Raw genomic sequence first — 121,896 nt, forward strand, 5'->3', positions numbered from 1 at the left:
ACCTTTTCTCCGGCGCACTCTGAGCCGGGCTCAAATTCTATTAAGGCTCTAAGCAGCTCACCGTTTGCCCGCTCTGCACCGACTTTTTGCAGCATCCAACCAACGTGTGTGGGTGTGTGTTTGTGTGTGTGTGTGTGTGTGTGCGCACGCAGGGCCCCAGGTAAGGAGCCTCCGCGAGGAGTCGAGCACCAAGGCCGGGCCCGCTCGCCGCCCAGGGGGAGGAGGAGGAGGAGGAGGAGGAGGAGGAGGAGGAGGAGGAGAAGGAGGAGGAGGAGAAGAAAGGCTGCTGAGGAGGGAGGCGAAGGCGAAGTGAGGGAGAGAAAAAAGAAGAAAAAAAAGCGGGGAGCAGGTCAAGATGGGAGGGAGGGGAGCACACGGGAGAGGGATGAGAAAGAAATAAGGTGGGAGGTGAAGGAAAGGCATGAATGAGGGAGGTAGGAGAGAGACTGAAGGATTAAAAAGAGAAGGGGGGGGTGGGGGGCGGGGGGGGGCTGGCGAACGAGTGAAGATGAAGAAGAAAGGGAGGGGCTTGTGAAAAGAAACGAAGGAGAGCGACTGTTTGAACACACACACACACCGTGAGGATTAACCAGTACTTTTGTATGTGTGTGTGTGTGTGTTTTACATACACTTCATGTTTGCACATACTTGTGCGTGTGTGTGTGTGTGTGTGTGTGTGTGTGTGTGTTCTGGTGTGTGTGAGGCCTACTTGGAGCCAAAGCAGGGGCCTGGATTAGTTGCATTTGCCAGGGCTGGGGGGCAGGATTAACAGGCCGGGCCGCTGTCTGACGCCGCTCTGCCACCACTAATGGCATTATTAATAGGCAGCTAAAAAATTCATTAAAAAATCTATTAAAAATAAATGTGTTTTACATAAGACTTTGCCCCAGGTAGAAGGCAGGCAGGAGGCGGGAGGGAAGAGACAGAGCGGGCAATTGTTAGCTTCGAGGTCAGCTGAATATCACAGTTCAGCCGCAGCAGAGAGAGAAAAGCAAACACAACAACGCGCATGTGGCCCGAAACGCAACTGGACCGGGCATCCCGGGCCGTGCTCAGAGCGCACGTTAAACGCACGTCTGCAGCAGCAGCTTGTGGACGGCAGATTGTGGAAGACGAAGGGAGAAAATGCACCAAAAACCAAAGATGTACTCCATGTGAATGTGTGTGTGTGTGTGTGTGTGTGTGTGTTGCATAACAGGGTAAGAAAACAGAGTCATTCTCTTTTTGTTTCATATTTTCAACAACAAAAAAAGAAATAAATGTCACACTGCGCTCACGTTCACACACTGTAGTGGTCCAAAGTATTTAAAGGTGATAAGCGTCGTGTTGTGAGTGAAAACGGTCAGGAGTTATTATCGGAGAGGGAGAGACGAGGAGGAGGAGGAGGAGGAGGAGGAGGGGGGAGGCCGAAGGTGAGAAGGTTCTGCTTTGTGTGCGCCCTGCGGACATTTAACCAAATCAGATTAACAACAATAGCTGTGTCTAAACGCGCACACACACAGATCTAAAAGAGGGGGCACACATCGCAGCTGCCGGGTGAAAGCGGCTATCTTTTGAATTTGTGTGTATTGTTTTTTTTTTCTCAGCACATGTTTATTTCATGTTACATGCGATCAGACCAAGACAGCAACTGCATTTGTGCGATGCAGCACATTTTCTATTTATCTGAAAGAAGCATGGTTGTATTCTTGTTCCTGTTGACATCAGTAGTTTTCACCGATCTTTTCGGTAGATACCTGAGCTTTGGGTGTCGGCCGATCCCGACTTTTGAGCCCATGCTGCCTCACTGTGATGCAACATCACGCTTCAATCAATATAAGTGAACATTGGATGAATAAACGTGACAACGAAGAAGGTAGAGGCAGAAATAACTGAGCACAACTTGACAGATGCATAATCAGAGAGTCATAAAAATAACCTAAACCACAAAAACTTCAAATTTAGTCTAAAATGATTTGCAGCATAACATGGAAACAGGGAGAAATATTGTGCACAACACCACTTTCCTGCAAGTGCAGGAGTCCGACCACGTCCCTAATCCTTCATGGTCATTAGTCGACACCCAGACTATGGAACAATTTACATGACAAAGCACCAGGAACAACGGATACTTACAAAAGCGTTGGTGAACTCTTTACAGCATCCTCCCCCCCTCTCCTTAGAGAGGGGCACACGAGCACACTTCACCAGCACATGTTGCATTATCACGGCGAAAGGACAACGCATCGGGGGCTTGCAACAAATACATCACTTCCTCTTTGCCGACCCGTTCCCCCGGAAACAGTGGGAGGAGCCGTGGAGGAAAGGATGAGTTAGAACATGCAACCTGCCTCCAGGCCTCTGAATCGTAACCCACACATCAAATGTTTTAGTTACTTTAACAGGTTCTGATGTCATTGCCCACCTTTTTGGGTGCACACATTAAGATTTGACAAAACTGTTTTGAATTCAACACCACCTGAACTTTTCTTAAGAAGCACTGTGGAGGACAAACAGACCCTTTACATGGACTCAGAACCTTCTGTGAGGTTATTCTGGACCTGAATTTTTCACTGATGCTTGAAACTAAATCTCATAGATGTTGCGTTCTTCGGGCTGAAATCGCACTGGAGGCATCACATCCTCCATCCAACACTTTTTGGGGAGATATCCAAGCTGCTTAAGAATATTCTCAATAGGGGGGGGGGGGGGGGGGGGCGAGGGAGGGCGAAAAGTAAAAGGCAGGAAGGAGAAAAAGACGGCAGAAAGTCAGCAACATTCACACTCGAAGCAAACATCAAACATCATCAAACACACAGAATGAGACACTTTGATCTGCCTGGCTCCACAGGAAGCCAGCGTCTTTAGAAAAGCCTCCAAATGTAAATTAATTTACTACAGAAAGAGATCCCGAGGCACTGGTGCGTGCAACCGAAAGACAGACATCAGAGGGTTAAAAACCCAAACTCTGCAGCTCAGCCCACAGAGACAGTTCAGCCCCCTGCTGACGTGACGGTAAACCAAGCCATGCTTGTTTACCCCCCCCCCCCCCAACAAAAAGCCCAACCAACACACATGACACAATCTGTGTGATGTCTCGGAGATAATCATCAGTGGCATCAGAGGAAAGCTGTGAGTCTGAGGGCTGCGTTTCCTGATGAGGGACAAAGGACGTTTTATAAGACATACAGATGACCGGCCTGCATGCTCCACGTTTAATGGAAGAGGGTAACCAGTGCAAACATTCCTTCCTTTCCTTACCTCCTTCCCCTTCGGTTTTCTATATTAAACTGTTATTGCACCTGTTATTGATGATACATTACGTTTCACATGGAATTTTTGGCACCCTTTTTACTCATCTGAGTTCTGCAGCGGATCCCAATGTGTTTAAAATAACGCCATGTTGAACATTGTTTGACTCTTGGCGTCACTTCAGACAAGCCTTTATTCACGTTTAAGGGATTCCTGAAGGAGTCCAGCATTTAGGATTAAATGGAATCCCAGGGAGTAAATTGTATGAACATTGAATGTTTTGTCAGCAGCCAGCAGAGCTCAAACTTTTGTTGAAACCTACATATTTAAACCCTGGATAGGAAGTGTTTTTAATAAGATTTCTTTTCTTTTTTTTAGTTGAACTTAGACCAGCCATTTTACTCTAGTTACCTTCATATGAAAAATGTAACCAAAAATGGCCAAAGGTACCATTACACTCAATGCACAGTGTAAGTGCATTACACCAATAATTGAGTTAATAATGTAAATAATATCTAAAATGATATATTTGCAGAAAGCAGGACTTAATTACACACAAAAAGTATTTTTTTCACGTCACGGTGTCTGATAAACAAATTCCAAATTAAAATGTTTTATTGTCACAACAGATTTAAGTATAATAATAACTGCAGATTTCTTCAGGCGGCGACTGTGTGCAGCCATGGTTATTGTTCCATTTCTCTACTTATTACCATCAAATTGTCTGCTGGGTTTTATTGCGTGCTACATATTTGTCAATCTGCAGTTTTACATGACCCTTCTTTTCACATCCTTTCTAATTTAATTTCAAATCCAATTTTTGTATAAATAAAACCAGAGAAACCACCTTGAGTTAATTGGTGCGTGCATGTACTTATTTTCACACTGAAAAACTACCGGGTCTGAGGGTTTTTTTTTGGGGGGGGGGGGGGGGGGGGGGACATATTCAGGGAGTAATTTAGATTGGAATGAATGCAGTGGCATCGTCCAACGCAGAATCCAGTTGTCTTCTCACATCCATGGTCCACAATGACTTCACATCGTAACTGGTTGGAACACCTGCTACCAAACGAATGTGCTTGTCTTCATTGAGCCATTTCAAGAACCACGTTTCTTAGACGTTACGCAAAAGGATTTTACATTATGTTGTTATGCGTGATTTAAAAAAAACATATATTTTGATGTCGTTTTTACATCACATTTACAAAAATGCATCATTATTTTTTTCCCACGAAACATGATGTTCTTTCCAATCAGAGCCATTAACCCCCCAACAGAACGTTTCACAATGTCAACCCCCGGCTCATTTTTAAACAAGAAGAGGCCACAGATCAGAGCAGAGCCACCTCCAGCTCAGCGGTGCTCATCATGTCATCCCACCATCCTTCAGGTCACGGTCAGCTGTGAGCTTATCCTCTGCTGGCTGACATGCTTGTCTTTGCCCTGTCACTGTAGAATAGCTGGGACTCTTGTGTCTGGCTCCTCCTCACCGAGAGACGCGCCGCGGCCCCTGGGTCCCTCCAACCTGCCTGGAGGTCCTATAATCTTTTTACAATGTGTTGAAACAGAGCAATAAATCTGTTAGCTTACAATCTAATTTCCCTGGCCTTTCCCAGAAATCCTCATAAACTTTTGGCGCCCCCATTAACGGCCCTATTGAATCAGAGTGCTTAATCTGCTTCCAGGTGAGGGGTCAGAAAATGAATGCTCTGAGATCCATCACGCTGACGGGAGCAGAGAAAACTGGGCGAGGGAGCGCGCTGGGGAAAAGGGCAGCATCTCTTCCTCATAGGTCAATAGCAGCCAAGAGAGTCAGTCATTCACTTTTTCCCTGAGCGCCGCTCTCATTTTCCATTTAATATGGACATCCAATTAATGTGAGCGCGTCTGGGGCGGCTCGGATCCCTGTGAGTTATGGCCCATCATCCCCCCCCAGTTATGGCGGGAGGAGAGGAAGGGAGGAGACGAGACGAGAGGAGAGGTGTGGAGACGAGGAAAGGAGGCGGAAGCGAGGCTATAGGAGGAGTGGAAAAGAATAACATAGAAGGGGTAAAGGGGGTCGGGGGAAAGGAAAGAAGGATTTTGAGAATAGGAGAAACAGCTAAAGAAGAAGTTGAGTGAAGTTCAAAAGACAAAAGAGGAGAGGAAATGATGAGGGAAGTGACTGAGTAAAACTGAGTCGGGAAAGGAAACAAGGTAAGGAGACGAGAGCAGAGCCTTTTCCAGAATTAGAGATAATCGATTGGCGGTTGGGGCAGCTTTGAATGCCTCCGATTGGCTGCTGGGAGGAAGGGCCAGATTAGATTTTAAAGCGGAGCGACAGACACCTGAGCTGCGTGTTGCGAGTGTGTGTGAGCGCGCCTGTGTGTGCGTTCGTCTGTGTGAGTCCAAACAGCATTACACCAGGGCCGGTGATATTAAACCCTGGACAGCGGCACCTTGTTGTCGCAGCAACGCGGATTTATCATTGTAACTCATTATCCAATTAACACCATGGGAACCCGCGGCTAAACTCGGACACACACACACACACACACACACACACACACACACAGGACCTTCCACTGTGACTGAGCGCGGGTTTTAATATGTGGGTTTCAACAAAAGTTTGAGCTCTGCTGCCTGCTGCCGAATACGTTCAATGTTCATACGTTCGACTACGTAGGGATTCCAGAGCCGGCTGACACGGTGAGAATATGCAGAATTCCCACACAATGGGCCTCCGGTGTGTGTGAATCCACCGCGGGGCCCTCCTGCTGTGAGCTCACAGGGCCCCCCCCCCGACAACTGGAATTCATGCATCCTAAAGTACTGGAATCAGGAGAGACTTTGTTAAAATTCGACGATAACGTATTAAACATTCATGAAGATCAATCGTGTAAAGTCTTTGGAGCTCGGACTGCATCCCGCCGTAGGATGATCCAGAGGATGTTGAGGTCAGACAAGGACCCCCCCCCCCCCCCCCCCCCTTCCCCCGGTTGGCTTACGGAAACGATTGACGGCGTGGGGTTGCGCCCTCCAATCAGCTGATAGGAGCAACCGCGTGGAGAGAGGCGGCGAACCCGAGGAGCTAACGGGATGGCACGCGCTTGTTCTGCAATAGAAGGCACGTCGGTTGTGTAATAACATATTATGACACACCACGTCACACGCTAGACACAGACATGCGAGGATGAAAAGAAAACAAACTAATAAAGAGCACCTCATTGTGTTTTTTTCCGCCAGATTTGAAGCTAAATGAAATAAAGGTGCTTTTTCGTCAAAAGCCAACATCTGAGATGAGCTCTTTGATTTTTAGTCTCCGCCTCACAAACAGATCCGTCCCTGGCTTTGGATGAAAAATGCCAGCGTTATTGCAAGGATACACCCGGCATCCCGGGGCAGAGCCCCTTAAATCCCGAGGTCAGATGTTTTGTTATTAAAAGTCATTCACTCACAGCATTCTGTCCTCTCGCTGTGCTTCTAAGAGGCTCAAAGACTGAGAGAGAGAGAGAGAGAGAGAGAGAGAGAGAGAGAGAGAGAGTCCTTCATTCATGATGCCAGGTACAACAAACACAAGTCTTAACTGTGATCAACCAAACACCATTGGAAATGAGCTCTTAACAGACTTCTAGGAAAAGACCGTCACAAACAAAAATGCAATGTATTCCAACAGTTTATTACACGAGAGTCAGGCAGGAAATAAGGAAGGAAAAGGGGGGGGGGGGAGGGGGGATGAGTTCCCTGACATTCTTCACATTGCCGCTAACGTGGTCGGGAATTTTGCCTCCCGGCCGCCTTTGCACGCTGCTTCCCTCGCCGAGAACTCGTTACACGGCGCCATGCGTCGACTGCCACCGGACTCAGGACGCAGTTGAACAAACAATATATTTTAAAGCTGTTTCTCTTACATAACTTTAATTCGTTTAAATATGCCGGCAAATACAAAGGCAAGCCGTCCCGAAGGTAAAGTAAAAATTGTGTCAATCAACTGCACTATAGACAATTAAAGGAACAAGAATGTGTCAAATACTCTGAAATGATTTCATACTGGTCTCTTACTGACAGCTTTGGTGTTAATTTGTCACCAAAGGTTCAGTGACGAGATGCTGGCCAGCTTTGAGCCATATCCATACTTTTTAATACATTTAAAATTCTGGCCTCGGAGGAAGCTGGTCGGGTCTGCAGTTGAGACTGAGCGCGCGCGCGTGTGTGTGTGTGTGTGTGTGCGTGTGTGTGTGTGTGTGCGTGTTGACAGCGTGTGTCTGCTGGGCATCGTAGCATTGTTTTAAAGGCCTAATGTTTCCTGACATCTCACAGTTTAAGTATCATAGAGGCAGAATGATCGCCCCTGGCTAGCGGGAAAGAGACTGCCTGGGGCCTTTTGCTCTGGGCAATAGAGTGTGTGTGTGTGTGAGTGACTACGTAAGTCTGTGTGTGTGTGTGTGTGTGTGTGTGTGTGTGTGTGTGTGTGTGTGTGTGTGTGTGTGTGTGTGTGTGTGTGTGGTGAAACAGCCTTTCAACGTGAAATATTCTCTCTGTCATCAGCTTGAACAGCTAAAAATGGTGTTCAAGCGAGAAGGGAGGGTAAATACAGGAGGAGGGAGGGTAAAGGAAAGAGAGACGCAGAGGAGACGGAGATGGAAGGAGAAAGTTCTTCAGCATTACACCGCCGGATTCCTCTTCTAATGGAGGAGGAAATGAAGAAGAGGGATGAAGGCAAGAAGAACCTTTGTCTTAAGTCGACACCTTATTGTCTCGTTGCACTTCCATTCCGCTGCCTCTCTTCTCCCCTCACACTGACTTTCCTCCAGTGTGTGAGTGTGTGTGTGTGTGAGAGAGAGAGAGAGAGGGGAGTGAGCTGCAGTTAGTTGTCGTTCCTGAAATAATCAAGAGGGATTTATAATATTCCACGCTGAATTATTCAAGTGTTTAAGGCTCAGAAGTTGGAGCAAATTGCTACTTATTTCTTCCTGTTTTTAAGTGCGGGAAGCAGAGCGGTAACGATGTTCACCGCCGGGCTTGAAGCGAGGTTCTGTGGGCCCGGACCAGAGGGCTAAATCTCCTCCCCTTTGGCGCTCCTCTTTTCTGTTTTTTACCCCCTTGAAGGCTCCTATGAACTCCCCATTAGCATGAGACCTGAGAGGTGTTACTCCACAGGTTACTACAATGCAATTAGTGCCAAATAAAAAATAAATGGGGCAGGCTCTTTGGTAGTCTAAATGTCCATGCAGGTAAAAGCTGAGTGTGGCTTACAGAAACACAAAGCAACACCTTACAGGTGTATTATTGGGACTCAGCGGTTTGTGGCCTGTAGCTGCCAGCATGCGGCAGAAAGCGAGAGAGCTAAAGGAAGAGGGTGGGGGGGGGGGGCGGGGGGCAGTGGTGTATAATGGTGTCTAGTGTGAGTCCACGCAACAGATGAAGTCATTTCACACTCGTCTGTGAATGAAATGGGGGGCAGGAGATACCATCTCCCCCTCGCGCCCGCTCTCTGCCGCCACAGCTTTTGATCTTCCGAGGCGGCGCTGGAATGATCTTCTGTCCGAGGCTTCTTTTTTTTCTTCCTTTTTTTACAGCAAATCAGTGCCGGACAATTCCCCCCCCCTCCCCACCCCCCCCCCCATCTGTCTCCATTTTCTGTCTCGTTCTGATGAAAAGCAGCCGAGCCAATAAGTTCAAAGCCGGAGCCCGGATGAGATGAGCACCACTCTGGTGGTGGAATTCCATTAGTGCCCCAACCGCCCCCCCCCTCCCCCCATCCCCCCCCCCCCCCCGGTGTGTCCCGGCCGACCTCCAGAAGGACGTGTGAGCGCTTTCACGTCCTGGAGATCTGACCTGAGAGCGTTACTGCAACACTTAAATTACCGAGGCTTCAACAGGCGCATCCCGTGTTGAGAGGAAACAGTCGGCTAAGGGGGACCAATCAACAGCCGCCATGCAGCCACGGGCGTTAGCATTAGCTCGTTGCTTCAGTGTGTGTGATCTCTGACCTCGCCAGGAACATCTCTTTTCAAAGCCCAGTCCTTTCCCTCTGACAGCAATTTTACGAATATGTTATATATTATTATTATTATTTTCGTGTTGACTTTTATCTTTGTTTGGACTTCAGGTGCTCTCGCCCGCCCTGAAATATTTCCTTTTAAGTTCATTTTGCAACTTGAGTCCACTATTCACTCTGCTCTTTGCCTCCACTTCACTCCCGTGGGACACATCTGTGTCTTCTGCTAGCTCGTCAACAACTGCGTCCATCTAAGGCGGGGTTTAAAAATTTGCTGTTAGCACAACTAGGGGTCTAACTAACTGTCAACTGGAAGAAAGTGAAGTGAAGTAAACTGTAATAGGTGACAGACAGTGGCAGCTATAACTTACCCGTCCGCTCTTGTTTTCTGTTGTCACAGAATTTGTTTAAATCCGACGGTTCGTTCAAAACCCGAATGATCACACGGCCTGCGTTTGTTCCACCTGTTGGACTTCTTTTCATGGCAATGTTGTCTATTCTCTATTATATTTTTTCCAAATCTAAAACCTAATGAAACCCAACACACGCAAGCCGCAATCAACAGCATTCTCAATTTCAATTTCGAGGGTTAGTGAGTCAAACGAGGAGGAAGAGAATCACACAACGCGCACACGCAGAGACACACACACACACACACGCGCGCGCGCGTGGAATACACACGTCCTTCGTTGGCGTGGAGTGAAAGCAACACGCAGGGAGGGAGAGTTGAGCCATGAATCATGACTATTATCATTAGGTTAAGCACCAACCAACCCCAAAGGCAGTGAAAGCCTCTGTGGAGAAACGGCACTCTAAATGAGGCTGATTATTATTATTGTCCTCCAAATGAGAGTGATTAGTATTGATGTCTAAATGAGGGCTGAGGTTATTATCTCCCCGATTATTATTATTACTATTATTATTGCTGTTGTTGTTGTTGTTGTTGTGGCGGGCTGTTATGAGGAGCGCTGCGGCCTCGTCTCCGCTCCGCTCACTTCCAATTCCACGGGCTGCCTCTTCTCACCTGGAAGCGGCGCCACGCGTGGCCCCCGTCAGTGTAATGAAAACCTGCAGCAGGTGTGCACAGAGGCTTCCGCGCGCACGTCCTCAGACACACACACACACGCACACAGACACACACACGTGCCTCCCCCAATGCCCGCTCTAACCTCGCTGCGCGCGCCCGACGGAGCGGGTGGAGGCTGGGCCATGAGACAGAATGAATAAATCATCGTTACATCTGGGCGGATGACAGATCGGAGGGACGAGCTCGAAATGAACGTGGCGCGTGCGTTGATTTGGGTCAACGCGAGATCGACGCGAGAGGCCCGAGCCGATCGCTGTGGCTAATCTGTGAGTGAAGATGGCTGCTCTGCTGCCCTCTCAGTTCTGGGTGTGTGTGTGATGTCCTGGTTTAGTGTTCAAAGGTGAGTCAAATCCTCTATTGGTGGAAAGGTTTTTGCCTCTTGGTTCGTTCTTTATTTCTGAATTTGGTTTTGATCCGAATGTGGCCACACAGAAGTGTGTTTGTCTGTGTGTGTGTGGGTAGGGGGGGTGGGTACGTGTGTGTGTACGCGTGCGCCAGGACAGCTGTCAGATCACTTCGCTGATTGGCCAATGTGACAGGCATCAAAAAGCGCCGTGGGAAGCGAAGGAGGGAGGCGGGCTGCCCAGCTGTCAATCACTGCCAGTCTCGAGTGCAGCTCAGCCAACAGAGCATCACCTGGGCCCCCCAAACACACACACACACACACACAGGCACACGGGCACGCGTACACACAACCGTTGAAAGCCCACATGTACAAACATAATCCATAAATCTCCATGCATACACCCAGACACGTACACACACCACTCGTCAGTCTTCACACGGACAGGCGTTCGCTTTGACAGAGTAATTATGACGTCCAAACTCTGAAGGAGCCCTGGGCTGAAAGGTGAGAGTTATCGATCCCGCACAGGAGGAAATTTATCAACGTCCAAACGCTCTGCTCTGACAGGAACCCAATCCACTTAGAGCGCAATGTTCAAACTGTTGAGAAAACACAGCTCTGCTCGGCACAGAGGACGAGCTGCCAGCTGGGGCGAAGGGATCAGAGGCTTGTTGTGTGGTTGTTTTGATCCTCTAAATGAAATGACAACAAAAAACCCAACATTGTTTGTTCCTCTCGGATCTGACAGCAGATTGTATTTGATACGGAAAAGTAGATAGAAAAAGCTTTATCATCAATGTTTGACATATGGATTTCTGGCTAGAGTTGACATCATATTCTGGTAAAATAAGTCCTGTTGTGTAACTTTTTGGAAATTGTGTCCAAGTTTATGTTCTCGCTTTCGGTCAAATTTGAAATTCACCCAAACATCTGCCTCATGCTACTGCTGTGAACCAGTTAATAAAGCTCCCACAAAGGGACCCGCAAACTGTTATCTTTCTATTTCTGTTTATACTCTAAAGTATTTATGGATGTGTGCATACTTCACAATGAAGTAAATATCATCAGAACTTTACAATTTATTGTTTGTGTCATTCACGACAAAATAAATCTGAAAAATAAAACCAATAAACTAAACTATTGGACTGGTACGGATGAAGAAAGCTTTATTGAGGACTAGAGTGACCGGGCAGGGGGGGGGGGGGGGGGTAGTTCATGCATACTGCAAGCTGCAGGTCCTCCAGTCAATGGGGCTCCATATCGACAGAGCAGCAACAAGGACACAATGTTTGTACTGAGCAGTTTGGGGGATTGTTGACAGACATAAAACACAAATAACCCAACTGAAAAAAACAAGATGCATCGGAAAACAGCAAGAAATCGTTCTCTCTCACTCGGCCGTGTCCCATTCGTACTTTCCAGGTCTTATTAATCAATTACACTATGAAACTCAAACACAAATACATTCAAAGAGGTGCATTATTACATTATTTTGGCTCCCTGTGTTTCCCTCGCTGTTCAGTATCCGGCGTTGCGCTGAAAGCTCGTGTCAAAATGTTTAGACTGCTTTCAGGAGCTGGCGTCGGCCGGAGTCCGTGGCATTTATCTTTGACTGGCAGATCAAGGCGTCAGCGTGCGGCTCACCGCAGCTCGGCAAGCAGTGATTTCGGTATCGAGCTTGTGGCGGACTGGAATTCTTTCTACGGGAAAAAACCTCCCTCTGGTTTTTAAACCGGGGAGCATTGCGACGCGCACACGGGATGCAGTGCTGGAGTTGTTCAAAGTAAAAATATAAAGGTGACAAGATTCTCTGCAGGTTATTAGAAATGTTGGTCCAACATTGCATGATATCATGGCCTTTGATTCAATGAATGAACACATACTGTAAATCACATTCATATGTAGATTATTGGGATATTTAGTCGAACCCGGGGGACACTTTTACAAGTGTGTGCATGTAACTGAGCTTTTTTGAGCTACAGTAACCTGAAATAAACTAACCAAGTGCACCATTAGTTGTTTGACTCAAGTGTTTTGTTATTTTGTCCACGTATTTGATTCCAAAATGACAATCAACAGATTTTGACTCCCCCATCATAAAGTGATCACAAAGGCCCTTTAAAAAACGTTGTTGAATCCATTTTTGCAATTTTCTGGATCATGAAGAAACAGATCGTTCCTTCCATTTATACTACTCCGGTCAATATTTCTGTCAAAAGACTGCTTTCAAAATGAGATGAGAAAGGCCCCTCGACTGAGACGTCAGCTAAAAAGTATGTGGAGAAATTTATCCATTAGGGAAGTGTGTGTGTGTGTGTGTGTTAGTGTGTGTGAGGGCTCTCCTTATAAAGTTTTGATCCCATGCATCACGAAGCTGCACACACACACACACACACACACACACACACGCGTGTGTGTGTCCGTGTGCGTGACTTGTCTCCCTCGCTCATCAACTCCTCGGCGCCGCAGCAAGCAAACACCTGTGGACATGCGCCTGCAGCCCGAGGCCGTGTCCGCGCCCCTTTCATTTTTCTCAGACAATGAGTGGAATCATTCGCCCCTCACGCAGACCTCTCCATCATTATTGACGCGGGAATTATTGATCAGGACCCCGGCCGGTAAATTACAACCTATTAGTCAAACTCTTCCCCCCCCCCCCCCCCCTGGTTTGAAAAAAAAAAAAAAAAAAAAAAAGACCAAAGAGCGAGAGGTTTTGATGGAGTGAGATTACAGAGAAGCTCTGTGAAACTGCCGGGGCAGTTTCTGTTGATTCCTCTCTTTTTTTTTTTTTTTTCTCCCGTTGAGGAGATTTAAAAAGGTGGATGATGCAGATTAAACAGCAGACAGACGCGCGCTCTCCACCCGGGCCCCTCCCTCAAGGTGCTGCTGCTGCCGCTGAATCAACATTAGTGCACCTCTAAATTCTTGGAAGCCGAGGTTCCAGGTGAAATCTACAACACTGAAGTTAGAGAGCACACAAGCTTCCTCACTTAAATTTTTTTTTTTTTTTGATGTTTTGCCCCCAGGCCTATCCTACTAAAGAGAAGTAATTTGGCTTATCTTATCCCAGAGACCTAGCAGCTGCTTTTTATTCTTTTTTTTGTGAGGTCTTTTTTTTTTTTTCTCATTTAGTCCAACAAAGATTGTCCTCATAGATTGACCTTCTCCGTGCCTGCAGGCCGTTGCCCTCATGCCAGTAACTAGATAACACACTCTATCAGAGATTTGAGAAAATCATTGGGAAAGCAGTGGGGCTGATAGTGGCATCAATCCTAACCTGACACCAGGCTGGGTCAACCATTTATCTCTCCACACCGCCTCTGGTCACAGCGGCGGCCATCTTGCTCTGCTACATCCTTCTTTAATAACCTTGGCCACGTCTCTTTGCAGACTGAGAGGATAAGGCGCCGCCGCCGCCGCACTCCTAGCGCCTCGCCTGATCGCCGGCGTGTTTTCTTTTTTTTTCTTTTTTTTTGTTGTCGTTTAGGAATTTTCCCCATGAAAATCCCATTCAGACGCCACGTGTGGCGCGTTTTCAGATCAGCGAGACTCCGGGAATCGAGCAAACGCGCGAGCCCGAGCGCGCGAGAAGTGCTCGACGAGAGGGCCAAAGCGCACAAACTCGTTAGCGTGGGAGCTAATGGTGACTCCGCTGTCGTTAATTCCCCACGGTGTTTGACTTAAATGCTTCTATATTGGTGGAGTGAGAGATTCCCAGAGGCCTCCTAGCGCTGAGATCATTGTTTTTCACTTACTAACAATGAACTTATGATCAGAGCGCTGCGAGGCTTTTAAAAACACCCCGCAGGATCATTACAGCCCCTCCGTGCGCGCCCGCGCGTGTGTGTGTGTGTGTGTGTGATGCCGATGAGGCCGGTGGAGCAGCAGTGTGTCCAGGGCTCATCTCGGTTGCTTCTGTGGCGCAGCCACTACGAGAGGGGAGGTTAAATGGGGCGTCATCAATCTCAATGAAGTGCAATTATTTTCTCACTTATTAATCATTGCGGGCTAATAGCTAGTGGCAAAGCCGGGCCGCGCCATTTGTCAAACTTAGCAGATTTCTGTAATTTTGTTTCCCCCGTTTCCCTCTAATGTTTGTGTAGACTTTGGCAGATATCTATGGAGGGCTGCAATAAGTCTGTGCCTCCGAGTATCTATCTCCTACCTGCAACGGCAGAACTAACCGAACTTCTTGCTGTTCCTCCGTGTGAGTGATTCTCTCCATTTCGGAGCTGAGTGACTATTTCATGGTCTGTGGCAGAACAGAATGGAAAAGCTTTATTTGCTGGCTGCAGCATGGAGGGCCTATGGTTAAAGACACCAAAAAAAAAAAAAAACTTTACCCATTACGCAATACTGTTGGTGTCTAATTCTGGTAGAAGACGTTGATGCATTTACATTTCATTAAACACTGTGTACATCAAGAGGGAAGAACAGGGTTGAGAGACAGCACTGCTATTTGGCCCTTTGGTCAAACGAGAGCGCGTTGGACCGCTTGCTAATCGCAGGTCGCAAGTGATGTCACAGGGTCCTGACGGTCGTATTTACAGACGTCCTCGGTTCAAAGGGACGAACCCACGGAGTATTTCAGCATCTTTCGGCTCCTTGTTTTGGACAAATAGACCAAAGGTTTTACCCCTTTTAGCACCAAACGGGGAACGGACAAAATGAGAAGTTAAGTTAAGTACACAGGCTTGTAACCTGGTCAGATATCCAGTCTCAAAATGTGGAACAAATGATTTAACATTTTGACAAGTGAGCAAACTCAATCCGGTGAGCAAGTGATTATCTGCACGATGTACTTGAACATGTACCCCAACTATGTAAATAATGACTTAAAATCAAATGAAATCAAAAATAGTGCCTAAAAAAATTATATGGGGGTTTTTTATAATTAACCTCTTTTTTTACATTGCTAGTTTCGCTAGTTATAAATTTATATTTTACTGAGTAGCTTTATCGTGGTCAGCTTTCAAACTGCCACACGTTGTTCAAGAAAATTCCAAAAGCATGTAGCATAATAGTTTAAAATACACAATGCACCTGTAAAAAATAAAATGAATAATTTTACACTGACAGTAGGCATTTGGCATCATAACGTGTTGCTTTTAAGACTTGTATACTTCTCTAGAATGCTGCATTTGTGCATAAATCTAATTCCTAAATGATGGGGATATGACTTCCACCACTGGTCATTATGGCCAAAGCGTGTTGAAAGAATTACAATATGATTTAACTGTTTCGGTCACTGCAGACGCTTTGTCAGTAGTTTTGTACCTTTTTTTCATATGAAAAGGCTTCGTGAGATTCTCTTCCTTGGGGCTGGGCTGCAGGATGCGGGGGCTCAGCAGCTCACAGGCTCGGGGGGGCTCTGTTTGCCAGATGTGTCACGCAGGGTTTGGCCGGGAGAGGCCGTTTGACTATACATATAATCACTATAATCTCCTAACTGTTCCTTATTAATGCAGTCGAGGCAAAAATGGTCATTAGCAACATTTTTCCATCAGTGTATATGCCCGTGTCAGACAGATGTGTTCTCTGCGTGAATGACAAAGGCTGCACGATGTGAATACAATTTAGATTCTCGTATAAAAATGTAAATAATAATTGTATCCAGCGACGTGTAATTTGACTCGCAATAACGTACCCTCCGCGTTCGCAGCACTTGATTTGAGTGCCAATGAGAAGGAGGCAAACTGATGCATAAACAGTTTTGGGTGGGCTCATCTGTTATTTGCCCACAGCTAAACGACGAGGAGCAGACAGATGTGCAGGCGGAGAAATGACACAGCCCTGTGGAGGGGCCTGGTCTGGCAGCCTCCTCGTCCACAGCTGGCAGCGCGGCGTGAAGCCTCCTGGAGGAACGCGTGGTCCGTGAGAGACATCTAGAGGCAGAAAGGAGGAGAATTCTGTCCACTAGTCTTTAATATATCGGAAGGTCTATAAGATGTTGGTGTAGCACACTAATGTTGAGGAACGGATTGTCGTGTGTGTGTGCGCACGTGCAGCATCGTGTGGCAGCTGTGTGCAATACAGTGAAATGGAATGTACCTGGGACTGTAATGTTGCAAAACAATATTGTAGATTGTGGTTTGTACAGACGAGCCCATGAATGGTGATTATAGTTATTTTTGTCCTGAAATATGGTGTTGAGAGTCTTCTAGGGGAGCTGCAGGATGACATTATTAATTGTAATGGTAGGAAATTCCTTGGGTTTTTCTTTTTATAGTTCATCTTGATTTTGTGCAGACAAACAGAAATCAACCCGGTGCGCTATATATTTTTATATACAAAGACAGGACGTATAGAAACATAATTTTGGAATAATTGATGTCTTAATAAACAATTTTCTCCTCCTGGTACAAACACAAACTGTCACTGTAGTGATATAACAGGCCATGCCTTTGAAAAGTCGGGTAATCGAGTCTCTCTTCATCCACACCCATCTGTACGTATCTGCAGTATATCTGTCATGGGTCGTTTGTTACCAGACAATAACATAGTTATCCTACGTGCTGGACTGCAATGTCAGGTCGTTGCCACAAGGGGGCGCCCTTGCGTCAGGAGAGAAGGGGGACGTAAGGTCGCAACAGGTGACCCAAAATATCAATTTATTCCACTGAATTTCGACTTTAATATTTGTCAAAGCTGCGTTGCTTTTGGCCGGATGGACGATGAGGTTATTACCGGGAAACCCTTCTCATCTGACTGGTGATCACTTGCAACCTTGGTCGTAAATTCGAATAGATTTGTGTTTGCAACACAATGCAATGCAATTATAACGCAATAATTCTAAACATTCGTGTTAGACATTTCATTTATAATGTATGTATCAGTTGACAAATTGGCGCCTCAACAATTGGTGATTGGGAGGAATCTGCAGCCTCCGCCTCACAATCGCCAAACTGCCCCCCCCCCCCCCCCCCCCCCCCCGTGAAAGCGCGCAGCTCCACATATGGTCTCCGTGTGCCCGCTGCTCGTGTCTCTCCGCCCAGTGCGTGAGTGTGGATGATAACAGTGGAAACTGGGCAGGGTCCGACACGTGACGCGCCGCCGCGATCCTTTAAACTGCGCTTGGACTTGGAGTTCGCGTGACATTTTCTTTCCCTCCGTCAGCGGGCCGGTACCGGAGGTGTTGCACAACTTTGGGAACTACGCGGTTGTTGTTGTTGTTGTTGTTGTGAGGACGCGAGGAGGGGGACGGCGCGACGTTTGGCTGGTTTTTTTTTCCTCTCCACGGAATTCAGTATCGTGAGCGCGGCGGCAACCGCGTGTTTGCGTCCCGGCGGCGCGCGACCACAGTCAACATGCGTGGATTGACGTGTGGCCCGATGCCTCCCACGCACCCCGCTCTCCCGTGTTGAAGCGCAGAAAGGCTTCGCGCGTCTCGCCCGTGCCGAGGCGCAACCGTGGGTCACCGCCGCGCGTGAGGCTGGCTCTCCATGGGGGGACTGGCGGAGAAACCCGCTCATTGCGACCCGCTCTTTTGAGACAGCGAGACCGTGAAACCCACGATGAGTCAATACCACGACGGGATATCCCTGCCGGTGCCCTGTTTCGGAGTTTGCCCCAGCAGGGACAGCCAGGGCGGGGAGAGCCGCGGCGGTAGCGGCGGTAGCGGCGGCGGCGGCGGAGGACTCTTCGTTGTCCCCGCAGCCGGGACTTTCTGGCAGGACTCGGTGGTCTGCAGCCCGACCCCGGCGGGCGATCCGATGGATGGCGGCGGCTTGCTGTCCGTCGGCAAGGCGTGCAAAAGCAGGCCGGTGACGGTGGCCTACGTGGTGAACGGAGAGGCGAGCCAGCAGAACAACGCCGAGAGCCTGGCCCTGCAGTGCCTGAAGGACGCGTGCGACGCGGCGGGCAGCCGGCTGGAGACGGCCAACTTTGGGAAACTGGACTTCGGGGAGACCACGGTGCTGGACAGCTTCTACAATGCAGGTGAGCTGAGGAGCCGAATGCAGCGCTCACCCACCTCAAAAAAAAATGGCATTAGTATAAAGGAGCCTATGTGATATTTGCTCATAACTATAAGCATCAGTCATTGGTGATGACGAAGTGCCATTCCTTCACAATGAGTTCTGTTTTTAACTAGTTTCAGGGGGCAAAGGTTACGCCTCAGCTGGAGGGGGGTGGGGGGCTTTGCCTGCAGGACAGGTTGCTCTGAACTAAAGAAACACACAGTTCTGCATGTCACGGCTTGAGGCTGCAGACTTCATGTCTAAGTCATTTTCACATTGTGCTCAACGGAGCGGACCATATTGGGGTGTGTGGGTGTGTGTGTGTGTGGGGGTGGGGGTGGGTGGGTAGGTGGGGGGGGGGGGGTTATTGTTATATTTTCCCTGCACGCCAAGTTTCCTCCGAGTGTCATGGGCTGAGCGACGAGCAGCGATGAGCCGGACTTTCCACTGGAATCTACGAGCAGGGAGACCAACCTGAACCCTGCGACTGAAGCCCCCCCCCCCCCCCCTCTTCTCTTATTCCCATCGTATGTGTAGTTCGTTGGCTCCTGATTGCTTTTGGAATCATTCAGAACTGAACAAGACCTCTTTGGAAATCAGACCCTCCAGTGTTTGTGGCCCGATGAGACCCAGCTGTGCGCTGTGCAGGATGTACAGGGCTGGTCGGCGTGTAAAGGCAGCCAGTGTTTGCATTTCTCTCACTTCCTGTATTTGGGGACGAGGATTGATTCTGCCGATATTGCAGGAAAACACGCGGCTGGCACGGATGCATTGTGCCAGGATCCGCAGAGGTCGGGGTCGTAGGGTCATTGTGTCAAACTCCACGCAGCAAGGTTTGCTAACAAAAGAGATTTGAGTAGACTTCTGTGTTTTGGTCATTTGGTCATTCTTTTCTTTTCATTTCAATTCATGGGGGGGGGGGTGGGGAGGGGGTGTCAGGTACAAGTCAATGTAGAATTTGAGTTTCAGCAGAATGTTACTGACTGTGTTCCAGAGCTTCTTAACATTGACTTATGACCTGTTGAAACAAAGGTTATGTATGTCCCACTATAAGCTGTTGTTAAGCGCTCCTTTCTGGAAGATGACACACAGCAGCCACAACCTGTCAGCCCAAAGTTAGCTCTCAAAAGGGGATGTAAATACTCTTTAATCTGGAATCATCAATCATTTTGGTTGGACAAAGCATGTCAAACATTGTCTAGTTTGACAATGTTTGACTGGCTTGTTGCAGCTTTTCAAATGTAAAGCATTTCTCTTTTCTCTGTGATATTGAACCTTTTTGGTGTATAGAATGTTTATTTCTCAAAAAAAATCTTTTGTTATTGCTCCATGCTTTCATTTCACGACTCCTAACGACATCAAATTACTGAGAGTGAAATTGTTGTAAAGTCCAGTGAATTTCAACAGTACCTAATATGTATTGATGATGTTGGAATTCAGGGAAATGGACACAAAGCAAAAATGCAGTTTGCAATTTGCGAGTGACATCAGAACCCTTTAAATCCGTCACACCAGACGACCCCATGGTGCCTGTTCAGCAGGCTTGTTTTGCCTGTCACAACGTCACGTCATTAGTCGCACACACAGCTCGCTCTTCTTTTTGCTTTTTTATCTGGTCGTCTCCCTCTGAAGTTCTCCCTTAAATGCCCGTGGGACGGCAGAGGCATTTCCCCAGAAACGCTCCGTCTCTATCTGCCGAAACACACGCACCGCTTCATCCCCTTCCTGCGCCAGCGTGTACCACAGACGAAGGCTAGGCAACTAAAACCTTTAAACAATGAGCTCACAGCCAGACACTGTGTCTATTTGGAAGAAGAAGAAAAAATGCTATTGTCCTTAAATTGTCCTCCTCACACGGCGCCGTGGACCCAGAGGACATTTGGTTGAGAGGCCGATTGTCGAGCCTGCAAGAATGCAGATGCAAAGTGTATGCAAACACCAGTGAAATCGGGGGGGGGGGGGGGGGGGGGGTGGTTCCTTTCAGACCAATCATTGATGGGCGGATTCTGCCGCTGAGGTCATTAATCAGTTGAAGAGTGTCTCAGTGTGTTTTACTCGCGTTATTGACGGGCCAATCAACAGTGATGTGGTTTGAAAAACAAAGTGGACGACACTTGATGCTCTGGCTTTGACGAGAAGAGAACCCTCAGCAAAGAGGTCAACACAAGGCCTTCAAATTAAGAGGTTTGTTTTTAAATGAATCCCTTTTTAATATATACATGTATGTTCTTCAGAGTTTTCCAGAGGTCAGCATGACACCTTCTAATGGCTTTAGTTTTGGTTCCCGAACAACAATCCAAAACACAAACACGATGAGCTAAAAATGACATAAGCCAAAGAAAATGACAAAATGTCATATATCAGAGCCTTGAAATGACCACTAATTGTCCTCACATTGAAATATTGACTAGTCGTACTCCGGACGAACACATAGAAGAAGAAGTATGTTAGCAAATGGACTCACATCATCTGTCTGCAGCGCTTTGAATATGCAAAAAGCTACTTTTGGAATTAGGCCATAATGGCGAGCTGATGCTGTGCTCTATTTCACGATGTCTTCTAGTTGGGGGGGGGTCATTACAATCTCCTCCACAAATGTTCTCTGCAGTTGCTGTTCTCAAAAATGAAGGAACTATCGCAGGTTTTCTCTGTGTATAAAATCTAAAGAAACACCCAGACTAAAAATACACCATGTTACTTCACAGGCCTGTTCCCACATAGTTGTATGAATGAACACGGTGTTCTGTTCTCAAAGGCTCTGATGTAAACTAAGGTGACATCTACGACCGCCGCCTGCTGGACGGATTGAGCCCAATGCTCTTAAAGTGCATTATTGTCTCTTGTTATGCATCGGACGTCCTCTGTGAAACCGGCCCGATGTCATTCTAACCTGCAGAGGGATGAACCTCTTTGAGTTTTGTCGAGCAGTTCAAAGGTCTGTTCGGAGCCGGAGCACAACAGAGCCAATCGGCAGCCTCCGTGACAGGATAACGGTGGTGATGTAATCCCATGAAGCCAGTGCTTGGCCATCCCAAAATCTTGTGTCCAAACAAGCTGTAAATGTTGCAGCTCTGGCTGTGGCTTTGTCCAGAGGAGGTTGTTCGGCTACTGTTTAAAAAAAAAAAAAAAAAAATGTATCGGATGAGTTAAATGAATTGGCCGGTGTGCTACTCGACGCAAAAGAGCTCAAAGGAGACCCTCCCTCCTTTAATCACATTGATAGAGGAGCATGGGAGATTTGTTTGGGGACCTGCGTGACTCACACGTTGCACAATACGCTCTCGTTACTTTGATCGCCGTGGTGACAGAATGACCCGTTCTCACCGTGCTGATGGAAATCCCAGGCCAAAGCAGGAGCAAATTTCGTTTTTATGAAAACTTTGTGGATTTCCCTTTAACAAGGTCAAAGACGCAGCAGCCGAGGTTCATCGTTCCCTCCCATCTCCATTAGAGGGTCGCGCCCGGGGTCTGCACAGCCTCACCTCTCACACGCTGATGGCCACGGAGAACACCATGTGTTTATATGAATCATAATTACCGTGTGTGAGAAGCTTGTTTGGCTGGTTGCTGCTCGGGGGCAGTCAGCTGACGGCTTCTTGTTGCAACTCACCGGCGTCTCCCGGGAATCGCCCACAGAAGATCGCACACTCAGCTCTGAAATCCCGTCAGCTGACCGTTTGTCCTCCCCCCCCCTGTTTACTCTGCAGGCATGGCTGCTCCTCAGAGAGGTGACAGAGCACGAGGTCAGACGGATTCGCCCCACAGGCCACTGACTGGCGTCTGGCGGGGAGGGGAGGGGAGGGGGGGGGGGGGGGGGGAGGAGCGACTCCACCTCGGCGGGTTCGCGTGCGGCTATTTCTCAACAGGAAGTGTCGTCAGTCTATTGTCCTTTCTATTGGGAGCCGCCTTACAACAGGAGAAATCTCTCCGTCGCTGCGCGCCCTGCAGGTTAATCTCCAACATCTCACTTTTGCAACGGGCCGAACAGCGGCATAGATCCCACAGCAAATCTCACCTCGCTGAGAGGCGGCGCATTAGAAGCAGCCACTTCGGGTCTTATCAGGGGGGGGGGGGGGTTGATTTCAGGTGAGAGCCGGCAGGAGCGCGTAGAGCGACCTGTATCAGTACGGCGATAAGAAGCAGCCAGGGCGCAGCCGGCGCCTCTATCTACTCCCGAAAGATCCCAGGCGCTAGTCTGCCACATGGGAAGCTGATCTGGTGCAGTGATACGTGCAGAGGTGAGGGACAGTACAATCGCTTTGATGCGAAAGGGACAATGGAGGCGAAAAACAATCCTCGTGCCTCAAAGCCAGAAGCGTTTGTGTGAACGTGGGCGTCGGCTCGGACGAGGGATTTAGAAGGACTTTACGCAATCACCGGCTTTGTCCGTATTAGTGGAGGCCTTAACTACGCTGACTTGTGCTTCTCGTGAGCTCGTTCACTCTACACATTTTATCTGAGGTCAGCGGGGTCATGCCCGAATCTGACCCGAATCTGACCCCGGGGTGACCCGCATGTGGTGGACTCTCTGTTGCTAGACGTTGGCGATTGTTCGAGATCAGCAGTAACTCGATCGCAACCAGGCTCCGGGTTCCTCATCCGTCGCCTCTTCTCAGGCTGGTTTGTTTCACTGTTGGCGTTGTGCACGTGCACCGCAGAGGTCACACAAGGACGCCGGTGCAAAACCTGTGTGTTCGATGAAAGGCGGGTGGTTGTGGGAAGGAGGAAATTCTTCAGTTGAGGGCGTTTTGCAGACACCCCTTGGGTCGCTTTTCTCCACTTGCTTTGCTGTTGAGCATTTTGCCCCCATTTCATCCCATGTAGGGATTTCACTGGACGGGTAAAAACTGGATGGTAACGCTCGACAAAATGTCAGTGGCTTCCTCTTCTCGGAACCAGAATGCAGGATTTAAAATGTTGTTTAGTAGCCGCGGAGGTATTTCAATGTGGACCAAAGACCAAAGAAGTGAACCGACCGACATTGTTAACCCTGCAGTATCAAAAGGTCAAGTAATCCTTTTGCAACAGTTCTTGGAATGAAAAATAGCAAGAAATCCTGCAAGGAGGATTTTGGTCAAAGTTCAAGATGTTCTTTATCAACCCAGGGGGCCATTTGTACTACAGCCAGCAGCAAGCACATTAAGGGATACATAATAGCCACAACATAACAGTGACTACTAAGATACCGCCACTCAACACAGATCATTCTGCATTTAGTCCATACGTGGAACTCCACTGCCAAAGGCTGCCTGGAATTTATCAAAAATAAAATAAAAGGTCAGAACAGGAATAGTAGATGTGTATAAAAGTCAACATTCAAATCTTTTGAGTTTGTGGATGCAAAATGCGCTGCTTTCTTCAATGCAGTGTGCAACAAACGTGCACAGCGGTACCTCCATCCTGTAGCGTGAGGTGATTGGAGATAAGGCCACATTTATTACACACAAATCCCTCTTGTTTCAGCAAATTCTGTAAATGAAGGCGGCAGGTCGGGGGGGGGGGGGGGGGCAACATCAGCACGAGTTTCTCACAGCGTGCCAGTCAGCCGCGGATGAATTCACATGCTGTTCTCGGCTTCACCCCCCCCCCCCCACACCCCCTCCCCTCGGGGGCCATGGCTCTGCAGTTTGTGAAATCTGTGTGTGTGTGTGTGTGTGAAAAGGCGACAAAGTGGAGAATTCTGCCAGCAGAGCGTTGCCGCTGGAAGCTCTTTATTTCCTGCATCGAGGCGTTTTCAGGGCTGTTTCTTTCGAGCATGCTTGGGTCTAGAATTAAAGGGACGCATTAATCTCTCTAAAGTACAGAGTAACCGCTGTAGTATTTCCATCATTATCCTCTGGGAGTAGAGCTGCACTTGTAAACAGAAGGGCTCGCGCGCACTGTGCTTTTCTTCCATTCCCAGCGTTGTATTTTTGGGGGAAACTTCTCCACTTGCTGTTTGCACCTTGTGGGCTCTCATCACTCTCACACGATCACATTCATCTCGAAAATCCAAATCAAACTCAAAGGGAGCGTGTGTGGTTACCTTGTGGAGCTGTGTTTTTTAACCCCGTTGAGTTTATATCTCACGTCCTACTTGCACAAGTCAATGGGATGCAGGCGGCGTGGCGGCGGGGACGGGGGAGGTGTACCGATTGACTCTGAACACGAGGCATTTGGATGAGATGAGAAGAGCTGAATGTAAAAAACGGTTGTGGCCTTTCGTACAGCAGTGAGGGTACGAGAGGTGAGGGGGGGGTGGGGGGAGGGCGGTGCAGCTGGATGCCGCCGCACGGGCGACAAAACAACCGACTTCTGCCCTTCCTGGAAAATTGGCAGAGGATTTGGACGTTATTGTCCAAAAAAAAGTTTCCGCCTTTTCTTTTTTTTTTTTTTCTTCAAAAGAGAGGAAAAAGAGTTTTCGAAGGGTGGAAATGTTTTCTAGTGGAGCTTGGAGACAGTCATTCCACTGTGGGGTTCTGTCCTCCTGTGAGGGGGAAACCACCCGCTTGCGCTCGGCTTTCCCTTTTTACAGTAAGGAGGGGGGAAAACACTCACATCTGTTACAGTTGTTTCCTTGCTGAGTCTCCATGGTTACGACATCTTTTGTGTAGTTGTTACAAAATCGAAGTGAGTCCCTAATTAACTCACTGTTCTGTTCCCACATTCTGTGAGTCAAACACACTTTGACTGCAGGACATCGCTGTCAAACAGTGCTGTTAGTTTAAGACTTTGAGCAATTCGTGTGTTAATAATCAAACCTGCAAACACTTTGTCCTTCCCCGATGATATGGAACATGCTATGGTACTGTGAGGGGTGGAGTATTGCTACAATGGAATAAAGTCAAAAATGCATATAAACAATGATTCAACTGCTGAGTCATTGCATCTGGAGCTTGTTGATGTTGTTGTTGGTTAAAACGCATACTTAGTTCCAGTGTTCAGTGTGGTGAGTACATTTTGCACTTTAGGAGGTTAAAAAGTTGTCACCAGGCAACGATACTCCACACCAGGGAGTCGTGGGTGCATTTGAAATAAAAAAGGTTTGCATACATGATCAAAGATACGTTCAGTAAACAACCTACAGTCTAAAACCTGTAGACGAATCCATAATGAAAACTATAGTCACAGGTCTAGCCATGCATAGCCCTGGCTGTGGTGCACAATGGAGTTGGCCTGCACCGCTGCCCTGCAAACACGTTATATGGCGTTAGAGACAAAGGCCGGAGGATGAGTGCAGTCTCGGGTTTTGTTTGTAGCTGAAGGCTACAGGGGGGGGGCGTCTGTTTACATTTCTCAAGCAGCCCGCACTCACTCAAATAGATTTCCTTGTGTTGCCTCCCGGCTCAGAAGAGAAAGACACTTTCAAGTGAGCTGAGATAATCCATATCAACTTGAACAGTCTACCCATTCGGATCCTGCTGCAATTACAATATTGAGAAGACCCCCACCCCCCACTTTCCCCCTTCCTTCCCCTTCCATGTTTTGGAGGCACTCAGCTGAGAAGGATCTATAACGCTGAGCCCATAGGCCGCACAGCGCTTCATGCACAGCTCACAGTGTTTGCATCCCTCCCCCCCTCCCTCCCCCACCCCGCCGCTGGGCCCGAGGAACCTGCAGCAGCAGGCCGACAGCTGCACGAAGCCAAACCGTGTGCAGGAGTGGTGCATCATTCCTCCTCCTCTGCTTCGAGAGGCATACGGTCAGCGGTAGCAGGTCCAGCTGCAGGAGGTGTGGCAGGATTATCTGCACACCACTGTGCATGTTGTGCATGACTTTTTTTTGGTTCCAATTTGTCTAACCTTCCCTGGTACGGTAAGGCTTTATTTGAAGGGAGCACAAGGTGACAGAGCCTTTTTTTTTTTTTTTTAAAGGGTGAGCTGCTGGCTTTTACGCGGCCTTCGTTCAATACACTGTCTGCTGTTCCACTGGCGTGCCCCCCCCCCTCTGCGGTAGAATCGGCCTCTGATCGCCCTCCAGAAAAACATTCAGATGCGTCGCCATTTTGAAACGGTGAAAATCACAGGCAGCGTCCATATTGGCAGCCCTCCTCTCCGTGCTGTTGTTTTTCTCCATGAGATCAGGATTATTCTTCGTTAAAAAGGAGAAAAGCCGATTGGGACACAGTCGGCAGAGCGGAAAACACCTTTTTGGTTACGCCGCGTCGTTGGCAAAGATTTGAGTGCCTTCCAAGTTAGGTTTGGTTAGGCTGATGGGATTCTCTTTGTATTTTGCCAATTCAGATGTGACCTGGTGATGGCGCTACGTCAAGGGATTACCACCGATTTTTCATGATTACAGTACTGTACATTGTACATTTTTGTCTCGTTCACTTGCCACGTCCTGGGTTAACAGTGGCTTAAAAAAAAAAAAAAAAACTTTTCTAATTCCCATCTAATCTCTATGTTCAGGCTCTGATAAGAAGTAGCTGCTCGCCCTTCCACCGCTACCAGGATTTAAAGTTTTTAAAAGCACGTCTTTGTAGTGAAAGCCAAACATCCTGTTGGGGAAATGAAGGATGAAAGTGCTTCTGTATAACTACAACTTTATTCAGCTTGGGCATGTGTTCCATTTTTCATTTTTCATTTTTTTTTACCATAAAGCGTCAGTGCGCTTGCATCTCGCTCCACGCTGATGTTACCCTCCGCCTCTAGCCAGCTCTCAGGGGCTTTGCTGTGAGAACAAAGCACTTTTGAGAGCTGATTGCTCCTCGCGAGTCTCCCGGCAGAACAAGGCTCGCTTGTGCCATGCCCCCCCCCCCACCCCCACCCCTTCATATCTGTTATTCATCACTAGCACGAGCCCTGCCCTCACGACAGCAAACATCAGCTCAGACGCATTCCTGCCAAGCAGGTGAGAATTCCCAGAAGGATGAATCCAACCGGGTCGCCGCTACCCTTTTAGCTGGGTGTTACACTGCTGCCTTTTTTAAATGGCGTGTTTGCGTTTGAAATATATCGCTGAGATGTAATATTGATGGGGCCCTTACAGAAGAAATGAGACCAGCTTATCTTTTATTCATCAGCCAACCCGCACTGTCTAGAGGTTGACATTCAGCTTGCTTGGGCGCATAGCGTAAGAGCATCTGGGGGGGATCTAAAGGGGGAGGGGGGGGGGGGGCAATTCTCTACATTATGCCCACCCAACTCCAACGAAATAACCCGAGTAATAGGAGAAGCGTGAGCATCCGATGAATGTCGCGCGTGCCATTTAATAGGGATTCATTAAATGCGTCACGGGTATGGAAGTAACAAGCGGTTGTTAAGCGGAGATCAGCGAAGGGGAGGATTAAGGCGTGCTTTCCTTCAAGCGGACTCGCACGTCAGAACACGGTAACCGGTCGTGCGCGACCGATCGCAGAGCGCGCCTCCCGACGGGAAGATGCTGGCCGCTCCTCCGTAAAGGAGAGCGAGGAGCGCCGCAGAGCTGGTAAAATCCCCGGTTGTAATGTCGAAATAAAAGCAGAAAGCTGACGTCTAGAGCCTTTTTGTGCGGAGGACGGGCTTGATGATGAGGTCAGAGACAAGTACGTGCTTCCCCCCCCCGATCACTGAGGAATGCCCTGCAAGGCCTCGGATGCGCTTCCCTCTCTGCAGGGCTGCGTTGGCGTGCAGACACGCTAGATGTTTATTGCTTTACTGTTGGACATCATGATCACGGTTGCTTTGAGTAAAGGGCCCTGGCGGTTTTATGGGCGTTTTTGCCTGCATTTTTATCACATGCGGGTTTTTTTTGAACACGCAAATCTGGTTCGGGAAAGTGTTTTTCAGTGTGCTGCCAGTGATGAATTTATGATGATTTGATGAACACAGAACAAACATGTACTCCGTTGTCGCTAGTGTTTGTGTTCAAACCCGAATTACACAAACATCCACCTGGCCAAACGGGTAACCATTTGTTGGTCAAAGGTCAAGGTTGCTCTGACCTCACAGGAATTCATACGCTAATTGTGACACGTTAACACAAATTGCCTGAAGCAAACGTGGTAATTCTCGTTTTACACAAGTTAAGTAGAGTTAAGCCTCCGTCTTAGCAAGTCAGGATTCAGAGTCATTTCCACGACGGCGTTTAAAAAAAAGTAAAAAAGAATTTGTTGTCCATTTTGTTAGATTGTAAATTTAAGATTTTGGGCAACATGAAAACGCTCTGCTTCACCTGAGTCCAAACATGAAATGCGCTGTAAAAATACACCATTTAATCCATTGTATTTCTAAACCAAACAAAACAGAAGAAAACGATTGAGTGATTTTTTTTCTTTCTCCACTCGTCAGGCCTCTTTGTGTCACAGCTTCCAACGACACACGAGGGGTAAAGGATTAAGTCGGCTTGTTCAGAGACTCTTTGACTCCACGTCTTTTGTTGACAGAAGGCGGTGGATTAGAAGTGGAAACCGATGAAACCCCCCCCCCACCCCTGGGTGCGGCTGTTACCTCTGGGAGCTGCTTACTGGGGCTGATTCTGTGTTCTGGTTGTTATCAGTGGCCCAGCTCAGTTGTGCTTGTGCCGGTTTAACACTTGAAAGAATCGAGTCCCGGGCCCATTCTCCGCTTCACGGTTCAGTCCGACACACCTGAGCTCCCTGGTGACGCGGCCCTTTGTCGTGCCAGTGCTGTTGGCTCAGGGCTGGGAACTCTCCGCCCCTTTCGCCAGAAGCCATTGTCCCTGCCGGTGCTGGAGTGACACGCGGCGATGTTTACTCCCAGCGACCCGTCGGTCCAGATCACATGCCCGGGTCCGGCTGGTCCCTGCGTTGGAGTTGAGTGTGTTTACACCCAGGAGACGCGTCGGAACTGACTGTCCGTCCGTCCGTCCTGTTTTTCAAAAGCAGGCTTCTGGATCGGCTCCGCTGGGTCCACTTGCCACAGGGCGCACAGCTGACCGCAGACCGCTGTCAACCCGTAACAATGCAAAGTGTGAGAAGGCCGTCATGAGGCTTTATGTCGGCCCATTAACCTTTGACCTCTGGACCTGGGTCTCTCTCTCTCTCTCTCTCCCAGAACAATACAGAGCGGTCAATGTTGGCTTAACTCAAAGCCATTCGAGTGCACACCTTTTTGCAATTTGAAGCAGTATGTATTACATGTATTATTCATGTCAAATTATTGATTATTCAGACCGTCAATTAATTCAAATTGTCTGCATGAACTGCATTTTTTTCTTCATGTTTACTAACTAACAAATGTAAAAGAAAGCCTGCATTATGACACTGGTTTCTGGATGCTGAATGCTTCGACGACTGGCGTCAATCAAAGTTTAAACTTGACCCCCCCCGCGCCTGTCTCCTACCACCAGACATCGCCGTGGTGGAGATGACTGATGCCTTCCGCCAGCCCTCGCTCTTCTACCACCTGGGAGTCAGAGAGAGCTTCAGCATGGCCAACAACATCATCCTGTACTGCGACACCAACTCCGACTCCCTCCAGTCCCTGCAGGTACAGTGGAGCCGGGCCCCTCGTCACTTACTACCACACGCGAGCCAAACAGTCGCTCTGGTTCACAAAGGTGGTGATTGGAGGCTATATTTAGGGGGGGGCAGGGGATTGACAGCAGTGTATGTGGCAGCAGCAGCAGCTCATGGATGTGTCAGCAGTGTGATGGAGGGAAATGTATTCATGATTCATTTCGAAACCAGCGATGGCCTCATTCAGTCGAGGACAGACATATATATATATCTCATTTTTTCATTATGTCTTGGTGTGGTGGAGAGTAACACATCTATAGTCATATGTGAATGTCAGATTGGGACCTAATAAATCCAGATAAACGATGCCCGCGTCACAACAAACAGAGTCTTTTATCTCCTGATTGGCAGATCTACGATGTGCTCTACACTACTACATAGAGCCTTTAGCGGAGATGACACGCAGAACCTGAGATAAACACAAAGTCTGTGAGCACAAAGGCACAAAGCCACTGCTCTATTATTTCCAGCTTTGTTTTGGTTCTGGTTCTGATGGTCTGCCCCCAATGCAGACTGGGACCTAACTGCTGTGTGCCTCGCTGGCTGCTCTCCACCTTGTCTGGACAACTGGACGATCTTTTCGAGACCTTAAAGAGGTCTTTTTGTACAGCGCAGAAGCAGCATTGGTTATGCTTTTGTCCGGGTGGCCACCGATCCCTACTGTCTCGGTCTGAAGGATATACATTCCAAAACCCCAGATGGACTCTGTGTACCAAGGAGACGGCAGTCTGCCAGACCTCATACGCCGTATCCCAACTTGAAATAGCTTTGGTTTTCACATTATTGAGTCTGAATGAGGCTAAAGCTGCCCCCGTGGCATTTCTGGGTTGTCCCTGACGTGTAAACACAGATGTATTATGAAATATCAAGAAATATTCATAAAGAATCACTTATACGTATCAGTTTATGTGCTGATTAGTGAGATGGTACAGCGTCAATCAGATGCAGTACCGTTTTCAGCCACAATAACGAGCCATTGGGCTGGTGGCGCTCTTTCACGATAGATAGATGGATAGAGACGTAGATATATTACACTGAAATCCATGTCGGGGTGAAGCCAATACGATTTTTTGTGTTAATATGTGTGAATTTCATATTAGTATTGCAGTTTTGCATTAAATCATTCTTGGTGATTCATTCATATTTGCTGAAATTAATTGGATAGCCATACCTAGAAAATGAAACCTTGGATATACTATGCAATATAATCAGTGTCTGATTTAGTTAGCCGTTCCAAATGTTTTTTAGATTTGTTTCCAGCACGCTTTCTGGGGGCCCAGTGTGATCCATAAGTGTAATCCTTTGGTTTATCCATTATCAATACAAGTTAAAGCCTGCAAACTGTTAAAGATGGATGCAGAATGTTCTTTTCAGTGGTTAAATATAAAACTTTCTGCTAAGACCTCAGTATGCCTCCAACGGGCCACACCAGTAGCTTTTAAAGTAAACAAAGCCTGTTGGTCCAACACACACAACGAATGTACTTCCTTCCTCATAAAACATTTGCTAAACCTTCTTTGACACACAACCCACGTGGTCTCTCTTTCGATGCCACCGACTGTTACTACGTGGTTTGTTTTAGGGTGCTTTTAAACAGACACATTCATCATGTCTATATCATAAAGAGAACAAACTCCCAAAAGTTAGTTGCCTGGAAGAAATATTACTGTTAACATTTAAAAATGTTCGAGTAACTAGAAACATTCTTCTGTAAACTGTAAATGTATTTTTCCTTTCTTCTTTCAGGAGATCATTTGCCAGAAGAACACTGTAAGTACACAAAGTAAAGTCCCCTCACCTTTGCCTTTCACACATTACTCACACGTAGCTCACACATCACACGTCTGGTTTTTCTTCTTTACAACTTGCATTCAGCCCTTTATGTTTATCTCCATGCTGTGATGAAGGTGTTCTCTTTTGCAACATACTGGTTTTTTTGGACAATGTGATGAATGTTTTCACAGAATCTAAAATGACCACATGGTTTCCATATGAATGTGTTTCTCTCACTGCTCTCATTGCTGCTGCATGAGCTACAGTGAATGCATGCATCGCTCGAGCTTTTAGAAAAATCCCCTCGCAACAACTGCAAATGAGGTCCCGCATTAAAGCTCAGGAAATCCTGTTCATGTTTGACTGACATGAGGTTGTTTCTAATTCAATCTGAATTTGATTTTGATTTACATAATAAAAGACATTGGGTGATACAAGTATCATATGCTGCAGTTTCCAAAAATGTATGAACATCCAGACAGGACAACGACATGCTAGCAAATCAAAAAGCATGCACGGCTCTATCACTACACTATAAAATTGAATCTATTCGCAGTTTATATCATAAAATGTAAGTTGGTTCCTCGGGTCCAAGGGGATGTGATCAGATTTCAGTCTAAATCTCAAAACAAAAAAAATTTAATTTGCAGAATAAAGCTGCAGATCCTCTTATTTGAAATGCATGAAGTTTCCAGATAATTTATATGTCTGAGCAATCGACTATTTCAGCTCCAGAGCAAATTATGGGACCAGAAGCTGGAGTCGGCGTTCAGGGCCAAGATAAAAGGCTCAGCTCTCCTAAGTGGCTTTTTAAGAGAGGAAGCAGGCAGCACGGTGCTGCATGAAATGCACTGATCCCTGACACTGACTGGGGCTGTGTGAGGAGAGCTGATTATCACTCACAGTGTGAACTCACTGAGCCCCCCCCCCCTATGTGCACTCTCTGTCTCTGTTCTCTCCCGGTCTTGCACCTATTAGGTCACTCCATTGCCCTTTATGATGTTGCATGTGCTCTGAGCTTGCACTTTGTGCCGGTGAGAGTGCCCTTGCAATTGCAATAACTGCTCATCTTACTGTTTTACATTTTACATTTCTTTTGAAGATATTGTAGCTATTCTTTCTCCGTGCACCATGATCAGCGATAGAAGTTATAACAAACTTTCACTTGCATCGCGACACTGTATGAAGCTCATTAATATGCGTGAACCTGCTCTGTGGGTAAAACCCCTTCTTTCTGGTTTTTGAGAATCAACATTTCATTTTACTTCCTGTTTACCCCTGGAAATTCTAACCCTCATCCTTTCTGTGGGAAACTTGTTATGTACACTGTTTTTTTTTTTTCTTCTAAAAAATAGAGAGTTGGCAGTACAGACACAGGAAACCATGAAAACACCAGTCGCACTAACTGCTCCACTTTGTTACTGTTGCAAGGTCTTGAACATTGACTTCATGTCTACATGGACGATATAAGGCTAAAATACCCTCAGTGCAAAAGAGCCAGTCGTCGTTTCCTAGTTCTGTTGCATGGTAAAGGTAGTTAGCCACACCATTACTAACTAGAGGTTACACTATTTTTTATCTTCCCACTATTTTCACTTTTGCAAAAGAAAAAGACAAGACTCCTCTGGAGAGCGTTTGCGTTGGCTGCAGGTTGAAGTTCCCAAAGACGTTACAACGGTCTACAGCCTCGCTAAACTATGACGTGTTCGAGCTCCAGGCCTCCGTGGAAGTGACCACGAGTGGGTGCCTCCTCAATCGTTAAATGACTGTTGGAGCCGCCACATAAACGGCTTGCCGTGGATGTGAGCGCGCAATCTCCGCTCCTCCTCTATAACTGCAAATGGACGGATGGACAACTGGCAAGGCCACCACACCAGATGACTCACTCGCCCGGATCCCCATCAGCTAGTGCGGCGATTTGTGAGAGAGAGAGAGAGAGAGACGGCCCCGTGATTGGCTCGCTCGGTATTCGGCCTCGAATGATGCTGCGGGCTCCGGCAGACGCGACGAGCTCGCTCCGTGAGAACAGACCTGGCTTGTGATCGGGCTAACAAAAGGGCAGCTGTAGCGGATTCACCGCTTCCCGGTCCGTGGCGACACCTGACAGAGACGGGGTCACTGGCCCAGGTCGTGAACCGCTGGTTCACAGGAGGAAGTGCGTGACGTCCATTGCTTCAACGGCGCGCCTCCCTTTCAGTTCCTTTTCTTTCCCGTTGGCAGCGAGAGGCAGAAGCAGTTTGTTTTTGTCAAGAAAGCTGAACAGCCAACAAGCACGAGAGAATATGAACGCAGCCGGGTAGCGGCCCAAACGCCTGATCGTGTTGCGCTCCGCCACATATCTCACATTCTGGGAATGACTGTCCTTGAAAATACCTCGGCTGTTTCTTAAAGATGTCAAAAGTGGATTTCCGGCCTCGTCCTCTCTCTCTCTCTCTCTCCTTCTCCGCACTGCAAACGCCTCCACGCGTTTCCCCCGCTGTTTACTCACTCAGTGGAAGGCCACCAGCAACAGAAGCGACACGACTGCTGCCGTTAAAACAAATACAGACGCAAAAACTCCTTCCCCCAGACAAAACACAGATGTCACGAATTACACCCGAGTAGATAAAGAGGAACATGTTTAGTGCTACTGTACGACTGCGACTGAAAAGGACATGAGACTAATTTTCTGCAGCTGCAGAAGCAGAAACAAAGGAGGCATTTGTTTGCACGGGGGGAGCAACGAGGGCTTCTGTCTCCTGCCTGATTTTCACCAGCGCAGAGTTTGGAATTTTTTTTAAGTGCAAAGGCTGTTATTGTTTGTGGTTGCAAGAGAGCAGCTCTGAATGGGAGCGTCAGCAGACCTCCTGACTGCTGCCTTTTGTGGACTAATTCACCACGCAACACAAACAGTATTGTCTGCGCGGGCCACATCAGAGCCGTTAATACCTGAAACTGGCTCCAACGAGGGAAACGCCGCAGACTTCCTCCAGGCAATCTGCTTCCTCCCTGTGAAATATAATGTTTTACTGTACAGGCCAATCTGTGATAAAGAGCCTTTGTTTTAAACTCCCTACAATGCATTGCATTTCAAATGTGATCATTAAAACGTGATGAATTGCACGACAGAATCTTTTGAATTCAAGTTGAGAACATAAAGACAAGAAGAGACTTTTGAATTCGAAGGCCATTAAGCGCTTGACATATTGTATATTATACGTCTCAGGACTACGGGGACAAATCCAGCTGCAGAAGAAGTTGGTGTGATCCAGTCAAAGATTGCAGAGGATCGTATAATCCTGTTATCAAATCTTTCTTCTCTAAATCAGAGGTTCTCAAATGGGGGGGGGCACGCGAGATTCGGTTTTAAATCAATTTAAAATTGGCGTTGGTTAAACGTAGCAAAACACAACGCTTCGGTGTTAAATCAAGACACCTTTTTTTTCCCAACCAAAGATGCTTTGCAGTCCTCGGGGGGTACTTGGCTGAATTAAATATATCTTAGGGAGAACATCACACACAAAAAAGCCCTGTTCTATATAACACTTCCATATATGGGTAAAATATGACATCAAACCCACAATGTATTACTCTGATGCTTCGATGTAGCAACAGCTGTTTCCCCAAAACGTTGTCTCTTGCATCAACAGACGTGCTCCGCCAACTACACCTTCATCCCGTACATGGTGACGCCGCACAACAAGGTGTACTGCTGCGAGGGCAGCCTGATGAAGGGCCTGACGGAGCTCATGCAGCCCAGCTTCGAGATGCTGTTGGGGCCCATCTGCATGCCGCTGCTCGACCGCTTCATCCAGGTGCTCAAAGTGTCCCAGGCCAACTCCCAGTAAGTGTCTGCGGTAGGGCCCGCCCCGGTGGGGTTTTGACTGGGCCGGGGGGGGGGGGGGGGGGGGGTCGTGGTTGCCGTGGTTGCCGTTTCCCACTCCACGAAGTCGCTTTGAAAGTCCATCATCATGATGCGACATGCGCTACACAAACAAGGATATTAAAACAGTATAAGTTAACGTGAAGCTAGCTGGTTTACTGTGGGTTCACCGTGTGACGTCTCTGAGAAGCCTAGCGGTAGCTTTAGCTTTAGCTACAGTACACCTTGTAGCTTTAGCTTTAGCGGTAGCTTTAGCTTTAGCTACAGTACACCTTGTAGCTTTAGCTTTAGCGGTAGCTTTAGCTTTAGCTACCGCTAGCTATATCTCACCTGCTTAAGCAAAGACTGCGGTCGTGTTTTTGTGTCGTCGTTGTTTTTGAGTAACTCATACATTTCTAGGCCACAAAATGACCTTCTGATATTATATCTCGTGGTCAGTGCCTTTTGGCTTTGAAAGAGCTGAACATGATTAGACGTTTTGATCATGAAAATGGTAATTAACATGAACATGAATTCCTTAAAGGAAATGCATTTACAGCAAATCAATTGGGATTGGGGATGAGGAGGCAACATCTACACTCTTTTGCTATTTCACTACAGGAAAAAGAAGTCCCTCTAAAGGCGATGCATTGTAATGAAGGCCATATGTGGCTTGGGTTTCATTGTATAAATGCAAGCGGAGGTGCCTGTACATGACGGATTAAGGGAGAACCCATTTTAGTGATTAATACCAAATTCAGCTTGTGTTCACGTTTGAGCGCCGTGACTGTTTCTCTTTTTTGTTTTATTATCCCACTCTTACTATTTTTACTCGCTGTAATTATTTTTTCATGTGTGGTGCGTCCCTCCACCCTGACTTGCGTGGTGGTGACCTCCCGTTTGAAACGCTTTACACCGCCTCGGTCATATTTTAGGCTTCGCTGGCAGCTTGTTCAGGTGTTTAGACGACAAAACATGACAAAGCTTCTCTTTCCCGGAGACCCAGATGCATGAAGTTGAAACCTTTGAGCGAGGCAAAGCCTTTTCAGCTCAGCCTTCTCAAACTAGAGAGCATTCTTTGCATTGCTGGAGCACCGAGAGCCTTTACATTTCCCTTCTGTTTGCTCAGAACATGAATACCGCGTATTTGAGTGACAGGGACCATTTTACAGGTCTGTGTTGCCTCGCTCACTTCATTTCAAGCTCTGGTTGTAGTCGGCGTGCTCACGTGGAACGAATGTGTTATGTGAATAAAGTGAGTCATTATTTGGCTTAAGCCCGCATCACTCCCCTCAAGGATGCACATGCCAAAAAAAGAGTGGGTAGAGATAAAAAAAATCTGCAGCAGATTATCTTCATTACAATGATCTGTGGAAACTTCTTGGTACTGGTACCAATACCAAAACAGTTTCTGCCCACAAAGAGAGGCATGCCTATTGACTGGGACATTCATCTGCAATCCAATATCCCCAGAAGAAAATCTTTCTATGGGAAGAACATCTTGAATGTGATGACAAAAATTCTAGATTATTCAAAAGCCTACTGTGATAAAAGCCACGTGGAGTCATTAAAAAGGCTCCTAGTCCTCATTTGCTGCGCATCCAAAAGTGGCAATAAATGCTTTCCTCCACAAAATCGAGGGAAACTAACATCAGGAGCTTATGAGGCCCTCATAATAATAATCAATCACTGAAGAACGAATTGAAAACAAGCAGAACACAAAGCCTCTCATTCGACAGCGACCTGATGTTATGTAAAGCAGGAAATGAAATAAGACTCTAAGCATGGCCCCTCAGGGAGATATAAAATACCTAAAACCATTTGATTCTCCTGGTTTAAACATAAAACAAGGTAATCCCTTATTAGTCCCCCAGCGCGGCGGGGAATCCCAACGGAAACTGGATCTTCTTCTTTTCTAAACCGCTGAACTCTAAACTCCTCGTCCCGCAGCCAGTATTTCCGAGAGACGATCCTGAACGAGATCCGCAAGGCTCGGGAGCTGTACACCGGCGCCGAGCTGGCCGCCGAGCTGAGCCGCATCCAACAGCGGCTGGACAACGTGGAGTGCCTTTCGGTCGACATCGTCATCAACCTGCTGCTGACATACAGGGACATCCAGGTACCCCTGCCCTGCGTGGCCCCTGTTGATGTGGGATATCCGGAGCGGATCGGATTCAATTTGAAAAAAAAAAACAAGTCATTGTACACTGGAAGCAAAGCTCCCTCTTCTTGTTCTGTGCCATAAAGCAACCAGCCCCCCCCCACCCCCGCCGCCCTTTCCTCCCTTTCGTCGACCTGCTGAATTATTCAACGTGCTTTGGGTGCAGCTATGCAGGCAAAAGGAGCAGCGGCAAAAAAGCATATGATGAAGGGGGCGTCTCAATTATTCAAGTGTTTTTTGGTATTAGGCAGACAGTTGAGAATCGGACAGACGGAATAAAAAAGACATCAGAAAGCCCCCCCCCACCCCCCTCTGGCCTTAAAGCAGGCCGATAGCTTCATATGGGTGACAGCGTGCGTTGGGGGGGGGGGGCTTTTGGTGAATGCTTAGCAATCAGTAGAAGATGTAACCGCGTGCTCCTCCTTTATCGTCCAGGATTACGAGTCCATCGTGAAGCTGGTGGAGACTCTGGAGAAGCTGCCGACCTTTGACCCCATGGCCCATCCGCATGTGAAGTTCCACTACGCCTTTGCACTGAATCGGTGAGATACACTTTACAAATTACTTTGTATTTTTAGATATTGCATACGTATTTATTAACCTGTTGTTCAAAGCCTTTCATTGCTTTGGTGTTGTGTATTAAATGTTGACCAGAGGTACACGATGCTGCTATCAATCGTCCTTATAGGGGTAATTTGAGTTAAAATGACAATGAAATTGTACAAACACACCTTAAAACAAAGATTAAATCTGTAAGATAAATGACACTGCACCTAACCACAGAAACACAACTTCCCCTGGTGAAACTCATCCAACCACCAGTACAACGACTAATGTGCTGAACCATCAAAACTTCTGGACTGGAAATAATATTTATAATATATGTATTTGTATCTTAGGTCTTTGAAATAAAATCGTAATGAGTAATAAGCAAAGCATAGACTTTAGAAATAATAGGAATTGGCTGAGGAAAGGGAATTTGTGGATTCTTTCAATATGGATCAGTTTTAGTTTTTTTTTTGTGTGTAATCCTCGTGTAGATAACTCTCACGCAGTCATTTCCAAGTATAAAGACGCAAAGTCTGTTTTCCAACCAGCTGATCTTGGGGGAATGAGTTTGTTTTTTGGAAGGGTTTCACAAGCAACAACAGGTGTGAGAATTTTCCTCAAAACTCCTGTTAAATCTTGACAAAAAAAGAATATTTCGAAGTTACAAGCACTTGGGGCGCAGAGGGGTTTCGGGTCGGCCTGTTTCTCACCAGCTTCCCTCGTTGTAAACTTCCTGCGGTTTTTCGTGGCGCAGCGGCATCAAGCAGCAATAAAGCCCGCTGATCTTTAATTTGGCCGAGATTGGAAAATGTCTCTGCGGGGGGTGCGCCGAGGAGCCCGGCTGTATTCGCTGTATTGGCCTGGCATGTTACCACCACGCGATTTGGGGTTTAAGAGCGCCGAGCGGCAGCAGAAGGGAGGCGTTTTTTGTCCGACAGATTCACGCGATGAGCGCTGGCGAGAGAACAGGACGCCATGTGTGTCGGGACGAACAGCTGGGGGAGGTCTGTACTGTGTCCGCATGTGATTCATGCAATGGGCTCTGATGGGGGGGGGGTTATGTTAATTCTGTCCACCTTGGATTTCATGGCTTTTTTGATGCATGTTTCACAGTAGTTGTGTTTGACTCCTGAAGTTAAGACATTCCCATTTGGTTATTTCAAGCGGAATTCTAGAACAAGTGGAAAAAAATGCAATACATTTTACGCTTCAGGTGCACTTAGATGATCAATATTGCACCTCAACAAATCCCTGTTGACAGGTCTAAAGTTCTGCCCCTTCATGAGCGTCTCGGGTTGAAGTGTGCAAGGACTAATTGGCCCGGGCGTCTTGTCCGCAGCAGGGCGGCGTCAGGCATGCGAGCGCTCCTGGCAGAAGAACCCCCCCCCCCTGTCCAAATACCAGTCAGCACTCTGGAGAGAAGGAGAAGAGAGAAATAGCTCGATGCATTAGCAGAGATCAGGCCACTCGTCTCCCCGAGCGTTCTTCCCTCTGGACGGTCTCCATGGTGATAGCTGTCAGCTCATATGTTTTATTTAACTTTTGCGCTCTGGAGAGGAGCCGCGTTTTGTTTGGATCACACTTTGTGCGTGCGTGTGCGTGTGTGTGTGTGTGTGTGTGTGTGTGTGAGACTCAACCGCGCAACACCACGCGTTTCTTTTCTGAGGACTGTGTTTTGACACGTTCATTAACTCGAGAACAAAGCCTCGGCGAAACGTCCTCCCTCGAGAAAAGAAATCGCTCACAGGATAGAGGTCGTGAAGCACTTTGCTGCTTGAATTTAAAAAATAATAATAAAATAACGTTGTTGAAGATATAAGGGACCTTAGTTGTTATTAAGACTGAATATGTTGCATAGTAAAACAACTATGAAGACAAGCATATACACATATGATAATAGTAAAAGAGAAAAAACAGCCTCCTAAATGGCCGTAACGTGATGATTATAATTCAAATGTTACACGTGTGTCCGTTGTCCATCCCTGTCGCCAATGCCAGACTCCAACTCTCTCTAGCTGCAAAGAGCACACAGACGTGATTATGTGCTTTATTTCCGATTGATGCGATCGTTCAAACCGGTAATTGCATTACGCCGCCAACACCTTGTGCGACTTACACTGTGTACTAAATTCGGATCGTGATCAAATTTTGCCAAATACGGATGTACTGGTTCTCGGGGGTAAGATTGGTCGGCCATTGTGCCGCCTGCTGCTCCCTTTATGATTAGTGGGAACTGCTTTTGTGTCCTCACAAACAAATAGAAAGCAATGACAGGACATGTTAAATGGTTACATTTTTCTGTTATCTATTTCTATTAATTTATATTATTAAAAACTGAGAGTAATACAGGGTCTTACCAGGGAACTTCCATTAATCTGCCGGAATGGCCTCAATTGATGTAGCTGAGGTCAACACGTCCTGACACCCTAGTGTCCCACATGCTTGGACAGATGTTCTCTGCCGTCCTTCCCGACCCTTGAATGCTTGGCGTTTGTGCGCGTAGGAGGAACCTGCCCGGCGACAGGCAGAGGGCTCTGGACATCATGCTGCCGCTGGTGAAGGACGAGGAGCAGGCGGCCTCGGACATCTACTGCCTGGTGGGGCGGATCTACAAGGACAAGTTCCTGGAGTCTCACTTCACGGACACGGCGAGCAGAGACAGCGGCACACACTGGTGAGAGAGCGGGCCCCGGATGATGATTTAAGATGTGTCGAAGATGCCTTCACTTTATGGTCGTTTAGGGATGTTATACGGTGCAGGCTCCTACTGGTAAAAGAGCAAATGGTAGATTGTTTTTCCACCGCAACGAGCCTCCTTTGGAAGATCTTGTTTCTAGAATCGATAGTACAGGTGCAACTTTTGCCTTTTGTAATTGCCTTAATCCCTTTTCACTAAAGGGGATGCCCTTAAAGATTTTTCTTATAGTGATTTAACAATAGCGCCGACAGTGCGTCTCCGACTGATTTCTTAAACGTAAGGACAAAAAGATCAAAGTAGTAATTAGACCGAGATAGGGTTGGGTATCGTTTGAATTTGAGCGATTCTGATTCCGATTCCGATTCCTGGTTTCGATTCCGGTTCCCAGCGATTCTTGATTCCGATTCTTTTAAGAGGCAGGGTCAAAAAAGTTTAAGTTTAAGATATTTTAAATGAGCTAGCTAACCAAGGGTCTTTCTGAAGGAAATAGTCTGACCTTCTCCATCAATGTTAATTCTATGAACTTTTTATTAACTTTACTATGAATTTCTAACAGGGCTGTTTTCAAATACAATATAAATATTAAGCTATGAACTTGAATATTGTATAAACATTATAAATTATGAATATATTTTAACAGGGGTACACTTTCCTCCAGAGAGCTTTATTTTTGAAACCTCACAAAAACACATTTACACGTGAGTGTATGATACTGCAGGTACTTAAACGTTACCTTGCTCCCACTGATGGACGAACCCTTGGAATCAGAGGAAGAGGCAGCGCGTCAAACACGGGGCACACGGAGGGGGGGGGGGGGGGGGGCGCGGCGCGCAACTCTCCCAACATCAAATCAGGGACACTTTCGCTGACGGGGGGGCTGCTGGCGGTCGACGCGGGGAGTGCTAGCACAATCTTTTTTTTTTCTTTGCAGCGCCAGCCTCACTGCTCATTTTAACAGATAGGACCGCTCCGCTCTGGCCACCCGGCACCCGCGCGCACTGGTCTGATGCGTCACAAATTCACAACAACCGGGAGTTTTTTTTACCGAGTTTTCGGTTTGTTTCGAGAAGTGTAACCACACATAGGACCGCCGACGCACGCTATACATGTTCGATCGCGCTGTTACGCCAACACTTCCGGTGGACGCTTCTTCGTTGGTGTTCAGCGGTTTCTATTTCCGGTCGGCGCCGGCGGACTGAGAATCGAAACTAGGAATCGAATTTTAAACTTTTGAACGATACCGGGTAAATCGCAAAGCTAGTTCCGATCCCAATCGATTCTCGATTCTCGATACCCAACCCTAGACAGAGAAGGGTTCACTGATCTTTACACTGTTTTTCCGTAAACGGCAGGATAATTCAAAGGTCGGCCATATTTTCTATAGCATCTACAAGTCAGCCACCAAACGGGACCCTCAGGGTCTTTTACCGTGGTGGGGATTTTTAAATTCAGTCCAGATCTAAACCTTGCTCAGACCTTCGGATGACGAGGCTTGTTCTCCGCATGAGTGCTCCGCCAAAAAAAAAAAAAAAAACCTTCAGGATGTCCTTGTTGCTATGAGTCAGAGATGCATGTGGAGAGTTTCCAGCACCTTGTTGAACACAGAAAAGCTGTGCGATCAAACCAAGGTGTTACTTGGAACTACTCTTGTTTACGGCCTCCTGAGAGCATGCAGCTCATTTGAAGTTGACTTAATTGCAGCCCAATAATAAAAATAATAACTGGACGTGGTCTTCGTCGATTGAATAAGCTCCCTCTGTTATCGAAGCTCCCATCTGGCCCGTCTTTTTTTTTTCCTCACTTCAGCGCCACAAGCTGGCGCAGCATCCTAATAACATTCGCACCCCTCCCCTCGCCACCAACAGATTGCTCGTTAAAGGAATGAGAACTTCGAGGGTTCCGCGGTCCCAACTCAATATGGCTGTGATTGCCTTTGTAACTTGAAGTGTCTCAGGGAGCCGGAGGGGAGCCCGATGAAGACATCACTTATCTGAGACGTGCCAGGCTGTGGAATGAAGCCTTTTGTTATCATCTGTTGGAGTCACTTGTTGTTGTTTTTTTGGTCGTGCTTTCAGGTTCAAGAAAGGCTTCGAGTCAGAGCCGACACTACACTCTGGGATCAACTACGCCGTCCTGCTCCTGGCAGCCGGACACCAGTTCGACGCGTCTTTTGAACTCCGCAAAGTGGGTGAGTGGATGCGACGCCGGATGTCGGTCTTTGCTCTGCAACAGGTAGTTAAAAAAAAAAAAAAAGGTAGAACATCGGCAAAGGGACGTTTGTGTTTTCTGATTTGTATCTCTATAAGGAACTAGTCTTTTTAAGGCATGCACTATAATCCTAAAAAGGTCAGAAACACTAGCATGCTGAAATGTCCAACATTCACTCTCCTTTCATATATTTCAGGTATCATATAATAGGTGTATAGCTAATGCTCGGAGGGCTCTGTAAGCAGACCGTGAACTGAAAGAAGCTCGTCATTTGCATCACTATCTGCAGCGTTGGTCACATTGCACTCAGTCACTTGATCCAGTGCATCATAGAAAATCTTATTGCGGATTTGATTTAGAAAATCAGATCGTGAGTGAAGTGACTTTCCTCGCTGTTCAGCCCTTGTTCCCGGTTCCTTTGGGTCTGCTCTGGAATCTGAGACTCTGGAATGTGGCAAAATCACACCCCGCAGCTCCCTAACTTGGCTCCACCCTGAGTCCTTTTGGGCTCTTTGTCTCCCCCTCACAATGACCTCCACCCGCCTCTCCCAACAGGCCGCTCTACGGGGCAGCAGTCTTACTGCGTCGGACGCTCCTTTTCTGTTTTCCCAGGAGTGAAGCTGAGCAGCCTTCTGGGGAAAAAAGGCAGCCTGGACAAGCTGCAGAGCTACTGGGACGTGGGCTTCTTCCTGGGCGCCAGCATCCTGGCCTGCGACAACACCCGGGTCATCCAGGCCTCGGAGAAGCTCTTCAAACTCCGAGCCCCCATCTGGTGGGAACACAGACAAGCCGCTCACAGATCAGCACGACAAGCGGCACACACTTTAGCCGTCCACACCCAGCTAGTGTGGCTGGCCTGACCGTGGCGTCTGTGGCCATGGTGCAAACATTCGTCAAATATTGGATTTCGATTTGTGGAATCAAATGCCAGAAAACAAGAGCTTTGAACGGGGAGCTTGATAAGATGGCCGCCACCTTTTATCAACCGCACAACAAATAAAACCTTCACCTAACCTGTCTGTGTGGAGGCATTGAGATAATAAAGTCCTGAATGTTCCTTTAATCCTTAAACATTAACCGTGGAGTGCAGTGACAGGAGCCTGCTGCTCCGTGTTTGTGTTTGCGCTGTGAAAACACTTTGCGTTTCCATTAATGTCACAAAGAAAAAATGAGTCCCAGCATGTAAACGCAATCACACGGCATTGTTTGTCTCTGTGACCCGTCTTTATCAATGCTCATGGGTTTAAAAACAATATTACACACATGCAAATGATCTGCCACTGAGGGGTTTTCTTTGGGACGTGTTGTGTGGCTCTGAGGTTTAGTTGGATCTTTTTCTGGGCTCAGTCAATGACCGTTTTGGGGTGTGTTTCAGGTATCTGGGCTCTCTGGTGGAGACCATCCTGATCTACCAGCAGTTTAAGAAACCCGGCGTGGAGCAGCCGGCGCCCAAGCAGGAGCTGGTGGACTTCTGGATGGACTTCCTGGTGGAGGCCACCAAGAAAGACGTCTCCTCTGTCCGATTTCCTGTAGGTGACTTCACCTCAAATGCCCCACCCCCCCCCAAAAAAAAGAAGACAAATTCTCAGCAAACGTTAAATAAAGAGAATCATACAACATGCGTGTCTCTTTTCCAGGTGTTGATATTAGAGCCCACTAAAGTGTACCAGCCTTCGTATTTGTCCATAAACAAAGACGTGGACGACAACACGGTGTCTATCTGGCACGTCGCTCCTGATGACAAGGTAGGTGTCCACAGCAACCACCTTTGAAACTTGAATTATTAACATTATACTAACGAGAAATTCTTGCTCCTGATGGGCGGGCATGCGTTGCATCACCAAATACATGCTGTGAATCATGCTGAAAGTGACAATAGAAAGAACACGCTGCACGATGAAGGTGCTTTCACTGACTCGTGGGTTAATCTAAGATACTCACAGCAGATGGATGTCACTTGGTCTGCGGTAATGGCCTCCTGTTTCTTGTCATGAAGACCTTTGCGTCTGCTTGTTGGTTGATTTTCTCACGCTGTAGTACTTTACACCTAGGAAGCAGCATACAAATAAAAGCAGTTATTTACCAGAAAATCGATGCAGTGCAATCTGCTCCATCAAATACACTGACTTGATGTTTTCATTTTATGCATTAGCTGTAGCCAATGTAATATTAAAATACTAATGTCTGTTATTATTACTGTAAGATCTATCACCATATTTTAGATAATGATACTACTCTAATTCTATAATCAATATGTGACAATCGGTGGATGTATTGATATAACTTCTGATGCTCCTGATTTTTTTTTTGATCTCTCCTAAAGCAAAAGGGGATTCACGAGTGGAACTTCAGCGCCACGTCAGTACGAGGTGTCAGGTCAGTGTCCGCTGTCTTTTAATGACACACTATATGTTATTATGGATATTAGGGATTAGATTCATCACCGCGTTCGGGGTTCCCGGAGAGGGGGACAAACGTATTGAATCCTTTCTGCTGTTTGGGAGGATTTAATGATCTTTAAAGCGTTTACTGCCGTTATGTTTGCATTTGTTTTCTCATCTCTCTGGGATATCATTTATTTTGCAAGGATTTGCTTAAAACAAAGTCAGTTTGAACTGATAATAAACATGTCAGAGAGCCGCAGGTTGGATAGTGACCCTAAAGGTTCTCTCAACAGCCAGCGTTTAGTTTGTCCCTTCCGGGCTGCTGCAGGAACGTGGAGGTGCAACACGGCCGATTCTGTAAAGAGCTGCTCCCCTATTTTCAGTAAATGTGAAAGTTTATTCCAAAACACAATGTAATTTCTGTTGAATGAAAAAATAATTATCTGGATAAAATCTGGACAAATATCTATGTACTGCTGACTGTTAATACGTTTCCTGATTCCTGATCCTGATTCCTGATCATAGCACATGAAAATAAATGCATACAGTGTGCAGATATGAGAGACCAAACATCTCCACTACCAACACAGACAGTCTACCTCGGACAGTTTTCATGATTTCTCTGTCTCTGTCTCGTTTTCCACGGTCCTCCGAGGAATTCCGCTGTGTCAGATCGGCAGAGGGCCGTGCTCACATGTTGCTAGGGAACGACTCGTTCTCTGTGCCCACTCAGCCTGCAGTCAGTCAGCAGGACACAATGGCAACAATGCAACCACACACACACGCAGCCTCTTGGTCGTCCAAATGGGCAGCTGTACCTTGGAAGTGGACATGGGATTACGCTCTACGGATACAAGCTTACATTCAGCTGTGAAACTGAAGCTCTCCGACAGAAATTCACAATCACATGACAGGACAATTTACAAAACGAGTTATGTGTTGGTTCCAGATGTTGCCCAGAAACAAACTATCATGTGCATAATGCTGCATATTTACTATGTATATCATACTGGGCTTTTTGTTTGGATGTAGTGGCCACCCACCTGTAGTAACACAACGTCTTTTATTCCATGAAAAAGCTATTCCGTGTCTAGTGGATGTCTTCATCCATCCTCTGGGTTGTGTCTGCTTTAATGGGATGTGTCATCTTACTAACTGTGATTCGTCTCTCTTCAGCATCTCCAAGTTTGACGAGCGCAGTGCCTTCCTGTACGTGCTGCACAATGCAGAGGACTTCCAGATCTATTTCTGCACAGAGATGCACTGTAAAAGGTCTGTTTCATGTCCCTCTGTTTGTTTAAATCATAAAAGGTGTGTTAACATTACACATCTTTATTTGATATGATGGAATTGATTAAGTAACCATGTCCACAAGCTATTAATTATGGCACTGAATTGGAAAGAAAAGAGCGAATTAAATGGACAATACATACGGGTCTACAGCCTTGCTATTGGCTCTCTGAGCATGCTCCTCTGCAAAGTGATGCTTTTAGTGCTAAATTAATCTCCAAGTCAGATATCACTGTAGACTTTTATAGTAAGGCATGTAACACCAGGAATACCCATTTGAAGCCCACCAAAATGAATGGCAACATAAAACTGCTTAGCCATGTTGTGAGGGCTTGATGGTCGGCTTTTAAGAAGCTTTATGAATCAATTTATTAGAATAACTTCTCAGGTTGTGAACGATATCTTTGGGAAAGTAACTACAGAGCATCAGGAACACAATACATTTGTAAAAAAAATAATTAAAATAAGTATTTAGCATTTATTAAAGACACAATGAGAGGAATTTCCTGAAAAAAACAATGCATGAAATATTTCCAAAAAATAATATACGTATTTTACTTTGTGATTCATGTTCAGTTTTTTTTATATTTTTTAGGAGTTTCAATTTCAGATGGGTCAAGTTCAATGCAGGTGTGAAACACAACCTTCTTTAACAACCACTCACGCAATCAATACAATTAAAAAACAATCTCATCAGATGTTTCTGATTTCCCCTGCATGGAGTTCGTCTCCTCTCTACTTGTAGTTCGGGGACGCTCTTGTCAGCTCCACAAGCGCACCTTGATTCGTTGCCACACCATCGCGTTCCCTCGCTCGTGTTCAGACTTGCGACTCCCACGTCAGAGGCTCTCGAGCACTTCCAGTTCCACCGCGCCGAGTGTGACAGTCAGTGAGTCACGCCGGCTGTGGTTGTGAAGCGATACTCCTTTTGATTCCTGAGGAAAAGCAGGGAGGGAGGAAGGGGAGGAAGGGGAGGAAGAAAGGAAGGAGGAAATAGGTGGTAAAGACAGGGAGAGTTGTTCACAGAACACCTGCAGCGTGTGACAGCATTACGAGACGACGTGCTAAAATAACAGCTTGTGTTCGGTGGGAGCAGCAGGGCGTCTGGATGTGCCTGCATCTGTGTGGGAGGCGTGTGTGCAAACATACCGTGACTCCTTGTGGGTCAGACCACCATTAACAGTAAATACTGCCGCTCCATCACAATACGGACCGATTGGATGTCAGACAACGTCTGCAAAAGTAAAAAACATTAAACAGACAGGGAGGTACTCATAGTAATGGAATAGGGAGAGGTGCATAGAGTACATGATAATAACAGAGTCATCGTGTGATGCTCAAAAACGTCCAATCCATAAAAACCCCCCAAAAAAGCACACAGCCAAAATACTCAATACTGTCAGACCACAGTTCATCTCTATGGTGTGTATGATCTCTACTTTGGTTTGACAAGGCTTTCTTCTTTGGGCAGATTCTGCGATCTGGTCAACAGCATAGCAGAGGAGGCCTGGAAGGGTCCCGAGGAGGGAGACTGTGACAGTGACGCCTTAGAGGTGAGAGATAGACCCGGTTCCCTTCTATGTTGGCTCGCAACGCTATGAACTTTGAATATAGTAATATATTCAATAAATAAATCAACATGTATTTGTGCAGCTTCAGAGTCCTCCCTATAGTGCATGTACTGGTGCATCTGCACCCAAATCAGTGGTACATTGAAAAAAAATATGGGATTTGTGATCCAAAGTACCTTTTTATGTTTAATTTAATAAAGCCTTAAATGAAGAGGCAGTAGAACATCATACACAACAAAGCTTCAGCACTATACACAAACTCTACTGATTCATCAAGCTTTTCACTGACTGGAAGTCCTTAGTTTTCTTATATCCTGTTGTGCATCTGCAGAGCACTCTGCCTGCTCTCTAATTGCCACTCGGATGAAACACTAAGTGAAAATCTTTCAATAGCTGACCACAAAACCGTCTGTGTTAGCTCATTAGCTTTGGGCAGCCGCTAACTTGCTTTTTTTTCTTTATGTTTCATCAAAAGACAAAGAAACAAAGAATTTCATTTCAATGTGTTTCCCTCGTTTTTCACAACATCCTTTCTTTTCACTCTCATCATCATTTCTGTTTAAAGCTTGCATGAACTCAGATTTTGAATCTAGCTTTTTGAATCCAGTCCCTCTCAGTTTGCACTGTAATAACCGGCAGCTGCAACGCCGTGAGCACGTAACCTGCCGGGATAAGTCCTGGGAGTGTTGCATTGTGCATTGTGTGCTCTGACGTTACGGATCACGCACCTGCCTCTGAAAAAAAGCACAGCGAACAAACCTCAAAATGCTGCCGCACCCTTTTTTTTTTACACAAAGCGGCTAACAGGATTAAATCAAGAACTGGTTTTTCATCTGTGCAACAAAAGCATCGCTGAGCTGGAATTCACTGCTGGTTTGTCAGCATCAGTTTTTCTTTGAACACATCATGAAGGTTTAACCTAGTGTCACAAGTAACATTACAAAGATCGTTTGTTTGGGTACGAATGCGTTGGATTGGTTTGTTGGATTATCCCAACGCAAAAATAGATGAACAGGAGCACAATGCAGTGACTGCATTCCGTACCAAGTGAAAGATTCCAAGTACACACAAAAAAAACAAAGAAGAAAATAGGTTAACTATGTTTGTATTTGCAGATTAAATGAAATAACACACAACGTACGTTCAAATGGATCAGTGGCTTTTGCTAGGTTAAAAATGGCACCCAGTTGGATTTCTGTATAATCCTTTTGTATTCAACATTTTACAACGTTGTTTAAAAAATATGAATTCATCCATCACCAATGCATTGCTTGAAACCTGACAAGGTGGGCTCACTCGCTTTCTTAGGGGTTCCATGCAGAGGGCGACCTCATGGGCAAATTAAAAAAGGGCTTTCAGGCTTCACTCGGGTCATTTCCGCCACATCAGTGATTGTGTCGTGGCTGCTGCTCTCTCGCCTCTCGTCCGTCCGCCATTTTTCCTTGTGCACAATGCACGATGGTACGTGTAGCTCAGTTAGTGAACATTTGATCGCACTGCGTTCCATGGGACAGTTGAGGGTGAACTCACTATAAAGTCTGCTGTGTAGTAAGTTATTTACACACTGACCTCTACGACTAAGAAATATTCCGGCTGCACGTTTGCTGCCCCCTTGTCTCCACAGTACGACTACGAGTACGACGAGCACGGGGACAGGGTGGTTCTGGGAAAAGGCACATTCGGCGTGGTGTACGCGGGCCGAGACCTCAGCAACCAGGTCCGACTGGCCATCAAGGAGATCCCAGAGAGAGACAGCAGGTGAGAGGCGAGCTTCCTTTCTTTGTCACTCTAGAGGTTTCACAATGTTCTTCCCACAGAATAATAGTATTTGTAATAATTCCAGTGACATAATGTATTCCCCCCCCCCCCCCCCCCCTGCACACTGAGCATAGTCATGTTCTTTCACGGGCACAATGATTAAATTACAGCGTTTAAGTAGACGTGTGTCAGAGCAATAATGCCTCTTTTCAGCTGTGCTGTTGAGCGTCATTAAGCGCTGCCTTTCAGCTCCCAGCGCGCTGGCATCCACTCGAGTGAGACTGGTTAGTGCCGAGCGATGGAGGCAAAGCCTCTGCTTTAAGTGCTCGTCTAGCTCGATGCTCATCACAAACTCCTCCATCTCTCACGCTGGATGAGAGACACAGAGAGAGAGGGAGAGAGAGAGACGCACACCACCAACCACACTTAATCAATTTATTAGAGCTAAAAATCGTTTTCATCCAGTTTGCTGCTGTGACAAATTGTCGACCAACAGAAGAATGTACAAAAACCAGATGATGCATTTAGAACAAATGAGATACCGTTTCATTTAAAACCTAAAATGTATTGACTTGATAATGTTTTTAGTCGCTAAATTTGTATTTTTCTTGTTTGCCTGTTTCCTTTACATTGAAATACTTGCTTATTGTATTTTTACGTAATGGTTATGCAAAGGCCCATTTCAAATATAAAAAAGTAACATAGTTTTTTTACTTCTTACATTTTAATTCAAAATTCTTCAATAACTTTGCTATACAATGAGAACGACCAGTATTGAATGACATTTTTAGTCCTTTGACTTTCAGCAGACAGGAAACCTCCAAAGTCCCACAGGAGAAATAAATGATGAGATGATGAGTCACTTAAATATAGAAAAAAATCTGCAGTATTGAACCGTCTTTAATGTGAATCCACTCCTTCTCAAACCACAAACCCATTACTGGAACACAATGTCTTTTTTTTAATACAGGTACTCTCAGCCGCTCCACGAAGAGATCGCTCTTCACAAGCACCTGAAGCACAAGAACATCGTCCAGTACCTGGGCTCCATCAGTGAGAACGGCTTCATAAAGATCTTCATGGAGCAGGTGCCCGGGGGTGAGACCCGCTGTTGCTGTGGTTTCATTCTTATTAAGAGGAAATGAAAGAGGGAGCGGTTTCAGGGAAGAGATACGCGCTATTGAAATGTGTGTAAAAGAACGTAACTGAGAGCTTAAAATGGAACGAAAGGACAGGCTGCACCTTCTCATGTTTCATGTTAAAGTATGTCTTCAAGTGCCTGTTGTTGCTTATCTTCATGTGTTTATCTTTCATTCTTCATCCTTGCCTGAATAATTATAGATTTGACCAAAAATCTGCAGTGAGCAGTTTTTTTTTCTCATAATAACACACATCACTTCAACTGTTTCATAGATAAATGCGTTGAAAGGGTTTTTTTTTTAATGTGATTTAACGAAGGACTCTTCGCTGATCCCAGGTCGGGATGAGTGATCGATGGGTGTTGTTCTTCTTCCTTGACTTCCAGGGAGTCTTTCGGCACTGCTGAGGTCCAAGTGGGGCCCGCTGAAGAACAACGAGCACACCATCGGCTTCTACACACGGCAGATCTTGGAAGGCCTCAAATACCTGCACGAGAACCAGATAGCGCACAGAGACATCAAGGTGAGCGAAGCGAAAGAAGGCGCTGTTGTGCCAATAATAAAACGACTGGTTCATCCTTTCAGCACCATTCAAATGTATTATTGTTATTTGTGAAAATATATTCCACCACCCACAGAAACCTAAACTTTGAAAAACGGGAAATACCAGAGGGGAAGACGTCAGGGCTCTCCAGGTGCCGCGCTGTTTGATTGACTTGGTTTGTGCTCTGCAAAAAAACATCAGTGCAGCGAGCCCACGTTCTCACTGGGCAGGTCCCACCCGCAACTGTTAAATGACTAGACTAGAATTTAACATTTGGAAACTGGTATTTTAAATGCACGCTTGTTGAATTCTTCCCTGTTTGTTTGGGCTCTGAACACCTGTTCGTTCAGTGTCTCCCCGGCAACGGGACATTTGATTTGGTGCGAATGCATTACAGGAACTTCTCAGTCGCTGTTGGCATTTTTTTGCATTTTCATCCGGACTTCCCCTTTTTTGTATTATGTTAAACCCCTCCCTCCCTGCTTTATCTCGCTTATGACAAACCAACAGCTTACGAGGCGACACTTCTCCCACACCCCCATGCGTCCGACCTGATTTAACGACGCGGTCACATGAGCGTCATTAGCGCCCCTGTAAACGCTAATCACTTTTGGTTTTTGGCCGGGACGCGGCTCTCCTCCACTCCGCCCGCTCTTTGTCGAGCGGCGCCACCTCGCACAATCCCCATCAGGCGTCATGGAGTTCCAGGAATTGGGCGTGTCCGTTCTCACGGATGCCTCTTTTCCAATCCGCAGGGCGACAACGTCCTCATCAACACCTACAGCGGCGTGCTGAAGATCTCCGATTTCGGCACATCCAAGAGGTTGGCTGGGATCAATCCCTGCACGGAGACTTTCACAGGTACGCTCTGGCCCCTTCTCCTCAAGCGACGAGGAAATCAACTTGGGCTCAGTAGCCATGTAACCATGAATGAAAAGGGCTTCAGGGCACTGTTGCTGTTCCCTTTGGAGAAAGCGTGCGGTCGGGTCGGGTGAGGTTCGTCCCCCTTTTGTGGCCTCGGGCGCCAATCGCAGTTCAGTTTGACCTCTTAGATAAGACCATCTGGCTGCTGATTGGAGCAGAGCGGGACTTAGCCTGAATGGTGGAGCTCTTTCAGGAAACTGGGCTGGGTCGGCTATAAATGCGTCCCCGGCTGTTTTTAGCTCCGAACACAAGCTTCTAAAAGCAGCAAACATCGCCCTGCGGGTTATTATTAGAACAAAAGAGTCCTTTCAGCGGGGAGGTGAGAATGTCACTTTGGACTGTGACTAACCGACTCATTGGCCGTAAACCCTGGTCAGGGCTAATGTCATTTGATTGATCATTTAAAAGATGTCTGTCATCTCCTCAGGACAGAAGCAACTTATATTTATTTTTATTTCAAGCTATTTTGGGCACCTACATCCGTGCCTGTCACTTCTATTTGACTGCACCGTCCCCACTTTTGTGTATAAAAAAATGTATTCTGGATGCTATTTTCTCCTTAGTCAGTTGCAATGCCTATTTGATTGCTCAGTTTCATACTTGGAGACGTTAAATGTAAAAAGAAAGAGCAAAACATATTTTTGCTTTTAACGCAAATCAGTCAACGATTTATACATTTACGTTTTAACAGACGACACCTAAACAAAACCGTAAATCAGTTGTTTAAGGAAGCAAAACTAATTCACTTTCTTGTTGAGAGTTAAATAAAATGATGGTTCATGTCGGATTGTGTCTGATGAAAACTAAGCTGCAGCTGGTTGCTTTATTTTAGCGTTGAGAGACTGGAAATGAGGGGGGGGGGAACAGCAAACCTGGCTGATTGCAGTCTTAAGGAATACTTTTGACATATTGTGAATTACGATTTTTTCAAATAAGTTACATTTATATAGAATAGCCCAAGATAGCAAAACCGCAAAGTTTCCCTCAGAGGGCTTTACAATCTGCTCACATCAACACAGGAAAGAAATGTTTGGCTTTCTTGCCAAGAGTTGAGTGAAAATACTGATACCTTTGTGAAACCCAGTGCCAGGGAGATATCACCTTAGCTTAGGAAGCCATTCAAGTCAACAAACACCACCCACCATTTAAGTTGTTTTTTTTAAAACCCGTACCAAAACTGTATAGTAAAGTATAGCTGTAGTGTGAAATACCGCTTGGCCATTCCAGGACGTTGTTGCGCTCAGCAACCGGAGCCTCAGCAGGACAGTAAATAACTATTGTTACTTCAAAGATGCATGCAGAGGAATCCTTGATCCAAACCCAGCAAATGTTTACTAAATGCATGTGAGCATTTCGCTGCTCCAAGTCCGTAGCCCCGCTAAAGCAAATAGGCCTGAAAATAGAATCCTAACATCTGTCCCTGTATTTCTGTTTGTTTTGTCCAGGCACATTGCAGTACATGGCTCCGGAAATCATTGACAAGGGTCCTCGAGGCTACGGCAAGCCAGCGGACATCTGGTCTCTGGGCTGCACCATCATAGAGATGGCAACTGGGAAACCACCCTTCTATGAACTGGGAGAGCCGCAGGCCGCCATGTTCAAGGTGAGAGGCGGTGCCATGAAAACCCCAGCGGGGACCGATTTTAATGTTTAAAAGATGATAATTATGATAAATACAACACGGTGGATTATGAACCTTTTCCTGAGCATGCAAAAGAGGTTTACATGTTGGCAAAATGCCTTTCCTTTGACACTATGCCATATTAATACTGTAAAAAACAATTAGCTATCAGTCCTCAGACTGACTGACTGGTTGTGCGTGTCTACTTGCAACAGCCTGCACTTTTAAAAGCCACTGGCGTAGTAATTAATTACTAAACGCTCATAAAGAAAAGCCACTTTCTGTAATATTTATTGTTTTGGTTATTTGCATAATTTTATTTATCTTACTTGTTAATTTTTCTGACCTAATATGCTATGTAACTTTCTATAATGTTTACTGTAAACCCTGCAGGTTCCCTTGCATGGTTAAAATATCTGAAAAATGAAAAAGAGAAAAAATATATTTTAAAACAAAAATATATAAAGTTAAAATTAAAATATTTTAACTTTTAAATTTTTCTCTGAAAAATTAATTACCAAACCACAATCTAAAGAAGCATTCAGCAGGTCTGGGTTCTGCTGTTCTGCTGCTATTCTTCCTCTTCTTAGGGAAACACCTGCATTGTGTTAACACCTGCGTGCTGTCAGGTGACCCAGCTCAGTAGAAACTACAAACATTGTCCACGTACCAACATTTGTTTGAACACAAACAGACATTTGAGAGGAACAATACAAGACTTGTTTCGGTTGGCTCAAATTGACAATGTGTATTAGCTCTGAACGGAATTGTAAAGCTCTCCAGACCAGTGAAACATTGTTCCCGGCCAACTTTCAGGATGTTTAAGGGCTGTCTGGATGCTCCTCGTGGTACAACTACACAACATGAAAGCAGTAGCTGAGGTCACGTCCCATTTCCTGAACAAGGATCAGAGAACTCGTGCACCTGTTATTGCAATCACGCCTTCTTTTACCTATAAAAAAAGATCTTGTGCTGTGTGTGTGGACGTTGCATGGTGTGTGTGTGTGTGTGTGTGTGTGTGGACTTTTCGCAAATAGTTTCACAGGATATTCTTCACTCATCCTTGTGGAATGTCTCAAGGGAGGGGCATCTCCCTGCTAGTCTTAAGTCAACATTCCTCATCGGCAACACCAGGAATTTCTGGGCTTCTTGTTTTCCCCGAAACCTTTTGCCCCGAAGCAAAGTCCCACAGTTCCCCCGGCTAGACGCTTTTAAGTTGTCTCCTCGAATCAAATAAATTCACCACGAGAACTTTCAAATGTTGTTTTTGTTTTGTTGTTGTTGTTGTTGTGTTTCTCTTTACCCGTCGGTAAAGAGCACGTGACCTTTGTGTGTGCAGGTGGGCATGTTTAAGATCCACCCGGAGATCCCGGACTCCATGTCGCTGGAGGCCAAAGCCTTCATCCTGCGCTGCTTCGAGCCGGACCCGGACCACCGCGCCACCGCCCTGGACCTGCTCACCGACGAGTTCCTCACCGTCACCAGCCGCAGGAAGAAGGGCAAGAACAGCTTCACAGGTGGGCTCCGTGCCCTCTGGCTCCACATTTTAAAAGATTTTTTTTTTAAAACACACAAATATCCGATCTTTATGCTGAGCCAAAGCGAACCATGCAGCTGCTCCAGCTCTATATTGAAATAGAGAGAATAATTGTTCTTTTAACCTTCTCGACACAAAAAAAAAGATACCCAACAGTTAATTAAAGGGTAAACACGAAAAAAATCATATAAGAAAAGAAAAGAGTGCTTCTTTTCATAAGCCCTGCAACTGACATATTTGTGGTAAATTTGACTGTATCTCAATGTTGAGAAATGTTTTAAGACATTTATAGACTAACAATCCTCAGAGGGGAGTCCTCTGCTTATTGTGAAGCCGTAAAACATCTTCATCTTGATTATGTAGAATTCAAAATCCACTTCTTAGGGTTAGGTCAAAAACTCTACTTGGAAACGTCTTACATGGTAATATTTTGTTCTTGGTCAACAGCTGACGCATGTTTTCATGTTTGTTTTTTCCCCTCATAGCTCTGTCACCAGGGACCGGTGAGTTCCTTTTACTCCCCACACTCCTCCTTCTTTCAGACATACATACCGCTAGAGGGACCACTTTATGGTCAGGACATCAGTTAGGGGCGAGTCATCGGCCTGCTTTACCAAAGACTGTGTAGGCTACAGTGTTTTTGTTTTTGTTTTCTTAGCACGACTCCGCCGGCGTTTCACAACAACACTCCTCTCCTAATGCTTGAATGTCGTCCATTGTTTCATGATCATTTGAAGTCAGATACGTCTGATATATTATCGGAGTTTTCTTTGTGTCTTTCTTTAAAAGGAAGCCGATTTTTCCATTAGCACTTTCAATCTTGAACGCTGTCTTTGTTACGGGGAGAACAGCTCAAAAAAAAACGTCAGGTCAGGTCACCTCTTTAAGGTTCCCCCCCCCCCCCCCCCCCCCACGTGCTTGTGGTGTTCCCTCCAGAGTACCTGCGCAGTATCTCCCTGCCGGTGCCGGTGGTGGTGGAGGACACCAGCAGCAGCAGCGAGTACGGCTCCGTCTCCCCTGACAACGACCTCAACACCAACCCCTTCATATTCAAACCCAGCGTCAAGTGCTACAGCGAGAGGGATGTCAAGGGGCCCAGGTCCCTCTTCCTCAGGTAGGATGTGGGTTGGTGAAGAAGTAAATGGGGTCACGATGGTCTTTTTAGCAGTCTGTAAGATAACGCTACGAGAGTAGCGTTTTCTTACAGACTGCTAATCTCTTTCATGCCCAAAAAACGTGGCGTAGGGAGTAGAGAGGGTTCGACAGAGCAAAACAACCACGTCGAATAAAGTTTATATCTTTGTAATACAGAAATACAGGAAGACCATCGCGGTCAACTTTGAACATGATGAGTTATGTTCATGCAATCAATCATCTCTTTATTGTTCCACAATGGGAAATGAATGAATTGAAACAGAAACAATAAGCACATAAATACATAATAGAAATGAGTACACAGTGGAAACAAAGTCATTATTGTATAACAACATCAAATCATTTCCGCACAAGGTCTCATTTGCAGTTGCGTTAGACAGACACACACAGTCAACACAGTCAAATAGAACTCTTTTCTTTCTTTTCTTAAATTGATCGTAACAGAAATAAATATCAAAGCAATTATACATAAAATGAATTCAGTTCCATGTCACAAAAAGCCCAAATCTTTTCTTTTTAACGTTTCGACAGCATTCCGGTCGAGAACTTTGAGGACCACAGCGCGCCGCCGTCCCCCGATGAGAAGGACTCGGGCTTCTTCATGCTCCGCAAGGACAGCGAGAGACGAGCCACACTGCACCAAATCCTGACGGAGGACCGGGACAAGGTGGTGTCCAACCTGATGGAGGCCCTCAATCAGGTTGGTAATGAAAAGGCCCCGTCAGTCAGCAGACCACTAGGGGCCAGATACGGATCCCATCTGAAGCTCACTTCAAATATCCCTATAATGTCCCCTATGCCCACCTTTTCATGCTTCCCTGCAGGGCTCCGAAGTATCGAAGCTGAAGCCTCAGCACATCTCCACCCTCGTGGTCAGCCTGGCCGACTTTGTGCGCATGGCGGACAGGAAAATCATTGCCAACACGTTGTCTCAGCTCAAGCTGGAGCTGGACTTTGAAAGCACCGCCATCAGTCAGCTGCAGGTCGTGCTGTTCGGCTTCCAGGACGCCGTAAGTCATCGCAGGAAATCTCGGTCTGCACTTCACCTGGCATTGGATGTAATGAATTGTCCCCAAATTACCCGACGTGCTGAAAATGTATTCCGTTTTTTGACTCTTTAACCTCAGCTTATCTGAGAATCAAGTTCCATCTCTGCTCATTTTTCCTTTTGCACCGGTGACACGTGATTCCCTGTCTGGTTATGCATCCCCTGCTCGTAGGCAGAGCTGCTACCAGCCTCTTCAAAAAACCATGTGCTCCCGAGCACTCGTAATTACTGTCATTTTACATGAGCTGCAGGCAGCAGCGGGCTGCCATGTTGTTGCTCGCCCTTCGCAGGGATCAGACAGATCACTCGCAAATACTTTTGGTGAGGCGATAAAAAAAGGAGGGGGGGGGGGGGGGGGGGGACATGTCAGGAATGAAAGCTTTTTTTCTGTGAAAAAGGGCCGCTCTGCTTTCCCCATCAGAAACGCAGCAATGCAGATGAAATGGCACAAGAGGAAGTGGTTGTTTTCATATTTGTGTGGGGTGTGTTGCATAAAGCTGCATTAGGACGAAGCTCCGATGCCCCCTGTTGGTCATCGGTGCAAAGAATTGGCAGTAAAGCCGTCGCGCACTTGGGAAGATTTAAAAGTTTGGTTTGCAGCGCGTTGATTCAGAAGTACAACCATTTCTTAACTTAAAATATCAGCAGACATAGTATGATTCGTTAAAAGACCATTTGTGGAGATTTGGGGGCAGAAGGCTAAGATAAGGATAAGGATAAATAAACTGTATGTCCCGCAGGTAAACAAAGTGCTACGAAACCACAACATCAAGCCCCACTGGATGTTCGCTCTGGACAACATCGCCCGCAAAGCCGTGCAGACGGCCATCACCATCCTGGTGCCAGGTAACATAATAAAGGGTCTGGAGCAGAGCACCTCTAAATGAGTCAGCGCTGGTCTGTCGGGGGATAACTACAGGAGCCACTGTGGGAGTAACATATTAGTATTACTATTATAACATCATAACAAACAAATGAAAGTAGTCAGTGTCGAAAAAAGTAAAGAAAATCCTGTAAACTATGGATAAAAACTATTCCCTAATGCTCACGATAAGCATAGCATTAATTAAGGTATAAACTATTATGTGTTAGTTTGAAATGTATAAAGTATAATAGTGATAATCTATTCATCTTCTAAAATAAATATATAATATCTGAATAGTATTCCTTACAGATTGCTTGTTTTATTCTAACAATCTAAAACCACACAAAATATAATTTACATTAAACAGAGAAAAGCAGGAGATGTGAGGACCTGAAACCAGTGAATGATTACAACTTCAGCGATAACCCCCAAAAAATGACTGAATTACCAAAACGTATTGATTTTAATTGACGAGTGGACCAACAAGATTTTTTTTTTTAAAAATGTTTTCATGCGTCCTTGACGTTTTCACTTTCTACAACATGTTTTTAATCACTAAAGCAAATCACTAAAGCGGCGTCTTGCGTCCGTGTGCAGAGCTGAGGCCTCACTTCAGCCTGGCCTCCGAGAGCGACGCGGCCGAGCAGGAGGACGCCGACGACGACGGCGGCGGCGGCGAGCCGGAGGGAAGCTCCGCCCACCCAAGCCGGGCGCCCGCCGCCGTCGCCGCGGCCGCGGCTCACGACGACACCGTGGCCACCTCCGGAGTCAGCACGCTCAGCTCCACCGGCTCGCGCGAGTCCCACAATGCGCAGCGCTCCGTGAGCATGGAGCTGGGCCGGATGAAGCTCGAGACCAACAGGTAGTCAAGGCAACGCCAAAGGGCTGTCCTTTCTGTTAGCTCATTCATTCGTTTACGTGTTGTTGAACCTGCTCGTTTGACTCCAGGCTGATGGAGCAGCTGCTAGAGAAGGAGAGGGAGTATCAGGCCATCCTGCAACAGGTGCTGGTGGAGCGAGAGCAGGAGATCAAACTACTGAAGCTGCGAACTGAGCCCACAGGTCTGGTCACCTTTTCACACTATTTGCACCACTTTGGCCTTTACTTCCAGTCTGCCTTTGCATTTCACAACCAGCAGTCCCTCATAGGCAACTCCTCTTTACATTCATGATGTTCATGTAATTTAATTAATCTAATTTTAATTAATTGCCATATTTAGTACAAATTTGGGATATATTTGCAGCACTATGCACACATAGAAATGAAGCTGTATGGGCTTATTGAATGAGATAAAGGTTCGTTACAGTGCAAGTACATGACAATAACATACCATTTTCTAGTGTTGCATATAGGTAGGTGGCATATAATGAGTAAGATGTCCCTATAATTCCAACACGCTACAAAGCTGCAGAACTGAATGTTGTTTTGGACAAGTGGGTCCGGTGCGTCTAAGGGCGTCTGTCCCCCTGTATCCTCCAGCAGACGTCCCGCCATCGTCAGGTGTCCCCGAGGGACCGAGGAGTCCACCTGCAGAGAGACTCGAGGACTCAGAGGTGACCAGCTGGCTCCGGCTGTACGGCGCCGACCAGGACTCCGTGGACCGAGTGAGTCGCTGCTTTCACCCGGGAGCCCGACCTTTGTTGGTTAAGGTCACACAGATGGGCCAAATAACAAGAGGAGTCTTTTAATACTGCGTTAGCGAGTGGTGTGAAACTAGATTAAACGAGGAGATCGAAGTTGCCTTCAAACGCTTGACTTCTTGAATCATTTCAGCCTGGTTTCATGCACTTTGCTTCTGCAGATACTGAACGAGGAGTACACGCTGAACAACATCCTCCACGATGTGACAAGAGACGATCTGAAGGGTTTAAGACTGAGGTATTTTTGGGGGGGGTTTCGGGCTGTTTCACTTCTGTATTCGGTGAAAACATGTTGAAACTCGCATCGTAAAAAGCATCGTAGATATCGAAAATAGCAGAAACAGCCGTGAGGCCGAGACAACTCTTTGTTGCATAACCTCCCCTCAGGTTTGCCGCCGGGTAACTCAGCACCGTACGGATTCATTTTAGAAGCTTAATTTCTCATAAATTATAAATGGTGTCCATAGTTTATTAGCTGGCTACTTGTACAACTGTTTTCATCTCCTTTTCATTCCTGACTGCATACCTCTCATAGAATATCAGGTTTACATAAGAGAAAAATATGGAAGTAAATCTGTGTCATCGGGGGTTGAAATAAAAAGTTGATTGAATTTCTAGCACTGAATATTTATGCATTGGAATTATGTACCTGAATGTTTTTCAACATTAAAACACCACAAAAAAATTCAACCTAAAAAAAAAAAATGTTGAAGTATTCCAAATGGAGGTTACAATATTCAACCGAAAAAAATTCAACCTTGAGACACCAACCGTTTCTCAATACCTGAGACGGCGAGAACGGACTCGCGTTCCCGCGAGAATAGACTCGGGAGACAGACTCGCAGGTTCGGGAGAACGGAGAACGGTCATTTCCGCAATTGGAACAGCAGCTGACTTGATGACGTCACCACGTCAGCTGGGCTTGCTAATACGTTTTTATTTTAGTTTTTGACTTAAATATTTTACTATTCAGTCAGAAAATTACATTACGTTACTTAAAAAAGTTGTATTTATAAACTTCGACATAAAGTTGTGTTTATTTTCCTCTGTCGTTGTTGCCTGTTGCTGAGGTGAAATGCATTCTGGGATATATGTCTCTCACAAGAACAGACGAGCCTGCTTCGATGCATGCCTGGTAAAATGGGCGGGGCGAGCCACATCCGGGTATTTTGACCGTTCTCGGCCAGATGCGGACTTGAGAATTGGAACAGTACTCGGGCTGCGACTGATGACGTTTCACGAGTCCACGAGAACAAAAGTCCACACAAGAACGCATATTGAGAAACGGCCACCAACATCCGGGACACTAAGGAAGAGCAATAGATTCTAGATGCAAGATCAGGAGCGTGCGTCAAGCGAAAGGAGCGAGCAGATCTTGAATCTAGAATCGATTGCTCTTCCTTAGTGTCCCGGATGTTGGTGTCTCAAGGTTGAATTTTTTTGGGTTGAAAATTGTAGCCTCCATTTCGAATATTTCAACTTTTTTTTTTTTTAGGTTGAATTTTTTTGTGGTGTTTTAATGTTGAAAAACATTCAGGTACATAATTTCAATGCATAAATATTCAGTGCTAGAAATTCAATCAACTTTTTATTTCAACCCCCGATGGCACAGATTTACTTCCATAGCTTTAACTCTTCTTCATTCCATTAGTGTGGTTTGTGTCTGTAAGATTCCGTAATGGACAGCTGACATTTGTCAAAACAATAACTGATGAAGCCATTGTGTAGGATTGCTTCATTTTTGCCTGTGGCGCCCCCCAATGGTAGTACATTAAAAAAAAGATCTTGAAAACTCTTAAAAGGCATTTGGGATAAACTCCCTCGAAACCTTAGAAAGTATCAAAGTCTTCCTTTTACCTGCCATATCATGCATGTTTATAAGTGAGACCACATTGTCACTACTGTTGGCTACAGCAGGTGGCAAGCTGTTTTAAATGAATCAATCCATTTCTCTGCCACTCAGAGCCAGGTTGCATTTATTTCATTGATTATGATAATTACATAGAAAGCAGTTTGAATCTGATGTAATTATACCCTGCATACCCTGCTTCATTTCACTGTGATTAGATTACATTTTCCTTCCAGTTCCTTAAACGTATTTTGTACCTTGCTTCATTACTTGACAGATAATGTTGTGCTATCTACTTAACAGAAAAGGTGCTTTCTGTCTTAAAATGCATTACAAAGAATATTGAAAGGAATGTTAAGAATCGGGGTATTGGACGTACAGTGAGTGTGTTGGTCGTATCCGAGCAGTAGCACAAACTGCTCATAGTTGATCGTAACGTCTCTTCTCTTTCTCCCGTCAGAGGCGGGATCCTTTGTCAACTATGGAAGGCCATCACAGATTACAGACAGAAGCCAACCTGAGGCCTTAAGTCAACGACCACCACTCAGAAAAAAGCCCAAACCTTCGTCTCAACTGCTCGGTTTTCTCCTCATACCTCAGTATTTGTAAGAGCGGGGAAGGAGAAGGAGCCTGGATGGCTGTGCGTGCAGAGCAGCTCACACACTCACACGCTCTTTGACCGGCCTCATCAGAGTGTTTGCCCTTTGGAGAGCATCAATTACTGAGAAGTGCCACTAGTTTTGCTATGTCTGATGGACGTCACACAGCTTTTTGTTACAGGTGCGCTAAAAGAATTATAACTCGTGAGAACATCTATTGTTAAAATGTTAAAAGCTGTCAAAACATGTTTCTCCTGTCTTTACAAGATGTAATGTTTACAAAATTAGAGACTTAACTGTTTTCTAATACAAGCCTGAGATACAAAATACTACATTCAAATTCTGTTTTAATGTTTTTATCAAAGGTCTCTTATCACTACTTTATTTAAGTGTCTTAATCTTAATTTAATTGCCATGGTAATCTGAAGGGCACCCTTGTTTTTTTTATCGATACTGAGACTTATTTAAATAGTTTTTCTCTCATTTCCTTTTATAATACAAACCTGCATTTTTATTTTTCATAAATGTGTAAATATTGTGTTATAGAATTATATGTGAATGACATTTCTGTACTTTTAAAATCACATCGATAAACATAATTAAATTGCCACGAGAATTGGGCCACGTCTGTAATGAACACATGATAAATGAACTGTATAGCATTGTATTTTCTAGTGTCAGAAATCTTGGGATATACAATATTCAGTAAGTAATTTATATTACATTAAATGGTTTGCTCTGTTTTCATTTTTTTTTGTACACTGACAAAATTGTGCTTATCCTCTTGTAGATGTGACCAGCAATCAGGTGTATGTTGTAATGCTATTATCTCCCAAAGAGCCTTGACCTTCTGATGTCCAAAATGGGGAACATATTCATGAACAGTGTGTTCGTTTTGTTTTATATTTAACATTATTCACGATTTTTGTGTCATAATAAAATAAAATATTGAAACTGTGAAAGAAATGTATATTTTTTTTTATTTAAAGAAGAGTCTGGGTGCAAAGGTTTATCTCTACTTATATAAGTTACAGCACTAATTGAAATATTAGTGACCTCTGGAGCTTAATCATTTTTATAATTTCTCCATTTGCATTTAAGGTTATATTTCCATTTTAATACCACGAATTGGAAAAATAGTTTTACTTTATTTTTTTAGATAAAATGGAAAGTCGCATTATCTTTAGTAAATACACGGCTGTGCACAAATACTGTATGAGGCAAAAAGAGGTTCCTGTCACGTCATAAATGGCACACAATAACCTGAAAAGGTACCAGTTTGGCCGCCAAACGCATTTAAATATTTCAGAGTAGCAAATTGCTTTAATTCCACAACATTTCAAAAGAAACGATGTAGCTTTCACAGTGTAACGGACTGTTGTTGTCATGTTCTTGGGCGGCGTTGCACTTTACAGAGTTTTGAGAAGTTCAGTGAAGAGCGCACTGAATGCTCTGTCCGACTGTTACGTCACTCATCTTAGTGCCACCTATGGGGATGTGTTGTGGTGATGTTGGAGGATGGGGTTAAGTGAGAGGACGCGGGAATTGTTGTTGTTTTGGAGAGCGATTGTGTGTTTTTGTTCGGCGCCGACAGTAGCCTGTTTCTCTACAATAAAATCAGAAGATGAGCACATTGTCCAGAGCTTTATTAGCGAGAGTCGCTACAATACTTTGACTTAATCTTATGGACAATTCAATGTGCAACTATTAAAATCACGTTCTAATGTAGATGAAGGGCCTCACATGAACGAAAACACATGTTTTAAAAAAGCTAGAGCAATGAAAATGTGAAGTTGTGTTGTGACTGTTTACATTTAAAAAAAGCAAACGCCATTCTAAGGTAGAGAGGGGGAAATCAACACAGCTGCGGGTGTGTCCTCTCGCCCTATTCCTCCGTCATTGTGACGTCACGGTTTCTGCTGAGCAGCTCTCTGCTGTCTCTCTCCCCTCCCCCCCCCCCCCCCCCCCCTCCTTCACTATGACAACGGCAGATTTCTAGCATCGTCAGAGGAGACAAACGGCGGCCCGCAGCTCGGCTCCGTACGAACACTCCGTCCGGTACCGCGTTGTGTACATGAGCGCTCCGGGGCCGCGGTGCGCGTAGCCGCAGGCAGAAGAGAAAGGACCGCGCGAACAACATGGCTCTCTTTCAGCATCCCCGGCTGCTGCTCGCATGCGTCGCGCTGTCCTCGGCGCTCCAACGCGGCGACGCCCGATCTTTGCCCATATCGGATTTAAAGTCCAAAATCACCGGCGTGGAGGAGCTGCTGGAGGAATTTCGCCAGCAGCTCCAGCAGGACCAGACGCGCCGGGCCGGCGACGCGGTGGATTCCTGCGCGGGCGACTTCGACGCCGTCGGGGAGCGCATCATCCGGACCAAGGCCTCCATCGAGCAAGGGGCCACCTTCCTGATGGTCCCGGACAGGGTGTACACCTGGAAGGACTGCCTGCACGCCTGCTGCTCCCAGCCGCACTGCACCGTGGCGGTTCTTCAGCGGGACCGCCAGGGGCAGCCCGGGGACAGCCTCAGCTGCTACCTGTTCAACTGCACCTACCGGGGCGCGAGCGTGTGCACCTTCGCTCCGCAGCAGGGCTTCACCACCTACAGCCGGAGCCCCAACACCACCGCGCAGGGGCGGCTCCCTGTGTCCCCCAGCGGGGCAGCCAGGGGGGCCAGTGAGGATGAAACGCAAGGTGGGGGGGGATGACAACAACAACACAAGGAGGAGGGGGGGGGGGGGGGGATAGCATCATGGGGTTCATCTTCATGGTGATGTTAAAATCCTGGCACTTTGTTACAATGTGATTTTCACTTAACATGCAGATTGTATAGAAACATGACTTATGGTGTAGTAAACAAAGAATCATCATAATATGGTACTGTTTTTTTTAGTACAAGTATTGTACAACCAGCATAGGATGTGTGAAAGGCGATGTTGGAACAGCTTATGTAATAATTACTCTTATCTATAGAACAGAAATGAGCCTTCTGAAGTAATTGTTCCTTGAGGGTCGTGTTTGGTTTGTTAAACGTTATTGTGCCAAAGAAACCGTGACTCCAGTCTTCTCCAGTTTATTCTCTCTAGTATGGAGTCAGTCGCTAGCAACTGCTTTTAATCTTGATAAAGCAGGCAGGCTCGGTTAATGATTTGCAAAATGACATCATGTGACCAGCAGCTGCTGCTGTCTGCATTATCTCAAGTCCAGCAGCAGGTGTTTTTTTATCTTATTTATTAACTAGTGAATTCAACAAATGCAAGACAAGTGGAGCTGAATTATAGAATTAGTGAAATAATAATACGCTACTGTTGTAATGTTCTTTCGGCTGATTGATTGTTGTTGGAGTAAAGTGAAAATAGCAGTATCCTGTTTCAGCTTTTTCCAAAATGAGGATTTAGTGATAAATTACCATTTAAACATATTTGAGATATCTCCATTCGTGATGATCACATTGCATTACAGTGATGAGATACTATTAGATTATAAAGTATCCATGTAGTACCCGTCCTTTATACTATCATGGTTTTTCCTGTTCGACGCAGCAGATGCGGATGAGCCTCCTCGCAGTGACGCCGGACAGGACGTGGTGATCCAGCTGCCCACGGACTGGGCCGTCCTGGATGGACGGGACAGCGTGGACGACCATGGGATCAGCCGGTATGAATGGACTCTCGTCAAGGGGGACACGGCCATCAATATGAAGGTCAGTGCGCGCCGACGGTCAGGGCGTCTTGTGAGGAAATGTTTGTGTGCCGTTTAAATTCGGGCTCTGAATTGAATTGACAAAGACATTTCCGTTTCCTCTATCTTCTCTCAAGGATCAATGGATTCTAATATTTTAATTTACACCGCTAATAGTCACTAATCACTCGTCGTAGACAGTGTCAAATTGCTCATTTGAATTAGTCAACAGGGGGAATTGTGTCCAGAACTCCATAATGCCTCGCTGTAACAACAGAGATAAGGAAAGATAAGAGTTTATTATGTCCAAACTTGCTCAAAGGTCAGCAGCAATGTTGGATTCTGACCTCTGTTCACAGCCTAAGATGCAACGTGGGACACACTTTACACTCAGTACATTTGTGTTCGCCTTCACCAGAAAACTGTTGGCACACAGCAAACTGTCAACAATTGAAGGAATTTTATATTTATTTACCTGAACATATACGGTACCACAAATTGTAGAAAACACTAACTTGACTTGACATGCGTTGAAGGCGACTCATCCGGGGCTGCTGAACATCGGCGGCCTCCAGGAGGGAGTGTACTCCTTCCAAATGACGGTCACCGACACGGCGGGCCAGAAAAGCTCCGACAACGTCTCGGTGACTGTGCTGCCGCCAAAACACCAAGCAGAAGGTGAAGCGCTCCACTAAACTTTTCTTCTGTGGTTGTGAGTTCATGTCAAGGTTGTAGTTATTTCTCAAGAGGTGCGTGTGGGCTCAACCCGCGTAAATGCCAGCAGTAATGACACTACAACGTTAAAAGTTGGGTTAAAACTCTTCTGTGCCCACAGTGTGCACAGGTTTCTGTTCAAAGTACCAGTTCAAGTGTGATGACGGCTGCTGTATTGACATCACCTTCGCCTGTGATGGGAAGCAACACTGCACAGACCGCTCTGATGAAATCTTCTGCCCAATCTGTAAGAAAGATTGTTTTTTTCAACGGTTCCGTTAATACTTTGCATGAATTGAGAATTAAAATCATTTGTTTGTTTTTCTGTGTTTTCTTTAGTTGACAGCAGCAGGAAGTCGTCGACCCACCCTGCAGATGTGTCAAACCGTCACGGCCTCGTATCCCAGCCAGAGGAGGAGGAGGAGGAGGACGGCTCCATGCTCCAGACTGAGCCCAGAAAGCCCATCGAGAACCTCGTGCCACCTCAGGACAGGAGCAAGGCCGCTTTCCCTCTAAATCCCAGTCAAGGGGGGGCTTCAGACAGTCAGGGTAAAGTTGTGTACAAGAATCACGGGTGCTTATTCCAATTTCATACAGCTTGGACGGCTATCTACAAGCATTGCTTTCTTTATTTGGTCAAATGTTTCCGTCACAATATGATCCTCCGTCGCTGTGTTGTCAGTGCGGTACGCCTTCGTAAAGCGGGAAAGAGACGTGTCTGTACGTAGCAGCAGATGGAGGAGGCCCTGTAGGCGGCCATCGAGTCATTGGGCTGAGCTCAAAAGGCCTCTCAGCATTCCCTGGGAACGCAGCTCCCTCTTTTCTCTGAGGACCGGAACAAAGCCTCTCTGTCCGTTTACCTCCATCTGATCCCTGGATCAGGCTCGGACCCCTTTGTCTGTATTTTTGCGGCAGGTATTACATGTATTACATTCTCAGGAGTCTTTTCTTCAGTTCACGAATGCCCCGGCCTCGTATCGAAATGCTTGTCTAGCTAAGAGCATCCCTCGTTGTTTAGGGCAGACAGAAATAGCATTTGCTTCTGGGTTGGTTGTGCTTATTGGTGTGGATCATTAACAAAACTGCATTCATTCACTGCCTTTTGTTCTGTTGTGTGAGATATTTAGGATATTTTTCTCATCTTCAATAGGATGGGAAGTTGAAAGTTTCCACTCTGCTCTAGATCCATGTGCTGCAGCTCCGGTCGTTGGACCGTGTAAAGGCACCTTCCCACGCTGGTACTATGACCAAAATGCGGGCGAGTGCAAACGCTTCCTCTATGGCGGTTGCCAGGGCAACCACAACAACTTCCTCCAGGAAGCTGACTGTGTCAGCGAATGTATCCAAAAAAGTGAGAATCAGCTGCTTGTACCTTCATTTTCGACTTTAATGTTATAATTGAATTCAAATAATTAAATAATTCTTCTTTCTATTTTCGCGGAAACATCTTTTAGGTCAAGCTTTCAAACCAGCAACTGTGGCTCCTCCAATCACCAAACAGACTGATATTGGTAAAGCCTGAAGCGCATATCAATTTATAGTTCGTTCAAATGCCAGGAAGTGTTTCAAAATCAAATCATTTTTAAACGACCTTCCTTCGCAGCTTCCCCAAAAGTGTCCCTGAGCCGTGCCGAGAGCAACGTGCCCGTCTCCAAACTCTTTCCGGTGATGGGAGGGCATCCGGTACCAGAGTCAGGTATGGTTTTGCTTTGTATGTATCTCCTGTTCTTTCGTACGTGTCATCTTGGTCCTTATTTTCCCCACATGGCCTTTGTTACCTCCTGAAGGTGCGATCCTTCCTCTGACCCTCGGCCTCATCATCACTGCTCTGCTGCTGCTCATGATTGGCTGTCGCCTCCGACTCGTTGGACACAGGCTGAAGAAAGCGCGACCCCTCACCACAGAGGAGTCCGATTACCTCATCAACGGCATGTACCTGTAGCCAATCAGCTGGGGGGGGGGGGGGGGTCGACATCTGAGGAAAGAGAAACGACGCCGCCGTCGGGTCACAGCCTGAGCCGCGGCCAGAGCCGGAGACTTTTTGGAATTTTTCACGCGGTGGTTCTTGCAGCCTTGTGTCTGTCATTTTTGCTGTCAGATGGGGAAACACCCCCAACTCTTTGCTGTCATGAACGACGCTTGTAAATTCATAATTATGCCGTGTGATTTTAAATCCATGACGGACAGTGGTGAAATACTGCTGTCTGCATTATCTCAATGATTTATAGGGTTCATTACAAGAGAGAATTTATCTTTATTAAAATTCCTTAAAGGCAGGTTAATTTGTTATCAAACATTATTATTTGCACAAAAATATGGTGTGATTCTTGCCACTGGGTGGCACTAATGTGGCATGTCTGGGCTGTCCTTTTCACTTTAGTTAACATTTTTCTGTAAATTTGACCAAACTGGAGTATCTACTATATTTGCACTCATGTATACCCTATAAGTGCTTTCATGTGTGATATTAAAGCCTGTTATACATTTTAAAAAAAATACTGGTGCTACCAAGTTATTTACAAAAATGCAATAATTTATCTTTTGCACCTAATTAAATTACCATTGATTAAAACTGAAAGCTCCATGTAAAGCAAACTCGCAAAGAAGAGTTAAAGCCCCGTTATTATGGGACATGGCTACAATCCGAAGCCGAAGGTGTTTTGGGTGCTCGCTCCTTTCGCTTGACGCACGCTCCTGATCTTGAATCTAGAATCGATTGCTCTTCCTTAGTGTCCCGGATGTTGGTGTGTCAAGGTTGAAATTTTTTGGGTTGAATATTTTAGCCTCCATTTCTGTTGCGGCTGAATATTTCAACCGTTTTTTTTTTTTAGGTTGAATTTTTTTGCGGTGTTTTAATGTTGAAAAACAGGCACATAATTTCAATGCATAAATATTCAGTGCTAGAAATTCAATCACCTTTTTATTTCAACCCCCGATGGCACAGATTTACTTCCATACGCACCTTGCTGAATGTATTCGTGCCCTTTCCAGGACTTGACGGTTAACTTGAGACATTATATTTTACAGCAGCGTGCAGCACTTGGAGTGACGCCACAACAAGGACGCGTCGCAGTGGCAGGCAAATGTATGACAGGATGCACATCTTCATGTAAACAAAGAAGACACGTTGGACAAGCGGTATTCCTCCAATAAGAGTGAAATAGTAGTAAATTCAATATTAATACAGCAATATCTTAACAGAATGAGATATATTTTTTTAGGTGCAAAATAGATGAAAATAATTGAATTGATTAAACACTTAACCCTATGCCAAATGTTTTCTGAGGTCCAATTTAGTTTTATTTATTTTGTATTGAATAGCCCCAAATCACAAATTGAATTACCATTAAGATATTACTCTGTATGGCTAATATTGAAATACTATACTAGGACGTTTTCAATGGAATATATTTGACATACAATACGCTTTAGTACCATAATAATAACAAAATCAAAATAATAAAAAGTACTTGATCTGAATACCTTCTCCATATCTATGGAAATGAGAAATCAGCAAGCCTTAACCGAGCCATCAAAGCAAAGAAGCTAAAACAAGCTTTCACCTATCCTCCCCCCGTCCTCCCGACCTCGAAAGGGGACCTGAACTCCCGCAGAGTTGAGGAGGTCGAATTCGAGGCCAATTTTGCTGAGGACCTGGACTGGGAGTGGAAGTGGAAGGGGAGAGAGGGAGGAAGTTAACAAAATGACAAATAGATGTTCAAAGGCTGAGATAAAATTTCACGGAGCATCGGAAGAAATTGAATCTTTGAAATTTTTATTTAATTATATAGTTTTATTTACTTTTTAAATCGTTTTTTTTTTTACTTCAATCTATTTAACCATGTTAAGTTATAGTTGTATTTTTACCAGTTCATTTTGACACATGACTCAACTCCTTAACTCAGTAAAAGCGCTAACAATTATTACCAATTTATAATTGACATTTTTCAGCGTATTTAGTCTCTATTAAGTACTAAGTACTGCTGTTAGTTTTGTGGCAGTAAAAAAATGCTGGAGAATACATTCAAAAATCTATTTTCTGAATTTACGTGCAGGGAAAAAAAAGAACAGGGTGTCAGTGCACAGAAATAGACGAAATAGTTTGTCTTACTTAAATATGACCTATTTTTTGTTTACTTTGTCCGAGATATTATCTTATATCTGTTAGATCTTGTCTAAGAATGAAGCTAAAGGGTTATATAAAATGATATTGTTTTATTTATTTTCCACAAACATGGGAAGGACTGAAGGCCTGCATAGATCAGTGTTTAATTGACCTTACTGAAGCCTTACAAGTGTACATTTTCTTCATAAGTGTGATTGTAAAAAAAAAAGACCAAATAGTATATCTATTCATGATACTGTCATTTGTCAAATTTAGATTTTTTTGTGATTCAGAATATTGTAATATGAATGCAAAAATACTTCCATACTGACATATACTGTTTTGTTCTTTAACAAATAATGTGTGAGTTTCATACCAATCCAAACAATAGAAGTGGAACAAAACCAGGAACAAAAACCGCTTGAGAAACTACTCCTGGAGGGTGGCGAGATGATCTTGGCTAGAGATCTGACGGCGGTTGATTTGAGCGGGCTGCCGATGATCACCCCAGAACAAAATGACCGGAGGGCTAAATTTGAGGCTCTGGAGAGACATACACAAGAAAAAGAGGCACACATTCACCAACAGGAAACAGTAATTTTGCATCTCAAAGAGCAAAGTGCGGTTCTCTCTGAAAAGGTTGAATGCGGAGCTATGGAGGCCAAAACAGCTGCAGACCTGGTTCAGAAAGTCCAGAAGATGACAACAAAATTAAAGCAGATGGAGGACAACATGAAGGAACAAGATCAAATGTTCACGGACTTCATGGAAAAGAAAGCTCAGGACAGGCGTATGAGAAATAACATTAAGAATGACGAGATTAAGGAACAAGAACAAAAGTTCACAGATGTCAATAAAGATTTGGAAAACGGGAAGAATGAACAGGAGAGCATCTTTCAAGAGAGCATCAAGGAACTCGAGGACCTCTGTCTCCATGAGCATCAAAAGAGGAGATACTTCTGTTTTTTCCAACGGAGGGAAACCAGAGATCAAGTATTACAGAGGATGAAAGACAAGATGCTGGAGGTGCAGAGAAAGAAGGCGGATTTTTGTTCAAGTAAGTAGCTCCCCCCTGTGAAGGTGTCTTTCGGTTTTGTCCTAGTTCGTAGGTTCGCCCACAATAAATTGACTTGTCCAGATTCCTTAGACCAGGGATGGGCAACTTCCATGATGAGGAGGGCCACATTTTTTTCAGGAGGACCATTGGAGGGCCACATGACCGTGCACTTGAAATAATTGGATATGAAAAACACTACAAATGATTCTCAATTAGATTTTTTTTTAATATGAATTTATACCTGTGTGTTTACTGCACCAACATACAACTATTTTCTGCATAAATGCATTTTAATTTGGCAAGACAAATAGTTTGCTTAAAAAAGTGCAAAAAGGAACTTGAACTCCTTCATATCAAAGAACAAAGTTTGCTTAAAAAACTGATTGCAAATAGTTTCTGCTTATAAAATAAATGCATTGTAACATGTCATTCATTAGACAAAACATGCTTAAAAAATAAGTGCAAAAGGCATTTGAACTCATTCATCACAAACAACAAAAAAGATTTTTTTAAACTTATTGCAAATAGCTGATAATGTCTCCAAGCAAACTAGACACATTGGTTTTCCTTTGAATTCGGTGAAGAGGTACTCTTCTTCCCATTTTGTCTGAAAAATGCGATTTTCTCGGTCAAGTTTTCTCTTTATGCCACTGCTAGTGGCCATGACTGTTGACGTTCTTCTTCTATGTTGTTGCAAAGCGGCCGTGCCCGCTATTGTCTGGGAACGGTGCGCCCTCTATCGGTCAAAAATGTAATTACTTTTTTTTTTTTTTTTAATTATTAAAATTAAAAATTATTATTGATCTATTCAAGGGCCGCACTGAGTGATGACGAGGGCCGCGTGCGGCCCGCGGGCCGCCAGTTGCCCATCCCTGCCTTAGACATATGAAAAAAAAACAAAAAGACACCTCCTTGCCCTCCCCATCTTTAAAGGATGAACTCTCAGCTCTTTGTGGTTGTTAGAAACTCCCTGTTAGAAATGCATCGTTGCTCTCCAAGCGCCACTTTGCCTCCGGAGGTGTAGGCCATCTCACAGTCTCCAATCGCCGGATCGTGCTGGGAGCGTGTGCTTCATCTGGCTTCATCAGGCCACCTACATCTTCCACGCTGGGCCTCAGCCCAACTCCTTCCGCACTGGGCCGCAGCGACCTCCTGATCAGCTGTCATTTCAGGTCGGACCAGACGCAACCCTCCTCCACCCCAGGCACCTCCGGTCACACTACAGGCAGCATCGGGCCACAACAACTTCCTGGCACCACCAGTGTCTGGACCCAAGGGGGGGGGGGGGGGGGATTCTGGAGGGGCAGAACTGTATCGCCGCCCCCGATGATCCTGTTTGAGGATAGAGTCCAAATCGCCAAAGACAATAAATCTGTTACATACGTAATAAAGGGGTCTATTTGCAGAACGAGTCTCTCCTGATTGTAAGACATGTAGGACATTATCATTATTTCAAAGACCAGTTCTTGTTTCAGCCACAAGGTGTCAATGTGTTCTTATCCTAGTGCAGGCCACATACATATCTGCAGAATACAACCCCCACAAGCCCCTCCAAACCCGAGTCATGTCGGCTCACTTCTATACTGTCACAACACGCAGCTACAGTTACAGTTGAGTCAATGGGTGCATTCTGCAATACAATCTGCATGATGGGTGGTTATGTGACTGAGCATGGCCAGTGAGGATGGGGCAAGTTATGGGGAAACAAAAAAGTTTGACTTGTGCGGGGAGGATTGCCTTTCTTATTTTCAGCCTGCAGATAATTGTTCAGATAACAAAATAGCAATACAAAATAAGTCTGTACGAGTAAAAGGCTTGCAATAAATACTACTATGGAATTTTCCACTGAATTTACTTAAGGCATTCAAAGTAAAAGTGTGTTACTAGGACTTTGGATGTTAGGCTCAGAGGGAAAGAGAATGAGACTCGTCCACAAATTTGGTTTTTACGGCTCTCTGCAGGATAGTTTAGTAACGCAAAAGATAACCACCATGCATAACAAAGCATACCGTACACACACGTGTACTCACACACTCGCAGGGCAACAATGATAACATTGAAACCTGACATCAGACAGTAACGTTTTCATGAAGCATAATAGTTTTATGTGTGTGTGTGTGTGTGTGGTGGGGGCCACACCAATAGCTGCACTGTACGTTTCAAATGCGCACAATAATGTTCATCAACCTTGGAAGTGTGGAGGGTTAGTAAAAAGGTTGTCAGAGCAAAGTCTCCACTGGCAGCTCCCGAAAACCAGAAAAACAGTCTGGAGCTGCTGGCCGCCAACAGGAAGAGTCCAAACATCCTTGAAAAATGCTGCTGTTGTCAAAGGAAACAGAGATCGACCTGTCGAATCTAATCTAGGTAGCAGAGTGAATCAGAGTACAGAGTAACTATGACTACCTCGCTTTTGACATACCCCAAAATCTCAGTAAAGAAAGGTCTAACCAGAGAAATCATGAGCACATTAAGTGAAATTGTGCCTTTATTATTTCCCTGCAATTGCATCAGCTCAGGGAGCTGATTTTTTTTGTTTTTGTGTAGAAACACAAAAACTGTTTTCTTTCTTCAAAAGTACAGGGTTAGCTTAAGTTCTACTTTTATCTAAGGTGAGTGTTACACTACAGATGAGACTAAAGGGTTCTTCGCTTCCGTGTTTCCTTCTGTGCAATCACTTCCACGTGTGTCAACATTTCCAATGCCATCTGTCAAGGTAAACTAAGCAAATAAGGAAGAAAAAAAACAACAATAATTACATTGAGAAAAAGTAGCTACATATATAAACAAAGCTGCGATTTGATGGAACGTTGTGTGTTTGTGAGGGCTGTGGTTCCGAGTCAGTGTGTGAACGACACCTACACATCTGTCTTGACATTCTAATCACCAGCCGGACGAAGCGGAACTAGATTGTCTTGACTCCGATGTTGCAGGGTCATTGAAGGCTTTCGGGGAATATGGGTTCGAAAAAGCGAGGGAGAGCTGAAAGTCGGAATGGCGGCTACTGATGTATTAATGAAAGGCTGGAGGAGGAGCGTAGTTCTGGTTCGGGAGGGACTTGCAGCCTCAGTAACGGTGGGTCTGGTGGGAGTAATGGGAGCTCTGCTGGGACGATGACGAGTATCCCATGGTGCCCTGGGGCTGAGTGGAACCTTGGACGCCGCTTTGGTAACCGAGGCGGGAGCCAGTGAGCTGACGGAGGGACAGAAGGGAGAAAACACGTCCGTGAGCATCTCAAACGATGCAATATTGAGCAAATTGCTAGTGCTAATCATTAGTAATTTCACTATTTTCATGATCAGGTTTTGGTAAGAGAGCCATGGTTAGACTGAAAAAATACAGTACCGCCCTCTTATTAATAATTGTGAATTTGAGTTCATATGCATGGCTAGGATATGTGTATGGTAAAAAAAAGGGATTGTCAATTAGGATATTTGATATACAATAGCAATTATCACAAGCAATGCACAGGCTATTTGAAAGAGTAAAGGCTATATTTAGAAATTAAAAATCAGTCAAGTCAGGTTAAATGCTTCAGTAATTTAGAAATAGTATCACATTTAGTCAACTCTACTGTGGGAACATACACTAAATATAACATATGATACTAAATTCAAAAACAATTCTTGTTGGTGGATTCATTCCTTGTTGGTTCGGGTCTCTTTTATGGGAATTATATATATCAGCCAATGAGCTCCTTCTACAGATGACTCCCACTAACCTGGTACTCTGACTGTAGCACCCCAGTGCCTGAGGAGGCCCCAGAGGGTCCGATCCGAGGTTTCTTGTTGTGGGGCCCCTGGTCCTGGCCATGTTGCAAACCCCCGCCGGTGGCGGCCCCCGTTGCCCCTGCGTTGCCATTGGTTTGGGCCAAGTTCTGCTGGGAGGGGGCCTGCTGGGTGGCTGTCTGTTGAAGGGTCTGGGCCTGAGTCTGACCCGTTGTCTGCTGGTGCTGCTGGATCTGGTTCTGGGAACGGACAAATATGGAGACCGATAACATGCACGCCAAAAGTGATGGAGTGGGAGACAGCAAAATCTGATTGTGAAACCAAAGAAAATCAACCGTGTTGGAAATCAGATCGCTTGTAATAGTTCTGTTTTTCTTTTTTTTGTTTTGTCTGCTCGCTCTAGTTTTATCGCTCAGCTTTTTTTTTTCTGCTTTGCGACCGAGATGACTGAAATGCAATCTAACGTTATTACTATTATCTAAACGGCACTATCCAACCATGAGGAAAGGAATATCTGCGTGTCCTTGGCATACCTTGATAGACCCTCATCTGTTCTACGTCACACTTGCGGGTGTATCACAGGGCACATACGGGACTCAGGAAGTCAGCTCAATCATACCTTCAGTATAGTAAGAAAAATAAATAAACAAGCAGATGCTCATTAACAGCGCCTCACTCTGGGACCCTAACCCAAACGAAGGCTGGAAAACCAGAATTCAATTTTCCAAGATTTGAGTCCTACAGGAGCAGAGTACCGAATTATAACCTTATCGCGTAATAGAAACCTCTGAACACACACACACACACACACACACACACACACACAAATAAAGCAAAAGCACCGGTTTGCTCGTTTGAACAAAACATGATGGTACTCATTATCTGTTCATGTGTGTGTTTGTGATAGTCATGGAGGCCTATTGTTTATTAGAGAAATGTTTTCCCTTTCACAGGGTCAGCAGGAAAAACATATTTAAAAGAAGAGAGAAAATCAGTTTAAGTCTATGCTATACCCTGAATAATCTGTTCTCACTAGGAATATGTAGCCGTTGTATCCATCCATGCTCTCGCCCCACTCCTTTTGCCTCGTCAGTCTAACGGCTAAAAATGTCCTAAATATCGACGCCACTGGTATTGACATTTTTAGGTGTGTAAAATATGTTGCTTCTAAACTGCCAGCTACTGCAAGTGATACAATGATTATTAACGTATACCTCATTAAACCCCACTTAAAAATTGCTATCCGTTTGTGTGAGCTAACGTGGCTTCAGTGTTAACTAGTAATTATTGGATGATGTTTATAAATTACTAAATAGCCAAACTGTAGACATCAATGTGTTAACAATATTTGGCATGGTCAAACTTGCCCGTCCGATTCATTAATGTAATCATGTTTTAGTTCCAAAGCTTTGTACATGTGATGGAACAGCTCACTAGACAGAGAGCAACTTCAAATAATATGTGTTTGTGTTCTATAAGTGTATAGCATGTCTGATTATCACATGTTTAATTGTCGCTTAGTATCCAAGGGTGTAGTAACGTTCCTAAAAAGTAACTGTGATATAGAATCTCACTTCATCACCACTTCTCTTTCCCTGCCTCTCGCCAGGTCACATAGCTATTTATTACACAATTATTTCTGATTAAAGGAGAGGGAGAGATACTATTGATTAAAATGAACCACCGTTGTACTGTAACATGTGGAATAAACACATCCAAGGGTCGCAGGACGCTCAGGTTCCTCCCAACCACCCTGGTTTAACCGCTAAAAGAACCACTTAGCCGACACTTAATCCTGCAAATTTGAGTCCGAAAGTTCCGATCCCTCCTCCCTTACGAATCCACATAGAACCTCTTCAATCCACCCTCTGCTCGCCTCCCATCTCGACAACAGAGTACGTCCCAAACGAAACCATATATAACATTTGTTTGAGAAATGTGATTCGTTTTTGCCAGCGCTGTATGAATTACCTTTTCTGTTTTCTCCTCAGACTCGTCTTCGTTCAGGAACTCTCGTTTTGGGTACGGGATCTGACACCCGGCAAACACACTAGAGTCAATCGCGGAGAATCAGGGATTTAGCGTAGTGTTTTACACTCCTACGTTCTAAGCAGATTCCTAAATTCCTAAACACATTTTTAACCCAAAATCACACACTGAATCAACTCAGTAGAAAAGCTGTAAAGGTTTACTGAGGCTCACTCGGTGGTTGGTAATGGCTCCTCCAGGAAGTACGGGTCCTGCAGCGAATGCTCTGATGTGATTCTTTTGGTGGGGTCCATGGTGAGGAGTTTCTGGAGCTGAAGGTAGAGAAGAAGAAGAAGAAGAAGAAGAAAACAGCAGACCATTTTCACTCGGAGGGTGCACACATTTTTTGGTTCAACTCAAAGCGAGTTAAACGGCTCACTACCCCAAATTTTTTGTTTTGTTTAGCAACGCCACGGGATCGTGCAATCCTTTTTTTTTTTTATGGGAGACTGCTAAAATAAACTCCACAATAAACATCTGCACTGATCGCCGCAGTGAGGATGCCGTACAGCCTGGATTAGTATTAATAAAGCAAACACATGTTAACAAGGGAAATAAATAGAACCAGAAAGGTACATTTATGATTCTGGGATATTCATAATAAAATGATTTGAATTAAAATAAAATGTTTGTGGAGCTGTGAGATCTTTATGTTATTATGTCATTACTCTGCAGTGAGCATAGTGTCGAAAGCAGTTAAAAAAATAAAGGTCCAAATGTATGATTTAACAAGGTTTCTGCCTGTATGTTTACCCTGTTGGATTGGAGGCATCCCTCGATTACACAGAGCCACCTAATATGCAAACAATAGTTCCAGACTCACATTTTTTTAGATGTGGTCAGGTGACGAGTTTGTGCTTACCAACAGAAAAACCTTGCTCTCTGGTTTGACTTTATGCTTCTCCATGTATTTGATTAAGCTGCTGGTTGCATACCTGGTAGATGAGAAACATAACAATGCATAAAAGAAACTACCCCCCAAAAGAACATTATTTCGTATTTAATTTGTCAGATCTTCACAGCATCTGCTCACGTTGTCCTCCTGAAGTCTTTCTGCAGTGTTGGGTACTCCGGCATCTTCCGAATGTCGTCCCAGTCCTTATCTGGGAAACACAGACGCACATACGGCCAAGCTCATTGCTCCCACAAACTATATCTAATCACCCCTTTTTGTTTTGTAGGTAGACTGTGCAAAACAAAAAAGGCGCTAACAGAACGTTTTGCAAATACAGTGTGAGGAGCTGTTAAGCTTATGTTATGTTAAGGCCCGACGCTTGATTTTCTGGTGCTAAGAGACGGCTAATGATGTCCCAGTCTAAGCTGGGAGTAGTCTTGTCACTAAGCCCTGACCACGTAGTGTGTGCAGGTCACACCCAGCGCCTAAAGTCATAATATATTATAACAGCTTGATAACTACACACTGTCAGTAACATAGAATTAAAGACACACACTGTGTTTTTGCTATGCAAGCATACGTTTATTGCTCCACTCCATTGACAAAGAGTAGTAGTCTTCCACTACATCGATCAGTGAGGCTGTTTTTATTGTTGTTTAATTCTCAGGCAATTCGAATGAGAGGAATAAAGGGGCTGCCCTTGGAAGCTTCTTTGTGGACCTTTAGACCACTGATAGAGCAACGTTTGCAACCTCTTCGCAAATGTTTGGAAGTGTGGAAATGTACTCAACACGTCTGTTAGACCTCTAAGAATCAAAAATGATTTAAACACCGATTCCAAAGATAACTTCCAAGAACCTCCGCAGGGAACCTAACACCCGACCAAGTTGTTTGAATTTCACGGCTTTGTCTTTAATGCACTTAGATGTGTATGTGACGTATATAAACCATATACCCTACATTCATAATCAAATGATACTAGTGTGAAAAGCAGGGCGATGCCAGCGGTTGGGGCTGGTCCGGTGTTTGGCTGTGCTCGTGTGAGTTGTGTGCACACCTGCCGGGAATCCCATGACACTGAATATCCGGTCCAGCTGGTCGTGATGGAAGGGATTGCTGGTTTTGATATCTTCCTGGCGACAGTGAAAGATGGGTTCGGATGTGAGCAGCTCCGCAAAGATGCAGCCAATGGCCCAAATATCTGGCGCGTGTACACACAGACACACACAAACACACAGATGCAACTTAGTCTGGGTTATCTTGAGCTACAGCTCACAGTCCTCCTGGAATGTGTGAGATAGTTACAGGTTTTATTTCTAAGTTTTATTGTCATTTCATTACAGACATGTACAAGAGTTAGGAGCAGTTTTGAATATTTGCTGAACCTGTAAATTCATTTATCTACTGTTTTTAGTTGAAATGTGCAAAAGTAAAACTCACTTGTCTTTCGGTTATAAATCAAAGTGAGAAACATATTTTCTGGCACTTGGTTTTTGACATCACACCAATACATTACAATTGGATGAGATGTCAATTAATCTAATTGAACTATGAATGTTTAGGATCATTTGACAGGGGAACTGCCGCCAATTTTTCTATGTACTAATATAGTTTACATTTTAGTCTTTTTCATTTATTTTTTATTTTTTTATATTTAGTCCAAAAGATGACTCCTTAATCCCCAAACTATGTATTAAGTATGAAATGTGGAGCTGCTACTAAGTATTTCACCGTTCCAGGAGAATGGGTCGGAACCCATGGATGTATTTCTTTTAAAGTAGCCAAATAAAATGTAAAAAATGTAATTAGTTTTTCTTCACAGTCCAACAAATATGTACATAACCCATAACTAGGACAGTTACCCACCCATCGTGGACATGCTCTCACATCCGAGCACACTCTTTGTGTAGCGTTACTTTTTCTCTGCAAACGACAATTTCCTTTATGACATTGGTGATGGGGAGAATATTAGCATTATATGAGTCTTTTAAACGTTTTTGTTCCCTGGACACAAACCGGTGAGAGCCATTAAAGAGGAGTTCCACGGGATACATCTGAATAAATGACATCATAGGTTCAATACCATTTTACCAGTTTTTACTGCGGATATTGTTCTTGTGATTAAACATGATCATGGGTGTGTATTTCAAGCCTGTGTGTAGTACAAGAGAGTGTAAAAAATGGGAATAGTAAAATTAGTCAAACGTATGGATTATGATTAGTGTGTACATTAAATATCAACTGAACTTTAGCGTTGACAAGGGGCAGCAGTTTCCTCCCATGCCGTTTCTCTGTTTTTTGCTGCAGTAGCGGTGTTGCTTTTGTTTCTAGTTATGGTGTCGGAGCCATATTAATTTGGTATTATTTCATTTAATTTTGCTCTGTGCCACTAGGGGGCTGTATGTGCTTTGTGGCTCAGCCGACCTCGGATCAGCCCAGGTGGGCCATTTAACCTGCAGGAATCCCAGACACGGGTGTTGCTGATTTGGGAAGCAAACAGTCTTCGACTGTGCCAAGTATGATGACCGATTGTGGTTGTCGCCATGGTAAATCGTACCATCGTGGCTCCATTGATGCTGTCTTTATGCTGTGGTGGTGCACGCGCTCAACTCTGAGTCAACCTACACCGATGATGATTGAACCAACTCTAAACAGCTGTTCTGAAACCAAAAACTCTGAGTTTCCCCATCTCAGGGTAAATCAGGGTCAATTTAGGGTTTGACTCAGTTTGTTAAATCTCCTACTTGAAATGGACCCCCTGGTCTGCGATTGAGTCCCTACTGTGAGAAAGCTTAACAACTTCAGTGAATATGTGTATATGTGTATATTTTCAATAATATACATGCAGTAAACAAAGTTGAAATAAAGCTCATCAGGGAATAAAAAAGTATGAAAAATCAAGTCTTCAATTCATTGTCCATGTAGCAAAACTAGACTCTCCACTACTCTGGTTTCACAATATGGGTTAGGGAGTATGTGTTTACATATTTCCTCAGCTGTGGATATAACAAATGGCATTCTCAGCATTCTTCATCGATAAAAGAGAAGATCTGTGCTATGGATTCTAACTCTGGATGGCAAAGAAGCGTCACTTTGTTTAAAACGTTGGACAATTCCTTTTTATATCCAACCTCTGTCTCTTTTACACCTCCCACACGTTCAGAGATAATCACAAACACACACCCACGTGCACAGCCTTGTCCCGTGTTTCCAGGAGAGACAAATATAGATGCCCAAACACACCTGCTAAGTACCAATGGAAACCATAGATCACATGGGCTGGCCCCGAGGGAATGTGTGTTCCTATTGGGCTGCTAAGATGGCCAGTTCTCACCCGATTTGACTCACCGATAGCCTTGGTGTAGTGCCGGGCCCCCAACAGCAGCTCGGGGGCCCTGTACCAGAACGTCACCACTACGGGGTCCAGGTCCGCCAGCGGCTTGAGGGGAGAGTTGAAGAGCCTGGCAAAACCCATGTCGGCTGCGTGAGGAGCGTGGAGAAGGAGGAAGTCAGCGTGGAAAACAAGGGAGCTCCCCCCTCGGGGGGGTGCGCCTTCTGCTCCGAGAGCCCCGAGCCCAGGTACTATCTCAGTGTTACTAAGCACTCAAGGCAGCATAAACCACATCAAAATGTGAAAAACAACTGTGACAGTGAAAGCGCTCTCTTCAATTGGAAAACCATTTAAAGCGCTTAATCATTTCATGTGACTCAAATTCCTTGATCTTTAATCAGAGTTTGCTTCTAGCAGTTTGTAGAACACGTCCCCTGTTTTTAAGAATGTGTTCTTGTCCTCCAGGAAGTCACGGCACAGAGTGAGTTAATCTAAAAGTCAAAATAACAAAGAATAGGAACTCTAATAGTTCAACTACAATGTGTAAAATATCCAATATAATACTGTGTGAGCTTGTATTGGCACTGAAATAATAGTAGTACCTTGATGTGCGTGAGATTCATGAATGAAACCCCCAGCGTTGCAGCGTTACACTTTAATCAGTCCCGTGGCCCGCTGGCTTATGCAACAGGATCCGAGCTCCCTGTGACCTGAGCCAGCGGGTTGAACTCTGCAGCCACTGGACGGCCCAAACAGGTAAAACGCCTCACTGATCCACCGTTAACCTGGAGACCGCCAAGGTCCCCCATGGAGATGTTTCTTACCGATTTTAACTCGTCCCTGCTCTGGACCTTCCCCCATCACCAGGATATTGGCTGGTTTCTGCAGCGGAGAAAGGGAGTAAAAGTGTTAGATACTGCACATGTCATACTTCTGCACAATCCAATGGAACCAGTTTAAGTCAAGTCTGATGCTGCTGGTAACTGACCAGCACAACAACAAAAAAGACACTCATCCTGTCCAACACAATTGACAGGACCTGCACATTAGCTTGTCATGTCAAGTCAGATATCAGCATTTTTTACCACTGAAAGGCTTCACAGTTAACTTTATCGGTTCATCGTTACAGATCTCAGGTTCTCAATAAGGTTAGAAAGAAACACCATGGTCATGAATATACTAATTTAACGTCATTTGGACTTTGCATGAGGAGGAGGAGCCGGGTTCGTGTCGCTAAATACCCAACTGGGATCAGCTTTGTACCGCGACCACCGACCAGCGGAGGAAGCGACCACCGCAACCTGCCGTCCTGAAAAAAAGGATCCTTGCACCGACCACTTTACGCACCCGGCTCACTCCGATTTGTGCCATCTGCAGGTGCATCACAGAGAAAACCAATAGGGTGTCCGAATGATGAATGTTTATACTTCTCATTCAACCACAATCAAATTCACTCAATCCGGATGGCGCGATTTATCAGGTTATGATTTTTGTGTGTTTTTGAACAATGACAAGCCGGAAAACAAGCCAAAATGAAATATGAGTAACAAGGCTATTTTTAAAATGTAAGGAGTAGTTATTATTTGCATGAAAAGTAAAAAGCTGTCTGAAAAATAAATCTACTTAAGTAAAGTAACAAATTATTTGTACAATATTCTCTCCTGTTCGAGAAAGCACTTTAGTAACAGAGATCTCATTTTGTTCATATGTGGAAACTGCGCTAAAATCCACCTGATTCAGAGTATGAATGAATGAGAAGATAAAAGCATGCTGTGTCATTGGCTGGGCTGCTGTCAAAGAAACTCGAAAAAAACTTGCTCCTGACCAGGTTAGGTTCACCTAAGGCTCAGTTACCAGAGCAACTGACCCTGAGGTTGAGTTACCTCGCTTTCTGAAACATAAAACCCAGAGTTTCCCTCATCTCAGGGTTTAACAAACTCTGAGTTTCCACCAAACCCGCTTCTTCAAACGGATCCCCGACGTGTTCGGATTCAGTATTTTCTTGTCGGGCAGTTGGCTCTATGGCGATAATGCGTACGTGAACCCTCTGGCGAGGCAATCTTCAGACCTGCCTTGCAAACATGCCTCGTTGCTATGGACATTGTGGCTATGATGAGCCTCTATTATTCACGCCCGCTACGTGACACGCCGTGAATGAAAAGAAAACAAAAGCAGACAACTCTCAAGGGGCCCAAGGAGTTCAGGCTCACTACCTCCTCTTTCATATTCTAGACAGGCCTAACTGAATTAATAATGCATATTTTAAATAAATAAAAACAGCTGTGCTCCTGCCGCTCATGAGCCGAGCTGAAAATGATCCAGGTATCTCAGTAAGCCACGTACGAGGAGCAGGGACCTGATATCATCTTATTGGTTCATTATGCACAATGATAACACCAGCTTCAGCATCCTTTCTGTGCTGCTACAGTGTGACCGTGTGGGACAGGTAGGTGAGCGTACAGTACTGTACGTTTAGTACATTTAGTTTGTTCTGGACTTAGAGCAACCCGACGGCATTTGTCGGTCCTCTCGGCTGAAAAGCTTTCCGTTTTGACCCGCAGAGCTGCTAAGTCGGCGTCTTGACTCAACTAGCCGTGCCGAGCGTTGGGCATGCCACATTTACTAGTTACATAATTCCTGTGGGGGTGGGTAGCGGTGGGGGTGGGGTCACAAGGAAAAAGGAGCTGAGGGTGGGAGGGCTACGCAGTGGTGCAACGCAAAGCACATGCTTGGTACCTGCGGCGCAGAGAACTGCACACCAGCGCGAACACGCTGTTACGTAATAGCTGGAGCAGTTGAACCCAGGGGGGGGGGGGCGGGGGGATGAGCTGGGGGGGCCACCTCTTCCCACAGCTCGGGCAGAGAGACAGCAGCAGATTACATTTCCTCCTTCATGCTCCTCCTCTCATGCAGCGGGAAAAACGTTTTGAACAAGTCACCGTTTCTCTCAGTAAATATATTTCCAAAGGAGATATTGACATGAAATGTTCACCAGATGGTTGGTAACAGCCCAAGTAATACAGACATCCAAAGACGTTCAGAAATAAAGATATGTGTAATAATGTGAAATGACACAGGGAAAAAGTATTGAACACATGAAGAAAGGGAGGTGCAAAAAGGTCTGGAAAGACAAGACAACAGCTGAAAACTATCAGTAATTAAAGAGCAATCCAGACCCTTGTCAGTGCAAATTAATATCAGCTGGTTCAGTCCCAGCTGATGGCCTACAAAAAGGTCTCATTGCAGAGGTGGGTAAAAGCAAAGAGGAGTCTCAAGACCTTCGCAACCTAATTGTTAGGAGAGCAAAATTCAACTGTTTGGATGCCATAATTCATACCATGTTTGGAGGAGAAATGACACTGTACATGACCCTAAAAACAACATACCAACAGTGAAGTTTGGAGGTGAGAACATCATGGTGTGGAGCTGCTTTTCAGCAGATGGTACTGGAAAAGGATGGCAAGGATGAATGGGCAAATTTACAGAGACATTCTTGACAGAAATCTGCTGCCATCCACCAGGATGATGAAGACAAAGAAGAATTTAGGGAGCTCTTTGGACACAATGGCAGGAAGCCCTTGCAATATGACGGCAAAATAATAGCACTAACTGCAATAACGTTGGAACAAAGTCAGACAAGTGTCTGACCATGAAAAATTCCATCCGCCCACAATGAAAAATAGTTATAAGGGGCCAGAAGAGTTGGTGTTCAGATAAGATGTGGTGTTGTGAAGGAGAGGGGGCTTCCCACTAAGAGTAAGACTCTGTTCTGCACTGCACGGAGACGCTACTAGCTCAGTAGAAAAGGGGGTATCTCACCTTTTGAAGTTCTTTTTAGGTTTTGACCTTTCTTGAAAAGGCCTTGGAATCCTTTTGTCACTTGTCCCATTTTTATTAGTTTATCATTGAAAGTTAAGATGTGTGCGTGTTGTCTATATTTTCATGTTGCATTAACTCTTTGACAGTGTGTTTCAGTCGCATAGAACAATTGTTGTTCGGTTCCGTTGCACTCTCCTATAACGATAGAAAACACAATGTCGACAAACAAAATTGAATATGGCGAGGGCCAAAATAATGGATAAAAGGATGAAAGCTAACAAAACAGCAAAAAAAAAACTAATTGTACCAACCAATTTTTTTGTGGCCTTCTATTGTCCATATGGCTAACATGAAAAAGGATTCAATCATTCAAATTCATCTAAACCGTGTGACGGACTGTTCTCCGAGGGGGGGGTGGACGCGGCCCGCTTGTTCGACATACTGTATGTAACCTAGACAAATAACATGGACAGCTCAATATAATAAAATCTATGGTTTGAATACACGTATTCTGCCCCATGCTGGTGGAGATTACTCTGCGATCTCCTTAAACTGTCGAGTGTAGTCACCTACTGCGGCCAACACATCCCGTCAGACCAGGATTGTTTATTCATATCTCCTCGTGTTACCCTGGTAACCGCTGTCATTGCAGACGGTTGCGTCGATTCTTACTGTGAAAATCTACCTACTTCCGGGTTTAGCGGCTACGCGTCGTATTTTCATTTTATGGGAAAAACCACAAAAAGAAAAAAATGGAGTAAAAAGTTGTTGGTTGTATGGTTTTTTTTTACGGTAAAAAGGGACGATGATAAGGTACCCGGACCTGCCTCTCACCTGTCTTGAACACTCCTGTTTTCAAATTCCACCTTTCGTTTAGCTATTTTTTGGGGAAAGGGATAGTTGAAAGTTGACACAAGTGGTATGTAATACAGACTGTGAGGCGTCACACGGAGAGTGCATTGTGGCATTTGTAGTATTATGGTGATATGTGCAATATACCAGCGGGCCAGCTCTAGTAGTAAATAGATTTGATCATGCGGGCCAAAGATAATTCATTTAACGGGCCGGATGTGGCCCGCGGGCCTTGAGTTTGACACATGTGCTCTAGTGTCTCAAGAGGACGCTGTGATCAAAACATCAGACCACCTCAGATCCTGGTTACATTAGGCCCGACCAGCCAAACACACCTGGATCATTAAGGGTGTCGGGTTTCCGCATACGCAGCCACCCTCTTCCACCAATGCTATATACCTAGGGAAAACACTGCTGTTGTATGGCTCTACTCCGTTAAGTTAATGTATTTAAAACACAAATGATCCTTGCTTAAATTAAAAACAAACATTGAAAGGTGCTCAATTTAAAATGGAGAGCTCCTCCACACATGACTCTTAGGTGGGAGATGCTTGCACGACAAGGTCTTCTACTTTTATAATTACTTCATATTTTTAGAAGAAATGACCAAACAAAATAACAGGAAAACATGCCTGATGTTTCCATTCATATCTCTACCAAAGGTCATCTCAACTAGCTTAAATCAACACAACAAAAATGTGACTTTTGTTTTCCTGCCCGTCTGCGATTGAAACAGAAACTTTGAAGACACACAATGAGAGGCCATCTGTTCCGGCTGCAGCCTGACTGAGCCGCACAGAATGGAGTCTCCCTCCGAGCAAAGCACGGTGGGAAACCGAGGTGCAGAGAATCTCACAGGAACGAGCAGTTTAAATGCTAGACAAAAATCAGACAAAACATAGATAATAGCACACGCCAGCCAGACAAAACAAACCCCCTGAAATGACAGGCTCTGCTGGTTGGACTGCAGAGATTAACGTTTAGTTAGCTTTTCAGTCACTATCACAGTTAGAGATATTATCAGAAGGAACTGTAGTACGAGTACTTGCAGATTCAATTAAAATGTTATTTAACCTAATAAAGAAACTTTCATCCTTTAAAACAGTGATTCTCAACTGGTGGGTCGCAGACCCGTTTTTAATGGGTCCCGGGGCCTTTGCATGGGAAAATAAAAATTCGAATAAAAAAAAAAAAAAATCACAAAAAAATTCATCCTGTGATTTTATTTTGAAGGGACTTTTTTAATGCAGCGGAGTGTCGTTATTTTTGCTGGCTCGTCCGTCCATTCTGATATGGGGGAGACTTTGAGTTTTTAGGATAATTGAATATCCTGAATATAAAATATAAAATTCAGCTTATGAACTTGATTTTGAATAGATTTGAGAAGTTGAGAATGTTCCTCGATTTGAGTCGAGGCTTGTCATTAAGGGGTGATGGTGGGTCCTGGAGCCAGACCAGTTGAGAACCACTGCTTTAAAATGGTTACGCAATCCAGATTTTTTTCCTTCTCGTGTGATGACGCCACACGTGGCTGCAATGAGACAAACATTTGTGTGTCTCTGACGTTAACGGTATCCCTTTCAGAAACGGCTCCGGGACGGGGTGCAGTGTGTGCTGTGGGCTTGTGGGTATGTGATGGTAAACTAGAGCAGTGAAGCTAATATGGCAGCTCACCAAGTCCCTGTGGAGCACCCAGTTGGCATGGAGATAATGGATCCCATCCAGAATCTGATACAGAAGAGACTTCACCATCCCTCTGGGCAGCTGTGTGGGCTTCTTGTTACCCTTGGAGGCACGGTGGAACTTGATGATGTGCTACGAGGGCAGTGGTGCATGTCATATATCACTGTATGGCCACAACATTCACAGGGAAAACAGCCTCTCCACACATGCTTTTGCCTGTTGTTTATGTTTATTGTAATTCTAATGCAACAGATGAAATCAGTTTTTATTTTGGAAATGTAAGGTTCCAGCGTCTACACACCAGCAATGGTGGCGTGCGGCACAGCGACTCACCCATAGGTCGTGCTCGGCATAATCGAAGAGGAGCCAAACCTTTCTGTCGCTGTGGGACAGGAACACTTTCTGCAGGGCGATCACGTTTGGATGTTTCAGTTCTCGTAACAGCTGGAAAAAAAAAACAACACAACGTGGAATCGTCCATAAAACAAGACGATGTATGGGTGATGACATGTGAATTCAATGCCAGCTCCTTGTGTAAGCACAGCAGATGAGTAATACTCATGGTTAGATTTTCTGATACAGCATAAAAGGCAGATCTTAGGCTGCTCATTTACACAGGAACGACAATTCATGTCCCTTGCTACCGAATAATACAACCTAATTCTACATTGTGAAAATTCAAATCTGTTAAAATTAGAACGAGGAGTGATTTTTTTTTTATAAAAGCTGTTAGCGGCCGGTGCTCTAAATGCAATCAGTCATAAAAATGATAACCAAAAAATCGGCGTTCGGACGCTGTTGGAAAAAAGAAAAACGGGACAAAGTGCAAATTCCTCCGGTATTCAGTGTTTAGCCTTAGTTGAGGTTAGTGCCAAGTTTAAGCCAAATGGGCAAACTCCACATGACGCTTTCCTATACAAATCAAATTTTTCCGTGATAAAGATGAAATCAAAACTTGGAATAATGAACTGTGAACTTATATTTCTCAATCGTGGAGACTCTTTATTCAGCCTTTAAACAATCCCTGTGAAGAAAGGAGTCAGGTTTAAAAAATAATGAAACTCAAGTTGAAAAGGCTTAATAGCCTGTGAACAATTTGTTTTCAGCGTTTCCATTGTCCAGGAAACAGGAATTTGGTTCCCATTGGCGGCGAGGAATGTGAGAAAACTCCGGCTAAGCATTGTTTGCCTAAAGTTTAAGAGCAAGGTCAGAGTGAACAGGGGGCTGTGAACAAGGACGTTCATTTAAATAAAGACTAAACATGACTTTTTACTTTAGTCTATGTTGTTATTAGATTACCGCTAATAAAGAATAATAATAATAATACGTTAAAAAAAAAACATTATGTTGAACCCATGCATTGTATTTCACATTTTAATGAAGTAGGACATACTGAGGGTATGCAGGCCGTTTTATTTGAGTTCTGGATGTGGAAATGAGGTTTGTGTAACTACAACAGCACATTGTGATGATGAGGGCACTGCTTTTAACCCGAGGGCAGCAATTCTGGAGTTATGGCCCAAAAAAAATTTTTCGCAATGTCGTGGCAACCAGCTCATCCTTGAGTCCAGGTGAACGCTTGGACAAATGGTAAATTTCCTCCGGAGATATCGTTTTGTTACAAACACCATCGATAAGCCACTTTTATTTACACGTTTCTTTATTCCGCGGGCTGCAGCTTTCTGCTGATCATTTTCTTGGCTGATCGATTATTACTCATTTTGTCAATACAATGTCAGAAAACCATTTAAAAAGGCCCACGCAATTTCTCTGAGCCCAAAGCGACGGTTCAAAACAAAGAGGATATTGCATATTTGTCTGCAGTCTTCCCTTGTGGAGACTAAATAACTATCGCCGTGAAAAGTGATGCATTTATACCTGCGGTGCGTCAGAATCAATGCTGCGCTGTCCCTCTGCACAGGCCCCTATGCTTTGTTGAACTCATTAAACCTGCAGGTGTCGAGGAATATTTGTTTTGCACTTGCAGAGCGTAAAAATTAGCTAAAGCAAGAAGCAAGCTAACGGTAGATCACATGTGTCAAACTCATAATTCGTGAATGAATTATCTTTGGCCCGCATGATCAAATATATTTACTATTAGAGCTGGCCCGCCGGTATATCGCACGCATCACCGTAATACTACAAATCCCACAATGCACTCTGTGTGTCGTGCATTCGCGGGCCTGTGAAAGCGCGCCTCGGGATGAGTTGACGGGATGTGTTAGCAGCAGCAGCAGCAGTTGACTACACTCGCTGCTCTTGGCTCTGATATGTATGGTCCGCGTGTTGTTTTGCTTCAGTGAGCAGAGCAGAGACAGTTTAAGGAGATCGCAGAGTAAACGGTCCGCCACTGGAGCGCATACGTACTGACGTCAGCGAAGCCAGCGACCCACCCCCCGTCAGCCGTTCGCGCCGATCGTCAGTGGCCCGCGTTCGGTCGAAGTCGGCAGTATCTGGCCCGAACCTGAAATGAGTTTGACACCCCTGCGGTAGATGGTCAATGCTCGCTTAGCTAAACATGTTTACTCACCAATCAGGGCGGGTTTTAAGATGCCTGATAAAATTTGACGTTGGTTGAGCCAGAATCTTTTGTTGCAATGGCGCACTATGGGGGCTAAGAAGCGTGAAAACGCAAATGGCCCTCTCCAGAGCCAGTGTTCAGTTTGTCCATTCTGGGCCACTGTAGAAACAGGGAACTTGGTCAACTATTTGGATATCAATGGCTCACTCTAAGTCAACGGAAACACAAATAGCGTGATTACACAGAAAAGAACATGTAAGTGCTGCACACTGATCTGACGCATCACCGTATGATAAAAACATGTACTTATCTCCACAGTAAACAAACGTTCCCAAAGACTTACACAATTAATGTTTAATGTCTGCAACCCAATGGTTTAATATCAAACAATAAGTCCGGGGGGAAAGCGCCACGGCCAGCACTAATCACACGTCTGTAATCCGGCCTGAGCCACGTGGAGCCAGGTGGCCTGTGGGAAAACCTTCCATGTACACACAATATTAGGACTCGCTTTGATGCGCCGGTTAGCTTAAGGCCAGCTAGTGCGGAGGTTTGAGGGCGGACTTCGGCGCCATATTGATCCGTTTGAATTTCAAAAGACAAAGAAAAAAGGTTTATTCTGTCGGAGCACAGCCAACTCAGGTATTTTGCTTCCAGACAAAAATAAATATCCAAAAAAAACACGAGCAACTTAAAAGCAACCCTAAGGAGATAACAAGCTCTTAATCAAACCCCCCAAAAAAACGTTACGAGCCTTCGTCCTTACTGCGAGTTCCTTCTTCTTCCAATCCTTGTTTCCTCCTCATTCTTTCCTTCCCTCCTTCTCCCCGTCCCACCCTTAAGTCCTACTGTAGATGAAGACAATTTTGCCTCAGGGGGCATCAACCAAATATCTCTTTTTTTTTTCTGGAACCAAAGCCTCTCTCCACTGCGCACTGGTAAATTGTTCGCAGTCAGAAAATGAGACAAGAATGGAGATGAGGGACGACGTCTACGATTATGTTTCAATGCAGAGAAGAAAACAATAAAAGTTAATAAAAAGATTAGTTGTCTTCAGACCAGTGGGTTCCCGAGACAGCATTTTGCTGCCAATGCCAACTGCTTTAGATTCAACCATTGGGACGTCCTTCCCAAACTACTATTATCACCCCCCCCCCCCCCCCCCACACCCTCCTGTAACCCATGGTTCGTCTGTATGCTTCATGGACAAATCGGAAGCACAAGCCTGTAGTTACACGTATTTATCTGCAATGACAGCGATAGCAGATTCAGTCGTGTTTTTTAATTGTACATTTAAGCAGGTTGTCATTTGTCGGGAGTCTTAATCAAACAATTAGCCTGTAATCTGTGGAAACCAGCAATACTTCTCCACCAAGCTATTGCACAGGGAAGCCAGGAAACACATGCTGCCTTTTTGGAAGGGTTGGAAAAAAAATGAAGTCAGGACTGCAATTTCATGTTTTTAGCCAATACTACTGAGGGAGCGATTGCACACTCGCATGGAAATAGGCCACCATAAACGCAGGGACAATTCGTATCTGCCTGCGTAGAAGAGAGGAAGAAAGGGAATCATTTATGGCCGGGGTACATTTTTGCCACACAAAAGCCATTGTATGGGGAAAACAAGAGTAATTTCATGGGAGTAATGAAAGCCATGAACAATGTGTCAATTCAAGGGGGTCAAACGTAATGGAGTGAACAGATGTGGGAAACAGAAGGTGGGTGAATAGGCTTTACACAATAATAACTACCACATTTTATTGAAACAATGTTATGAAGTGATCTTTAACATTGTTGAGTTGGGGGTTAGCTTGTTTCTTAAGTTGGCTGCCTGATTGTGATTCAAGAGGACAAGCAGCACGGCTTTCGGACAGCAGCCAACTGAAACCTTTTTGTTTTCTCCATCCTTGAGTCATTTCGGTTCCTTGAGAGCCTCTGGTTTATGGGACACTACAAACATGCAACAGGTCATGTTACCAACTGGAGTAGCAGCACCATTAGCTGAACGCTTTTATGTGAACTTATTTTGTTTCATATTATCAACATTCTTTATTCAATATGAGTATGGATTACTGACAATTAGTAGGAAGACTGGAGCATAAGTAGACTAGCACAGGTATTTTACATTAAGCATTGCACAAGCTAGCAAGTCCAAGGCCACCTTGCTGTAGTTGTTCTCACACCAATTAGGGACTATTACTGGTGTTTAGGTGCACTCACTTCCAAGACTTACCATACCTAATTTCTGACCTATCGTAATCCGTTCTTTTTCTAACTTGTCAGGTGGGTGACAACAACGTGATCCTAACGCGTAGACCCATTTGGTCTTAAGAAAAAATCCCGTACCTGGACTCCCTCCATCTATAAGACCCCACCCTAATGGAATCTATAGACAGGCCGGCTGACCTCCTTCTCATAATGTGTTGTAACATATGTTTGTAATCCTCATGTGATTTTAAACACCCAAAAATAGAGTTGAAGGTATGCCTCACTACCCACTAGTCTCAGAAGCAACGTAGGCCTTTGAATGCATTGTGACCACCATCTATTCATCCATCCATATTCATAACGCTCAATGGACAACTTTGCAAACAAACCTTCTCTATAAAGGGCACACCTGCCTTAAGTGTGCCTTATATTTCTGCAATCCTTGCAACATAGACAATGAAATACCCCAAAAAAGCCCCTGGCCATTTCTTGCTGCGAAGAAGAATCGCAGGCTAACCAACCTCCCTCCACCCATTTCCATTCTACTGCATGTGGCATGCCAGTTGCTGAATTGCACAATCTGCTAAACGAAGTGAGGTGGCGGTTTGGGAGGCACAAAGAGTCCTTTGTCCTGCTTGGCAAGAAGTTCTTTTTTCGAGCTAAACTCATTTCTGGTGGCTGTAATGTTCAGGCAGACGAGGTAGGTGAGGCATGCTCCGCTAGATAACAATGATGGGAGGGACCACCTTGGACCTGTAATCCTTAACCTCATGCACAGTACATGTGCATCAAAGATACATGTTGTTGCATGTCTGGCAGAAAGTTATGGATGAATTTACTTTTAGGCCCATGACTGCATCTACATTTTATGGTCTTAAAGGGGAACTCCGCCAACATAAAGAACTCCAATATATTATTTCCATGGCCTGGTTGGATATATATTTGAGAACATGACCTACTTACTCGAAAAGCTAAAAAGAGTGCTTTTTAATACTGATGGGAGGGTTTATTTCTGTGCGATTTAATTCATTAATTGTTGTAATTATAAGTACAAAAGCAAAACCCTTTTGTCTCTATTTGGAAGTTGCTTTACATACTAAATTAATTAATTAATAAGAGCAGGTTCCTATGGTATGCATGCAGTGTCATAACTCTAATTATTATTATGATGATTCATAATGGTATGTTCTAAACAATAGAATAATGTTCTAAAATAGGTACAAGAATGTTGTTGAAATCCCCACCCTGTACAGTGATGTATTTATGACACTGCGTACTTATGAATAATTACAACCGTGGGTTTTCATATGGAAATAACATTAAACAGCTCCTGTCCTACAAGGCAGCTGCGCTCCGATGCTGGGTTACTTGTGGTTCCTAGAGTTTTAAAAAGTAGGATGGGGGCCAGAGCCTTCAGTTATCAAGCTCCTCTCTTGTGGAACCAGCTTCCACTTTCAGTCCGGGGGGCAGACTCGGTCAGTTCATTTAAGATAAAGCTTAAAACGTTCCTCTTTGATATTGCTTATAGTTAGGGCTGGCTCAACTTTCAATTATTTGTATCATTTCTGTCAGAGGATTTGAATGTATTGTACATCTTTTACATGTTTATTCTGTACACATGACATCCGTTGCAGTCTGTCCATCCCGGGAGAGGGATCCCTCCTCTGACGTTCTCCCTAATTCTTCTTCCCTTTTTTCCCCATTGAAGGGTTTTTTCATATTTTGGGGAGTTTTTCCTGTGCCGATGTGAGGGTTTCAGGACAGAGGATGTTGCATGTGTACAGACTGTAAAGCCCTCTGAGGCAAATTTGCGCTTTTGGGCCATACAAAATAAATGAATTGAATTGAATTAGTCCATCCACAGTGACAAATGAATATCAATTTGTGTTTTATATTGATTTTACACTTTTGTTTGTTCTGCTCAAGCCACAATTTTCTTTTTAAATTATATTTCTGGTAATACACAAGTTGGAACTCTGAGATAAATAGCATAAATAGGACTAGTTTTACAGTTGTTTGCACTTGTACACAAGTGACCAAGAGAATGTAGCTCTCGCTTGTGTTGCATGTGACACTGTTTATTGAGGACTTCTGAAACTATTACTTCTTATTTGCATTTGTTCACGAAACAGTGCTCTATAAAAGAATCTTACCCGGATTCTAAGATTTTACTTTACAGTAAAAGTAAAACCACAACTGTCACCACGTTCATCTGACACTGTTGTCGGGGAAGTAGACAAAGGAGATCTACATAATAGTTCATCTGCTTTGCTACCGTAGCTTTTTCTTAAAGAAAATACTTTTCAAACACAGGGTCAACATCTGCGCTCACTACACTGTTGCTTCACATGCGACTGGCTTTGTCTCTGACCTTTGTCCCCTTTTCTACTGTCGCACTGGAAATTCAGGAATGTGCCTTTGCACGTGTGCTCCTGGTATACTTTACCCACTGCCAATAACTTTGCCAAGCCTACCATTGTGTTATCAGGGGAAAAACTGAATGATCTGCAGACAGACACTGGTTTACAGTGGAGGAAATCCGGCTGCAAACTTGTAAAAAAAAATAAGCTTGAACATGTCAAATCCCTGACTCACTAAACAAAAAAAAAGAAAACGAAAAACATGCTCTTCCATCCGCTGAATTCACACACTTTGGTTGAAGGACGACTCGAGTTAAAATAAGTCTTGTCTCTAAAAAAAAAGAAAAAAAAAGAAGAGGAACTGCAAAGATAAGAGATCTTATTAGCTTGCTCAATGTGAAACTAAGAAATCGTAGCTCAGGGTCAGAGAGAATGCTGCGCTGCGGGGTTTGCTGAGGACTACAGGGTGTGTTTGCACCATTTGCTGCAGGTGAACACGTTACACTGGAAACCAGAGGCCATTACGTAATGGCCCGCCGGCGTGTCAATGGGAGCCACATTCTTTCTGCAGGCTACAGTAGCTGAGGACTGAGTCGTCAAACAACCCCTCCCCCACGCCCCAAAAAACGCTAGCTGTAAACATGTGAAAGTCTGACACATGGTTCATAGTAACAACTTGCGTTTGGTTGCTACGTTTTCTTTTTTACGCAACAACATGCACACAGAAACTGTTTTTTTAATGAAGCCCCTTTCATGCATGGAACATTGTTGTCTTCCAATTATGTTTTTTGTCATTCAAAATAAGGCAGATGTAAAATGTTCTTTAATGTTTTCTCTGTGTGTGAGTCCCCCGGCCAAAATGCACGGGACAGGTTCGGAGTACTTTGCTAGGCTATCAGTTACGGCACGGCCTGCTTACCTTTAGGACATTTAGAGAAATATTGAGTGTGTCTTTCTGTTCATTCACCGGCTCAATGCATCCCGATCTAAGCATCCGCCATGGGCAGTCAATGGAGGGTAGAGCTTTTCAAGATATGCAGCGCTGTTTTATGATCAAATACAAATGAAAGAAGTACTGGGATCAGAGGTCCCAAAAAAACAAAGAAGCCTGCATCCAGGTGTTATTAGCCTAGCGTAGCATCCAAAACTGCATGGATTTGGAAACAGCTAGACTGCACTTGTAAAATACATGTACAAAAAGCTGTAAATTAGTCATTCTATGCTATTCGTCTTTGTTGAACTTGCATTACCAGAAAAATAATTTTAAAAGAAAATTGTCATTTAGCTGAAGCGTTTATCCAAAGCGACTTACAAGAAGTGCATTTCAACCATAAGTGAAATGAAAAAAGTGACAATCACAATAGTGAAAACCACAATTTGACATCATTTAAATGTCATACTGTGTGTGGATTGAAAAAAATATTGTACTGTAGGAGTGAGCTCTCAGCCCTTTTATTTTCCATAATAATCAAATGTCTACAATATTTTAATTATAGATTTTAAGGAGGGAACCAGTACTATGATGGCTTTCGGGTTGGCTAACAAAAAGACATCATCCCTAAAGAACTTCAGGAGACAAAAGGTGTTAATTATGGGTTGTTGTGTGTAGAATGTCGAGGAAAATAATGATTTTAATCCATTTTGGAATTAAGCTGTAACATAACAAAATGTGGAAAAAGTGAAGCGCTGTGAATACTTTCCGGATGCAGTGTATTGTGCAAACTGTTTTAAAAATCTTAATGTTATAAACTCTGATCTTACATATATAACTTGAATAAGAGAAGAAAAAAAACAGTTGTGACTTACAGCGACTTCCCTACAGGCAGACATGGATATTCCGGTGCCTTCTATTTGTTTCAGTGCGTACTCCTTTTCATCTTTCCTGTAGGGATGAAAAGAAAAAACAGGAGTAACCATAATGGAGGTCGCACAGATTTTGATTTTAAGCATCAAGTTCAAGTAGTTTATGCTCATTGTGTGTACTTTGTAATGCCTCTTTAGGCAGAACACATAAATCCAACTTCAAGAGCCTCGACGACACATATTCAATGTGTGTACACAAGGAATCTGCTTTCTCCACTAATCAACTATAAAATTCTCATTAAACTGTCAGAAAATATTGATCACAATTTTGTAAATTCCACGACAATTTCTTCAGATTGCATGAAGTCTCAAAACAAGAGTCTAAATCCACAAGATGGTTTGCATTATATAAAACAAAATGTGTATTTTCGGTATTTAGTGCCAATTAAATCATTATTCGACAGCAGTCTGCTGCCAGAGAATTAACAGCATCGTCACGTAAAAAAACATTATTGATTATCAAAAGATTTACAAATTGAATTAATATGTATGTAATAATATATGTGTTACATACAGATTATGCAGACTGCTTTTGTAAAAAAAAAAAAGGGCTAAACGACCAATCACAGCACTCCTTTCTAACAGACTACGGCTGGATTCAAATAGTCAAAATAAATACCTCCCAAAGCCTATTCGTAACTACTTTTTTCTTGACCACTCAGGAAAACGTCACTGGGTCTATGAAAGAAGGTTTGGAGAACTCATGAGGAAATAGGAAAAGACGGTGAATCCCACTCCACTTTTACTAAAACTCCGTAGAGATACAAAGCGAAGGGAGGCACATGTTAGTGAAGATTTCGAAATTGCCGCCGCAAAGAACTGTGGGACAGAATTATTATCTCCTTTCGTAAAGGATGGTCCAGAGGTTCCTATGCTAAAGGAGCGTGAAGCTTCTGGTCTTAGCATTTAGATGATTGAAACAGTTCTTATCGCGGTGGCCACTCGCACTTCCCGGGCATTTCACTCAATAAAGGAACCTTCCTAAGCAGACCACAGTGTTCCAAATAACTTGGTGCCAATTAAATCATTGTTCGACAGCAGTCTGCTGCCAGAGAATTAACAGCATCGTCACGTAAAGAACATTATTGATTATCCAAATAATTTGGAACACTGGTCTGCGGATGCACAGCTGACTGGCATCGCAAACCTAGAAATGAGCAGCACTGTTTGAACAAAGTTAGGAGCCATTCATTCTGCATTGTAAATGCTGCATTTGAATGTAAAGCTTATAATCAATCATTATTTCCTACTATACCAGTTCTCAAAATGTCCTTACGGTCTTTTACAGGGCTCTATTTTCTCAGTAGTCTTTGGTTTAATGCAATCAAACAATTGTCTGCAGAGAGGGTGATCGGCTGCAATCTGCCATCCCTCCAAGACTTGTTTGCTTCCAGGACTCTTAGGCTCTTATAGCCGACACCACTTTCCCCAGAATGTTTGAGTCCCTTCCTTCTAGGAGGAGGCTTACATCCCCGAGACATTTGCACAGTGGTTTCTCACCATTGAAATATTTGTACACATATGCGCCGTACTTACTGCACCAGTCACCGAGACAAATTCATGTATGCATAACATACATGGCATTAAATGGCTTCTGCAAACATCTCCAAACGTTTAGACTTATTTGATGTATTAACCCTTGAGAGACTCATTGATATGAGCCTGGATTGTCATTTAAGAAATAATTAAGAAATAGGATGTTTATTTGTTGCATTGTCAGATTTTTTTAGATGACATCAACTCTCCTAATAAGAGTGCACACAGGTTCTTATCTGTTTATCGGCCTGGCTCCAACACAGGCGCAATGATTGCATGCTTATGAATACACTTGGCCTACTTCTTTTAAAACACGGACAATACATCTTCACATCTTGTCTACGGCACGCTTCTCTTCCCCCAGTCATCTGGGACCTCCGGGCCAACGTTACATGTTACTCCTTGGTGTGAAGCCGAGAACGTTGTAAACTTGTTAAGTTTACAAGTAATGTGCCATCCCTCCCGTGTCTTTAGTTACGGCCTTACAGTTGTATAGTTTCATTCGTCAAGGACAAAAACTACCAAAATATTACATTTAAAATTAAGCAGGCAGATCTCTTTTTATATGAACTGGTCTAGAGATGCAAAGAAGCACAAAGAAGTAAAGCACTGCAACAGCTGTCACTTTATTATATTGGCCAGATCTGGCCAATACCTGACTTCAGCAATAATGAGAATAAAGGCACAGAAACCAATCTAGAATGTGCGATTAATGCATCCCTTTTTTTTTAACTATCAGTGTTTTAAAAAGGAACAAGACATAAGCAATCCATGCACTATTTTGGTCTAATTCGGTATTAATCACATGTCATAAAGTAAAGCGTCACTGTTTAAGCACTATTGTCTATTATTAACTTACCATCATCAACTGGGTGTCTGCCAACTGTGCGGATGTAGAAACAATTAAGTGAGTCCATCTTTCGCTGCTGGTATTTACGTGGTAATCTTTCGTACATTGCGGGGCAAATCGATAGGTTTTAACTGGAAGTGTGAAAAAATGTTGGTCAGGGCACATAGTTATCAACGGTGGCTCGTCCCATAAACAGATGCTGCAATGTGCCCTTCGGATTCAACTACCACTGCGCTAAATATATTAAAGGGTAAAGACCACACTTGTCAATTATATAAAGTAATGCTGCACCGCTGCTTTACTGGTGTGTTTATGCCGTGGGTGGGGGGGGGGGGAGGAGGAAGGAGAAAAGGAGGCGGGAGAGGGGGGGGGGGGGGGCGTTTGCGAGTGAGTGCGTAACATGAAAACAAAAACACAGCGACACACGGGGTTATCGCTCCGGTGAGGTCCAAATAACGCGGAGCCACGGTGCGCGGTGCGCTCCCCGTGAGCACAAACAGCAACGTTCGCGGTTGTCTTACCCGTCTCTTCGCTTGGCTTTATAAACGTGCCCGTAGGTGCCTCGACCCACTTTGCAACCTTCATATTCGAACAGATCTTCCACCTTCTCTCTCTCGGCCGCCAGCTTTGTTTTGAAGTCGTAATCCATTTCGATCCATAAATACGTCTTAATTTGACCAATAAAATAAATTATTAATTATAACGTGCATTAATTTTTAAAATAAATCTGGTCGTTTTATTCCCCCACCATTTCCTTGTTTGGGATTTTGGTCTGCTCCGGTTAATGTTTCACTGCCTCGTTGACGTTTCTAATTGGCGTGCTGGGGTTGCTGGGAAAGGTAGTTTTTTTTGGCCCTTCCCGCAATTCAGCAGCCCTTCTAGCGGGGAAGTAGGAAACTACAGCCCGCTCTCCCGCTGCGGTTTGTTGAGTTTTGCGTATTCACGAACAGTGGATTTCACACAAACAGGACTGTTGAAAGTAAATACTTTATACTGTTTATACATATTTAAAAAATCCATAAACTAACTGTAGCGTAATTGTGTATTAGTGAAAACAACTCACGTTGTGTATTTGTTGACATCAACATGGATTACAAAAATTACATGAATGGATTGAGGTTGTGCTGCCATACATGGCAGCAATGTAGTATGTCAATAACCAGAACACGTCACAGAAGTACATGTTTACATAAGAATGTGCCCAAGCACATTGGCGCTTTAAATTATAGTGCTGTATTTAATGTAGTAAATCGGTGACATAGCCTTGTGTTTTCAAAACCGTGTCTTAAACAAACATCTATAACGTTTATGCATAGCAAATGCTCTTCTTAGAAGTATTATGGCATGGCGAATATATTTTCACAAAAACATTCATATGTAAACAATAAATAGAACCCCGAGTGAGGCAACCGCTGTCCCTGCAATGAGTGACAGGGCCTTAGACCAATCGCATATAATAAACGAGCCCTGCAACCCGATTGGCCCAACCCGATGAGGACGTCAGTGTGGAGACCATATATATTCCTCGCGCCATCTCCATTCCGTGCTTTACACAGTATGGCCGGCGATATTAGCTAGCACTCGCTAACGGTATTCTCTGCAAAAGGGAAGACGGTAACTCAAGAAAATCAACACCTGGATTGCTTTAAGGACTGTAACTCAATAAATTATAACGGATCGAAGAAGGCTTGATCAAGTTGTTAACGTTACAACCAAAATTTAATATTTTTGTTGGGTATCTGTTGTCTCATGATGGAAGATAACGGTGCACATTTCTTCGAGGGGACTGAAAAGCTGTTGGAGGTGTGGTTCTCTCGGCAGGATGAGACCAAAGGAACCGGGGACCTCCGTACCATCCCAAGGTTTGTGTCCTTAGGAGTGTCGCGTCAGTCCTCTGCAGCATATGGAACTGCTGGCTGAAACACCGGCCACATGCTTGGCTTCACTTCTGCTATTCATCCTTGACTCGTAACCATTTAATCTCGATAGCGTGGTTTGTTTGTTCTATCCAATACTACGTGTTTCCTGTGTGATCCTGCGATTATACTCGCTCGGTTAGCTTGGTAGGAATCGAACCACACTTTGACATCCTAGCTTACTACTAGGAAGCTAGCTAGCCAACACAGTCACTCGAAAATGGCCACCTCCCCCTTTAACAGCGGCACAAGCTGAGTCATTCATTCTTTACCACGGTGGAAACCAACGTTATATGTCAGTTATACAATTTTAACGTTCGCCCTCACGTGTTATGGTGAGGGGTAGAACCGTGGCAGACCATTTCATAACCGTCGTCACAACAAGTTGGTAGCCTGTTCATAGCTAAAGGGTAACGCTAGCTAGCTAGCTGCTGCTACTTTCAAGGGAGGTAACGTTACGTCGACCCGACCGTCATCTGCTGCTTTTCTCTGGCTCACCACTACATTTTGAGCGAGGGTGCAATGCTACCTTCCATGTCACGTCAACCCACCACGATGCCAACTTTAGGCGGGCTGAATCTTATTTTATTTTTTATTTAATGACCCCCCCCCCTCTAATCAGTGCGCACGCGTTTTATTGTCCCCGCATGGGACAGTTTTAATGGCTTTACGTCGAAGTGCTAAAATGTATGCGACGCCTCTTCATTTATGTCGCCCGATGGTTTTCCGATATGATTTCTTGTTTGTTTTTTTCAATTCAGGCTTGTTTATAAATGAATGAGGTGAGGTTTAATCTTCCTGCGTCATTCAACCAGAGGGTGGGGGGGGAGGTCCTTGCTTTAAGATGTCATGCATGTGGTCGCCAGTCGTCACCTCGTGTCGGCTCGGCTCCACCGGCTCACTCTTACACAACGACGTATTATTTTTTTCCGCTTATCCCGAGCAACTAAGCGGATGCCGTTGAATTCCCACGATCGCTTTTTTTTGGAGGGGGGGGGGGTGTAATGTAACTTTTTTTTTATTTTTAACATGAACTTTATCCTGGAACGAGCCACTGGCATGGCCCCGGTCGTCGCTTTCGTATGAAGACCCTCGTTGGTCACGTTGCCGGCCATGTAGAAGCACTCTCCTCCCAGTTCCTCTGATTGGTTAAAGGGGTCTCCCCCCTTCTGTGATTTGCTCAGAGGCGTTTGGCTGCGTTCATATCTGTTCTGAGCGATGCTCATCAACGCAATGATTGGTTTACAAAGGCCATTGCAACATACTGCTATTAATGCCTTTGTTCCGAGAAACAAAATAAGTCCCAAGTAGATTGACTGCCGTTACTGAGGCCTAGTATGCTTCATAACATTCCCGTTGAGGGCATAGTTTATCTTGGTTGGTAGAGTCAGGCAACTGGACTGGTGTTCCTGACTGTTGCAAATGGCTGACTTAAAAAGCAAGTCAGAAAATAAAATTGCAGTTTATTAACTCCACCTGTCACAGCACTGCTATTGCTATTATGCAGGATGGTCTCTGTTGGGGTTTGAGGCCAAATCGTTTTGACCCACGGTTGACTTTAGTGGCCATCAGCCAGATCACTAGAGGTTGGGGTTTAAGAAAAGCGAGTGGACATTTGGGTGACTGAAGCCTGGCATTAAATTGCAGTCAGAGGGCAGATTAACGGCTCAAGAGGGACACTGCCGGGTGGATCAGGCTCTCTGGACGTCGGCCAATGTCCAAATATGTCCACGAGGGCATCTGATTAAAAAATGTGGAGCTCACTAGCATTCTTCCCCTGGTGTCTCCTGGGGATCTAGCAGTCTTATCTAAGGTGATTTATGCTACTAGCCATCTGTCTTCCATGAGTCTGTCATCACGGGGCAACATGTAGCCCATCCCCCTCCAGTGTCTTTGGTATGGACAACGAATTCTATGGTATGAGAATCAGAGCCTTCTAAAGGGACTATAAATAGCCTGTGGTTTGCATTTCACTGTGAAACGTAGCTGACCCATGTCTCCGGTAATGCCGCCCCTTCTGTCCAGCATGTTGCCACGGCTGTTATCTAAAAGGCACAAAGATAACTTTTTTAAGTACTTGTGAAGTTTGTATACTGCAGCAGCCTGTTAAATTATTTCGGAATGAAATGAAATGTGCGACAGGGCAAGAAAAGGTGGCGTTTACGAAGAATTCTTGGCTTTATGTTTTAAGCGCTGTTTCACCATAAGGGGTCTATACTGCAGTATTTGATTCTACCATATAGGCTACAATGACAGGGTTGAGTCATAGGCACATTTTAAAAATATGAATACTTCCGTATCAGCATCCTACATGCAGTGGGCATTGGCAATAGGTAGCAGAGGCAACTTGTTAACACATGTAGGAAAAGCAAAAAATTTGCCTCCCAAATATAAGTATCTGTTGCTTTAGTGAGATTTTTAAATATTCCTGGATGTTAAAACCAGGTCACTCTCTCACTGAGGTGGCACGTTTTTATCTGCGCACGCATGCATTTGTTTTAGATACAGGTCGAAAGTTCAGACTTTAACTCCTCCACCAAGAACAAATGTGCAGATGGATTCCACAGACCGAAAGGGCCACCACATACCTACTGGTATGGCTTTTTTACACACCGCCTTAATGGTGTCAAGGAGTAACAACTGATAGCTCTTCAGCAGGCTGCAGATATTTTTACACCTTATCGCTGAGCACGTAGCAGTCTAAGCTACGTTTCTTAAGTGTATAGAGTGAAGCATGGTTAGAACAATTAATTACTCACAACAAATGGTCTTTAACCAGGGCACTGTTGATATATCAACAATTTGTAACAATTCTACATTTATAAAATGACCCCACCAAACTGCCAGCTGGGTTCAGCCCGCCCAATATCCCAACAAGCAGTAAATTCCTTGCTACATGAAAACACAGAAATGAGCAATGCAGGAAGAACAATGAGAGACCACAACTTCACCAATACAACCTGTGCCCAAGAGAGGAGCTGTGTGTTTTGAAAGTTTAAAATATATATATATATATATATATATATATATATATATACATATATACACATACATTATAAGCCATCCTAAATTTAATCTCCTTACTGTGATCTTGTAATTGTTTTCATAAAGGCACACCATTCAAATTATTAAATACAATGTATGTTTATCTCCAGTTTACCTTTTGCCCAATATGCACTTTGACAGAACCTGAACGCATTCTAATATATATATAATGGAATGGAAACTTGATTATTTTCATCAGTGTTTATTTGCAATGTAATCAAAGAGATTGGTGACTAGAAAAGCAGATATCATGATCACATATTTTAATGATCGTTGGCAGATACCGATTGTGTGTGTGTGTGTATAATTAGTCTGTGGTTCACATGTTTGACGAGGGAAGTGATCCGTACCGATCGACAATAGTCCATTACATCCCTACTGACAGGTAGCTAGTCAATATCTTGGGTCTCCAGGCAGGCTGCAAGTGGAGTTATGTTCCATACAGAATTATGTTAATTTAGTAATCCATGTTCCCCTTTTGAAATTTGACAGGTCGCTACTGCGTTATTATAAATTAAATTGGAAGTTGTGTAAAATTGTTACTCAGTATCTGCTCCTCCCCCTCGTTTTCATGCTGGTGGGGGATAAAAAAAACGAGTTGCAGATGTCAATAAACCAAAATGCCAAACATGAGGTTTAAAACAATGAAGAGTGCCTTCAAGGGGACAACTTTCACTTCATGTCACATGGTTAGTGTGAATGGTTCATTGAAGTCTGGACGTTTTTTTTTTTTTTTTTTTTCTGCTGCGCTTTGCTTTTCCGCCCCAATGGTCGCGTGCATGAACACTCCCACACGGGCGCTTAATATATTGTTTGATTTGAAAAAAATCAAATTGGTTTGGCAACAAAACAAACATATTGGTAGTACGGCTGCACGGTATACCAGTATAAGATCTCCTTACGGTATGACATTCTCACACACCGTTCATACCGGTGTTACGCCTTGACAACTGAAGTTGCTCTTCGGCAAGCGGCAGATTATATTTTTACAAGTCGGCGGTCGGCACTAGTTGTCTTGCGTGTGTTGAGAGTGAGTCATGGTTATAACAACAACGAATAACCCACAACAACTCTTTACAGGGTAAAACAACACAACAGCTTGTGACACAAACATTTTGCAACACTAATAATTGTACATTTATAGAAGAAAAATCTCCGCCAAACTGCATGCTGGGTACAGCTCACAACAAGAAGTAACTAACATTAACTCTCTTGCTACATGAACACACGGAAAAGAGCGATACAGGAGGAACAACGAGAGACCAGAGATGCACCGTTACAACTTGTGCCCAAGAGAGGAGCTGTGTCTGTTTGGAGGGTTTTTGGTTTTGATAAATCAAACATAAGTTACGTTAGATCAGAAAACCAGTTATTGCAACGTCTGTCGAGCCTCTGGTGGCAACACTAGCAGCCAAAACAAGCTAACGAGCCAACGCGCTATCGAGCAAACCAGCAAACAGCTGTTTGAGTCGCCCGTTTTCGGGGTCAATGAATTAATGCGTTTACTTGACAAAGCTATACCGTCAGAGTGTTTCTTAATACCATGATATGGAGTTTTGGCCATACCGTGCAGCCCTTGTTGGTAGGGTAACCAGGCGCGTGTCGTGCAGGCCCGTCTGATCTGAAGGGTCCACTATGCAACACCGGCCAGTCGTGCTCGCCCACCACGTCTGGGCTAGGGCTGTCAATCACTCGATGACATTTGAATATTCCCTTTTAAAATAAAAAAAACTCATATATTCAAACACATCCAAATTTCTGTTTGCGTATTAGGTAACAAAACAAATGAATACGAGACATGACTACATTTTATAGTCATGAATTAATCTCTCCCTCTCCTGCACCGTCGTGCTCTCTGCGCAGAGCGGTGTAAATGAACGACTACAATAAACAAATGCAGAGTGCTGATGAGTTTTGTGTAAGAAATTGAAGGTTGCTGTTCTTGTCCCAAATATGGCAGGCTTCATTCAGTGATTGAAACCAACATCAATTTAAGTTTTAGAGTATAGAACCGACCGCTCTGAGCGAGATGTACATGGAACTTTTCCTTGCCGCTTTTTTTTATTAATTTCTTTTTTGTTTTTTAACAACTATTCGAATATAGGTTGACAGCCCTACTCTGGGCTCCCTACTGTGAATGAGCCCAGGATGCCTGTCCTAATGTTAAGGTGACACGGCTACATTTGCCGTGCTGTTGTGTTTTGACTGGGATGATGTGGTGGGGTTTGTCATCCCTTTAAAGAGTTCCCCTTTCAATGGTCCAATTATATTTGTTTTGTATTGGTTACTGTTTTCTGTAGATGTAGCCAAGTTTACTTCCAGCAAGATGTAAGGTGGATCTGTGTAATGGCTAAATTACAAGGTTGATGGAATAACGCTTTAGCGATGCCACAAGATCGCCTCGCCTCAAAGTCCATTTCAAATCTAAATGTGGAAGATTTGATGTTACAGATTGAGAGTGTGAACCCATTTACAATGTTTACTGATGGAATAAATCCAGTGAGAAGTAGCCATTTTCTCGACTTGCTTATGGAATCAGCCTTACGTTTGCAAACAGATGCCATGGTATAGAATCCAGATTGAAGGAGATTCTGGATTGGCATCATCCTTAACCACAGTTTGGATCAAAACCCTTTTCTTTCTAGTGCCTGTGTGGAAGGATTTCAAGTTGTAGTGGGATTTCCATCCATGTACATACCAAAAGCTAGTTAATGAAAGTCGTTGCTAACTTGTCATTTCTCTCCTGTTTTTAGGTTTGAGTGGGACAAACTTCTGGAGACTGTGCATTGTTTGATCATAAGTGTGACAAAGTCTGACAAGCAGGAAGCTTATATACTCAGGTGAGTGCCGTCTGTTGGTTTCCTTCTGATTACAAGGCCGGCAGGATTAGACAGCGGTCACCTGTAAGCCGCTTGTTTCGGACCAAAGCGTCTCCGCCTTCGGGGAATGAAGCGCTCCCACGCTGTACCAATAACCGCACTGTAAAACATCATAGCCCTGTTTAGGACCACTTACTACTTCATCTTTATTATTGATGATGATACTAATAAAAGCACACATGGATGTCACAAAATGTCGTTATTTCAATAAAATTCCAGTATGGACCATTTTGTTGGGGCGGTTTTCTTTCTAATGCTGCGGTCACACCGCAACAGAGTCAAACATCAAGCAAGTGCAACACAAGACAAAGCAGTCCTCTTTTCCCTGGACATTTCTTCTTTATGAGTAAAAAATGCGTAAAATAATCTGGCGTCTTTTCTTACAACAAGCAGAGGACGGTCGGCAAGTGGCTCCCCTGAGATAACTCTGAGTGACAGCGGCCTGTTGCGTGTGAGCTGGTAGCCCCGCCCACCTGGTAGCCCCGCCCACCCAGTCAATGCGCGCAGGGAGCGCAACACGGAGTGCGCTCCGGTTTCGTGCTTTCTTAATGAAGTACCGTTACTAAAAATATTCAGTACCGTAGCACAAAATATATACAAGACAAAAGATAGAAAAATGAATGGTTCAAAATAGGCAAGTAAATGAAAACGTGTCTTTAGTCTTGCTAACTGCTTTACTGCTGTTATTAACCAGCTAATGCTAGCTTTATCAGCTGGATGACGAGACAACAACAACAACAGCAGCAGCAGAGCTGCTGGAGGCTCCTTGCGACATCGTGGTGCTCCCATGCCGTGTTCCTTTGACTTTTTTTAGTTTATTCAATGTGAGATGCTCTTACACCTTGGACAACTTAACTCGAATAGACATCTTTGCCTGCGTTGTGACTCACAACAACTGTCGCGTTACTTGCTGCTTTCGTCTGCTTGCTCGGCTCGTTAATTTATTTTTTTGCGCCGTGCACATCTCTGACACTCACTGAGGGACGTAATAATCGCTCAACACAATAAACCGATTATGCCAACGCGTTTAATAAACGATTTTTATCAATTTCATAGATTCGTTGTTGCAACCCTAGTAAAAATGCTTATTCGCATAAGTGTGTATAGTTTTTCTTTTGGTGCAAACCGTCCCTTTTTCTCCCCAAAATGACCTGCCAGGTACGAGTCTGATGCAATGGGTTTATCGCAGTCAAAATTGCGCTCATCTATCGAGTGAAATAGTAATCCGTTACAGGAGTTGCCTGCCTTAGGCAACCCTGTTGTGATGCAGAGTAATCGCTTCATTACCTACGTCTCACGCCTCTGTTGTGCTTCTTTTGCCTCCGCAGTGAGAGTAGCATGTTTGTCTCCAAGAGACGTTTCATTTTGAAGACGTGCGGAACCACCCTCTTACTGCAAGCACTGGTGCCTCTGCTGGAACTCGCCAGGGAGTACTGCGGTTTTGATGCCATCGAGGTACACCTCACCGACGTAGAACCGGCACTTCATTGAGAGCTTGGAATGCATAAATCCTGTAGTTATGGTGCATGTTTGACTCTATAAATGGCATTGCTGCTCTTGATTAAGTAACAATTTACTTTGTTTTTAAAGACATTCCTGTACATTAATGCCATGTCAAGTATTCTTAGTATGTCCCCATGCCTGCTGCTGTTGCACTCTTATCTTTTTCCATCCTCTTGTGTGTTTTTGCAGAATTTCTTCTACTCCCGCAAGAACTTTATGAAGCCCACCCATCAAGAGTTCCCTCATCGAAACTTCCAGGAGGAAGTGGACTTTCTCAGCCAGATTTTCCCAAGTACGCAACATTTTGGAATAACCGTTGTAGCCTTATGGCATGGTGGCACTAACCTGGTAGACTAGCCCCCCCCCTATAATTTAAAAAGCTGTCACATCAGAAAAATACAACAGCTTACTATTCTGTAGCTCTTGTGTTAAAACATGGTAACTAGCAGGCTAGCTAACTTGCCGGCTTTATCCTCTATCTTTAGACCACAAATGTAAATAAAAAAAATCTTATTTTGATTGGCATGTACAAACTTATTCAAAAACAATGTGTTCATTTTTAGTGTATCTCTGGACTATCGTTACTATACGATCTGAGTGTTAATCCAGACTTATTTGTTTCAGTCTCTTCCCTTCCTTCATTGTGACATTGGAGTCCGGCCATTATCAGGCAGACTGCTTTAAAACCAACTCTTTTTTTTTGCCTTTTTCCAGATGGTGCAGCCTACTGTATGGGACGTTTGAACTCTGACTGCTGGTAAGCTCCACTCGACCTCAGGGATTGTCCACACAGTGGTGTAGGTTTCACTAGTGGGACTAGCCAAACACAAGACTAAAGTGAAACATGCTAGAAGCATGTTGCAGGAAACGGTCTTTGTCTCAAAAAATAAATATTTGAGCCTATATTGTAATACGAAAGCCCATCCTTTATTAATTGAATATCCCTTTGGTCTGTGCACCCTTAGGTACCTGTTTACCCTGGACTTACCAGAGTACTGGGAGAACAAGCATGCGGATCAGACGCTGGAAGTTCTGATGAGCGACCTCGATCCAGCCATTATGGACCAGTTCTATATGAAAGATGGTGTTTCTGCAAGTGATGTCACTCGTGTAAGTACCTTCCTGCCGTCTGATGTTGGTGGGGTGTGAAGCGCGGTTCTCGACGTTCTCCTCGTGTTGCAGATGAGTGGAATTCGTGACCTGATACCAGGTTCTGTGATCGATGCCACAATGTTCAACCCATGTGGCTACTCAATGAATGGAATGAAGACCGACGTGAGTTGTCCCTCGACTTGGCCCCGGTCGTCGCAGCGATCCGCTCCAGCGTCGCGTGTAACGTGGCTCTCTGTGCTTGCATCGTCCTCCCCAGGGAACTTACTGGACCATCCACATCACACCGGAACCGGAGTTCTCCTACGTCAGCTTCGAAACCAACCTCTCCCAGACGTCGTACGACGACCTGGTCAGCAAGGTGGTCGAGGTTTTCAAGCCGGGAAAGTTTGTGACCACGCTTTTTGTCAATCAGGTGGGTGGCAGTTAAAAAATAAATAAAATGTTACGCTTTCATTGAGGGATTCAAACGTAAATGTATTTTGCCCCCCCCGCAGAGCTCAAAATGTCGCAGCATCTTTTCTCCTGCCCAGAAGGTGGACGGCTACAAGCGTCTGGATCGCCAGCTCGCTCAATTTAACGAGTATAATTTCGTCTTCACAAGCTACGCCAAGAGCCGCCAGCAGAACCAGCAGAGCTGAGGGTCAAGGATGAAGAAGAGGCTCAGAAAGAAAGGTTGCCGCTCACGGCCGCGCCCCACCTCTGGCCGACCTTTCCCCCCCGCAGAGAGCTTGTCCTCCTCTTCCTCCCTCACCCACCGCGTCTTGTGGCCTCCCGGCCCCGGCTTAACCCCCCATTTGAATTGTTTCCGTTGTTGTTCCCGTGACTTAGACCTCTTGCATGCAAGCGCTTCTTCCCGTGGCGATGTTCTAGCCTTCTCCTGCTGTGACCTCGAGGCGAACGCAGAGGGATCGAACGCGCGCTGTTCGCGCCCACCTGCCCAGAGCGACGGCTCCCTCCTGCAGGTGTCCCCCCTCATCCCCCACAGACAAGGCTTCCGACCGCACTAGGCCGGGGGCCCCTGGCGTGCTCAGATCAGTTCGCCTTCCTCGCGCAATTCCAGCTTCCCAGCTTGGCTCTTCCATTCCTTGGCCTCCCGCCCAAGGGTTAATAAATCGTCCAAACCCAAACGATCCGCTCATCTATTTATTTATGAATCACGACCAGTCTTTTTCATTTTTTTTTGAGTGCACTTTAACTAAAAATAGTTTGCTCACGGTACAATAAAGAAAAGAAGGCCGACCTTTATATTTTTAGATTTGATTTCTTTGTCTACCTGAATGTATACGAATGTGGTGGTGAGCTCCCTGGTCACTGTGCCAACCCGTTGATGTCCCTTTGGTTGCACACCGCGGTTTTAATGTTGGTTCATTGGCTGAATGTCTTGTGCACTAATGGGAGGAAACAGAAAATACCTTCTGCTTTAGTGCTGACTTCCACCAGCGTTCACACTTATTTGTGCTCCTACTTAGAAACAGACAATCGATCATGTAGTCTGTGCGCCCCCCCCCCCACCACCAAATAGACAGGCTTTTAAAAACCTGGAAAATGTTTTATGTATGAATCATTGAAGACTATTTGTTTTTACAGCATGCTGTATCTATAGGAAGCATCTGGACCTTAGCCCCCACTCAGCTTTCCTCCACTCATATTCAGCACACAAATTTCCGCACTTGCACAAAGTGGTGAAACTGAAATGTAGCTACCAACCATCCCTCTGTCTTTTGAATGTACACATCCCTAGAGAACCACCTGGACCAGGTCTGAGCCGAATGTACAACTGCAGTAGAGCACCCAGTCACCCCCCCCCCCAACTCATCACACGGCATAATGCTGTCGCTGACTAACCATTCTGCAGCTGGCAGCAGGTTTCTTCCAGATCTCTGACGAGACTGCTCCCATTCTGAATGGTGTGTGTGTGTGTGGGGGGGGGGGCTTAATGAGTCTGACACTTTGCCCAGTTAGCCCAGCAAAGCGTTTCACATTATATCCATCCTCTTTCTACCCTAACCCCCCCCAAAACCCAACGTGGAGAAATCTGCATGAGCACAATAGCCGCCCGCCGATCTGAGCATGCCAGGGTGCCGCCGGATCATTCCACACGTAACCGCTGCCATTTGGATATATTGATTGTGGCCATTAGACAGCCTAGCATTGTAGTTTGATGGGGCCATTTTGTCCACGGGTGGTGGTGGTGGTGGTGGTGGGGGGAGGGTCCTGTGACACTATGGTGCATGTGACTACTATTGCCGTGTTGCTTGACCGTGTAGCTTAGCGCCATCTCTTCCTCCTCTTCGTCAGTAGGTCTGTGTGCTTCACCTCCCTCCTTTTCTTTTTTTTTTGTACCAACTTGGATTGTACCCGGACGTGTTTTTTTGGGAAAACTGGAATACTGAATCTATAAATCAAAATGTCTTCCCCCTAGGTTTCACTTTTAGACTAACCACACTGGCGAGGGCAGGTGTGGATTCTTACGTGTAGTCTTTCGGCGCTCCGATCGGTGCCCTCTGCCTCGCTCCGCTGCGTTCACAGCGCTTCTCCTGCCAGAGAACGCGCTCTTGAACCCGCAAGGCTGGACCACCACGTGGTGATGGGGACCTTTTTTGGGGGGGGGGGGGGTGGGGGCTCATTCTTTTTTCCATACACCCAGTCCTTATTACATGACATGTTCTCAACTTGCTGTCACGTGACTTTGTGTTGCGCGTTGACTTACCGGTTCCTTTTTTTTATAGTCGCACATGTTAAAGAGGCTCAAAATTAGCAAAGTGGTTTAAAACGGTTACTAGATGAAGTACTTTTAGCCTTGTTCATTTGGATCATTATGCTACTTTTACAAATACATATAAAGTATCACTCGGCAAATTCAATATATTTTTTTTTTCAGTTGAATTGTAATACAATTTTATACAACAGTTTTTTGTATTTTTTGGACAAGGACCAATCTTCATTTGTTTTTAAAACTTATTTTTCGCTTTCCCCCTAAATCTTTTTTGTCCAATGTTAATTTTGTTGTGAAACGAGTTAGTTTTTACATTACAGGATGACCTTTTCCTAGCAGACCCACTCATGGTCAGGTTTTCACTTTGGAAGGGAGGGGAGGATGCACTGAAGGAGACATATTGCTATTCCAATTCTTCCTTTTGCTGTTCTTTGGATGGTCAAGATGTGCTAAATATATCTGTGCTACAAGCTTGATGCTTCAATAAAAAAAAGGCTTATCTGTGCAACTTGTTGAGCTTTATTGAGATGGTCAGAGTTTAAGGAAATGGGTTGAATGCTCTTCCAAATGCAGGAGGTACTTGTTACCAAGTTTACTTGTGTATTAAATATTAGAATGATTTCCTCACGATGACACCTTACAGGTGGAAGTGACATTGTATAATTTCTAAAATGTATTTAATATCCTACTGAGGCCCTGTTCAATGTTTATTTAAGAACTCAAGAACAGAATTGAACATATGAGTTGGAGATTTAGTATTTTACTCGACTGCCTTTATTAAGTTAAAGGAGTTGACTGTCAAACTAACTTTTTCCAAATGTCTTGTGATTCTTGACCTTTCTCCCCCTGTGGGCCAAAGCGAGCGCATTGTACGTGGAAAACCTAGGTATCAGAACGGATTCTGACGTTTTATAACCTTGAGGCTAACCCCCCCCCACACACACACACACACACACACACACACACAAATGTTGGATCCTTTTTTGAGGTTTGTTTACATCCCACTACATCACTGTCCCTAAGGTTCCTCCACAGCAGTGCAATTCTGACATCCGATGTGTGGCCATGCTCACGTCCACGTGTTGGAGTTGATGTCCCAGCACAGGCTGCTTGGCATGAAATCTGCATGCAGGGTCAGAGGCTCTTAAACACAAAGGGGGGGGGGTTGGCCAAAAGTGGCTTTGCTAGAAAGATTTAATCCCGCGTGGAAATGAAATGTCAGTGATTCTTTTTTGCTGCCCTCATACTGTATGACATCATTTGTTTGCAATCGTGTGGGTTGATTTACTGTTATTTTCTTAGTTTTTGACTAAATAAACTACATGACAATTTTTTGTAGTCCGTAAAAAAAAAACATCAGTCTAATCTGAATACTTCTGGATTACTTTTGATGCTTTCAACTGCAGTGCTTTACTTTGTATTTTACAACATGTGACATGGTGTATCTACGGTGGATATATTATTGCTGCTGTCTCTTGTCAAAGAGCAGATTAACTTTCACAAATATCAGCATGGCTAAGAAACAAAGTCAAATCGGGATGGACCATCAATTACCTTTTTCTGCTGGGCTGTCTGCAAAACATAGAAAGACGAGTATACACCGGCCACCAACAACGCTCAGGGTCTCCTAAAAATAAAATAGTATCCCTGGGTCATCTACAATGTACCTCTGAATGGCCATTCAGAATCGGGTGTGTAAACATTGCTTGTAAAGGCCACATCATATTATAACCCAGTAAATGTAAGTAAGTTAATGAAAAACAGTATATAAGATAACATTGACACGTCCTGGTCTGTAGCGCCCTCCTAGTGAACAGTGCGATGTGCTACACTAGGTGATAACTCTAAGCAGAACGTCTGCCACCACCACCACCACCGAAGATCATGAGCAGGACTTCAGCTCCAAAGCTCTGAATTGTAATATTAAATACAATATGTTTGAGTAACAACACAAACGGTAGGTGTATGTGGAATGTGTTACTATCAGGTAAAATATGTACTGTTTAATTGCTGTTACTGTACCCAAACCATTATAAAGCTATTGCAGTGTGATGTAACACAACAGCCCCGAATTAAACGTTCACCTCAGTAACGTGACGTAGTAACGCTGGTAACACACACACTACTGAGTGAGACTGAGTGAGAGCATAGGGTGGAGCACTGTTAGCCTTAAGAGCACAGGGGTATTTAATCGAATATATTGGAAATGCAGGGATGTATAACAAAGGAGATTGTGTGTGTGTATATATCTTGTTATATTTTTTATTTATGGCAATGGTGGCGCATGCAGTAGTGCAGTGCGATGGTGTTCGAATCCCGGCTGCCCCATGTGCCATGTCGAAGTGTCCCTGAGCAAGACACCTAACCCCTAATTGCTCCCCAGGCAAAAATGTAATGCATGGGTTATAATGCTTTGGATAAAAGCGTCAGCTAAATAACATGCAATGTAATTTATCATTTTACTTCTTATTTTATTTTACACTCCGGTGCAGAGGGTGGCGGTAATGCACCAATAAGATTGATGTCAACTGCCATTAAACCCCGAACAAAAGAAGAAGATCATCGCCAATGTGGACTCGCATTCACGTGGAGGAACCGCACCGTGAGATCTCGTCCAGCCGGCAGGAAGACCACTAAAGACCCTCCAAATGACGAAGTTTGACGGTATAGTGTAAGTTGGACACTGTACTCCTTTGAGCTCACCGTGTTCGAGCGTCCGTGTGTAACTTTCTGCGTTCGGGACTCGTCACTGTGTGAGAAGCGCTAACGTTAGCTTAGCAACCGAAGCTCAAAGTGGACTCAGAACGCATCTCGCTGTTACGGATGGAACATGCGTCTGCGTCTGGGTCTGCGTTTGCGTCTTGTGTCGACGGACTCGTTTCAATTCGTGGACCAAAAAGGCTTGCACGTGTTGCAAAGCAATTCACCGCCAGAACACTAGGTGGAAACGACCTAGAGAGTGACGTATTTGTGTGTGGAAGTCGTTGGTTTGTTTATTTATTTAACATACTTTTTTCCCCCGTGCATCGCCACTGCTGCTTTTGCGGACCGCCAATGACGGGTTGTATCAGTGGTCATATCTCTTCAAACGGATTCATTCTCTCGTATAAAATCTTCGTTTTAACAATGGCGGAATTGTGCTATGAAACGGGTGTTACACCGAAATCTGCGACCCATCGGGAACAGGACGTAATGCATTAACGTTTACGCCGTTTGCGTAGGCGCTCTTCTTCGCCCTCCGTTGTCTATAGCACGTTGCGAAACAGCGCCCTCTGCGGTCACAGATTTCGGTGTAACACCGGAAATGTGAGACTCCTGAAAGGATGCAGTTAGCAGACCGATCACAGCACTGCGGGCTGCGTGAGCTCGCGTAGCTTTTGACGCAAGTTTAGAAAAATGGGTCCACACACGCAAGCACGCCAGAGGGGGCGAAAAGGCACGCAAAAAGGGGGTCTGGCCTCCGCGTGTCCTTGCGTTTCTCTGAAAACGCAGAAGCATAAACTAGGCTTTAAGCTGGAACTCTGTTATGATGATCTGTTATTTACGCCGAGTTTGGTTGGCTGACCCGTCGGGTAAAAAAACAATTTCAACTTCAAGTAAAAATAGTACAGTTTTTCTTCACATGTGGATCAATTAGTTTCTTTCTAATATTTACGTTAAGTACATAACGTGACACTATATTTACATTTAATAAACTAGTGATCTATGAGAATAATACATGGGTAGGCTGAGAAGAATAATGAGCATCATTTGAATATGGTTTCTTTTACTACATGTGGTTATATATCACTTAATATTGTAATATTAATACGGAAGCGATCTTTTTATTATTATATATGACATGTAACCTACCTAACCAACATAACATTGTGGAAAGTAAACAAATAAAGTTCAGGTATTAATCTTGTGGTAAATCAATATATCTGCATTTCTTTTCAACAACATTGTGCTTTCTCTCAAGCACAAACCGTCTATATTTACAGCATTCTATTTTGTTTAGCTCACTAATGAAAACGACCAACACATCAGCAACGTTACAAGATGTCGCTAATAGCATTCAAATCCAAAATCAATATAAATCTGATCCTTTAAAAAAAAAAAAAAAAAAACTTTCACTGGGTAGAGGGTCATCGTCTGCATTTGTTTGTGCTCAGAAAACCCAAGACAAAGCGCGCCAAGCGCTTCTTGGAGGGCAGAGCGCCCAAGCTGACGGAGGATGTGAAGACCGCCATGATCATGAAAGGGGGGAACTCCAGTCTGACCGTCACCCAGGCCCTCAAGGACATAGTAAGTGACCTGACGGAGACTGCGGCTTCCTGCCACGACAGATACATGTTATTAATGAGTAGTATTCGAAACTCTTCACAGCATAATAAAGAAATGCTGACTTACGCTCAGAATTGTGATTTTCTTTCTGCAGTATGCCCTGAAGAAGCCCAATGCTGTGCTGTTCAAGAAGTAAGTGCAATTACCAAGATGACCCAGTCTGAAGGAAATGTGTGTTGTTGATGGATTTGCTTTCCTTTGTTTTGGTCACAAATCAAATCCGAAATTGGTTGGTATAATCATAAATAATAACTAACTCAAAATCTATATTTTGATGTCCTGTTTTCTGCTGAGAATGCAACACCACAGGTGGATGTTTAATTTAGATTAACTAATTTCGAACAAAAAAGACAATTTCCATAACTTCCTGTAGTTTCTGATTATTGGTGTTCTCTAAGATCCCTTTTCAAGATGTAAAAATCATAACAAAGCATAATGCAAATATTCAAACAATGATTCCTATTGAGCGTTTTATGTGAAAAATGTTGCGGAGGACACAGTTTACTGTCTTTGAGCGGCAGGTTTAAACCTGTTGGGCCAACGTTATTCTCTCTTTTCAGGAAGAACATAACGCGTCCGTTTGAAGACTCAACGTCACTGGTAAGCGAACCAAAAGCCCCGCCTCCTGCCCCCAAAAACCCTTGATTTCTATCAATTATTGATACTCAACCCGTCCGGTCTGATGCAAATCCTCGCTCTCTTGATCAGGAATTCTTCTCCAAGAAGTCCGACTGCTCCCTGTTTCTGTTCGGCTCCCACAGCAAGAAACGGCCCAACAACCTCATATTTGGTAAGTTATTATCTCACCGTTTAAAATATTCTACTGTTTGATCTGTAGAAAATATTTTAAATAAATTGTACTGCAATTGTTTGGGGGGGGAAAAAAAAATATGGCACCGCAGGGAAAATATTGTGTGTCATTGTTCCTTTGGTCTGTCTGCAGGGCGTCTGTTTGATTTTCACGTGCTGGATATGATGGAGCTGGGGATTGAGAAATACATCTCACTGAGTGATATCAAGGTGATGCACGGCCGTGATGTTTGAACTCTTCTTTTTTTCTTTTTTTTTTTACTTGCAGCAGAAAAACTGCACTAGTATTTAATTAGCTCATCTCTCCTGAAAACATGACGTCAATATAAGCAGGAAAATAAAGGGGGCGTCAAGCCAACATATATATATCAATAAAAAGTCCAATTAAATAATATACACACTTCAAGCTCTTGTCTCCAATTCTCGCAATTAACATATTTAAAGGCGGGTTTCTAACAGGAAAAAACAATCGTTTTTGATCACAGGCCATTTAGACATCCTGCCAAAAACCGCCACGCTACTGTCGGCATCTATTTTTTGCTTAAAATATATTTCGAAATAATAAAAAGAAATATCAGGCTGGAAAAGTGCTAATCATTTCTGGATGTTCATTTTCCATGTCAAGAGAGAACTGGCTTGAGCATGCAATCTCCTAAAATCCTTTTCCTTTTTGTTACAGAGTAGCAAATGTCCCGAAGGGACGAAGCCCATGCTGGTGTTTGCGGGGGACGCTTTTGACACCAACAACGAGTACAGGCGTCTGAAGAGTCTGTTCATAGGTGACCACTGATTCCACTGCACTGAAAATGCACCTCTGCTGCTCCGCTGCTAACGGCCCGACCCCCCCCCCCCCCGTCTGTTTGTCTGTCCCGCCTGTCAGACTTCTTCAGGGGGCCCGCCGTGTCCGCGGTGCGTCTGGCGGGTTTAGAGCACGTTCTGCACTTCACGGCCCTGGAGGGGAAAATTTACATGCGCAGCTACAGGTGAATTGGATTCGGTTTGAAATATTTTTTTTTTTTATTTTCCGTCGCGACTGAAACATCGACGTCATGACTTTGATGTCTTGCTCTGCAGATCTCTTTTGAAGAAGTCCGGCTGCCGCACGCCGCGCATCGAGCTTGAGGAGATCGGGCCGTCGTTTGACTTGGTCTTGAGGAGAACACATCTGGCCTCAGACGACCTGTTCAAGTTTTCTCACAGACGGCCCAAAGCTCTGAAGGTAAAGAACGTCTTTCACACCTGACTTACCGCAGATGCTGGATCATTATTATCGGACGTGTTTTGGCGCAATCTTATGATCTTGATCGGATCAGTTTAAAATGTCGGTCAGAAGGAACAAAAAGGCCGTGTTCGCTTGAGGTCTTATTACACGACGTGGATGTGCTGTGGTAGCCAAATATGGTTTGTCTCAAGTTTAGGAAAATCAAATCAAACGGCACCCAGCTAAATTTGTATGACACGTTATTCTAAATTGGCTGACTTTTTGTCCCTCTTTTACCCCTCCATGAGTGTTCAAGAATGGGTTTACTTTCTATAATTAAGACCAAGTTATTGTTACTCAAGTCTCTCGTAACCTTGTGACACCCCACATGAAGCTGCTCTGCTCATTGGCCTTCAGTGCATTAAAAAAACTGCTAAATTTGTCCTGAGGGTGGCGCCAGAGGATAGACCACACTGTTGGAACCTATTCCACTCTACATTGTCTGGGTTAGTCCAACCTTTAACTAGGCTGGGCTTATCAGTGTTCCTTGGTTACCATTTTAACTTTATGATTAACCCCCACATTGACCACTGCATTGGGCCATTCTCTCTTCACTCGTGCTGTGCAGCCCAACAACTTACAAATCCATAGAACGTGGTTTTTGATACATCTTGAAGTTGACCAATCTGTTAAGATATGAATTTGTATACAGCGCCAGGAATATACAATGTTTCCATTTAATGTGAATATTTAATAAATGTAACTAGTCAATACAAAATATACAGTCAGTGTGGAAGAAGATGAATTTACCAACTCTAAATTTGACTCAAACGACCATTAAAAAAAAAAAAAAAGTCCTCTGAAAACCAGCAAGTGAAATGGTCAACATATCGCTGACCCTTCTCTTCATTGACGTCACAGGTCAGGAAGAAGAAGAACATTTCCCGCGACTCCTTCGGCACCAAGTTTGGTCGGGTGCACATGCAGAAGCAGGATCTGTCCAAGCTGCAGACGCGCAAGATGAAGGGCCTGAGGAAGAGGAGGGGAGCAGCAGGTGCCGAAGACAAGGACGTGCAGGTGCCCAAGGTGGCCAAAGTAGAGGGCTGAGGTGGCACGTCCAGGACACCTTGTTGTGCTTAACATCGCCAGCTTGTGCTGGAGAGGGAGGTGCATCCTTTATTCATGCCCTCAACGTCCTTTGCCCTGTTTCTCTATGTGACTCTCAGATACTTCTTGGTCTTGAGCACTGTGAGTGTGCTGGCTCAGCCCTTTTTGGAAGGCCAAATCATCAGGAAACCAAAAAAAAAAAAGTCCAGCTACAGGTTTTCCATCGGCAGAAGTAAAAGTCTGCCTGAATTTATCTTTTTTGTATTTCGGTTGGTGTGTAAAAGTTGAATTTCACCAGCTACACTCACTTTAAAGGAAATAAAGCTGTCAATGACTGACACCAGGTGATTTTTCCGGTGTTTCTTGTGTGACTTGTGTTCATATCATGAAGTCAGACTATTTGCCTTCATTCCTCCCCTCCTTTCTGGATCGATCGAGGCCTCAAGGCCGCTTTTGGGTACTTCATTGATTTTTATTTTAGGACTGCAGGAATAATCCCTAAATTGCGAAATTACTACTGTGATTGCATCATAGAAAGAGAGTAAAAATTCCTTGCAAATACGCCAATGTGAAAATTGATTAAACTTGGGTTCTCTGTAATTGGTGGAATCACTACTGATTTTATAATAACCTTATTTTCTGGTCCGATTATCCAGTCTCAAGTGTTCAACCCAGCAGGATGTTCATTTATTAAATTATGGTGTTAGAAATGCAATCTGTACCCCTACAGTATTTTTTTTTTTTTTATTGGAATGTAAATCTAAGATTTGAAATGCGACTGTGTGTATTGTCTTATTTTATTTGTGTTGTCCACTGTAGAACTCACAGAGGTCTGGTCTTGGTCTAGACTTGGTTT

At 44.6% G+C, this 121,896-nt stretch overlaps 5 protein-coding genes across 11 annotated transcripts; 4 read left to right on the forward strand and 1 right to left on the reverse strand.

The window, feature by feature from the left end:
- Nucleotides 1-17,592: 17,592 nt before the first annotated feature.
- map3k5 (mitogen-activated protein kinase kinase kinase 5) lies at nt 17,593-64,952 on the forward strand. 2 transcript variants are annotated; one of them, XM_037448986.2, is made up of 30 exons: nt 17,593-18,582; nt 29,874-30,013; nt 31,789-31,812; nt 35,445-35,638; nt 37,607-37,775; nt 38,253-38,359; nt 40,870-41,040; nt 43,140-43,252; nt 43,885-44,044; nt 44,648-44,801; nt 44,910-45,017; nt 45,596-45,648; nt 46,833-46,928; nt 48,418-48,499; nt 50,142-50,275; nt 51,246-51,373; nt 51,801-51,937; nt 52,714-52,819; nt 54,328-54,485; nt 55,843-56,020; nt 56,526-56,543; nt 56,977-57,154; nt 57,727-57,895; nt 58,020-58,205; nt 58,984-59,089; nt 59,706-59,970; nt 60,057-60,169; nt 60,588-60,712; nt 60,910-60,986; nt 63,058-64,952. In XM_037448986.2, exons 1-30 carry the CDS (start codon nt 18,159-18,161, stop codon nt 63,116-63,118), a joined length of 4,134 nt encoding a protein of 1,377 aa, XP_037304883.2. In that variant the 5' UTR covers nt 17,593-18,158; the 3' UTR covers nt 63,119-64,952. The 2 variants fall into 2 exon arrangements, with proteins under 2 accessions (XP_037304883.2, XP_037304884.2); XM_037448987.2 differs by having other exon boundaries at nt 60,591-60,712; nt 63,058-64,951.
- Nucleotides 64,953-65,172: 220 nt separating this feature from the next.
- On the forward strand, nt 65,173-69,544 carry lrp11 (low density lipoprotein receptor-related protein 11). 2 transcript variants are annotated; one of them, XM_037449957.2, is made up of 9 exons: nt 65,173-65,890; nt 66,739-66,899; nt 67,414-67,555; nt 67,713-67,838; nt 67,931-68,140; nt 68,775-68,942; nt 69,046-69,102; nt 69,195-69,287; nt 69,379-69,544. In XM_037449957.2, exons 1-9 carry the CDS (start codon nt 65,335-65,337, stop codon nt 69,531-69,533), a joined length of 1,668 nt encoding a protein of 555 aa, XP_037305854.2. In that variant the 5' UTR covers nt 65,173-65,334; the 3' UTR covers nt 69,534-69,544. The 2 variants fall into 2 exon arrangements, with proteins under 2 accessions (XP_037305854.2, XP_037305856.2); XM_037449959.2 differs by having other exon boundaries at nt 66,742-66,899.
- A 5,665-nt stretch (nt 69,545-75,209) lies between these two features.
- On the reverse strand, nt 75,210-101,238 carry cdk19 (cyclin dependent kinase 19). Of its 5 annotated transcripts, XM_037449953.2 has the most exons (14): nt 100,946-101,004; nt 100,434-100,555; nt 97,982-98,057; nt 89,420-89,530; nt 89,078-89,218; nt 83,557-83,614; nt 82,750-82,881; nt 80,459-80,602; nt 79,540-79,609; nt 79,369-79,441; nt 78,681-78,778; nt 78,450-78,528; nt 76,472-76,717; nt 75,210-75,942 (listed from the first exon to the last, which is right to left on the reverse strand). In XM_037449953.2, exons 3-14 carry the CDS (start codon nt 98,003-98,005, stop codon nt 75,817-75,819), a joined length of 1,302 nt encoding a protein of 433 aa, XP_037305850.2. In that variant the 5' UTR covers nt 98,006-98,057; nt 100,434-100,555; nt 100,946-101,004; the 3' UTR covers nt 75,210-75,816. The 5 variants fall into 5 exon arrangements, with proteins under 5 accessions (XP_037305850.2, XP_037305846.2, XP_037305849.2 ...); XM_037449949.2 differs by lacking the exon at nt 100,434-100,555 and having other exon boundaries at nt 100,946-101,238; XM_037449952.2 differs by lacking the exon at nt 100,946-101,004 and having other exon boundaries at nt 100,434-100,733.
- Nucleotides 101,239-101,962: 724 nt separating this feature from the next.
- On the forward strand, nt 101,963-111,655 carry amd1 (adenosylmethionine decarboxylase 1). Its single transcript, XM_037449955.2, has 9 exons — nt 101,963-102,286; nt 108,139-108,225; nt 109,593-109,719; nt 109,957-110,059; nt 110,482-110,524; nt 110,733-110,877; nt 110,950-111,042; nt 111,137-111,292; nt 111,375-111,655. Exons 1-9 carry the CDS (start codon nt 102,174-102,176, stop codon nt 111,516-111,518), a joined length of 1,011 nt encoding a protein of 336 aa, XP_037305852.1. The 5' UTR covers nt 101,963-102,173; the 3' UTR covers nt 111,519-111,655.
- Nucleotides 111,656-116,122: 4,467 nt separating this feature from the next.
- On the forward strand, nt 116,123-121,392 carry rpf2 (ribosome production factor 2 homolog). The gene is made up of 10 exons (XM_037449956.2): nt 116,123-116,267; nt 117,751-117,883; nt 118,017-118,054; nt 118,483-118,522; nt 118,631-118,712; nt 118,866-118,942; nt 119,412-119,511; nt 119,613-119,715; nt 119,807-119,951; nt 120,855-121,392. The coding sequence occupies exons 1-10, from the start codon at nt 116,245-116,247 to the stop codon at nt 121,038-121,040; spliced, it is 927 nt and encodes a 308-aa protein (XP_037305853.2). The 5' UTR covers nt 116,123-116,244; the 3' UTR covers nt 121,041-121,392.
- Nucleotides 121,393-121,896: the final 504 nt, after the last annotated feature.

Source organism: Pungitius pungitius, chromosome 20 (assembly GCF_949316345.1).
Source record: "Pungitius pungitius chromosome 20, fPunPun2.1, whole genome shotgun sequence".
In the NCBI taxonomy this organism is placed as follows: domain Eukaryota; kingdom Metazoa; phylum Chordata; class Actinopteri; order Perciformes; family Gasterosteidae; genus Pungitius; species Pungitius pungitius.

Excerpts from the sequence above, each read along its gene's own strand:
- lrp11 (XM_037449957.2), top strand. The coding sequence starts at position 65,335 with ATGGCTCTCTTTCAGCATCCCCGGCTGCTGCTCGCATGCGTCGCGCTG. Across the intron at positions 65,891-66,738 it reads CAGTGAGGATGAAACGCAAG|CAGATGCGGATGAGCCTCCT; the intron begins GTGGGGGGGGAT and ends TGTTCGACGCAG. Across the intron at positions 69,103-69,194 it reads CACCAAACAGACTGATATTG|CTTCCCCAAAAGTGTCCCTG; the intron begins GTAAAGCCTGAA and ends CTTCCTTCGCAG.
- cdk19 (XM_037449949.2), bottom strand. The coding sequence starts at position 101,073 with ATGGATTACGACTTCAAAACAAAGCTGGCGGCCGAGAGAGAGAAGGTG. Across the intron at positions 83,615-89,077 it reads GGGTGCTCCACAGGGACTTG|AAACCAGCCAATATCCTGGT; the intron begins GTGAGCTGCCAT and ends TCTCCGCTGCAG. Across the intron at positions 78,529-78,680 it reads GAGCCATTACCAACCACCGA|TGTGTTTGCCGGGTGTCAGA; the intron begins GTGAGCCTCAGT and ends GATTGACTCTAG.
- amd1 (XM_037449955.2), top strand. The coding sequence starts at position 102,174 with ATGATGGAAGATAACGGTGCACATTTCTTCGAGGGGACTGAAAAGCTG. Across the intron at positions 108,226-109,592 it reads CAGGAAGCTTATATACTCAG|TGAGAGTAGCATGTTTGTCT; the intron begins GTGAGTGCCGTC and ends TTGCCTCCGCAG. Across the intron at positions 110,525-110,732 it reads CGTTTGAACTCTGACTGCTG|GTACCTGTTTACCCTGGACT; the intron begins GTAAGCTCCACT and ends GTGCACCCTTAG.
- rpf2 (XM_037449956.2), top strand. The coding sequence starts at position 116,245 with ATGACGAAGTTTGACGGTATAGT. Across the intron at positions 118,523-118,630 it reads TTGAAGACTCAACGTCACTG|GAATTCTTCTCCAAGAAGTC; the intron begins GTAAGCGAACCA and ends TCTCTTGATCAG. Across the intron at positions 118,713-118,865 it reads GCCCAACAACCTCATATTTG|GGCGTCTGTTTGATTTTCAC; the intron begins GTAAGTTATTAT and ends GTCTGTCTGCAG.
- map3k5 (XM_037448986.2), top strand. The coding sequence starts at position 18,159 with ATGAGTCAATACCACGACGGGATATCCCTGCCGGTGCCCTGTTTCGGA. Across the intron at positions 38,360-40,869 it reads TACGCCTTTGCACTGAATCG|GAGGAACCTGCCCGGCGACA; the intron begins GTGAGATACACT and ends TTGTGCGCGTAG. Across the intron at positions 52,820-54,327 it reads CTGCACGGAGACTTTCACAG|GCACATTGCAGTACATGGCT; the intron begins GTACGCTCTGGC and ends TGTTTTGTCCAG.